Here is a 144,179-nt window from a genome sequence, read left to right as displayed (position 1 = left end):
TCCTTTTTCCTGATGTTGTGGTCACTTGGTATTGCTACATCCACCACAACGGCTTTCCTCTGTTCTTTATCCACCACCACAATGTCCGGTTGGTTCGCCATTACCATCTTGTCTGTTTGGATCTGGAAGTCCCACAGGATCTTAGCTCGGTCATTCTCCACCACCTTTGGGGGTGTTCCCCACTTTGACCTCGGGGCTTCCAGTCCATATTCGGCACAGATGTTCCTGTACACTATGCCCGCCACTTGGTTATGTCGTTCCATGTATGCTTTCCCTGCCAGCATCTTGCACCCTGCTGTTATGTGCTGGACTGTCTCAGAGGCCTCCTTGCACAACCTACACCTTAGGTCTTGTCTGGTGTGGTAGATCTGAGCCTCTATTGCTCTGGTGTTTAGTGCCTGTTCCTGGGCGGCCAGGATGAGGGCCTCTGTACTGTCCTTGAGTCCAGCTTTCTCCAGCCATTGGTATATATATATATATATATATATATATATATATATATATATATATATATATATATATATATATATATATATATATATATATATATATATATATATATATATATATATATATATAATTTCTGGTCTACATTAAAGAATAACACTTTTCTTCAGTATATCATGCTATTTCTTCTTCAATTATGTTTTTTTTTCAAGCAGTCACACCTTCTTGTAATATTTTAAAGTGGCTCTTTAGACAACCTGCTGTTTAATGGTTACAAAATACTGTTGAAATTTGAGTAGGAAACTTTGCAAGAGCAGTTTGCACAGACAGAATTGGCTAAAATATGTCTGAACAGGTGCAGAAGTCTCATTGGAAGTCATTTGGAAATTATCATTACAGATCACACTTGTAAATTAATCCTGAGTGTCATGAAAGGGACTTGTAAATAATAATAATAATAATAATAATAATAATAATAATAATAATAATAATAAAATGTTGTTAATAAAGGTTGTGCAAGAAATTATTAAGTTGTATGTATTATAATTTCTGTCCTGCTTTATTAGTTATTTTTTTTAAATGATTCTGCTGAACAACAATTTTATTGAATTTTATTGGTTAATTTGCAGTAATTTTTTATTAGTGCGGAGTTGGAAATAAAACTTTTGCCAGTTTCAAGTTATTTCTGTGACAATTGTAGGTTTGTTGGTCATTAACAGAGAAATATTAACAATTTTTATCCTCCTGTGTTATTTATTCATTTATTTTAGAATTGCTTTAGAGTACCTATGATTGTTATATCTGGTTATTTTATGTTTTTCTTCTCCATTTAGTTTTTTTCTAAATCTAAACACAATGAACATTTTGTTGCAACAACAAAAGGTCAAGAAGGTTTCTAAAAATACTCTGAAGGGCAGCAAAGACTTTTTGATAATCCAGCCAACATTCAGCTCCAACTGGAGCGGTCTCTGGACCAAAGTGTGGAGGTCAAGTTGAAAATCTGACTTCAAAGAGTTATGGATGAGAGGTCAAGAGTTCGCAGTGGTTCCTGGAGGTCAGTGACAGCGTGAACTATGAGGAGGAATCCATGAAAGGGTCTTGAACATCGATTAAGTGCAGAATACAGAATCACAAATGCTGTTATTTATCAACACATTCATGAGCCACACTTTATTGTAACTTTTTGAAACAAACAATGTCATATTATTTCTATTTTGGTATTTTTTTTTTGGTCAGAATATTTTAAATGAGAGTTTTATACAGTCCAAATCAATTCAACTAGAATTTAATGTTCAAGTTAATCTGCAAAACACAATGTTTTGTTATAAAGACTGCAAGTTACAGTACAATAATAAACTATGTTTATGTTGTTCTGTTGTTGGAGTATTTTGAAGGCAAATACGGTCAGAAGAGGTCAAAGTTTCAATATTTATTTTCATTAATGTTAATTGTTTTTTATGCACATATGTATTACTACAGTAAGACATTTATAAGACCTTCTTGCTTTTGCACCGGCAGCCTGGCACTAGAGTCCAGGTATTTCTAAGAACAATATGGTCAAAGTAAAGATATGAAGCCAGTGATGCATGATATCCGCTTTCACCAATTGTAATTCTGCTCCTGATATGAAATTCCATATTTAAAATGTCAACAAATATGTTAGTTCTCTCATTTTTGTTTATTGATGTTGTTTTACTTATTTTGCTGCAAAGGGATGACTGCTTCATGGCATGACAAATAATAATATCATATTCTGAAAACAATGCAACATCTATAAGCGTTTTATGCCTACAAACTGCAACTCAGGACTTTGTCAGGACTTTGTGAAACATTTTTAGGAAGCTCTGTTCAAAGACAACTTGTTTTTGGTCTCTGTACCAAACAGAATGTCGAATATTAGGTCAAAACTGATGCAATACTGCAAGTTACACAGAGAAATGAAACTTTTGTTGATGAGTCAGGCAGCTATTTTATTTTTGATTTTATCAGATTTTTAAATTTGTTTTCAGATTATATATTATAGATACATTGGAAATAAATAAGGGTTTCAAAGAATTATCTTTCTTTTTACATCCTCCCAAATCTGTCATAGTTGGTGTGTTTATAGAGCTGAATACTGAAACCATTATTTTTTTTATCTATGTTTGGGTTCAGAGTTTAGCATGATAGAGTTTAGTTAACCTAAAAAGGGTCGTTTTTGTTTGGCAATTTGTGGATTATGTAAAAAAAAAAAAGGGAATTTGAGGTTGAGCCAAAAAAGAAAGAGAATAAATAAACCTGATTTCAGTTTCAAATTTAACATTTTATTCATCTTAATAGAAAACGACAACTTGCATTTGAATCATTAGAAAAGTGCTTGAACAGAGGAACAAAACACATGATCATGAGGAAAAAAAGAGCATTTATAGGAACTGATTCTCCAACCACAGGAAGGGAGGAACTTACACTGCCAGCAATGTTTTCATCTCCTGTCTTATTTTCACACAATGAATCAGAAAAACTCTGCAGCACAAACAAGTTTATGTTGTGTTGTAGTGGTGTCTCAAAGTCCATGTAAGTTTTCCTTGTCCTCCCTTCTTTTCAACAGTCTTTTGTTCACATAATGGGGTAGCTGGCGAGGTTGGCGATGCCGCACAGGTTGCCACGGTTGCGTGCCATCAGGACGTAACCCTTGTTGCCCCAGGCCTCTCCCCAGCTGCCGTGACAACATAAAGAACAGCACATGTTGAAGATCACCAGGGGTGAAGCAGCATTTCAGTTTATCAGTTTGTCAGAAGAAAACATCAGCTGTCAGGCATCAAATCAGCGGCAGAGCAGCAAACAACGCAGCTTTCATTTAGTTGACACCAAGAGCCACCTGATGCCTTCCAGAAAGCCGAGGAGCCCACCTGTTCTTGACGATCCAGTACTTCTTTCCTTTGGAGTTCACACCGTAGCCAACTGCAAGCACGGCGTGATTGATGTCCTCTTTGTTGCAGTTGGCGTCGTGGTAAATGCCTGATGATGTCAGAGATGAGAGACACACAACCTTGAGCTGAAAGTCCACAAAACTTAGCAGTTTCTAAAAATATATATTTAATCTCTCTTTTAATTTATAAGATATAAAATATTCCTGGCGTGAGTTCAGTTTTCTCTCCCTCCTAAATCAATGATCTACATTAGCAAGACTACCTTTAAAGACCCTAAATTTAAGAAGACAAGTAAGTACTTAAATTAGGTTTTAATAAAATAAATATTTTCTCAAGAAATTACAGACTTCAGAAGTCTTTTTGCTGAACTCCTAGTTAAAAAACGCCTAGTCAGCAGTAGGCTCTACTAAGGATTCTAAGTAGCTTCAGGTAAAATGTGGAATAAGTTTTCATCATGAAGGAATATAAAGCATAAACTCTAAAATCCACATTTCACACTGATTCAAGTGTGAAGTCTAACTGTTGTTTTTTTTTGTTTCTTTACTTTCAAAACCTTAAAACTTTTATTGAAGTCATGTGAAGGTGTAATCTGTCACTGACCTCGATGGTAGAACTGGAAGGATGGCTGCGTGGCGTCGATGCCCACAGACACTGGGCCCACTTTGAAGAGCGCCACTGCCAGCGCACGCTCATCACCTTTTGGCACCTCCTTGTAGCCTTTGCACTGGGCTGCCATGCCGGATGAGTTATAACGACAGGACTGGTCCTGCAGACGCAGCAAAAGATGAGAAAAGTCCGAACAGGTTTGGTGGAATTTTAACATTGAGAAAAACTGCATCTTTGTTTTTGTTAAAACTAGAGCTCAAAAGAATGTAAAAAAGAAGCTAAAACCTAAAAAGAAACTTGAATGGAATAGAATGTCTTCCTGATGATTTTTGAACACATTGTGATATTACATTCAAATGCCCATTTCACATGACCTGACTCATCACATTCCCACAGCTGAAACAATGAACTTTCTCGTAAACAGAAGAGGAAACATTTTTTTTTTTTTTTGTGGGAATGTTTCTACCTCATCACTTCTGCTGAGTCACATCTTGGTCATACTTTAACTCGTGTTTTACTGAAAAATGTCTACTTTCTTTATTAATGACATTGTGACACGTGAGCTGATCAACACGCCATGTCTAAAAGGCAAAAGGAGAAGTGGTGATTTTTACAGTTTCATGCTGTGGTTGAAGCTAACACCTAGAAGCTCTCAGAATTCTTTCCCTTTTTGTTGAACTATTCAAAACCACCAAAATAAGGGTTTCAAAAACTAAGATAAAGATCAATAAAGTGAGGTTTTCAACTAAATCCATCCAAAGGTTGCTCATAGGCCCTCAGGGATTTAGAAGATGTATGGACAAAATCTGAATCTCACTTTGCTTTTACAACAAACACATAAAGACTATACAAAAGGTAAAGCTTTAATAAATGAGTTTCTCACCTCTCCGACATATGGGTAGACTTCCTCAGAGTCAATACCTCCATTCTGCTGCACATAGTTGAATGCGTTGGTCATGTATCCGCCTCCACAGCCGTCGTTTTCCGTGACGCAGTCCACCAAGTTCTGAGGGCTGAGGTCGATGAGCTTACCCATCTTCTTGGCCAACTGGCCCTCAAGTGCCCCGGCAGAACTGAAGGCCCAGCAGGAGCCACAGGAGCCCTGTCAGGAAGGACATAACCGAGAGCCAAGGTTTAATTAGTGCTATAGAAGTAGTTATACCATCTACTGTTCAGAATAATATTATTTAGCAATAACAACGAGCAAATTTAAAAATTCAAAACCTTATTATTGTAAAGTCAGCTGAATCAAACACTTCCAGTGCAAGGAATGTTTTATAAAGTAGTGGTTGCAATATACTGTCTGAACGCTGGAGGGCAGAGTTTGTTAAGAATAAATTTGACTTCAGACGGAATAGAGTCTTAGTGAGACTCTGTGTTTCTGTGGCATCTTTTGTGCATCGTTAAGTGCATGTCTGTGGTACGTATCTAACAATGAAACAGATTTAAGTATATACTTTAAGGTTGGAACTCAGAATTTTGAGAAACAAATGCTTAACCCAGGCAACTAAAAACTCAAAGGAATAATGCTACTTGAAGTGACAGCACAAAATTGTAAATTTCCACTAATTATTTGACCATGAATTTTTAAACAGCTTCTCCTCTACACATAGATCTTTATAACAAGCTAGTGCTCTCTATAAAAGATTTACAGATGTGCAACCAGATTAATTTAGAGCCCTGATCATCTGTTTGATCTCGGGGAAAATTAAAATCGGTTACAATCAAACAAAATATTAGGACATAATAACCGAGTAGCATAAAATCTGCTGAGGGTGAGACATCAGCAGAGCTGTTAGTATGCAGAGGCTGCTGCCATGATGTTGAATAATTCATGAATAACAGGAAGAAAAGGAGACGCTTAGATCAACCTATGTATGTAGTGTCTGCAGGTATGAAACTCAACCACAAGGGGGCGATACAACAATGACATTTGTGGCCAGTAAGACTTAGATGTGAAACTCTTGAAATGAGTTATATCCTACAAGTTAGGATGGATATGTTTGAATCAAAACAGCAAATTAATAAAAAGCAGATACCAAAAATAATCTTAAAGTTAAACATTAAGTTATTTATTTCCCCTAACAATAAGCAAGACAGGAGATTCATAAGTTTGTCATTTTTGTAATTTTGACATCTCCATGTGTAAATTAAAATTATTTTCTACAAACATAAAGGACGAGACATGTTTATACATTTCATAGATTTCTAGAAAGAAAAAAAAAGCTGAAAATTAATCTTCATTTAACATTATTTTAAGAAAACAATATTCCATCCCAGAGGACTTTTGTAATCCATAAGCATCAAAGAGAAAATGTTGAGCCAGTTGTGGGCTCAGCGTCTCTACCAGCTCTGATGTTCATTAGGTAACATGACATTGTTCTGAAGCTGATCTGCCTGTTAGCAGGAATCACAAATGTAAACCAGATTTCACTATGCTTAGTCCACTTCCTGTTCTGCAGGACAACAGTTTGCATAAATAACCCCAGAGTGTTCAATTCACTCATGATGACTAATTACATTTTATAATCACAGCCTGGTCTTTGTTTCTGAAATCCATTAGCAGTGAACACAGGCTTTTTTCCCTGTTACGTGACTGGGCTCTTACTGCGATAATTGCTTTATCCATTATGTTTAGAGTAAATGAAGCTTATATTTTGAAAAATGTATTTCCAGGTATTTCTGAGGGAATTAAATATACTCTTCACTTTCACATAAGTTTCAGTATTTCAAAGCTGAAAAGCTGCTGTTGTCTAGACATCACTCCAGCCTGCTGATTGGTGGTTTTTTAAATGACTTTAGGGCTTTTTCATTGCAAGCAACATCTGTCCTACCTCCAATATTATTCTCTCTACATTTAGTTACAAGTAATTATTTGAAGTTTTCTCACTTTGCATTTCTATTTTTTTTACATGCAACCTCATGAGTTGCTGCCATTATTAATTATTTGCACCAATTGTGTTTCTTTCTTAACTTTCTTCCAATAAAAGCTTGGGAACTTTGTTCTCAATGCTTTTGAAACATTTGCGATCACGTTTTATGTAAAAACATACCCATCGTCATAATTTTTTCATTTCAGATACCTAGAAACATGCTTGTTGCTATGAAAGTCACGAAGCACTTACAAACACGTAGTTTTCACCAGATGAGCACCTTGAACATTGATGTTTGGTGATTTATAATCAAACCTTTTCTGTCTACGGTCTGCATACCTGACAAAGGCGCAGCAGGTGCATTTCTGCGTCCTCACATGCCTTCAGCGTTTGATCACATGGAAGGTATGTGTTGTTATTCTTTTGGTGCTCACATGCTTTTTGTTGTTCATCATATTTACCAGAATGCCAACTGTACTTCCCCTGTTTTATATCTGTCTATGCTACTGCACTGCAATGTCTCTGCCAACTATTTAGTCGACCAACACCTTCACTTGGTTGCCTTTAGTGTCACGATCCACTTTAATTAAGGCACAGGGAATCTGTATTTTCTTCCACAGTCTAACAGAAGATAAATGCATCCATTTGTGATTCAAGTGCATCTCCTTGTCTATTGCCCTGCTCCACCATTTAAACTTGTAGTAACGGAAGACAGCACAGATATTTCATTTTGATCATTGTTACATTGGTTTATACTGTCATGGTCAATGACGGATATTATGATTCATTTCCTCATGATGTGGAAACAGTGCCCAAGTACGGATTCTCTTCCAGCAAGTTTATGGAAAGTATCCCATCGTACTGGTCAGGGCATTGGTCTCTTGTAGGTTTATAAAGCTAGACAGTGTGACCCTCCTCTGAAACTGCGAAGAACTGTGAAAAACAGGGGAATCTCAATTAAAGGCTTAAGAAGCCAGGAGTTGGATCTTAGCATTTACCCTTCCACCCAGCAGATTGATCGAAATGTTACTTTTTACATTTGCTTTTTCTCATGGCTTAAGGCTAATAAAATGTAAAGGCAAAAGCCATAAGTTTGCTCAAAGTGGACGCCCACATATCTTGTAACTTCACAGGTCAAAGGTTCTCAGATGAAATCCAAGTTAGACCTTTTAGTCTTTGGATGTTTTCTTTATTTTGACTAGGTTTTTTTATTGATGGATTAAGACATCATCCACTTTGTCCAAGTGAAGAAAGTGAAGAAAGAGCAAAATAAGCTCTTAATTTTCCCACCTGTTCTCTCATTGTCCAAGGATATCCATACAAAGGGTAATTAATGACCACAAATCTCCCTAAAATTAAAAATTATATGGGTTTATGCATTGGTCCTATAATTAGTGAACAGTCCAGGGTGTCCAATGACAGCTGGGACATGCTCAAGCAATATTATCCCTTTTAAAAAGCAGAGCAATTATGGAGTCTTTCTTCAAAATGCCATATTTCCATATTTAGTTTCTTTTATTTTTAATTATCAATCTTTTGTAGCTTTAAATATTTACTCAGATAGACTCTTTGTGGTCCTTAAAACACAGAAAGTGTGGTCCTTCTTTGGAAATAACTTCCAGAGTAAAAGAAGTCGATCTGAAAGAGAATCGTTATTTTTTTTGTTTTTCTGACCTGATTTTTAACCGAGGTCACCATGCCCTTCTTCCGGTAGTCGACGGATTTGGGAAGCTTGGACACGGACTCATCAAATGCCATGGTGAAGCTGCGCTCATGATCCATCGGGACCAGTAGACCAGTCATTTTCTCTGCCACTTCCTCAGATGTCTGCAGGAACACAAAAATGCCTAATTGTTAAATTATTCATGTTTCAAAGGTAAAAGTGATGCAGATGACACTTAATCAAAGAATGTCTCTCAAAGTGTTAGTTTTTATAACCAGGGAAAGAAAGGTTGCAGTTGATCAGACTCAAGCATTTTACTGTCCCATCTCAAAAATAAATGGTTTCTCTGTATATGAAATAATATATAATAAGAAAAATGTTTAAGGACTTAAACTTAATAATAGCACAGGGATTCATTTTAAGATTTATGCCAAGGACAAGGCAGAGGAATGGGTTCAGCAAGGTGACAGAGGATGAAAAGGAATTTATAAAGAGATGGCTTAACACAGGTTACCATGAAATGAAATGTCATTTTTCTCAAGACCAATGTCGAAACAAGATAAAACCCAAGAGTGTGTAAAGGGAATTAAAAGGGGAAAAAAAAGAACAGCACGGGGGATATTATGTGATTTCTGGTTTTGTATTTGGCTGTCATAACACACAGCTGGTAACTTGGTATTCAGTGATTATGTTTTCCTTTCATTCCTATCGGTTTTATGCTAAGATTTCAGCCCAGCTCGGTCTAAAAACAGGCAGGAGGAAGGAACACAGCCATCTGTTGAGCTCCTTCATTTAATTTAATGTCTTCTAGTCAAAATGAAAATATGAAGGCATCGTTCATTTACAGCCACCTGTTTAAACAAGAACATAAATGAGTCCTTAATCTAGAATGTGGATGTACATGACTTCCCTCCAACAAATGAGTCCAAAGGCATGCTGCACTTAATGAACTAACATTTTAAATCTTTACCATAATTTTATGGTTTCAAGTAAAAAAAAAATGTCCTACACCACCTTTCTATGACTCTGATATTGCAACATAATTAGTTTCATCTAAAATTAAGCCAATCTGCAAAATCTTTATTTATTTCTTTTTTTGACATGACAAATTAATTGACATGAATGAATTTCAAAATGTACAATATAAATTACAAAATATGCCAGAGTTAACCATACAGCCTAGTTTTCAGCTATAGTGCCATCAGGTCAATATAAATACAGTACACTTAAACACAATACAAGCAATCTAACATTTTTTTTATAAAAAAAAGAATAAAAATAATACTAAATGAATAAAAAAAATACTTTTTATTTAAAAACAAGCAAACATGAATGCTTCTTTTTTGAGTGTTTTCTAATTCTGCAGCAAAGACCAGATAATTACCTGACCCTTTCTCATACTACACTAAGGACTGATCGAGATTCACTCCCCTCTGCATGCTAAAGGCTTGGAGTGGCTCCAAATGATTAGTCCAACATACAGTTTGATTAATTTGGCTAATAATTAATTAGTCACTTGGAGAGACTCATATAATGAGTTTAGATGGCTAAAGTTTCAGCCCAAGATGGTGTGATGGTCACTAGGGAAAAGAATTAGAGTGACATCACTGCAGAAGTAGCAGGAAACTGTAGTTTTCATGTTAACTTCTTTCTTCTAAAGACTTTAATCAGTAGGTTGCATCTAGTGTGGCGGGTCTATTGTAATGGACCGAGCCTAAAATGTGGTGGATAAAAAAGAATGTGTTCTAACAATAACAGGAACACTAAAAGTCATAGAATTGTTGGAAATACAGTTCTGGATTTTAAAAAATGCAGACAGTGGTGCATCACATATAACCACAAAAAGGAGAAAAGAAGAATAAATATGTATGTTTTTCTAATAAAACACTGTAAGAAAAAAATATATACAATTTATTGAGATGTGCATATGTAATGTACTTTAACCTAACTCTACATAGATAGAGAAAGAATCAACATAGCATTAGCATACCATGTCTCCCAGGTGGTTCATCCCCAGCTCGTAGGAGTGCATGCCCAGTGCTGCTTCCTGGTTGTGAGCCTCAATCATTCGCATATTCTTTTCCCAGATGGCTCTGCGGATGCCTTCTTCATCCTGAGTCAAACAAAGACAGCTTTCAGGTCCTGATGTCAGTTCAAAATGCAAAACTGCACTCATCCTCTGCAGCCTCAGAAAGAAATTCCTTTTAAAGCATCATTTTCTCCTGAGTTCTTAGTTTTTCAAGCATTATTATAAGACATCTTTAAAATGCTTATTGGCATAAAACAGTATCAACTTAAGTTTTCATCAAGTAATTACATGTTAGTGTGAACTTTCACATTGGAAAAAATGAAATGAGTTTATTTAAGCTTTACTGTTAATAAAATCAGAAGTGAAAACCATATTTTAGTAGTAAAGAAAAATGTAGCAAAGCAAGCTAAGTTATGAAGGACTAAATCACAATAGATGTACACATTCCCATTTTTCAAGACTGAATAGCAGCTAACTTATAACACCTGCAGGCTGTGAATCCATTACTTGGTGTTTCATAAAACCAGCAACCAGGCTGTGTCTGGGAGAGAGATGTTCTGTGAAATGCTGACCTACATACAGCGAGCGCTCTTTGTCATTGCTACATATGGAAATGGTAACACAAATAATACTTTACGTTTTGTTTCGAACAATCTATGTAAGGAAATAAAAAAACATTTCTAACCCTTCTTCAACTCTTGCAAACAAGAGCCAATTAATTTTGCTGCAGATGTATTTTCTTAGAAGTAAAAAAAAGGGTAGTGTAAAAAATGATAGAAGAAAAAAGATTACATTTGTTATTTCCCATCTGTATAAAGACCTGACAGCTGATGCAAACCAATCTGGGCAAACAGGGCAAATTTCATTATAATTAGCATGCTGAACAGAAGAAAAAAGCTTGGCTGTATTGCAGCCTAATTTCATTAATTGGGACAATTTAACCAGTGATTTACCCAGTAATTTTCTTTTAAACTTTGTTTTATTCAGAATTAGTCAATTTATTATGTAAAAACTCCATATTTACAGTTAGCCATATGTCTGAGGGACCAAATGTACCCAACAGGCTTTGGGCTGTGGTGCAGCTGCTAAACATCACTTTTCTCTCTGCTTAGGGATTTTGAAAAGGTGATGATGAGGAATTGGAGACACTGACTGAAGATCAAACTCACCAGTTAAGCTGTTAGGTTTTCACCAACCTCTCTGACTCTTGTTTATGGACAACAAACGTGCTGGTGCAGCCCAATGAAATTCATTTTACTTGACTTTTTTCAACTACATAATGTGATATGCTTTAATGTGGAGACTGAACTTCAGTAAATAACATTCCTGTTGGAACAGTTTGGACAAACTGTAGAAGTAAAGAACTGATTTTGAGGATGTTTTCAAGGAATGCTAATTAAAAACATTAAATATTAATCTGTCTACAACATAAAATATCTGTGTCTGCATAACATCAGCTAAAGTAGTATAAAAGTCACGCTCATATTCTCTACAGAAAAACAAGACTGAGTGGCACAGCAAACATGTATCTTCACACTCGAATACAGTGTGGATGCTAACACACTCTACAGCTGCAGAGAGCTGACCTCTAGCCGGAGGTGAAGCACAAACAGGGATGACAGATGCTCTGCAAGCACTGTCGAAATACATTTGGAGTCAGCTCTGGTTTAACACCAACTAACTCATATTCTCTTCCATCTTCACAGCCAAGAACTTAAAAATAATTTTAAAAAATTCAATGGGACAGAGGAGTGAAAATTTAGCAGAACAGACAGATTTTAAAAAAGGGGAGCAGAAAATAAGTCAGAGGTGATGGAGGTTTCCTCTGTTGGAAATTTCTGACTCTTGCTCTTATGCTTCACCATCAGAGCCAAGATGACCCAAATTAATAAAAGCTATTCAGTAAATGGGCTAATTGGATTTTCCCTCATGATTTCAGCTGATGGAAGAATAATTATTATGAATCTAAAATGATTGGGATTTTTATCTGGCAAAGATGACACATGTTACTAACTTGTTTCTTGTCTTTTGTCATTCTCTAAGTCATTTCTGAATGCAGTGGCTGGAATAAAAAATAAAGCGATCAGAATAGTCAATTCTCACTCTGCATGTCCTCTTTTACTGCTGATTCTTTTTGTTTCAAACAAACATCACTGGTCTTACATTCCTCACTTCCCCAGAAGACTTTTTTCTTTTTTTCAGCACTTACAGCCAGGAATTGTTGTCTACCCCATTTAAACCCCACAAGTCAGTTACTATTAATGAACAAAGGCGTCATGTGGTGAATAAGCATTCTCTATTAGAATTGCTTTATAAATACTCCAATCCACATGACTGGCCTGAGAGGAAAAACTTGATTGTGTTGTCAACAGTAAAAGGTTAGTATTGATATAATTTTAATAAACTATATTTTTGGTAATACAAGGACCCAAAGAGGTTGCAGTGGGGTGCTCATGCCACCCCCCACAAGACGCCTCCCTGGGTGATTGTCAATTTTGCCCATATCAGAAACTGCCACTGGCTTCAGAGGCAGATAAGCATTGTGTGACACGGAGTTTGTTTTAGCAGCCGCTCACCAAACCATTGTACTCTCTCTGATGTGTAGTCTTCCATTGCTCCCACTGAGCGTCCAGAAAGGTTTCATCCATGTGGCTCAGTGCTGAGACAGCCAGCAGCAACACACACACACACGACAACATCCTGAAAGTAAAAAAAAAAAAAATCACAATAATACAATAATAATCACACCCAGATTTAACACCCAAGTGCTTTTTGGCCAGTTGGTGTTATTTTATCCCATTATTTGGCAATAAATGTATTTGCAATTATAATTTACTTAATTCATTGCATCGGTGAAGAACGGTAACTGTTTGAGTAAAACAAAAAGCCTCCAACCATCACCTGGCTATTTTCCCAAATTTTTTCTGGCTTCAATTTCCGGGTCTCAGTCATGTGCTGATGACTAAACAGTGAACAATGTGCAAGTGCATATACTTTTTTTCTGTTAGGAAAACTTTATACAAGCTGTGGGTGAAAGCAGCCTGAGCAGCCTCAAGTAAGTAGACAAGTAACTTTAAAAGAAAAACAGCTTTCTCTCCCTGATTATATATCGAATAGGCACAACAAAAGGACAAAGAATCCAACTCATGATGTGGGAAATAAAGCTTGTTTTTTCACCAACATTTATTTATCTTAAAGACTTCTCAGCACTTCCAGCTCTCTGCTTTCACTTCATCAAGTCTCTTTTTTATGAAACTGCACATCTAATCTGCATTTGTTCACAGTTTCCAGTTAAAGGCCAGCGACTTTCTGGGGCTTTTATTCTAAATAGCAGGAACCAGCTTGTTTCCTTTTGTTTTGAAGAAGTGCATGGCTCTACATTGTCTGCTTCCTACACACATTGATTATATATGCAGAGCTATAGCTTCACCTTTGTGGTGATCTGATAGAGAGCTTTGCCTAAAAAACAAATGTGCATTTAATTACCGTTGTGGGCGCTGCGTTTCTGCATGAGTCACACAGATAGTCCTCTCGAGGGTTCTTTTATGTCGTAGAAATTAACTTATTTCACATGGATTATTTATATAGTGAAATATACAATGTTTAGCTGCAATTGAGAGAACTAAGTTTAGCTTCGTTTCACACCAGAGCCTGTTTTATTACACCAGCTGGTTAGCTTTTAGTAGGTTACAAAACATCTGTGCGTTCAGATTGCTTAAAGCCTGTTCTGACACGAGCCCTGCTCGACACAAAGGCTTGACAAAAGTAAACATGAGTAGATCCATGATAAGCAGACTTACCTCGGGCTAAGAAGTCTGAAAAGTTTCAAGAAGTCTTCTTGGTGTGAAGTTCTGTGCCTGTGTAGCTAAAGTAGGTCACTGTGCGAGTTTATATTGGCAGGATTTTAAGGAAGTAAAATGGGAACTCCATGTCTGGGGAGGAGTTTTTTTTCTCTGTTTTTCCATACAGGGAAGCTACATCTGGTTTTCCTGAAAGAGCAGGGTGATGTCAAGTTTCAAGTTACACAGGAATGTCCAAAGCTTTATAAAGACGACTGAATTGCTGCAAATTCTGTGTTGGTTCATGAAAAGCTAATGAATACCATTAAATTACATTAATATTACTTATCCTTGTCCTAATGAGAACATATAATTAGGGAATTTGTGACTATCAAGGGCAATAATCTAACTGATTGAGGAAATGGGTCAGATCGTGTAAGAATTTGAGCTTGTAATGAAATATAATTTATTTTTGTGGCTTTTATGACAAGTTCCACCACTAAAAATACAGTCTTTCAAGTTCTACTATATTGACAGAAATAATCACAAAAGGACTATTTTTTTTTCTTTCCATTTTGAGTCAGAAGCTCAAATTTCAAAGCTTCTGGTTATAAAATGAACTGAAATGTGTCAGAACTCAGTGGGAAAGTTCTGACACCACCAAACTCAACACATCAAATACTCTGTCCAAACTCCTGAAGTAGTACACCGGAAGTACTACAGCTTGTACTGCTGACAGCTGTTTCCCTGCGATAACTATTCGAGGTGAATTTAGAAGGATGAAAAATGTTTTTTTTATTACAAATTTTCAAATTTTATCATAGAGCAGTTCAGAGAATGAACAAATTTACTGTGCTAAGAAAATCTGCATCATTCCAGATTCAGACTCTAAAGTTTGACCAAGAACATTAGGACTTTATCAAATATGAAGGTCTTTACATTGAAGGTTTCTGTTTGTTATTTTAAATTGGATATTTTTATGTGTAAGCAGTGTATGCTGAAATAACCTTTGATGAAAGGAAATAAAGCAGTGTCCATCCTGAATTCATTTTATGTTTATTTATCAACAGTCAAATTTGAACCTTATTTCAGACAAATCAAAATAAAGGTCATGGAAACACAGCACAAAAGAATTACTGATATAAACACCTGAAGTAAATAAATTCCCACAGCATGGCCTAAATAGATACCATATTCATATTGCATGTATTTCTGCTGTCTGGTGGTGAAGTACTTCCTTGTCCTGCAAGTCATGTGTGTATATATGAATGTGTCGTGTGATTTCTATTGTCATACAGCAGACCAGAACATCTAGTCACCAATCTAAATATAAGAACATCCCCTATGCCTCATATGTCCAGTGATACATGACTGTATTGCCACTGGTTCATTTTGCATGCAATCGCTCCTCTATTATCAAATATAGCAGCTTAAATGGAACAGCTTCAGTATGCAAGCATTATCATTACACCTTCACTTTGAAAAAAAAAAATCATAAATTTATTATTATTCATAAGATTTTTCTTTTGACTTGACATTGCATCTCATATCTGATTTCATGTTTGATGTGATGACAGATGTTTAGTCTGTCATCAGGCATTTTGAATATTCGGCTTGATTTCTATAGCTGTTTATGATTCATATAAATATAATGAATGCAGCTACAGTAAACACAATTGTTACTTAGCCCTTTATTAAATTTATTTAACAAATGCATATGATGATCTTTTTGATCCTTAAGCGCCAAAGAAACAAAGACATAAAAAATAGGAAGTCTTCCCTTAGATCAATCTGAATCGTTACAGTTTTAATCTACATACACCAAGCTGATAATACACAGACAGACATATTTCAAAGCCTTTATGATTAATATACTGCCCTTTTGTTGTCCTTTGCACAGCACCAGAATATAAAAAGCTTCTTTGTTTTCATTGTTCTTCCTCCCATTCCCACTGAAGCAATGTTCATGACCAGATGCTCATTAATCATTAGGAAAAACTTCAGTTTCAGCGTCTTTCCTTTTCACTTCATAAAATATGCTTGGACTGATGCATCAACACTTGGGATTAATTAATAAACTGATCTTCAAACTACTAACATGCTGCATTTAATTAGAAAGCAGCATGTTTATGATAGTCTAGTCCATCCCATCTTTCCACATTGAACATCTTGTACTTAAATGTGTCACGTTATTTTTGTCTGGATGAACCACAACTGATTGAATGAAAAACAGTTCAAACTGAAAAATACAATATTTATGTAAAATATTGATCTGATATTTTGTGTCTTAATCATTTTCTTCTAGTTTATTTATGTTTAACAGGCCTTGTCATATTTCTCTTGTTTAAGACAGGTAAGTTTTCTTCTTTTATCGAAACATTCACCCTGCCTTCATGAAGTGGCTGTCTATACTTTTACTCCACATAACAAATTGCCTCTTAATTTAGCAGTGCTAGAAGCCAGTCATCTGGTACCTTTTTGTAATAATCTCAATGCTCACAAAACACAAAGGGAAGTAACTCCATGCTGACACACTGATTGGGCTTAGACATTTTTCCATCACCTAAATCTCCAACAGGTTCTTTATAAACAAATACAGTTAAATGAATCCCAGCCATGGATATGAAAAAGGAAAGTAAGTCCAGTAAACTAATTTATGCAATTTGTTTTTTGTTTTATTTTCAGAGTTTTATGATTTTATTTAATTGTCTCACATGTAAGTCAGGCTGAATATAAATGTTTCTAACTTTGGTCTGAATTTGGTATTTAGCTAATCAATGTCAATAAGCTTGAAGGACTACTTTACTTCCAGATATACTAACATTAATCCAAGTTTTAGGGGTTTACCAGGCTTTGTTTTCCCTCTTGCCAAGGAGACTCTAAAGAGCAGCTGCAGTACTAAACCTAATGTAAGTCTAAAAATGGTTTCACAAAATCCAAAGCAACAAATATCTATTCAATACCAGAAATATGAAAAATTGCTCTCTGGAAAATATATTTGCAATTAAACATAGTAACTAATTTAAAAGTGAGTGTGAAAATAATGCATTTAGCAATCAGCTAAAAATATTAGTGTCTGCTCCAAGGTTGATGGAGAGTTCTTAAGAAAAAATACATTGTATGTTCTTTCTCATGTAATGGAAGTATATTTTTTGGCAATTCAAAGCCAGAAAGGTTTGTTGGTGGCATCTGACATCAAACACGGTGCTTAAAATTGTAATAATTACCAGTAATTAACCTTTAGTAATATCGGTAACACTTTATTTGAAGGGAGGTGAATAAGACTGTTATAACACTGTCATAAACATGACATAACACCTGTCAAGAACATGAATAAGCCTTCATGAATATTTATGACTGTTGTCATAAAGCGTCATTCGGTAAATTATGACACTTTTAATACAAAGTTGACATTATTCAAAATGTCTTTGTTATGACAACTTGACATTAACCAAGAAATCATTACTGTTTAAACTTTACCTTTAATAAAATAAAGTTACCTAATTTTTAAAGTGCAATCAGTAATACTTTTATAACAAATGTATAACACCCCCCTTCAAATAAAGTGTTATCGTAATATCTGGTGATTTTTTATTTTTGATAGTGTTTTCAAAGGGAGTAGCATGCAAACTAGATGTCTGAATAAAGAGAAAACAACTGTAAAAACTGACTGATCATCACTTGCTGCCCTTCATACTAAATGAATAACTTTACTCTGTTTATTAGACATTATGCCTGCTTCCTTTCCATTTTATATCTTTATTTGCTTCAATTGAAAGGAAAATGAAAATCACAAAAATATAAATAATTATAAGTACGTTTATAAAATTTGAAAAAGGGCCTGCAATAATTTGGAGTGTGAAGTTGCAGGCTCTCAAATTTTCCACTTATTCCAAATAAAGGTTTCATAATGCCGCTAAAGTGTAGAATATGGGAGTGATTTTTTCCGAAACAAGTCAAGAAAATATCATTCAAATTCCTCTCCGTCTATTTCCTGTCTTCTGCTCCTTGAGGTCAACCACAACCTTGGGTGCTGTGCTGAGATCTCTGTTGTGCTAAGATCTTTGTTGTGTTAAGTGCAGAGCAGGCGAGCAGCTTCAGGCGCTGGCTTTCATCACTGACAGCTCTCTATCTATCTGAGCGCCTTTTTTTTTTCCTTCCAGTTTTTTTTAGAGCCCCGCTGGCTTTCTCTGGGCTGGAAAGTGCATCCTAAGCTGCTTTAAGACTCTTCCTTAAGATTCCTCTTTGGCCACTTTAGATAATGAAACTTATGAAAGGTATTGTCTCTAAACTGATCTATCATCCGGCTTCCCCATCTCGGCTCAAGCAGACATCACCCAGAGGGTCATGACCTGAGTGTTAAATTATGTATGGGGAGATAGATTTATTTTCCAATAATCCTCAGTGCTATGTGCTCAGGTTTTAGAATACATTTCAATGGTGGAAGTATTTTGTCTCCATTCTGATCACCGGCAGCCTGAGACTCGCTGTTGTCATAAATTATGGGAAATTAAAGTCCTTGCTTCACAATAAATTATTTGTAGCGTGTTTTTTTCTATATAGGCAAAACCTGCCACAAATGTGGAAGCAGCTCAACTCCCAGAGTTTTTCGGTTGATAAACTCGCTGACTCAGACATCATGAGGTCTCAGCTTCCTGCTATTACAAAACCAATTTGGCACTGTGAGAATAGGCAGGAAAACCTTACATCACTGCAGAGAGGCACCACAGAGGAAATTGAATGGCATCCCATTTTCTATATGAATCCATACCACTGACTTCCTCTGGGGACAGATTATGTAACCCTAATTTTGCTCCAGGTTTGAAGTAAATGTGCCTAAGCCCTAAAACATCAAGCCCTCAAGCTAATAGAGCGAGAGACGGCCCAACAGGCTTTTAATCCTGATTTAAACTGTGTAGAGTTTTCCCTGACCGGTTCAGAGATTAGGCCAGCAGACACCAACGAGGTCATAAAGGCTTGTTATGATTCCGCCAGATTAAACTATGTTGTCTTTTTTCCCATTCCAATCTTTGATTGTTTGGGAAAGCAAAGACATTGTGTGTTTACAGTGTTGGAAAAGCTCCTGTAGTCTGAGCCACGTCTGCCCCGTTTTCTTTTCAATCTCAGTATGAGCAAACATGTAAGTGGAAGGATAAAAAGTGCTCAAAATATTAAGAGTTAAAGTCACCAATGATTGAAATCATTTCATGGACAAGACCTGGTCATAAAAGCAAGCAAATGCAAAAAGCTTTTCCCGAGAAATGAAATGTATCAGCTTTAAAGGTTTTCAAAGTCATCAGCCTTTGACAGCCTTAAAGTTTCATTTTATTTTATTTGAAAAACAAAAAGTTAAATAAGTGACCAAATTGTATTTTAAGGCCAAAAACACCCAATGAATTGTAATCAAAGTAAACATTGGTATGTCTTTTTTTTTTTTTTTTTAATGTAGCACTGTAGTTAAGGGAGCAATGAGATTTTTAATAAATGTTCTACAGTTTTGAAAAAAGTTCAACAGGAGGAGCCTGATTAAAAAGTCCCAACATAAAACTTTACCAATGGTGCAGTATTTATTCTGAACTGTAGGGGGAGATATTTGGCAATGGCTCTAGGAACAATCTAAATGTCTAAGTATTGGGTTCTTAATCCTTCATTCATTATTTGAAGATCCTTCAAAGACCCTAAATATGAATTACAAGGAGCTGTGACAGTACAGAGCTTCTCCAATACACACCTACATCAGGCTAACTTCAAAGCAAAACTCAGGAGAGTTGACTGAGTTAGAAATTTGGAGCTTGACACAAACTCCAACTGTAGAGATCTGTCAAAAGATCAGCACAGACAATAAGGATTTTGTGAAATGAATGAGACATTTTATATATTTTCATGCTACATTGACTTTATTCTAACAGTTATTTAAATAAAAATTATCAGATTTCAATTTAACACACTTTATTTCTGGATGCCAGAATTCATGTTGAGAGGGTGACAAATAGAACAGTGAACCTATATATAGATTTTAGTGAAATTTAATATGGTTTGCAGATGGTTTAATCAATAAAGAAACAAAAAACAGGAGATGCAGATCTCAAAATGTTAAGATTTTGAGATTTTGAGACGGCCTTTCCATTGAACAACAATAGAAAGGCCAGAAGGACAGGCAGCATGCAGGCATACAGGTAGTGCTGGTGGCTGTATGCTGCACCAGCAGCAGCACAAACATGAGGTCTACTGTTACTTTAACTAGAACAGTGTACTTTGGACAAATGAAACACATAGCAGAGAGAGACTGTGCAAAGATTAATACTCAAGGATTCTTCTCTCTGTATGCAAACACATTGTGAAATGTTACTGAACATGGATAAAACTGTCATATGCAGGCAAAATAGAGTTGAACAAAGTAATGACAGAAGGATTGCCAAAAATGGTGGCACCATTAATTTGATCAAAAAGGAAATTATATATTTTAGGTTTCTTGTTTTAATCTGCAGACATGTGCTTAAATTATAGGTTGGAATTGTCTACACTTTTAGAGTGAGATTACACTACTGCAACAAAAGAATAATTTATTATGTTTCTTTTAGATTCATACCAATCTCAATAAATATATAATGACTTACTCAAAATATTAATAAATGACTTCAGCATTGAATCCAGCCGGGAACTCTGAGCATATAAGTCTGCATGTGCAGAGCCCTGACTGCGGACCCTCTGAATGTTTGTTGCATGATCTTAGGAGAATTATCAACGGGCCCAGTCTGAAACTGGATGCAAAACCAAGTCATTCATGATTCCTGTTGTCTAATCTCTTTACATGGCATGGTTGCTGGGCATCTGCGATATCTGTTGATGCACACATGTGCTATAATGTTTAAGGGATTAGTATTTATTTTTAAGCAGCCACAGAAACTCCCAGCATCACACACATACGCATGCACACACACACACCCCCACGCACGCACACGCACACACATACACACACACACAGTGAGATGAAAGCCCTTTTCATAAACACAAGCTGGGAGCACACATTCATAATTTTTTCAGTGGTTTATCCGTCACATGCTGATGGGTCTCCACATTTGCTCTTTGGAGATTAGCAGCAGCGTTAGATTTTAAAGTGCTGCCATGCTCTATGCCTCTTTCTTTTAATTGATAAAAGATTTGAATTGAGGTTTGGAGAGAAATTGCTGATGTGCAAAATGAGCTCATGAAATGAGCTTAAAGCTTGTATCAGCACACTCTTTAACACAGTGCCAATAATACAAGCCATCAGCACCACCAGTGTAACCCTGGATTCTCATTAGAGCAAGCAACAGCTGGGATCTCAGCATGTACTTAAAAGCTAAATGGTCTGAATGTGCTTGGTTTCAGAAATGGCTTTAAAGGGAGCAAAGAAAGAGAGGTTCACTGCACAGAAATGGTTGTAGCTATTTAGTTAATACTTAACAGAGCCCAGATTATTGAATTCCTGCAACAACTGCAGCATACTTTAGTGTGGGACGAAAGTACCAACTTCTCACTTTCACTCAAAACCAATGGTAGAGCATTAAAAAATAATTAAAATATATTAAAAAAAACATGTTTTCTTGTGATATTACTCTATTTGGTGCCAAACAAAAAGAGTAATAACCAATTGGACAATTGGATATATTTCAAAGTAAATAACATAAGTTATTGAAAGAAATGGCTCATGGTCTTTTGCCATAAATAAAAGAGAAATCCTACACCACTAAAATCTGAGGCCACTCCGTTTGTTTACTTTTTATGAAGAAGGAAGTTGTGCTTTGTGCAATTTTCATGTTGTATTATTCAGTGGCTCTTGATGTAGAGTGGAATGTGGACACTCAAAAACTAAATAGACTAAAAGAAAGCAAATATGCAAATATGAACTGAAATGTAAAAATTGTCAACAATTACAGGCATAATATTGACTTCACTTTTTTTTGCAACAGTAAACTAACAAGGCCATCATCTTCACTGTTGCAGAACAAGAAGCAGTATCAGCCAACAAAAGCCTGATAAGCAATTATTTCAGAGTTTATGGAGTCATTTATTTTAAGCTCTGGCTTTAAACAGCAGTTATTGCAACCTAAATGCTCGACTTAAAGGCAGCTGGATTTCTTAGAAATATTTTCTGTTCCTGCAAACTTTACTTTCACTCAACCTATTGAAGCATTTTTAAAGTTATTTTCTGATTTTCACGACAAATAAGAAGAGACTAAATATTAACTTCAAGAGGAAATTATTAACCAAATCAGATTCATTTTCTTTTTCTGTGTTCACAAACAAAAATTAACATCAGAAAACTCTCCAATGTCGATCATCTGCTCACATCTCTTCAGTAGCACAAAAGCTACTCACAATAAATGAAAAGGAAATCAAACCGTCTGGGAAGGGGAACACAGAGGGTTTATTTCATGCCAGGCAATAAGCAGTGCACAGCTGATGCACTCTTAAAAATATCATAGAGTTCTGTAGGCGGTGCAGAAGTAACTAACCATCTTCTTTTCTTCATCAGCGCTGCTGTTAGCTCTGGGATTCTGAGTAGGAGCTAATTCTGGTAACCAAAGTTAAAGTTTCATGATGTCTCCTTCCTAATTAGCTTCACTTCCGGATGCTGATCTCAGACAAAACAAATTCTACTCAGCTTTTGATATAATTAAACCCTTGGGTAAAAGTGATACATTGATGTATTTTCACATGACAACCATCAGTGTACCTTTGGGCAAGACTGTCACTTCTGCATGCACTCATTGATGATGGGTTTCTCAGGCTGTTTCCATTGAATTATTATATTTCATATTAATATTAATTGTGCTTCTAAGTGATGCCTGATTGGTTTTTTTTTTAGTTTTGTACACGAAGTCTGCGGCCACTTTGACCAGCCTCACAGATCTTTATGGTGACTTTTGTTTTACTAAGCAGCTTGCCTCCTCCAAAGCCATAGTGTGGAGCCTCCTGCCAGCCGATCTAAACCCCTTGAGCGGCGGAAATGAAGATGTGCATGGCTGTCTTTCAGAAGGCAGTGAACCAGAAGCAACAGGGATTAATTAAAATGAAAAGTGAGGTTTAGCCTCGGACCACCATCACCTACTGGGAACCAAATGGAAAAGTCCAAGCATCCTGAAAATCTGCTTATGGTCTGAGAAAACAATTTAACCGCAGTGGGTAAAATCCTTGGTTCTATACAGCTTTTTTACACTCCTGACTTTTCAATATGTTACTAAAGCAAAATCATTTCATTTAGCCTATGTGATATGAAAATAGTAAAAGGAATATACAAGTTCAAAAGAATTGCATTACTGTCGGCTTTTGATCCATTAATTTGTGGGTCTTTTTGTGTTTTGCTTCAACACCCTTTGTGTTTCTGTGTTGTCACCATCGTTTCTCAAACCTATGCCTATAAAATAATTAGCATTGCCAGATTATGTTCACCTGGTGTATGGTATAACCTCCTCTCTTTCATTGTCCTCTTCTGTTTTCTTACATTTTGTTCTTGTATCTCCCTGTACGTTTAATTACCATCAAATATTGCTCCTGATATCTTGCCTGCATTGGGTCTACCTCAAGCACACTTTGGATGCAAATGTATTGTGGTGTAGTTTATTATTACTTGCCATAGACAATTCAATCTGTTGAATTGTTTAAACAAAGAAATCTGCTCTGTACAAGTATAATTTGTAACAATGTATGCCTGAAATAAATATAATTAATTATTTTTAGTTTTAAAAACTAAATAATTATTGCTGATCCTAAATGTCAGAGTGTTGTGATCCCTGTGTAATCTTCTGGCAGTTCTTTTCTCATCCCTCACCTTTTTCTCACAAGGCTGAACCAAAACTATAACATGTACTGTGTAATTAAAGGTTCAATTTGTCATAAAAGTCATGATTCTACACTCTTTGTCTGCTAGAAGGAAACACACTTTTCAGTCTGATTGTGTTATTTTGTTAAAAAAAAACACAATCTGCTAAGGATTACACACAAGGGAATAATTTCACATCTATGGGTTGTTTCAATGTTACTTGAGAGTTAATTTCTTGTGACTTGGCACTATTTAAATCAAGTATTGATCTGAATTGATTTGTAATTTGCATGTGTAAAAGAAAATTGTGTGGATAGGGCACTAAAACTTGTTCTAGCCCGCTGTCCTATCCTCCTAAACCCAACTGTGGATTTCAGGTTAACCAGTTAACTTCAACTCTTTTTTTGTGTTGAAACTTTAATTCTGGATCAAATCCAGAACCCAACCCTTTTGTATTAAACTATACAAGGTTGGACCCTTTTTCGGCTGAGGACTGGGTTAACAAAATAAACCAAATGGTGTTTTAACCAAGAATATTTTTCTTTTTCATGTTGGTGGACATTTAGAGAATGTTGTTTTTATTCTAAAGAGCAATGCATTAAAATTCAATATTGCAAATCTGATTTTTAGTGTTGTTTTTGAAGGTATTCCTCGGGATTTAAAGCATTACAGCCAGACACACGGCGCTCATCCATCCTTTAAATCTGCGGGACTTTTGTTTTTGTACCAGACTGGCAGCTGAGTGGAGACATGCGGAGCGGCACCAGCAGCAGCAGCAGCAGCGCGTCAGAGTGAAGCCGCTTCTCCACCTCATCACACAACAAGGCAGACAGAGGCGACCTAAATTATTTTAGTGCCATAATTATCCGAGAACTCCCCACGGTATTCTACAGACGGAAAAGGATTTAATGAAATAAGGAGGGCGGAGAGAACTGCCACCGCTGTGGTGCGACAGATGTTGGGAAAGTCTTGTTGAACGTGGAGACAAGGAGGAAGAGGAGTAAGAGGAGGGAGAGGGAGACTGTCCTGAACTCGGATGAGCATGTGAGCGTTAAAGCCATGAAGGATTTGCGATGATTCCTTCCCTGAAAACATCCGCTGGTGAGTTTCATTCATTAAATAAATGCTTTTCTGCAGAAATTTAACGCAATTTTCCATCACTTTGGTTTGCTCTTAACTTAGAAACAACATCGCCTTACATTCCGATACTTTTTCAACAATAACACATGTAAAGATGAATTTTACTGGTGTTGTAATCTGATATCATAAAAAGAAAAATAAATGTACTGAATACAATAAATTTGATGGAAATATTCACTTTTATTTTAACTTCTTACAAATAGTACAAAACAATTTAAACATTCTCACTTGACATCCAAAGCCTACTTTTCTGTAAAGCTGAAATATAGTATAGAAGATTGAAGAAAACAACAAGATCAAGAAAAGCAAAGTCAAACAGTAAATATTTTTTACTGAATTTTTGCCTGACTGTTTTTTGCAGAGTAATGGTATCCATTCATTTTGTATTCAGGAAAATGTATTACCTTTCATAATTTTTAAGAAAGCTCCGTTCAGCCAATGCAGCAAGAAACTATCATATTAATGCCCACAGCAACTTTATGTTCATGATTTATGTTATAGTGATTGAATGGATTTCCAGGAAGATGCCAAGTTCATCTTTACTCACAATTTTCTTCTTTTAAAAAGATCTTTACACATATATAAAAGGGCTTTAATATTATTTTATCATGAGTTGCCTGCTTGTGCAGATATGTTGCTGTTTTTGTGGAGTGCCTCTGAACAGTAATCCTCTCCATAGTTTGTTCCATAAACCTAAAAAAGGGCTGCAGCAGACTGTGTTTTAACTGAACTTTGAGCAGGATTACAGATGGCAACAACTGCAGCCTCATTTCCTCGTGGGACAGCGCTAACTTGTGGGTGTTTACATCAAAGTTCTTTATAAATCCATTTAAACCTTTTTTTTGTCAGAGAAAACTGCTGCATTACCAGACTTGGTACAGCTTGTTAGATTGTCACTTGCTCCGTGAGAGAGGTTTAAACTTTTTACAGAAAAAAAAAAAAAAAGTTGCAGAGCTGAACTTAGAGCAGAAGCAAACTGTTAGTCCTCTCTGCCCCGTCATAATCAGGACACACATCACATCAGTTGAAGCTCAGGAGAAGCAGATCACCATCAAGGGAAAACCAAGGATTTACGCCTGGGATTCAGCCAAATGGGCAATTTAATCAGAGGCCATTTTATGCCCAGGAAGTATGTCATTCTCCTTAGCGAATGATTTACCTGAACTATTATATTCAGAGGGAAATTTAGACTGCAAGTGACTTCAGCTTCAGGAGAGAAAGCTCAATAGCTTTCTTGCCTTCAGGTGATTTTGGGTGTATTTGCCTTTAATAGGTAATTAAAGGCATGGGTAATTAAAGGCATGGGTCAATGAGCCCATGAGTTCATGGGCTCATTGACCTTCATCGTTTGATAGTCTTAGGAATTTCACCAAGTTAAATATTTTCAGGCTTTGCAAGCTAAATTTACTTTGAATGAAGTTTATATTTTGTACTCAGATGGGTCATTTTTAGTTCATGCTTGGCAGGGTCTAGAATCTGACAGTTTTTTTTTATTATTATTATTAACAATCTGAAGCATGGAATAAAGAACAGAAGAAAAATCTGTCATAGTAACAAAACAGAAGAATCCAGCAATGAATAGTGACAAATGAAAAGCTTTAATACTGAGGCAAGGACAGAAAGTGACAAATGAACCAGATGAAATGTGGTCCAGCTGTGGCAGAGAGAAAGCAGGGAACTGAGGGAGGAAGGACACTGATGAGCACAGATGAAGCTGAACTGGGACTCAAAGAAACTAAAATGGAAAAGGCTTACCAATAATCAAGAAAAATAAATTCAATTGTGCAAGGAACAGAACACGTGAATACATTGAAACTAATCGGAGGAATAAACCTACATGGCAATACCTTAGTAATAATAATGAACACAGGGAAATGAACTGAACATGGCAAGACCTAAAAATCACAAGTAAACCCAAAAATCAAAACATCCAAGGAATATTACAAGCTTTAAAAAATCCCGGAAGAGTTAAAAAAAATCATCTTCAAAAATCAAACAGTATTGTTTTTTCTTTTGCAATTTACCATCAAATAAACTGTAACATTTCTTAGAGAAAAACATGGATTATGATTAGCTGTGTCAATCCTAATTTTAGCACTTGGGCAATCATGTTTTGTTAATGATTCATTGACCATAATCTGGGCTGCACAGTGGCACAGTTGGTAGAGCTGTTGCCTTACAGCAAGAAGGTCCTGGGTTCAATTCCCAGCCTGGGGTCTTTCTCCATGGAGTTTGCATGTTCTCCCTGTGCATGGTGGGCTCTCTCTGGGTACCCCAGCTTCCTCCCACAGTCCAAAAACATGACTGTCAGGTTAATTGGTCTCTCTAAATTGACCCTTTGTGTGTGTGCATGGTTGGTTGTCCTGTCTGTCTCTGTGTTGCCCTGCGACAGACTGGTGACCTCTCCAGGGTGACCCTGCCTCTCACCTGGAACGTTAGCTGGAGAGGCACCAGCACCTCCTGACCCTACTAAGGGACAAGGGTATTAGAAAATGGATAGATGACCATAATCCAATCATTTGTGTGTTGTTTTTGCTGGTTAAGTCTAGCAAATCACCCTCAATGTATTTTGACATCCAGATGTGCTGAAGATATTTTGCTAAAATACAAACTGAGCATCATGTCAGAATGGAGAAGATAGGGAGTTTAAATGACTTTAGTCGTCGGTGTTAACAACCAACACGCATTTTCACGCATAACCTTTTCTCGGGATCAGGGTTAAAAATGTAAAAGTTGTGTGGCAGAAAATAGTTGACATTCACTGTACTCCATGTCCTTCACACTAGATCTCAATTTAATAGAGCACCTTTAGGATGTGGTAGAGCAGGAGAAATTGAAAGCAGGAACAAATAAGGGAACATACTTCCAGAAATGCACAGACTTTGGCTCAGCAGCTGCTCACTTTACTGACCGTACTGTATCCTGTGCTGTCCTCACTACTGTCAGACTCTGGTTGGCAAAACTGTGTCAAACTGTTATTTGACAGGATAAAATCCAAAGACATCTTTATTTTTTTTTCTAGTTGTGGAACTCACTATCCTCAAACACTCCTAGCAAATATTAATCTTTATTCAAACCACTAGTGTTAACAGCTTTAAGCCTTAAAACATCTGTCGACAAAAAGCCACGTGCATATCTTGATAAACTCATTGTCTGACTGTGCCTTTGACCTTTTTGCCAGAGCTTTAATACCAGGGTCAGGTCAAGATGGTTCTGTCAGGGAAGGTGTATCAGAGCTCAGAACAAAGCATCCTCACATCCAGCCTCCATGTTTTTTCAGTCTTAACAGCCAGGAGATTATCTTCAGCACTTTACTTTTTTTTTCTAAAGCTGCAAAGGATAAATCTCTCAATTTGCACATGAGGTCTGTGCCATGTGCAGTTGTTTGTCTTTTCATCACAGTCTTAACCGCTTTTGGAGTGTTTGAACATGAAAACATCTTTTCAGGGAGGAATCAATAAAGCACAGCACTTTTGAACCTGCTGTTGAAGATTTAGGCCACATCGTGATTTGAAGTCCTTTCATAGATGAATAGAAGGACGGGATGTTTTCGGCTTTTGGAGGAATACAGTTGGAGTAGGAATAAGAAATGAATACTTGCCCAGGGCTGATGTTTTTGGACTGTAGATAAAAAGCATCTATACATTAGAGGGTTTCTTTCATCATGTTTTACTTTTAAAATACACATCCCTTTCTTTCCTCTTTATTCGCTCATGTGTGAAGTATGGAGCTGTTCCACATTTGAAAGGAAATTGGGATACTCCACACAAATGTATCTGTTTTGTTTTGTACATAACAGAAAAGCTTTCGTGGGCAATTTCTTTTTGGACTTTGTGACTTTTAGTAGAAAGAAATACGGTTTTTAAAGCATTTCTGATGAACAGGTTCATTTCAATTCATTACACAGTGATTAAAAATGTAATTTATTTCAATAATTTAATTCATAAAGTGAAACTTCCATGTTAACAAGATGTATTTTACATACTGCAAACTATTGCAAGGTTTTTGTTTCAGCTATTATGATTTACAGCTCATGAAAATCCAAAATTCAGTTTTGAAGAATTTTACATAAAATACATTTTAAAATAAGGACTTTTAATAGGATACAAATATGCGGATGACTCCAGTCACTGACAACAACATGTATAGTAATCTACAAAAGCTCTCTGTGAAAGAAACTGGTAGTTCACATATTACTTTTACCAAGAAAAGTATTGGAAAATACAGTGGTAGGAAAAAGTCTGGAAGATAAAGGCTACACTAAAAAAAGATAGTGAAGCTCCAACTTAAAAAAAAAAATCTTAATAATTTGCTACATGTAATCAGACCATACTCTTGAAAGAAGTCCTAAGCATTTAATAATTTGGAGATTCACAAGATGTGGACTTTTCTTGCAGTCAGTGCTTCAAGAACCACCAAGAGCTAAAACTAACACACCCATTGGCTACAGCTGTCTGATTGTAAATGTACTGTACTTACGTAGCATCAAAAGTCACTCCAGCCATCCACCGGAAACCTTTAGACCATGTTATGCTTTCTTCTGTGGATAAGCTTTACGAAAATACTGATTTTATTTCCGAGCAGGACATGGCACATGTTTACACTGCAAAAATACCAAAACCTGCTTTAATGAATCAGGTTTTTATTACCCCTATGTTTTGGATTTGCTCATATGTATGGATTATCTGTCAGGAAGTGGGGGTGCATATGTCTGTTTTTTTATTTTTGACATTTTCTTTGAAGCTAATGAGGACCGGGTTCTAGCAGCACTCAATTCAGGAGGTGTAAAAAAGTGTCAAGGACTGACTTTTTTGCTAAAATCATCACTTTATTTTACTTCAAACTCTTGCAGTTTTATAAATGTTATTCCATATCAGCTGCACAAAAGTGCGGCCTCCTTTTTCATTTATTGGGAGAAGACCACAGAGGCAGACAAATGCAATATTTGAAAAGCTGAGGAAATCGGGTCAGGAACTTTTATGCATCAAACTTCCGACATCGGAGATTTATGTGTCACATTTGACGGCAGACATTGTGAATTATAAAGTGTCTGCTAAAGCGCCATCCCTGTATCTTCTTTCTTTCTTCGTCTGAACTAATGTATCCCCCTGCTTTTTATCAACATCATTTCCTGTCCTGCAGACATTTTGACAAAAGGAAGAGCTATTATATAGTAAGCATTGACAATTTTAAAAGTAAAACCCTCCATTAAATTGGCCTATCTTCCTCCCTGTGTGGCTTTTGTTCCAATTCAGGCAAAAATATTTCTCCTGGGGGCTGTTTGGTTGCCAAACGCAATTTGTTGAAAAGCAGATTTCTCGAACAGATCTGCACTTTCCTCAAATAAATAATTTGAATGATTTCTTCCCACAGTTATTGTGCAATGTGCCCATCCACTTGCTTGTTCTTGTTGTCAATTTCTCAGAATGAATAAATCCGGGCATAAGCAGTTGAATCTTTTAGTTAATTTCTTTTCCTGTAAGCAGAAGTGGAATGATCTCACATATTTAAAATACATCAGTTGATTTCAGGGAAGTTTTTTCTTTCGTTCTCCTCAGTTTAATTTAAATAGATGAAGGCCAGAGTGTTAAAAGTCTCAGTTTTGCATGATAGTTCAAGAAGACTGATAGACTGAGAAGAGAAAAACAACTTATGAAAATCAGTAGAGTTGAATCTCGTAAATTGTTCTTTTATGATTATACCCAGAGATGATTAAAACCAGTGACAGTTTAATAATTCAATGTTTGGTTTGAGATGTAGCATTGACCTACAGCAGCATTAGTCGTCTACCTACACACCCTTCTTGTTCTTTTTAAGTTAATTTTTTTTTTTTTTTGTTGCCTGTTGGTTGGGGTGGGGTGCTGTTCATTTAGGTAAATTGTGTAATATAGTTTTCATAAAATAGTAAGCTACTAGAATGAACTAAATATATAGTTATATGATTTTTATAAATATATGTTCATAATTCAAGAATAAAAAATCGTTAACACACAATGGTATTAGTGAGTGATGTTCAAAGTCAGTCCTCCAAGGTTGATATCCTGGATGTTTTAGTAATTTTTCTAGTTTAGCACACTTAAATGAAATGATGGTTCATTATCAGATCTGCAGATGTTTCCTGCCACTTTCTTTGTGGTTTGCACCAATGCCATACGGTTTTTGGTAACATGACTTATTTGATGAGAAAAAAATTGTTTCCATTGCAGCTCTGTGAAATTAAGCTATTTCGACATGGCCGAAAAAAATCCACCTTATCTTATCACCAAAACCTGCTAAAGTCGAGAGTTGTTCCAAATTGGCCTGTTTCTGTTAAGCAAATTTATTTTCAAAATGTCAAATTTGACAGTTTTTCCATATATAGTATGGCATATTTTTGTAAATATGAATTTATCAGAGAAAAATAAAATAAATGGCTGCAATAGATTGACTGTTTCTAGCGCCTTTAAACTAATTATTCACTCTCAATTAGCTCCAGGTTTATCCTCCATTGTGTCACAAATGCAGCATTCAGCACCAGCAAACCTCTTGCTTACTGTTGTAACTTTAGTAAATGCTCCACAAGACAAAAAGTCTGAATCTAAAAATGTACAGCATACAGTGTATCTTCTTGGAGTGTCAGTTCAGCACTTCTGTCAGTCATCCAGCCTTTTTTCCCTTCCTGTCCGTGCTGTTATACCTGGCTCTGACTCAGATGGAAATCAGGTGGGATTATAGAGAAGTCCTGTCAGATTAGCATGCCGGCAGACACAGAGGAAAACCTCCACCTGCACATGAAGACAGATTATGGATATGATTGTTTTTCCTTGAAAATAACACCATATCACTGATTTAATTCTGTAATAGAAAAAAAAAAAAAAAAAAAATATATATATATATATATATATATATATATATACCTTAAGTATGCATAGGTAAGGACCACAATTGTCTTGATATACTTAAGTTCTCAAAAACAATTTATAACGTCCTATTTTAATTGTTCAAATACCAAATATACCTTGACACAAACAGTGGAAACTGTCTCTTTACATCACTTCAGAAGTTGACACCAATGGTCTTCCCCTACACTCCTAGGGGTTCAGCAAATCAGTATTCAGTAAAACAATAGATTATTATCCTGGATTGGCTGCTTTGCAAATGCCAGCAGAAAGTGTAAAAAGTATTTCAACCTCCCAAGCTGCATTAAAAAAATAAATAAATAAATAAATAAATAAATAAATAAATAAAAATGTGAATAAGCAGATTCTCCATAAAATATGTAATCTTATGTTTCACAGAAAATCTGTATTTTTATTTATCTATATCTAGAATAGAAAAAAAAATATTAGATAATTGAAGCATGCACTTTCAACTTAGGCAAACATATTAAAATTGGAAAAATAAAAATAAAGACTACAGAGCGAAATTTACAAAACAGAAAAAAATAATTCTGTATATTTGTTAAAAATGGCAAGCCTAGTCTAAAATAAATAATTTAGAAAATACACAAGACGTGTATATTTATGTGAAGAAACATGGTAACAAACAGATTTACAAGAAATTAAATGCATGTCCTTCTTTCTGTAGGTTATTACTTCCAAATTCACATTTGTGTCACAGATTTCAATCTTTCCACTTTGATCAGCCATGTCTGCCCCATTGTGTTCTGGTTCTCACAGATAAGTGAACAAAAAGGGAAATCTCTGGGTACTTGCTCCCTGATCTTGTTTTTTTTTAACTCAGAATAACTTCTGTAGTTAAAAGGTGAAGGTCATGGATTTAATAAATATTACCAGGCAGTAAGCAGGTTTTGTAAAGAGATGAGTGCAACTATGATCACTAAGTGCATTGCCCTGAATTACTATCAGTGTGTAACAAACGACCCGGTTCAGGTTTGGAGTCATCAGTCCCCCATCAGTCAGCTGGCCTTTAACGCATGACCTCCTGACGTCTCTCTGATGTACCATGATGGATCCGGTGCATCATTTCTGCCAGCTGAGATGGCCTAATTTGTCACATTACATAGGTGCTGTGCTGAGATTAATTCCCTTCCCTCATTTATTTGCACTATTATTAATATTGTAGGCACTGCACTTTATGTGATGTCAGAATGTGGGATAACAGCAAAGTGGTTAACCAACCAACACACTGTGTGGAGTTAAAGTGCTGTGAATGGAACCACTTTAACTAAACATTTATGATGCAAATTCTAAAGCTCATCATAATGTGTCACTTTCTTTATCATTATTTGCCATAAAAAGCAATGGCATCCATAAAAAGACAATTAGCATCCACTTTACATAATTTTCATATAATTTAATGATCACATACACTTGGGGATTTTGCCCATGTCACAGCTGTTTGAAACAGTAATGAAATTGAAAGTGACTTTACCTTCACATTGTCCATAAATATTACGTAATTTCAACCTGAATTAACGAAATATATGGCACTGTTCCACCACAAAGGGGATTATGCGACAGCAACAGATGCCCAATTTTTACCTGTGATGTCATTGGTCAAATGTTGGATCATAACGTAAAGCCAGTGACAACAGAAATCTGTAAAGGATTCAAAGCCAGAATTGCTGCAATTAAAACTGGCTCAGTTGAAGAGGGAACCGGTTTCAAAGGAGAGTTAGCATGCTGGTCTGTTTCATCCTCAATCCTTAAGGCAAAATAAGTGTTGCAAAACATACACAGTCATCACAAACTGACAGAAAAGACAAATGAAAAAACGTTGAGCATCCTGGTTCAGGAGTGTGACCAGTGTGACCAGCGGTAAAGGCAGCAGCTACTCCCTAAATGTCTCCTTCCTGAAGTGAGTCTTACCTAAACAGATAAGATCTGAGCCAGCAGTACGATCTATGAGATGAAAAATAAGATGCTTCTAGTTAATGGTAGCATCAGCTCCTTCAGTGGGAGAGAGAAAATGTTACATACAAAAAGACATGAAATCACGTATAGAGAAAGAACATGAAGGCAGAAATAGTCAGAAACACAGAGAGGTGACAGAGTGAGCGAAGGGGAACATTGTTTGTCTCACACATGCCAGTTTTAGCCCAGTGATGGACAGCCAGCCTGTCCTGGGTGTACACACCCTCTCATTCTGTGCTTGCTGGAATTTACCACCAACTCCCTGCAACCTTGAGCTGGATTAAGCGGGTATAGAATATGGATGGGGAATATTTGCATCAGAATTTGGTGTTCTGAAGTGATGTAACAGTCAGTCAGCACTCGGTAGTGAAGCCAACATTTAATTTTAGCTCCTCTTCAACACAGTTTGTAAAAAGACTTTGTAGTTCATTGCTCCAGTATTACACAACTAGTAAAAAAAAGAAATGTCTGAGCCGAAAAAGACCCTTAAAACTTAGATATTTGGAGTTTGTCCCACAGATTTCAACTTTGTGTCAGGAGAAATGATCCTCTTCTCTAAAATATAATTTTCATAAATAGATGAAATGTGGACATAGATGTCCTGCAGTTCTTCTTTTGGGATTTGTGTATGTGAGTCATTGTCAAAGGAAAAAAAAGGACATTTAAAAGAACATATAAAGACAATGATTGTTTAAGATATTTCAGTTAGTTTGAGATTTATTCAGTGTAAGGATGCCTTAATGTGGCAGTGCTTATATGGTGAGTCACTGTCCGTTCATCCTTCACTTGGAACATGTTGTGTATTTTGGGAAATAAGACTTTCCTTCAGTGATCAATTTGCAGCTCAGTTGTATTGAACCATTACATAAACAGTTTAAAAAGCGGTGTGAACATTAAACCACATTAACTTTGCTTCAATAAAACAACTTCTGCATGGTTTATTTCGGATATCTTGTCTGTTTGGCATACAGTAATTGTGACTCATGACTGGATGTTGTTTATATGTTTTTTCCCTCCCAGACAAATCCAAGGGAGAACCCCCGGGACCTTTGTTTGCCTGCTTTGCACCCAACAGCTGTTCTGCTGGCAAACAGTTCAATATTTGCAGTTTGAATTTAGAAGATCCCAAGGGCTGTCACACTGTAGCAGCTGCCAGAGCCCCTAAAGGAAAAATGAAAAACTCACAAACACTCCCCATCCAAACTTTAGACAAACACAGAATTCAAACAGACACTCTGAAACCACACTAAGTGCAAAGACCCGGCTCTGTTGTTTTGTTCCAGCCGTTTTAATTGGGGATTTGGGACAGGCTCTTGTCTTTCTCACTGTGATGAGCTAAAAATAGTCGCTGACAAGTGTCAGAAAGCCCTGTCGGGTTCAGACTGTGCATTCTCAGTCCGGACAGAGCAGCTCGGCACAGGGAGTCATGCTCAGGGCATATCAAGTCAAAAGGAGACAAAGCAGTTTGAATGTGGGGCTCCAGTAAGGTCATGTTCCTATTTAATGGACCTGTTGCAAAGGAAGCCTTTGCCTCAAGAATTCATCTCAGTAATTGCACTCTTGAACATTTGTCACAGTTTTTCACATTTCGCTGCAAGTGACTTAGTAACAAGGAGCACCGGGGAATGACAGACAAGGCAGCACTTAAAGAAGCAACGCTCAGAAAGAGTCTTTTATTCTCAAACTAATGAGGCCATAATGCTGGCAATAAGAACAGGCTGATTTTAACAGAGAGTCGCAGCACCTTGCTTCCTCCTGGCAGTACCAGAGCAGAGAATATCAGCACTGAGAAATGAGCAGCAAAACTATTTCATCTGTTTCATTTCTTTTAACTTTTTTAACTGCATTTTTTTAAGTGTGCTAAATGTTGAACTCTTAATGACTCATCTTAAAAAAAAAAGAAGAAACACTAATTAATTTCACCATTATTCTTTATTACACAAAGATGAAGATTATCATTAGATAAAAAGATGCACAAAGAGATGTTGTAGACCCCGATCTGTGTTCTGGCCCTGGAGACAGGCTAAACATTTGGTGGCGAATGGCCAGAGACTGATGTAATGCGATAACTGGCCCGAGCTGAGAGGCTTGATGAGTTTTGTCTGATGAAAGAGCAGAGAGAACAAATTGGAAAAGTCAGCTGGAGAATGTCCCTTAAATAAGCAACAAAAAAAGTTCAACTAAAATGGCTTTCAAGGACAGGTCTCATGATATTTTACTGCAGTAAAACAAAGTTTTTATTATCAAGTGGTTAGCAGTTTCTTTTTTTTTTTCAGGAATGAAGATTTGCTCTTTTATTCCAAGGACATCCAATGTTATTGTGTAAAAGTCCTGCCAAACATGGAATTAAATGTGATTTGTATCTTCTATAGCACCCTAATGCAGTTGACATTTAAAAAGGGACGTAAAAAAAACATTCTTATTTTAAGACTTTGGGGCAGTACTGACATATATTCTGAATACTGACGTAGGAAATGTGTTGAGAGAAGAGAGGAAGACCTGCAGCAAAAGTCTTCAGGTCTGAAATCAAATGAATAATTCCATTCAATAATCTCATGGTATACGGGGTGCCCTGTCTGCTATTATATCTGGCACCAACCTCAAGCACTGATTCTTGTCCTATGACATTTTATAAAGATGCAGCAAATAGATAAAGCAATCTTTGACTGGCTGTTTGTCTCAACACATGCTCTGAGTATCATCAAATAGGCCCTTTGCCTTGTTTGCTTCTCTTCAGGTGACCCCAAAGCTTTTCTGTTGGGGTCAGCTCTGGGCACTCAGAGGAGAGAGGGTTAATTATGTGTCCACATAAACATTTCTGTAATAACTGGCCCCATGTTGTGGATAAATGTCATTTTGAAATACCGAGTGATGACCAGTTTTTGAACCTTTCTACCAGAGATACGTTTTTTTAATTTATTTATTTATTTTATATTCTGGTATTTGTAAGTATACTTAATCTCATATTTGTCCTAATATAGGTAACATAGGTGCTGGTTGACATACATGGCTGAAAATTCAACTATTTGTAGAGTTTTTGTAGAACATATCTAGGATATTTGAAAGAATATGCATCTTGGGAAACTGTTTACAAATATATATATATATATATATATATATATATATATATATATATATATATATATATATATATATATATATATATATATATATATAAACAGAAATCTTCAGATTTATGTTAATGTTTGATTAAGTAACTGCAATAAAAAAACATTTCTCAAACTTTTTCAGAAAATTTATGTTTCTAAATTCCAAAAATGTTTTCATGTCACGTTATTAGAAATCAGTAAGAGCTTGTTTCGCAACCTCTCCATTTTCAATCTCCATCAGCACATGACTCTGTGTAATAAGAAGTAGTTAAAATAATTAACACAGTAATGTGAAACTCTTGACTTTGCTCCTTGCAGGGTGAGAAGTAAATGACAAAATTCCAAATGCATTTCTCTCACCCATCCTGTCCCCCTTTTGATTTGATGGAAGGGGTCGGTCTCTGCTGTGGCTCAATGTGGTGACCTTTTTGTGGACTGCAGCTTTATGATGCATGTACAAAACTGAGAGAAGGTGTGGTCCTGATCCAAGATGAGCTGAAAGGGCTCAGCAACTGGCCCAGTCTGAGATTTCACACACCTGCCAGGCTCCGTCTCTGACAACTTAGTTAGGAAAGGCATTTTAAGCTCATTTAAACCCACTGGTTTTAAAGAGCTGCTCTTTGTTATTGACAATCTATTAAGTGCTGTAGTTATCCATAAAGTACTGATTTTTAAGGAGATGTTTCTTTTTTTTTTCTTTTTTTAAATCAAGGCATGCACAGCACTCGGTCTCCTCATATTAGAGAAGGTCATATCTAATAATAAAGAAATATATTTTTATTGTTGAGCCTGAATTGACTGATAAGTCAAGCTGTTGTCAGTGTGGACCAGCTGTAAATGGCTACTTGTCACCATCTTAGGGGAGGGTTGTATAAAAGTCCCTTGGGTTTGCCAGCACTTTGATGTATAACTCAACCACAAGTGCAGTGAGTTTAAAAGTGCAAGTCTTGGCTCGTGAGTCAGCACTCCCTCCCAGATGGTATAAGAAGTGTTTGCTTGGAGAACAGCGATGAGACAAAGCCTGCACAGCTCTGGGGGTGTTGGTAGCTGCAACGAGGCTGGGGCAACACTCGGAATGGTCTGATGTCTGATGTTGAAGTTTAAGAAGCTTCGGCTGCTCCAGGTTAGATTTAAGCTGCTTCTAGAATATATTATTTTATAATTTTTTGGACTTTGGAGTGTGTTTTTGGAAGCTATATGTCCATTCTTTAAAATTGGACATATTGGTGAATAGGTTTTGCTTATGTTTAGGGTTTAAATTGTGAGATTTTGTTTCACTTTACTGATAAAATTCAATTCCTGAAGGTTTGTTGTATTTCAGCCAGTCATTCCAGTGGTTGTTTTAAGGGAAATTCACATTTTAATTATTTCTTCTCATTACATTTTATGCTGCTGACAAGGTCAGACACTTCAAGAAACAATACAAGAACATTTCCATATGAATGTGTTTCTTTACTGTTCGAGCGTTTTTCACACTTCATTGTCATTGGTTTTGTTTTATGCTGCTTTTTGCATAAAATTCTGTAAATACTTTGGACTATCAAAACTTTGGTCTGCATATTTTTTCTCTATCTTGTGCATCATATCACTCTCAGTTGCCTTTGTGAACTTGGAAATGGCATTATTATGAACAATTTTTTTCAGTCAAGAAAAAAAACGGTCATAATTGTGCACAAAAATAAGTTTGACTTATAATCAACGAGAGCAGATTATATGTCATCATGAGCACATTTTTAAAATTTTTGTCATATCAAAAGACAGAAGTCATTTATTTTATATAGTTACAATGAAGAATGTCCATCTGTTCGTTGCTTTTTTCTTGGGATCAGAAGGTTAGAATCATTGCCAACTGAACAGTGAAACATTTGGTTACCCTTAATTTAAGCTCCGCTTGTAGTTGTACCTCAGCCTTTCATGTAGCGGAGTGCTGCAAAATGAATGATTTAGCACTCAAGGGAAAACAGAATGCTTAGAAGGCTGCACTTGTTTCATGCTTTTAACTTATCTTATTTGTTACAGTTTTAATTTAGAGACCTAATGAGATGGACAGGGTTTGTACGTTTTCTGTTTATTCTAAGAAAGTTTGCAGCCTTTTCGCTGAAAGATTAAACTTGTGTGTACAAAAAATGTATAATCATTTTGCACTTTACTTAGGCTTGTTTTTCTTCTTCTTTCTTCAATCTAGGACACATTGGAAAACATCCTTTTGAACCAGAAAACTTCCCGACCGAGGACCTAAATCAGCCATGGTTCCTGCATAACTGGTTATGAAAATCTGCACTCCAAGTCTGAAACGGTTTGTATTTACACTTTGCTCATTATATATATATATATATATATATATATATATATATATATATATATATATATATATATATATATATATATATATATATATATATATATATATATATATATATATATATATATATATATATATATATATATATAAAGGATCCTCTGATCATGTAGTGACATTGTGTTTGTCTCTCTTCAGGCAGGGCGTAAGATGTTTGTGGAGTCAGCTGTCCGATGGTGGGTGTGGAGCATCCTGCTTCAGTTTGGTCTGGGTGTATCTGCAGGAGGCTGCCCTTCACGGTGTACGTGCAGACCTGAGGCAAGAGAAGCTGTCTGCTCTGGGAAATATTTGACTTCTGTGCCAGAGGGTGTTTCCAACGACGCCAGACGTTTGGATTTATCCCGCAATAGGATTAAAACTGTGGGACGTCGTCAGTTCTCTGGCCTCCTGCAACTTCAGGAGTTGGACCTCAGTGATAATGTAATCTCCATGATTGAAGTAGAGGCTTTTTTGGGCCTCAGGAATCTTAGGACACTTCGAATTAAAAACAACCGTCTCAAGATCCTCCCAGTGGGAGTGTTTTCTGGCTTGTCGAGTCTGCGCTATGTGGACTTGAGTCAGAATGAGATTCTTGTTTTTCTGGACTATACATTCAAAGAAATGCTCAACCTGCAAAGGCTGGAAACTGGGGAGAATGACCTTGTTTTCATCTCACAAAGAGCTTTCTTTGGTCTGCAGAATCTGCAAGAGCTCAACTTAGACCGGAGCAACCTGACCTCCATTCCCACCGAAGCCTTGTCCCAACTCCAGAGCCTGGTCCAACTTCGCATGATACGCCTAACTATTTCTGCACTACCCAACAATGCTTTTCGACGACTCCACCGTTTGCGAAGTCTCGTGATCTCGAACTGGCCAACATTAGACTCAATTGCCGCCAACAGTCTAATTGGTCTTAATTTGACCTCACTTGTCATCAGTAGCTGCAACCTAAGCTCAATTCCATATGCAGCCCTTCGTCATCTAGTGTACCTACGCTTTCTAGACTTGTCCTACAACCCTATCACTGTCATTCAAGGTAACCTGCTGGGGGATCTACTGAGACTCCAGGAGTTGCATCTTGCCGGGTCAAGTCTGCTACAAATAGAGCCAGGAGCCTTCAGGGGTCTGTCCTTCTTTCGCATGCTTAATGTGACATCAAATCAGCTCACTACTTTGGAGGAGAGTGCTTTCCATTCTGTGGGGAACCTTCAGGTGTTGCGGTTGGACGGGAATCCCCTTGCATGCGATTGTCGGCTTCTGTGGGTGGTCCGTCGCAGGCTGCGCTTGAACTTTGATGGACATCAGCCCACTTGCTCTTCTCCTGATACGGTGAAACATCGAGAATTCAGAGAGTTCTCAGAAAAAGAACTCCCAAAGCTGTTCACCTGTCGCCCTGCTCGTGTCTTGGACCGCAGGCCGCAGGAGGCAAGAGTGGAAGAGGGTACCACCGTTCTGTTTTCCTGCAAGGTCGATGGGGATCCATTACCAGTTATCACCTGGATTTCCTCCCAGAAGACTGTGATCTCTACTTCAGGAAGAATCAGAGTTTTACAGAATGGTACTCTGGAGGTGAGATTTGCTCAGGTTCAGGACAGTGGTACATACCAGTGCCTGGCAGGCAATGCAGCGGGCAATGACAGCCTGACTGTGGGTCTATATGTGAAGGGGCTTCCACGTAACAGATCCGTCCCTTTGTTCACAGAAGAAGGTTGGGTTGAGCCTTCAACTGCCCAAGCTGCCAACTCCTCAGCTCAAATGGCCAAGCCATATCCCTTTGACGCAAAGACCCTGATAATTGCCACTACCATGGGATTTCTGTCATTCCTCAGTTCTGTGGCCATCTGTTTTGTCTTCATGTTTTTCTGGAGTCAGAGCAAAGGTCAGATCAAGCACACAGCAACTATTGACTTTGTTCCTCGCTCTTCTGTTGGTGGAGGAGGAGGGGATGGAGGTGATGGGGGCAGGTTTACTATGAAACTTATTTGAAGAGATATAAGGTATTGAGACCAGTCTCTGAATGAAGTACTTCCACTATATGGCTCAAAGACAGCAACCAGAGTTGAAATGGCCCTTAAGAAAGCAGTTAGGGTATATTTTTGATCATGCTAGTCCCTCTGTGAGTTTTAGAGCTGGAAATTATATCAGTGGCTTCTTTTCTGTGTCATTTGAGGAAATAAAATGCATTTGCTCTGCATTTCTTTTAATACATCATACTTTTAATCAGCATGTGCTTACTACAGCTTTTTTTTATAAAAGAAAAACAACATTTAACCATTATCATAGGTTTAACTCCTCTTTTCTTAAGCTGTGATAAAGAAATCTACTGCTTTAAAAATATAAACCAGACCTGATACTGTTTAATTATACTTATCTTCACATGCCAGAACTTACTTATCAATTATACACTGGCTTTAATTCTCAAAAAAAAGTAATAATAATAATAATACTAATAATATATATATATATATATATATATATATATATATATATATATATATATATATATATATATATATATATATATATATATATATATATGTAAAGCTTTTATATCCAACTATGGTGTATAGATCAACAAAAGAATTTCTTGTGATTTTAGGGATTTGTTTTACTTATAAGGTTGCAGAAAAAAAAACAAATATCCAGCTATATATTTTTTTCTTTATAGCACTTATATTAAATCATGATGTAGGAGTGTCAAACCACTGATAGCAAGCCATAATGTACATAGGGAATGTATCCTTCCTGTTTCAGATTTTAGACTCTTTTTTTAAAATCTGCCTTTCCTTTTGTTACATAAATTCACCTTATTACCATATTAGGGGACTGTTTATTCTATCACAGCATGCTAACATTTCTCTTTTTTATATTTATGGACTTTTTTTAATAATGTAACTACACAAAACAGAGAAATATGTGCCTCAGCAACATTCTCACCATCGACAGAGAGAATGCTCACCTGAACAATATTGTCTTGTTGTTATTTAGGTCAGGGCAACGTGTGTCCTCTGTTTATTGCATCATTTTATCTAGTTTTGGGGATTAGTGTTGTTCAAATATGCTACTATTGGTGCATGTGTGCTTAATTTAGTTGATGCACAATGTTATATACAAAAACAGTGCTTAACCACACTGGGAAAAAAGATTTTAATGTGACACACATGCACTAAAAATGTTTAGTTACTGTAAATTACCTTTTTTTTCAGCCTGTTATTAAATGCTGATTTCAATCTTCAATGTCTGTGTCAAGTGCTTTTAATTTTTATAAAGAAATTTTCCAGATGGTTTTGAAACTAAAAGAAGTTTAATCAGAGTTGGAATTATTGAGAATTTGCCAAAATGGCACATTTTCTTGCATAACGGAGAAGTGTTATCCTCTCCATATGATTCCACGCTGACAAATATGTTTAAGTTTGAAAAAGCAAAATGTTTATGTTGTCCTTTTGCAACATTAAACCACAAAACCACCCTACAAGAATGTGACTTCTTTCTTTTTTTCCAAAAAGATGAAGGATTATGTGTACACAGTAATACTGTATTTGCTGCTTGTTCTCTCCTGGCACCACGTGTGTTCCAACTGAAATACCATTAATCTCTTTGGACATTTACCGACATTTTCTGCCTCTTTTGCTCCAAATGCTTAAATGCTGACTCTGAAATAAAAACAAAATATGGGAAAAAGTAGTGGAAAATAATCACTAAGGTAGGAGCCGCCCATGTTTGCAGGGTTAAGAGACTTTCAGTGCAGCAAATAATTTTGTTCGTCTCATGCAGTCGCCCAGAATAACCCAGAAAAAGGGAGGAAAAAAAAAAGATAATCACGTGTATGAGCGGAGATTTAAACCCTTTAGGATTACCTCTCCCTGTCTCAATCTGTTATATAGGTCTGTCTGGCGGGTGCTATCCTTCGGCCTAGCTTGGCCTGTAATATTATCTATTTTATTTGCTCCCATTGGACAGAAAGCCAAAGAAGTAGATTAAAGTGATGTTCATAAACCACATCCCAACACTTACACAGACGTGAACACCCCCCAGGAATATTATGGTCTCTATGCATCTGCTGTAGGATGAATATTCTTTTAGAAATAAAATGTATTTATGATATTTATACTCAAAACCTTTAGCTGGGACATTAGTAATCAGTTGAAGCAAATTAAAATATATATATTTGTGATATAAAGTCATAGATGAACCAAATATTCACAAACACAGCAAACCGGGGCTGATGTTAAATCAGTCCAATATTTTTCCTGTTTCAGGACAGTAAAAATGTTCTGAATTATTTTTTTCTTTGCTAAATGTCAGAAGTACAAGTGATAATTGTTTTCTTTCTTCAAATTCAAAATACATGAATACATGAGAGAAGCTCAGAAAGGTGACAGTTTAGAAGTGCAGTAAACTTTGGCTGTTTGAGAATTCAGAAACAAATAGTCTGCTACGTAAATAGCCTTGTACTTTTATTCAAATTCATTATTCAAACTATAAAATGTGATACTTTGTTATATAACTTCACATCGTCTTCATCAGGCTTGACAGCTCTGGAGTCCGTTGAATGTTCAGCCTTGAGTTTAGTTATTTTTAGATTTTCCTCCAAGTCTGATGCAACCTCGCTGTAAAACTGTGAGAGGAATATATATTTTAAACAGGCCATGTAAAGAAATCACCAGAGATTTGGCTTTAATCATACTGAGTGCTTTCAACGTTATTCAATTTTCATAGACAGTTTTGGCTTAAAATGCAAGATGTAAGACAGCAACAGTCTTATTCTGTTGCTTACTTTGCATGATGTGCTGAGAGCTTAATGAGATGATCACAATTATGCAGACTACTTTGAGTACATTTTTGTTGTCTTTCTTCATCTGCCATGTTTATGTAATAAGATTAACAAATACTGTAAGTATTCCAATTATTATCTTCTCTTTTTGCCTATACCAGTCTGATCCTGCAGTGTGTGATGTATATTGACTTAATACTGCTGCAGTCTGTGCTAAAAACGCAATTAGGTAGCCTCATTAGAATTAACAAGAAGTAAATCACCTCAATTTGCTTCATGGTTTAAGTAAAACACGGCAAACCCCTAATCCTGAATCACTTTAGGTTAAAGAGGATCTATTGAAGTTAATTACAATGAACATAAGACCTTCCACAATTTAATTTAGTTTTACCGAAGACAAACTGATGTATGATTTTAATCATTTTTTTCACTGAACTGCACATTTTTCCATTGCAATTTTGTATTGTCTAAACATTAAGATATCACCAGATGTTTTTCTATTTTTGTTAGAAACGTTGTCAATGTGATTTTTCAAAAAATAATTATTTGAAATTTAACTCCTAACAAATCAACTTTAGCAAAGTTGATGAGTAAAATACCAATTCACTGCAATAAACAATTATTCAGTCAATTTCATATTGAAAAGCCCTATTTACAATTATCTCACTATAACAGATCACTGCATTAGCCTGTTTTTAACTCAGGTGCTGCATTGTGAGTTTGATAAATAAAATATGCAAAACTCATTTTTTTTTTCAATTGGAATATTTAAGTGACCTCCATGCAGTCAGCTCTCATTAAACGAAAAACAAATTCATATTTTAGTAGTGGTTAATGTCTAAAGGCAATGATTGCCTTGTTCTAAATGTGACTTCCGACCAAAAAAAGTAAAATATTACGAATACAAATCAGTGGACTAAGCTCCAAAATGTAAAAGAACATTTCCATCAATTTTTCATCAAGCAACATCAGAAGATTAAGTTTTCCATTCGCTTCCTGATGAAATGAAATAGTTTTTTAAAACTCTGCTTCTGCTGCCACCTAGTGGTCAGAACCTAGATTTAATCATGGCCTTGAAGAGCAGGGAAAGAATTATTTAATTTAAGCAAAGATGGATGGATGAGCAGATGAATGAACAGGTTGACTAGATTTTTGGTTAGACTTTGCAGGGAGTGAAAAAAATTGTCTCAGGACAAAAATGAATCATCACTCTGAACATGGAGGGTTCTTCTAGCACACCTGCCTCATACACAAGCTCACACATATCTCTCAGAACCCCAGATTTAATACTAAGCTAGGTGTGTTTATACTGAAGTCAGTCTGCTTTATGTGAGTAGAGGTTTTTTTTTTTTTTTTTTTTACCAGTCCGTTCTTAGGCTGGAGAAGATTTTGGCTTGCTTTATGTTGGTTGGACTGTTATAGGAAGTTTCTTGGAATCCTTAGAGTATGTTTTCTATCAATTAAAACACAACAACTCAACTTGTATCTTTCTACAGCTTGCAAAGTCATAAAATCCTTCCTAACTTTTAAGGTTAGGATGACGCAGTACCTTGCACACACACACACACACACACACACACACACACACACCCACACCCACGCACACACGCACACACACACACACACCCACGCACACACACACCCCCACGCACACACACACACGCACACACCCACACACACACACACACACAAACATTTCCTTTTGATACAAAACATCCCTTAACCCAAAATAGCCAAATAACATGATTATTAATAAATAACCTCATTTCACCACAATAGATGGAGCAACAGACAAGAATAAGAAATAAAAATATGGGAGAGATTTAGCAAAAAATATATATGTGAAAGAGTTTAAGAGGAAGCTTTCTATTGACCAAGATAACAACAGTCTCAATTCAAGTTAGCCAAATGTTGTTGATTCCCAAGACTTTTGAGAAAATATCCATTACTTTTTGGCATGAAACAACACAGTATTTCAGAAAATGAACATCATAGAAATTGTCAAACATGAGTGGGGGGAGACTAATGGTCTGGGAATTATTTGTTTCTTTATGATCCGAACAATTTGTCTTGACATATGGAACCACAAATTCTGCTCTTTACCTGCTATCAATATTTGACCTCAAGATTGGGTTATGCAGCAGGGCAATGATCCAAACAATTACACCATGGAGGGATCCTTTTGTTTTAAAAAAAAAACAAAACAAAAGGAAGATTGTGCAGATTTTGAACTCAAAGTTCAGACTTAAATCAATTTGAAAGTAAAGAGGCTATTCATGCTCAATAAACCTTCAATGTGGCTGTATTAAAATGATTCGGGTAAAAAAAAGAAGTAAAACAAAATTTCTATGCAATAAATGTGACAGAATTTTTGTAAATGATTGAAGGTCAAATATGTCACAACCAGGAAGCTGCATAAAGCCAGGTAGGTTTTAAGATGATGTCCCTTCACCAGGTTATTTAATATCAGGTTATTTTTGATATTAAACATCATGATGATAAACATCCAATGTAGAGTTTGATCTTCCATCTGGCCGTCGCTTTAGGATGCCTAAGATCGATCGAGTTTCTTTCATTCCTGCCGTTATTGCGGAGCTTAATCTCCCTAGCTTAAACTGTAATACCCAAACCATTTTCTCTGTTTTTTTGAAATCCATATTTTATATTCTTATTATCTTGAGAGTGTCATGCATCTAATGCACTAAGGCATGGGTTATTTTTTCTAATAAGTGTGCTAACAGAATGAATGTGATGTCTTTTGTGGATGTTTTCAGTTTTTTTTTTGTTTTTTTTTCTTTTCTGATGCCTGCTGAAAACTAATTTTCATCTGGCATAAGAATAAAATTGAAGCTGATCTGAAACATTTGAGAGCGACAAAAAGCAAAACATAAAAGTGTAAAGGGGAGACACTTTTTCTCAGTCTTATAGTTCAGTAAGATAACTGAATGTGTGTGAAATTTTCTCTTGATTAAAAGCCAAAGAGTTGCTTCTTTAGAGTGTGCTCAAAAGTCTAAATTTTAGTGGCAACATGTGGAGACAATTAAAGCCTTTGAATGAGATATATAATGACCGATTCAGGCTGGAGTAGTTGGGAAATTTCAACCTTTGTAAGACATGTAGTGCTCTCTGATTGGAAGGGAAAATGAAAATCCCTCTGCCCTGTTTCCAGGGCAGAGGGATTGTCCTGGGATCCCTCTGCCCGGGCACTCCAGTGGGCAGAGTGCATATGCTCTCTCAAAGTTCTCATAACAGTAATATTATTCTCTGAATGGCACTTAGGAGATCAGTTTCACTAAATTGAAGGAATCCATTTTATTAGTACCATCAGCAGAGATTCATTGTTTATAGTTGTTTAGTTTCATACGTTACATCCAGCTTTGCTCACAAATGCAAGCACAGCAGAGTGAAACTGCTGATCCACTTCAAATCAGGCACTTGGGCACTATTGGCACATATTGATTGGACATTACAGTGGAGGATGTTGATGAGGCAAAAATCAAACTTAGCCATAGGTGTGGGGGTCTTAGTATCTATAAAAGATCACTAAAGATATCACATGAATTTTGAAGTTTTATATTTCAATATTTCAGAAACTGTTGATCTGCCGAGATTTTTCTGCACAATCAGGTTTGCATGAAATCATCAGAAAAAGAGGAAAATGTCCAGTGGGCAGTAACACCTTGTTGATGTCAAAGGAAAATGAGTAGAGTGGTTTGAAATGACAGACAACAGGAGCTCAAACAACCTCTTGTTACAACACATTGAACCTTGAAGCACATGGACTCCAGCAGAAAAAGAGCACATCGAATGCCTCTCCTGTTATCCAAGAACAGAAAACTGAGGCAACAATTTGCACAGCTCACCAAAATTAGACACCAAAAGAAAAACGTTACCTGTTCTAGTGAGTTTTTATTTTACCTTCAAAGCAAACTTGGTTGTGTCTCCAAAACTTATACTCAAGTAAGACTGGCACTACTTAAATGTATATTGACTGAAATAAAAATAAAAAGTAGCCATCCAAGCAATTACTCAATAATAAAAAAAATATTCTGTAAATTGAAGTACTGAGCAACTGATTATTAGATCTGATAAAAATATCTAAGAATCATATCAGACAAAAATAAAGTTTTGTGTAAATTCTGGAATCTTAAAGACTACAATAAAATAAATAAAATACTTCTTAAATAAATAAAATACTTCCTGGAAGTATGCATTAGTTGGTTAAGTTGATATCTCACCCAACTGGTTTCTTCAATCAATCAAAGCATTAATTTATTTGTTTAAATGGTCTGAACTTATATAGCGCTTTTCCAGTCATTTTGACCACTCAAAGCGCTTTACACTAGAGTCACATTCACCCATTCGCACTCACAAATGCTCACACATTTATACACTGATACGCAGATCGGTAATTTGGGGTTAAGTGTCTTGCCCAAGGGCACATCGACATGTGGCAGGAGGAAGCTGGAATCAAACCTACAATCTTCCAATTGCAGGATGACTATTCTACCCACACAGCCACAGTCGGCCACGTCGTTTAAGTGAAGATCAAGTGCTTTAATAATAAAACATGGGCACATAATCAGTTTGAAAACATTGACAACGCATGGAAAGCAAATAAAATGCATGTGCAATACAGACAAATATGCAAAATGTGTGATACTATCAATGATTCCTAATACTCCAAATTTCCCAAGGGATCTGAGAACAATGGTTAGTTTCTCTTTGTCACTCCTCAAACTGGTGAAGACAAGACAACATGCCAATCAATTAAGTACCCTTGTAGTAAGAAAAAAGCCTTTAAGGGTTTATATCTTGCTCTTGATCAAGGTTTTCATGGCTTTAGGGAGAGAGACAGTCTCACTTATACTTCATTGTATTTAACAGTGGGCATGAGGTTCTATCCCACATGATCATACTTTGCTTGACATGAGGTCAGCCTGGCTCTACCTGGTATGCTTATTTCTGAAAAGCTCAGTGTCATCTAGTGGACATTGGTGGACAAGGTGTGTTTTAGTGACCACAGAACACCACTCTGTGTTGCAGTAATTTGCTACTTTACAAACAGTGATTTTTTATTTTTATTTTTTTTAATTTATCTCTCTTACCACCTTCCTTGATATGCATGGCAGTGAGAAAAAATGTCTCTTGGTTATCATCCAACCTAAAGTTGTCACAGTTCCAGCTGTATAAAATTGTGCAACTATTACTCTATGTCGATATTGGCAATTTCATTTACTTCCCTAAGAGAGCAGGACATTTCAGATACAAATCTGGTGGAGTCCATCAGAAAATTGCGTTATCACAGGGTATTTGAACAAGGTAATAATTCAAAATATAATATGGATATGGTTCGAGACAAAATCAGCTTTTTTTCAATTGAAATCCATCCATCCATCCATCCATCCATCTATCCATCCATCCATCCATCCATCCATCCATCCATCCATCCATCCATCCATCCATCCATCCATCCATCCATCCATCCATCCATCACAAACAGTCAACCACACACAGATTCTCTGTTCAGGGGAATTTAGAGAGACTACTTTACCTAACATGCACGTTTTTGGGCTGTGGGAGGAAGTCAGAGAACCTGGAGAGAAACCACAGATGCACAGGGAACACGCAGGACCTTCTTGTACCCCCCCATGCCTTCTGCTTCTCCATCCTCTGACCATAATTCTTTAAAAGCATTTTAGAACATAGTGCAATGACTCTCTGTGTGCCCCAACTCTGTGAAATGTCATACTGGCAAAAGGGGGTAATTTTAACTATGGAAAAGATTGGTAATAATTTGTCTATATGATTTTGGAGAAAGGAAATACATATTTTATTTTGGGATTTTCTTTCTTCCAAATAAATATGCTCAAATCAAAGATGTGAGATCAAACGCGAGAAGATAACATTAGAAAATGAGATCACTGTCAAAACAAACTTATCAGAGAAAATCATCTTTATAAGCAACAGGTATGACGTTGCTACACACATCAGTGACCAAACCAAAAGATTTACAGTGACTTCCAATCCCACCAGCTGTGATTTCCTCTCCTAAGCTGACAAGCGACACTCCCCCCTGTTTTTCGCCTTTTGTTCCGAGGTGGAGCCTGACACCCCGACTTTACCGAACCTGACTGCTGGCGAAGGAGACGGAGGAGAGAGAACCGGGACCAGCGAACATTGGCGCGTCTCTGGAACGCAGATCGGGGAGGGAACCTCAATAGACGGCTTCAGGGAAGGAACCAGCTTACAAATCGTACAAACCGACAGTGATCGACAGATCCGCACGAAAAGATGAATTATTTTATACTCCTGTCGGTTCTGGCCACGGTGGTTACCGGAAAGTCACCTCGCCTGAAATTTATTGTGCACGGTAAGACATTTATTTTGGACCGTTTCGGAGATTCAGACTGATTATTCAGCTTAATATTAATATCTGCAAGCTTATTCTTTCACGTCATGTTCATTAGGAGTTGAATATGTCATGGATGCATGAATGGCTGAATGGTTGGATGGAGAGATGAGTGAATGAATCAACGGAGCATAGATTATTAGCTGATGCTCTCAAATGTTTTTTCCGACTCAAATCGACACCGTTTCTTTTTCAAGAGAAAAGTACAAACAGAAAATGAATAATCGGAGCACTTCATCAATTTTCTTCATCAGCCAAACGGGGTGTAAATTGCGCGTTCCAGCATTCAGGCCCCGCACTAATCATCAAGGCATCTAATTGCATTTACACCTTAAGAAAAACTATTTTACAAAATCAAATTCACATATTAACCTTGAGTTAGAAAATACTTATAATGAGATTAGTGTTTTTTATTTCAATTTGTTTGCATTTGTAGTTGTGGAGTGCCATAAAATTGCGGGGTATTCATGCAACTTGTGGATTTTCTGTCGTTCCTTTTGCCAAACTCTGAGTTCCATTTCTTAAAATCCACATCTTTTTACAAAGCCCAGAACAACAATGCTTTAATTTGTCCTCCCACACTGTCACATCCTGCAGACGCACAGTGAGAGATTAGGACCAGAGGCACTAATAAAGCAGCTCTTCTATGCCAAAGGGGGCTTCATGGCGCCTCTTTGCTCCAGAAAGGCTGTGTCTTTTTAAGAGCGGCAGGACATCGCTGGAAAGCGTCATTATTATGATATACGAGTCTATGGAGGTTGACACGTTCATTGTAGCTGCCGTGTCCTTGCGGAGCTGCAATGCGGGACGCAGCAGCTGCTTCACACTGCAGCAGATGAATCAGGCTCGTATAAGAAAAGGCTGCTGTACAGTAAAAAACAGGGGGGGAAACATGCACAGCTGCATATATACTGGCTCAGAAAGGGAACTTGAACGGACAAGAGAGCAATGAGTGGAAAATTTCGAGCCCAGTCCCCGTTATTCATTCCACTCACGCACTTTTACGCCGCGCACAGACCTCTAATATATTCAGCAATCAATAGCGATGTGGCTGTGTGTCAAGTTATCTGGATCTGGATCGCTCTCCTCCCTCTGGATGGGGCAGCACACAAAAAACGCATCACCAGATGACGTCTCTGAACGTGCGTGTCATATCAATCAAACTCGTTGTAATGCATTTGCAGGCGCAGGGACACACTGTGAAGTACAGGTAGAGAATGTCAGGGTAAATCCACGAAAGCCTCAGTCTGCCCCTAGGAACTCTCTGATGTTCTCATTTGGCACCCTTGAGCCAAATGAGGACGTTAAGGAGGTTCTCATATCTCTCAGACACCGTGTTAAGGCTGGTTTGGGATCTTGAGAGCTAGAAGACAAGACGCACTGCACTGCATTCACTCAGGTCTATTACTGTAAGTGCATTAAACCTCAGGAGAAGCAAGATATCTCAGAAAGCTCTAAGTGCAACAAACAATTATGAAAGTGCAGGAGCAATAAATTCAACTCTAATGACAGGTGTGCTTTACAATAGGGTAACTTCGTTAATAGATACAAATGAACTTGTCTGCATGTGATGCAAAAAGGGCACCATGAACAAAAAACGTCATAAACAAAAGTTATACTTATAGCAACATAAATGCTAGATTTATGGATTGCATAAAGTGTCTTTATTAATCAGGATTGATAATTGGTTATCCTAATCATAAAGTGTGAAGATGACTAGTCTCATAAAAAATAGAAGCATTTGGGATGTCTAAGCAGTTGAAACATCAATATATCATATATTAAGAAAAATGAGATACTTTTTGGCAGCCAAATCATTGGAAATGGAACCATTTTCTTCTCTTCAACTCACTGTGTCATCAGCATACACCTCTGACAATCAGCAAAAGGGCAGAGAGCCCAGAATTCACCCTCCAGGGATTTCTGTCTTGCTTGTTTATCATTGGTCTCAGTTTGTTCTCCACATTAGTGTTTCTTTATGTAGCCAGGTTGGGATCATTACTTTTGCTCTTTCAGTTTATTCTATAGAGGAGCATTAACTGTTGTCACTATATTTGACTGAGCAAAGTTGTTGTATGCCATTTAGATTTTTATTTTATTTTATTTTTTTGCTCTACTGAAATTTTAATTGGTGTAAAGGTGAAACATTGGCAGACACATTGCTGATAAAATTGTGATGGATTGAAAGTACTATTATTACTGTCATTGCAATAAAACAACAGTATGTTATCAGAATATTTAAGGTCCATATAAGTCACCCCTAGGCTGCCACAGTACTTATTATTCTAAGTTGTAATTAGAAACAGATTGCAACAAAGTAGCTTAATTGAAGCAGCTGAGCATCCTTAAATAACTTACTTCTTCTAATTGGCAATAACTAAATTTGACTGGATTATACCAAAACTCAGTTTTAATTATAAAATGTTTTTCTGGTAATGAATGTTTCTACATGGTTGCTACATATTGCATTGTTTGCTTCATTGGAAACTAAACAAATAGCACTCATCACTCAGTTAACTAAAGTAGCTGAAGAGATAACTCAACTAATAGATTGGCTAGCAGCTTGTCATCTCCCAGTGTTACGGTACAGAAAGAAGAACAGCAAAACATTCTGTGTAAACACATTTCAATCTGGAGAGACTCAGACGGAGAGGGAAAAGCGATTAAAAGAGTTTAATGACAGAGATAGACATGAAGATAAAACACAGTTCTTTGGCGTTCAGGCCCTGGCCGGGGACGTCGAGCTGGACTTCGATAAGCTCGATGAACATTCCTGATGCAGCATAGGAATGTAGACCCCCCGGGGCCTGTGCTGGTGGCGGCGGTCGGAGGGAGATGAGGCCTGAGAGACGGGAGCTGAAGGTGGAGATGGGGTGGCGGTGGGTTGATGGTGGCTGGTGAGCAGGGGAGGCCGCGGGAGAAGATCCTTTTGAACTGGAGCCCAGCCGGTTATTGGCTGGAACGAGGCTTGGACCGGGGCTGATAGGTCGAGGTTGTAGAGAGGGAGGCACTAATTGAATAGCCGGGTGCGCCTAGTGAGTCTTCCAGCCTGAACTTCAGTCAAAACTCCATTTGTAGCCAAATTAACTGGCTGTTTATACTTGGCCAAACTATGATTAATAGTCATAGTTAAAAAATAGAATTCAACTAATATTTCTATGTATTATTTTGGCATAACAGAAATAATATTTTTTCTCTTCTGTTGAAACAAACAAAAAAACAAAGATGCATTTTGGTGCAAAATTTTGGTATAACTCTTGATACTGTGGCATTGATTTACCCTGAGAATCCCAACTGTGCCCATCAAGAAGCTACTTTGATCTTTTATGATCAACATCTCACAAGAAGTGATTTTCAAGCAGCTGATTTCTTCATCCTTTCAACATCTTGTTGATCTTACTTTGTCTGGATCCCTTTTAGCGATGGGCATAATAGGTTTAGCTACTCAGAGTTTTTTCTTGGGAAATGGTGCCTGGCTGCTGAAAATGGAGTGAGTGGCAGATCCAGACGAGTAAAACTAAAAGCAATGCAAGCAAAACAACTCACTGGTGTATTTTAAAAAGCCTTGGGGGTCTAAAGGGAACTGTAGAATTGTAGGATAAATGTCTGAGGTAGATGCTGCTATGAGTACCATGTTTCACTTTAAAATCCAGCTATTGTCTATATGAATAGATTTGTGGAGCTTGAATCACAGTAAAACTAAACCACAGCTTTTGTGTTTAATATTTATTTGGACCCATTTCTGGACTTTTTTTTTTTTACTTTGCTTTTGTTGAACCTGCTCTAGGATTAGGATCCTAGGATTAGGCAGGCAGTAGATTAAAAATGAATAAAATGGTCTCGCTTTGCTGTGTATAGCTTCCTCTGCAACAGAGAAAAACAGGAAAAACCCAAAACACAGACAAAAAGGAAATTAATGACAATAAAATGTACTAATAAATAAAACATGTACAATAAAATAATCAGAGAATCAACCTTTTACGTGCATTTTTTTGTGTTGACCTTTTCGCCCAGATGAATACCTTAACTTGAAATGAGTTTTACAGATTTACCCGTCAACAGAAAACTTGGAGGTTGATTTAAAAAACGTTATAGCAATTTTAAAATGTGGAACCAACATTGAAGCTTTTGTTTCTTAAACAGAAACGGCATCTTCACTCTTTTTCATGTTTCTTTGAGCAATTCCAATTTAGTTTCTTCAAGAGTGACTCATTAATTTCAAGATGTCTTAACTTCAAGGAACACATTGTCCTTTGAGATTTAAGAAAGCCTTAATTTGCTGCCTTTCCAGACAGCTTTTCAAGCTAAGCAAAAAATGAGTCTCAGTTTGTGAAAAGCCTTTTGAGAAATCAAGGTTTTTACACAGCAAGAACAGGACAAAATCTTTAAAACCACTGAAAACACAGAAATAAATATTCATGAGTCCAGATTAATGCCAGGTATTATCTTGACTGGTTTCAATAAATTTTGTTTTAAAATATATTTGACATATTTTTGTATTATAAAGTATGGAGAACTTGCACTAGCTGTTCATTTCATTGTTTGTGTTTTACTAACTGCAGGACATTTCTGTTTTGCACCCCAGAGAACATAAAATCCCCAACAAGCAGGTTTCCACAGGGCTTAGTGAATCTCTTTACATGTTTTACGAGTACATTTCTCCAAGTTTTTAGCGTCAGTATTTTAGCATTAATGTCCAGGCCCTAAGCTGCTCTGCCCCAGGCAGTTCATGACCTCTTAGAACTGCATGTACTAAATAAATACTCCTAATTTCTACATTACATTTCTCATCCTGAATTTCAAGCTGCTCTACAAAAATTCAAAGGCAAGAAGCAGGAAAGTTGGAAAAGGCTGATTATGAAACAGTGGCAATGAAAAGCACACAAATAGTTAAATACAAGTGTTAGATTATTCATTAGCAGTCATTACCTGTTTTTTATAAAGCACTTTTATTAGGGTAGCTGCTTGATTAAGTTAAAGTATTTTTTTACACAATAGTCCCATTCTCTGTTATAAAATAAAGAGTGGCTAAAATTGGTAAATGCAAACAAATATAGCTTACTGGAGAGTCTGGCCAACATTTCCATAAATACATATTGCAAAAGTATTTGGGCTCCTTAAACTCTCATGCTTTGTCATGTTAAAACCATAATTTTGATGCATGTTGTGTTGATTTATGTGATAAATATACAAACTGTTGCATAGTGGAAATAAATGGATGAATAGTTTTCAGTTTTACTTTTATAAATTGTAAAACCATACTTCTTTCTTTAGTATTAAGCCCACTGAAGCATTCTGATGCTAGCCAAATTAATTGGTTACACAACAAAATTTACAAAAAATGAATACATTAGAAAGCCTTTCAGTTGGAGAAGAAAAAAATCACAAGTTAGAGTCCATAACTTTGCATCAAGTCCGCAGTCCTTACCGACTCATACCGGGTTAGCTCTTCACAAAAAGGTATTTGTGTCAAGTGTAGCTCACAGCAGAGATTCAACAGGAACATGAGATCATCCAAAAAAATACAACCTGTATGGAGGTCAAACATATTAGAAATTCATTTGGTTGTACAACACTACAACTTAAATGACCAAAACAAATGTTTGGTTTACCTTTAGCTTCAATTTTGTTCTCAAAGGAAAACTCACAACAGTAAATATGCTGATGCAAAGATGTGTTTCCATCTTAATACATAAAACACACAAAATCATTAAACAGTACAAACCTTGGCTTTCAAAGTGTAAATTGTCCAAATCTTGTGTTCTGGTGGGGATCTGATGTGGTTGCTAGCATTAAGCTAACAGATTTAGCTTTATAACTGGCAGCAACAGGGGAGTTTGGGAAATGACTTTATGAAATTGGTTAGATTAATAAGATGTTTTACTAACAACTACTGAACATAATGAACTGACCACTGATTGTGTGCACAAAGGTTTGAAAGTTCAACAGCCTTTTAAACAAGTCTCACAGTCTGATAGAGGAAGTGAGGAAACAGGAAGTGACATGACTTGCTGTCACTCTTTAAATACACCACAGGAGCGCAATAGCAATGCAATTTGGTGCCCAGGTGCAGCTGCTGAACCCTGGATTACACCAACCTAACTCTAAACTTAAAAGTGCATTTTTCCCCAATGCTCTCCATTTGGTGTGATTCAGCTTGTGCTGTTTTTCAAATATTAGACAGACATGTTAGTCTGTCAATAAAGAAATATTCTTTAAAAGACTGTAATTGCAGCAAAAGGTGTTTCTAAAAAGTACTGAGTCAGAGAGGCTAGATATAAATGGCAAACTTTAAGATTTCTATTTGCATAAAACCATGTATTATTTTATATATCTTATATCTTTATATCTTTTTAGAATTCAACCAATTTTCACTACAATTCTTCAGCTTCTTGTGTAAGTTTATTACCAGAGATTTTAGTGTAACAAATATATTTAATTATGTTTTATGTAGCTTTACTGCATTAAGGATCTGCTTACACATCTAAAATAAGTCTGGGATTCTGGGGCAAAACTCTGTTCAAGAAAATTAATAATTAAAGCGATTTAGACGTTATATGGCAAACAATTGATTTCTAAACATGTTTGCAAAACATTTTCCAATGTCAGGACGTGAGCAATGGAAATGCAGTTCGAAAAGTGCTATCTGAAAGCAGCTCAAACTATATTGTAATTAAATTAACGCATTACTCCATAAATGAGTCAATTTGTGTTCCTACAGTAGATTTCTTTAAGTGGTTTGCCTTTCTAAAGGAGAAATGTTCTGGTTTTTAATGTCTGCTGTAGTTGTCACCTTTTGTCCACCCAGACAGTATGTAGCATTTTGGAAAACTGTGAAGCAGCAGCACCCTTTCAGCTTCAATTTGTATACTGATGTCCCCTGGCTCGTAAGTTTTATTTTTTAGTGTCATTTAATTTCCACAGAGTCTTTGGAAAACAAAAAACAGTGGTCAGTTTAAGAAAAATACTTTCACTAACTTTGAGTGTTCTTTCAAGCAAGGTTGGTACAAAACAAGTAACTGAAATAGTAAGGATGGATATATTCATTATAGAAGCAAAGTTTCAGATGTTGATTGTCAGTGTTGTTTGGTATCATCAGATAAAAAAAACAGTGATGCAATGTCAAATATTGCAGGGAAAAATGTAGTGGAATCATTTTGTATGTCTTTATATTGACTTTTTCTAATTAACATGAGCTTCTGTGGATGTTAAACTTACTGTGGACTTGGTCTGTTGATTGCACAAGAGACAGTTTCAAATGCAGGACAGCAATATTATGTCTTCTTATGTTGACCTTCTTGAAACAAAGCAAGGAACAACACAGATTTATACATAAAGCAGGATACTCAGGTTATTTCTGAATACCCTGTGAAGCAGGGGTACCCAAACTTTTTCCTGCGAGGGCCACATAACTGTTCCCTTCTCTGGTCGGGGGCCGGTCTTAGTTTTTCTAGAAAGAAACCTTAGAAAACTTTTGTTGAAGGGGGGGGAGGAGAGGGGAGGGGCGGCTGGATTACTGCCGACGACATATTCGCGTTTGTAGATAGATTTTTACCCAGAATGCAAATGGAAAAAAACCGTGAGCGAAACGGTGACTGGTACTGACTAGTATATATTCCATTGAGGGAAAGTAATTTTCATATCTGCTCAAGAGCCCCCCTGGTGGTTGAAGAAAAATCCACATATATATGAAAAAAAACACTGAATGCTCTCTGATATTGTTCAGGGGGCTGGACCAAATGAGGAGGCGGGCCAGATCCAGCATTGCCAAGGGGGCCAGACCAAATGAGGAGGCGGGCCAGATTCAGCCCACGGGCCATAGCTTGGGGACCCCCGCTGTAAAGCTTGTAAATGTCCTGGTTAAGCAGTAATTTTCCTCCATTGAGGCATACCTTGTCATCTCTGAAAACAGTCTTAAACAGCAGTTGTAAACACTTTTCCATAGGTTTTTAAATGCTTTTCCATGGATTCTGGTTGCTTTCCTCATTAGTTTTCAGTTCTTGTTCTTAAAAAACTTTGAACTGAGACAACAAAGCTTCCTTTCTCCTTCCAGTTTGTGAAATTTCCTGGTATGTTGAAGCAAACCAAGCTTCTATACCGTTCATAAATTAATTGTGAATGTTTTGCCTTTTATAATTTAAAATGACTGTAAAGGACAGATACATCTGGGAAGCTAAGTCAGAAGAAGAATGTAATTATTTGGGAGGTAGTGTGGTTAAATGGTCAAAACAGGTGAACAAAAAGCAGCATCAGCTGCCAGTTCCAGGTTCTTCAGGTGAATTTTATTGTTTAGTATGTTTTTAAGGCTCTGACATCTTACTGGTTTTATGCCAAATTGGCAACACAACTGCACTTCATTAGACCGTGCCATAATAGAACAGGTCAAACCAAACAACAAAATCTAAACAGAGAAATAATTAATCTAATTTACAAACCCATATATGTAACTAAATTGTCTGCAGAAAAAGAAAACAAAAACACATTTAATACAGGGCAACTCAAAAGATTACTTTAAAGAAAGGAAAAACAACAACAACAAAAAAAACACAATACAAAATGGAAAACACTCCATTTGTCAGAACCCAGTGATGCAATCAGTGACATCATCACCATTTAACCAGGACATGCCGGGCCGGCCTGTTAAACAACATGTGAACCATAAGTATATGAAGTCTCTTCATAAAATAAAGCCATTTAAAATGTTTTTGTGATGTAACTTTTTAAAATTGAGTGCGGCTTAAAATAATCATTTTGGCAAATATTAATTGAAGTGATTTAATATTTCTTGTCCTTTCGGTTTATTTAGTTATTGGTTTGAGCTCTTAGGGAACTTAAAAGCAGTAATGCTTGTTTTAAACATGTGCTTTGGGGTTATTGTAAATTTGTCTCAGACATTAATTTTGGTTGAAATAACGTTGAGTCAACAGAGACATGATCAGGAAGCCGTAACACCCCCTGTGTCAACTGCCAAAGTAAATATTGCAATAAATCTGTTTGTTTGATTGCCTCATAATTTCCCCCACAGCCAAACGCCACACTGGGTATCCTTCGGCATTTCTCATTTTGTATGAACAACAAGTTTCATCAATTAGATTCCCGTCAACGAAGGAGGCCGTTGTTTCCATAGAAACATAGCTGGTTGGCTAGCAACCTATATTGCCTCCTCTCTCTTCATTCTGGTGTTGCTGTCAGACTGAATGTCCTTTTTATTACAAGAGTGAAGAGAAATTTTATGGAAGTAATCATTTGTCTGATATATAAGTTGATGGCAAGAGATTTCCCGAAACACATCCCAGGAAAAGAAACAGAGAAATTAATTTCTGGTTGGTAAAACTGATAAAAGCCTTGAAAGTTTTAAGGTAATAATCTTTAGATTACCTTCCTTTTGCTGCAGAGCATTTATCATTATATGTGGTGTTGAGAAAATAAATTTAAAATAAGCTAGTTTTAAAACTTAACATGTCTTGATTCAAATGGCCTAAATTGTGGTTTTAAATCAGTAACTTATTCTGGCCGGTTGACCTTTATTTTACCTGTAGTTACAGCAGATGGTTTGCTAGGATCGTTTGAACTGCCTTTTGTCTGTGTGGAGAGCAGTACAGGGAAGGTTCTGGCTTTTCGCACTCATTTGTGAAAGGCCGTAAACACTGCAGGGGTTTTAGGCTTCAGATAAGGGGTCAGAGATAGCTCCTGGATTGGATGAGCAAAGATACGCCTTATTTGAATAAATTAAAGAAAAGAAGATAAAACTTTCTACACAGAAGTAACACATTAGATTTGCTCTTGCAACTCTCCAAAGATGTCTTTGCACGTCTTTGCTTTTCTTCTTCTTTCCATTTATGTCAGGTAATGAATGTATATCTAATTTTCTGTTGTATCTTACACTTTGTTCCGATTTGGATTAAATTCTGTGACGTCATCACGCATTGTTGTATTTTTGTCCCACACGCGGGTTAAGAGGACCTGGGATCTAAACAGGAAGAAAGAGAGCCAGATTTTGTCTTCCTTAACAGTGGCAAAATCTCTCTGAAGATATAATTATTTACATAGCTACTCACATATTTCATATGTGATTTCAATCTATTTCTAAGTGAAGGCACAGTTGCAGTGTAGGTAAGTGTGATTCAGAGATGCTCAAATGTACTTTGAAGCCTTCTGGAGGTGTCTTCGGTGACAGAGAATATGTGATAGGATTTGCCCACATGATTTTTTCAGTGATATTTATGCTCCCACTACATGCCCTTTTCCTCTAGCACCCAACTTCTCTAGTTGACTGGGTTGTGGCTTGATGAGAAACCAGAAAGGGCACTGATGTTGGAGCTAATGTTCCTGTAAATGTGGCTGGTTGGTTCCCAGGAAATACTCAGCTGGTTCCATATATTGATGGGAGATTAAATGAAAAACATAAAAGCTTGGGGTTGGGCGCTTTGCAATGAATACTTCAGGACTCTGATTTACCTGCAAGAGCAGCTTAGGCTGGCTAAATCTGGATAATCTTTTTATTATACTTTTGAGAAAATCCATTTGTGCTTCATGCTTTAATCTTTTGTTATTGTGTTGAAAATCTATTCTGTGGTCAATGATTCATTTCCTGTGATTTCAAAGTTGTTTTTAACTGATTTTGAACAGAAGCCAGCATTGTGTCCTCTTTAAAATTCCTGCATTGTCATTGTAGTTGTAATTACAATGCAGGTCAGAAGTTTTACATGTAGACACTCTTCAGGAAGGTTTAGTCTCATTGACAGGACATGAGACCCACAATTTGACACCCACATCTGTCATGCAATTTGGAATCACAGCTCTTAGCCAGTTCAAATGTTTCAGGCAGAAGTTTCTCACAACTTCATTAGATATGAGCCAGGTAGTTTTAAAATGATAATGTCTTAGTACCAAGATGTACCACCAGTAGTACTACAACTTTGCCTAAAATTCGTAAAATACATTAAAAAATGATCACAATTACTTAACTGAGAAACCAAACAAATAAAAAATATATGTATTCTTATAAAGACAACATCTGTAGATTTCTGGGCTCATCTGCTGACAGCATAATCTGTTATTTTATTAAAACATGTTCAGTTTGATGCATCATGTTTTACTAGCATTGCTTAAGATTTGTCACAACATTGCATATTTTACTAAAATTATTTTCATTCTCCCACTCAGAACCCCCCAGGTTCCACTTCAACAAGCCTGAGAACTACATCAGCATGTACCACCAGGAAGGAAGTGACACGCTTTATGTCGGCGGCCAAGCAATGATCTACGTGTTGACATTCAGTGATAAAAAGGTTGTTGACATGAAGGTAAATTCAACTAAACTGATTTTCCTTTTCGTTTGCAGTTGTTCTTTATTGCTATGGTCAATCACATGTATGATGAGTAAATTCTTGCTGTAGTAGCTGAAGCTGTGTGCTGACTCTGGATCAATCCTCTTTAGGTCCCAAAAATAATTAGTTTCTATTCAACTGAACAAAGTCATGGCACACACCCACCTTGATTTGTTCTATGCATTTGTTCAGTACTTTAATGGTTTTGGATGGGATTTAATGTAGAGCTGTGTGTCATCTATGTAGTTATGGTAACTAATTGCATTACTTGTTATAGATTGCAGGGGCATGAATATATTAAATAAGAGGGACTCCAAGCTGGAGCTTTGTGGTATCTCACATGTGATTTTTCTCAGCTCTGATTAAGTTACCTGTACAACTTCATAAGTTATATAAGTAACTGTAAAAGCCCAAAATGTCTGACCAAAGTTAAATTATAAAACTTTGCTTTGACATTTATTGCACCCCTAGAACCCGACGGACCCACCGGTGGGTCCAGCTGCCACGACCTCGGCTCGCTCTGTAAACAAAGGCTCCACGTGCCTTTAAATTTTTTTTATTTTTTATTATCCGCTGAAAGAGGCTTTGATCTTTCAAAAACTATTCCGCATAAAGGTTTTGCCCAAAATGTTAAGTTTAAATTTATTTATACCCCCTGAGGGTGTAAGAGGTTCATTAGAATACATTTAAAGTAACTTTATTGTAAGCAAACATTTGAATTTGAAGCAAATTCATAGAGGAGGATGTCATCTGTGATGACTGAAATGACTCGCCCAGGTACCCACTAAGCACAAGCTGCCACTGATAGCACAAGTTCCTAAATCAAGATGAAAATCTTGGTGCATGCATGAATGGACTGTTAAAGATCCCCCCAGGAGTCATGATGGCAGCAACACTAAACTGTGAAATTGCGTGTAGCAGAAAAACTACTCATTATCACAATCTAAATTGTCATCTCAAGGAAAAATTGCTGGTTTTCTCAAGCTACCATGACATTTATCTTGACAGAACAAGAGACTAGATAGAAGATAAAAGAAGTTTGCTTTCCTCTAAATATTACTGCAGTCATGATTCTGGGACAATTCTGTTCAAAATAATTAGTCAATGTCACAGCAAGTGTTTTTTACATTTTTTTTATTTTCTGTTTGTGAATAAAACATATGCATAGAAGCACTATGAACAAGTGGTCAACTGTAAAATTGCCTTACCGCCACCCAATATCAAAGGTGAAGTGCCTTTAAGTCAAACAACACTCAGTTTCAGTTTCTGGGCTGCTGTCGAGCATAAATCACCGAGTGAATGCACAGACCTTTCCAACTCATTCTCGATAGCAGAGCTAAATTAATCTTTCTTTCCAGTCGTTAAAAAATAACGCTGAGTTTGTTTTTTGTGGAGTATTATGAGAAAGTTGATGCCTCCCCCGTTAGTTTTTTTTCCTGCACGCTGTTAGTTTAGCATGAGTGCAAGCAAAAGTAACAAAGGGAGTCCTCTATTCTTTGCTTAGTATTCAAATCAACAGCTGTTTGCATATAGAAACAATTTTGTTGCTCATTAACTGAAGTGAAATTGTTGACCATGATTAACAAAGCATTTTTAAATAAAATAAGTTCAATTAATGAATGGACCACAGTGGAATTAGGGAGAGGTAATCTGATTCAGACAATTAATGTGTTTTTGATAAAGTTAGAGAAAGATGGAGGTTCTCAACACTGGTAAACACTGTGACTATAAATTAATCAGTTGTGTCTCTTGTTTTCAATTGATGGAGTTAATGTTCAATTATTATCCAGCACTTAACTTGTTTTTATAAGATATGATACAAAAGTGAATTCAGAGATGTGATATTTGCATTTTATTTCCCAATTAAACTTTAATGACTCTCACTTGTGACTTTATTGTGTAGTTTTCAGCTCTTATTTATTTGCATTTCATCCCCTCAGAACTATTCAATCTGATCACTTTGAGAGGAAGTGCAGTTTGTCAGTAGTGCTGAAGTTCATGCAGTTGCATTAATGTTTCTTTATTCCCCTGATACACCCCCCAAAAATCTTTCTACTGTTGACTTTTGCAGTTTGCGTTATGATAAATCTAAGCGTGGCTGCCATTTTGTTTCAAGTATGTGACATGGTGAACCTTGTATGCTGAGGGAGATGCAATGGCTGACCCACTGCTTGACCCTGAGCAGCAGCTGAGATCCAGAGAAGACTGTGGAAATTAGGTCATGCATGCAATAATGAAGCTGCAGCTATTTGTCAGAGGGGAAAACATATTTAACTGAGCCAATATTGCCAACATATAGACCCAAGATTACTCCCTTAAGTATCTTACAGCACTATACTAGCTGCCAAAAGAATTAAGAGATATTTTCTAAAATGTTTGCAGTCTGAGTGTGCTGGGTTGTCCTTCAACATGATAAAAAGGACTAAAAAGATCTGTAAAGATGACTTCATTTTTTTGACTGGGATAAATATCTGAAAAGTGAACACACCCAAGTTAAAATGTCAGGTTCACTGGTGATAAAAATGTTTTTAATTAATCATTTCTAAGACTTTTCATATAAATTGTGACATTTATCCTGTAAAATTCAACCAAAAAATCTTTTGGAGGATTAAAAAACAGCAGCTATAAACTTGCTGCATAGACATGAACACCATTAAACTAACACTGTTTTGGATCATCCTTTGACTCAGTTTCAACATTTAGTTCACAGATGTCATCAATTAAACCGAAATATAGTTGAGCTGTCTTAGCAGGATTTTTTTTTTTTTTTTCATTTGTTTATTTGCATCATTCAGCTAAAGCTGTAGTATTCAGAGATGTTACAAAGGATTGAAAGCATCTCATTTCAGTTTGGAGAAGGGTATAAAAAGGGTGCAGACAACTTTTAATCATAAGTCCAAAAGGAAAGTTTGGCACAAATGTGCTCAGCATTTCACCAGAGGAACACCAAACCCAAAGTGAAATATGGTGGTGGCAGAATCATGGTCTGTTTTCTTTAGGTGATACTCAACATGTTGTCATTGTAGGTGAAATTGTGAAAACTACCAATCAGTGTTGACACAAAACATGTCATCTAGAAAGTCAGAATAATTTTCAGCTTCACTCTGAGTACAAGGATACATCAAAATCAATAACAGAACAGTTTCATCAGAAGAAAATTTTAAGTTTTCAAAATTCAGAACGAAATCCGACAGAAAATCTTTGGGGTCACTTAAGGGAGGAAAAGAGGTTTTCTCAGAGTTTGATAAACAGGTTGGGAAATTATTGCTAGGTCAAGATGTGAGGTAGTGACAGTCTGCTTCCAAGAGAGACTGGATGCTGAAACTAAATCAAAATGTGTTTCTACAAAGTATTAGTATATGAGTGCACTAATCTGTTATGGGTTTTATTTTTTCATATTTTTTCTTCAAACTGATTTATTTTGTAGCTGAGTTGTCCAGGATAAATGTCACACTATAGCTGGAAATGATTTATCTTGATCTTATTCTGTACCTCACAAAAACTTGCCATTTTCACAGGGATGTTTAAACTTTTCAGAACCTTGGTATCTGTCGTAAAAAATGAAATTACACTTTGCCTGTTATTTCCAGTAGAGAGTGGTTTAATGGAACACAGTGAAGGAAAGTCAATATTTTATTACATGACAGCATCAAAAGCGAACACCAATCCATTTCATTCAAAAATGAAAGAACCAAAATTTTTCTTTTAAAATTCAGCAATTTATGGTAGATTTGGGATGAAAGGCTCAGAAACAATCATCAGATTTTCAATGATGAACCAATTACATCAAAAGATTTCCTTTGTAATGTCATATGAATAATGCGCTGTGCTGCAGATTTGCTTAAAGGAGCTTATGGTTCTTTGAAGGATGTTCTGCATGAAAATGTCAAGGCAGGCTGAAGAAAAGCACACATTTAATGAGAAGTATAATAAAAAATATGAAGAATGAAATACCTCACATCCTGAGAAAAAGCAAGAAATATGAATGTCATCTGTGAGGACTGTGTTCTAGAGGCTGTTGTGAGACTGAAAGAGTTTAGTGTGAAATAACTTGGCACGAAATAAGCCGTCCTTCCTCCCACAGATCCCAGCGGCATCGGATCAGACTGCAATTGATACCTGCAAGGCAAAAGCTTCTCCAGATGAGGTAAAAACTCATCCTCACTGTCAGAACCTCCATCGCTTCTGCACAGCCCTAACCAGCTCAATCAGTGCGTTTGTCTCACTAGCATGTTATTCCTCATTACCATTATATTGAGCACAATAAGGCTTCTTTTCTAACACCGTATGACTGCGAAAGAACTATATTTCTTCACTTGGATGAACCAGATAAACATACAATGATACATAAAGACATCAACAAGTGGTAATTTATGTAGATGGAATACAATTACACGAGATGGTCCTACCTCAAAACAAACACTGCACACTTGACTAAGCACTTAATTGCACTGAATAATTTACATCAAGTTCTCAGAGAGAAAAAGAGAAAGTAAGAATGAAAAAAGGTAGATATATTTTACAAAATATGTAAACTTGTCCCAAAAAATACTTTATTTTTTAAGGAAACTGCATCTACACAGGATTCCCAACAACTTTAGTAGAAAGCTTGTGGTAAATCCACTTCATTGTAGGATGTAAGAAGTTTCTGCAGAGGACGGTGAGGGGAGCTGAAAGAGTCATTAAAGTGTCATGACTGTCTTCATGAACCTTTTGAATTCCTACCAACAGGCAAATGGTAAGCTAACTTTAAAAGTAGAACCAACAGACTGCTGCACAGCTTTTAAAGACCAGCTGAACTAGAGATTGTGAAATCATCATAAGAGCTGCTAATTGTGTGGTTTGATTTAGACAACTGAAGTGTTGAAAAACAACTCATGGAGGTTTTGAAGGTTTGAAGGTCACAATACAAATGTTTTTTTTTTTTAATAATTTAGCTTTAGCCTTTCTTTAAAGTCCATAGATCAGAGTAGAGAGAACTGCATCACCTGTACCACTGATTTAGAATTGTCTGCAACAACTCAAATATTGCAAAAAACAAAAAAAAACAAACAAAAAAAAACACTGTATTTCACATCTTTAATGCTAATATGCACCAATTAAAAGAACATAAAAGCTACACATGTTCAGAAATTGTACTTTCAGGTACCAGTACTTTATATTAACTCATGCTTAAACCTGTGCAAAACACATCTTTAGTAAACCAGCACAAATGGAAAGATAAACAGGGTGACAACAGCTTTAGTTTGAAAAAGACATAAAAAATATAATTATGTCAGAAAAAAATGTCAGTCCCAATGCAGTAATATACATCCTTATAACAGACACACACACACTCACACACGTCAAGACGCCAAGTTTATTTTTTCATTTAGACTCAAGTTTGAATCCTTACTTGAAAACACATTAAAACAATCTTTTTTTCTGAGAAAAAAATGCATTCAACATCATGTTTATGGTCTCAGACCTTGGTGGGAGAAGTAGCTGGACCTTCTGCATGCTAGTGCCTGAAGGTACATCGTTTTATTATGCATGTTAGTGCCTCCTCACACAATAGAGTCTGCATTCCCCTGAATAAATGCATATATTACCAGAGAATGCAGGTTCCAGTTCAGGCCTGGAATTTTACATTTATTTTGTAACATTCTAAAGATTGCTATGACTTCTGATATGACTGCTTGGTGCATCAACCTTACTCATGTTTGGGAATTAATCTCTCACAGTATCCTGTGGCTGATTGCTCTGCTGCTTTTTGTGGGTGAGGATTTACCAGGACATGTTTCATTGTTTTTGCTTAGGTTTAATCTTCTTGTTACAGTTTGAACCTGCTCTGCTTCTGACACCGGTATGCCACCAACGTCACAGAAGCGCAGGAAAACAAAAGCTTTAATACAATTTTTCAGTTCACACACATAGTGCTGCATGTTTTTGGCTTGCAGCTTTAATAAACCACCGTCTCACTCTGACAGCTGTGTCATCTCGAGGCTGCGGTATTACTCACAGCTACACGGTGTCAGTGGTGACTACCGCGGGCTGGTCAGCCACTGATTATGTTCTGAAGCCCCCTCTCCAACTCATGCTACATTATAAATAAATATATGCCAGGCTTGCCCTATGACTTTAGGAAAATGTAGCAATTGTTTCAAAATAGCACATGTGAAATCCTCAAAAGGTGTTTGCATTGATTATTACTGAAATTGAAGCATTTAAAGCCCATTCATGAATAAAAAATAAACATTTATTACAGTTCATAAAGTTGATGATTCATACCACTCTCCTTTATGTTTCATTACTAATACCTCCTTTTACACACGTCGCTGTAGTCCGTAGTATGTGGTCTTCTATTAACTGATCATCCTTCAAAAATGAAGGAAAACTCACTGGTATGTGTTTGTTTATAAAAGTCTAATAGGTTTATCTCTGCCCTATCTTTGATTCCCAATAATCTGTTATTCTGCCCAAAACATTATGGTCAATGTTCCCACAATTAAATCAAAATATGGAGAAATAATACAAAGGAGCTCAGTATTAAAGCTGAGCACCAACATTTAAATGTATTCTGAAGAAGCTGCTGTCTGAAACCTGTAGATGTCTCAGTATTGTTTTATGTTGTTTTATGACCTCAACAGTGTTGCTGTTTGTTGATTTATTGTAAAAGTGTGCTGCTTGTTCTTTCTATGTGTTCTTCCTTCTCCTCCAGGTCATTAATGTAACTAAGAATTTGTTCTTATTAACTCATCTGGTTAATTAAGGGTTAAATGAAAAAAATAAAATAAAACTGATACAATTTCACACTATAATTTAAAAGATTAAAGGTCTAGTGGTAATGGTTTGAAACGTTTGTTAAACCTTGATATGAGTGAAATGATTTCATGCTAATGGCATCCCTTTTGACCTGACAAAAATGACTCAACAATTTAAAGACTCCACTGCATAACATAAAATATACCAGGACTAATGAATTTGGTCTAACAACCATAGGTTTTTTTGTAGCAGTCTGATTGACTTCACCCTTTACTCTGACATTCACACTGAAAGTCAGACCCTGTTTGGCCGCGTCTGCATCCTGTCTGTCTGAGTGTTTGATGTGATGTGCTCAGTCTGCACTCATCTCTGGCTCGACCCAACAGATTCGTGAGAGAGAGAATCGAGTTCAGTGTTTTAACACTTCTGTAGTTTATTTCTATTAAAATATTCATCTTTTAACATTAACTTGAACAATAAATAGTTAGAATGTATTTACTTGTGAAACATGGAATTCAGATAAAACGTGAGCAAAAGAAACATGTTTCACCTTCTGTGTTGGGAGCAACACAGAAGGTTAGATGGAGATGAATCAACCACTCTGTCTACCTCTGCATAAGTTTATCAGGAGCACACACACTGTTTCTTGGGGCTGAACGTGATAGTTCTTCCTGAATATGGGAGGAGTAAAAAAAAAAAATAAATAAACCTACAAAGTCTGCATGACTCAATCAAATCTCACCTGGGGCTTTTCAGGCTGTTATAAAAACATTCCCACAATTCCAGGTGGTATTAATCAGTGTGTGAAACCATCTCTGTAATGTGTTTTTCACTCTTGGTGAGCGGTCCTTGGTGATCATGCTGTGGACATGAAGACTACTGTGTGTTTAGAGAAGGTGTGTGCGGACTCTGATGTTTCTGCTCATTATAGTTCCCAGTCAGTTTGTCTGGCATCAGAAGATTAAAGCCAAACTTTGTCACAGATAATTGAAATATCAAATAGTTAAATCCAAACAACTACAATGGCTTGCACTCACTCACAGCTCTTTCAGTATGTTATAACCACAAGCTGCAATTTATCCACTAGAAACATATTTTTTTTCTAAGAGATATAGGTTTATATTTTAACAGTTCCTCATTTGAATTTCTCAAGGTGGCTGTACAAGTGATCAAAAACAACATAAAACATACACAGCATGTGAAATGAACAGAAATGTCAAAGGATTTGATTAAGAGGTAACACATGGACCCAACAATGTATAAACCTGTCTTGTCTCGCCAGGTAGGAAATATCAGTCCCAGTGTCAGGTGCAACCGTGACTTTACAGCTCACATTTTAACTTCAGCTCTCCATTTAATTGTGAACATCAAAAATCAATGCCCAAACATGCACCAGCAACTTTGTCTTTCAAAAACCGAAATGCGCGTGGACACAAAATAAAAGAATCTAAGTAAAATAAAATCTCATCCCACTCTACCACCTATCCAGCCACCTACATACCCACCTACACACACGTCCAATCCTCGTTCTGAATTTTAGCAATGCTTCTCTATGCTTCTCTAAACTGATGTTCTTTGTTATTTTCAACATGGGGAAAAAAACGCCTCTGTAGACACACTTTTTAAAAATTTTGATACAGAATGAGCAAAACGTCCTAAAAAACGGTTTATTTATTAAGAATATTTCTGTAAGCATATTCATTCTGCATCCATCTGTGTACAGTGCAGTCCATTATTTGTCCCTGCTGATGAAGTGATGCATATGCAGCATTGCAGTATTGTACTGCAGGTCTAAGCCTTTTCTGCTGTCTGCCAAAAGTGCCAAGCATGGATGGCTTCCAATCTTTTCTCAGCAGCCCATTTTTCTCCAGTAATCTGTTTGTTTTCTGTTGCACTTCTGCTTTGTTTCTCCATCCCTCTATTCTACCTTCCACTGCTTGAGTCCCGAGGTAGACTTCCTGTTGTCTTTCATTTTGTTCTTTTTTTCCCTTAATCCCCTTTTCATCCTTCTCCGTTTTTCTCCCCTTCTCTTTAATCCTTAAACCCTAAAAGAATCAGCATATTTTATTCCCCTATCCTCAGCATCCTTCCTTGATGTTTCCCCCTTTTCTGTCTCACTCACTTCCTTTTTCTCCAACAGATGGAGTGCGACAATTTCATCACCGTCCTTCAGAAAGTTAATGACACATTCATAGTATGTGGGACGAATGCTGGAAGCCCCAGATGCTGGATGCTGGTAAATATCTACAGATAAATTCCTTTGAGTTTCCCTGTCTCTGTTCCTGCTGCCATAAGTGCTTTCTGCAATAAATTGAGCCATCTGTAGAACAGTTGCAAACAGCATTTATCCATTTCCTCACTTATTTTGTCTGTTCATAAAATGAAGGCTAACAGTTATTTACAGTCAAAGAGAATGTTCTTACTTCAATATGATCCTTCACAGATAAATTGAAGTTTACCCAGTGAGTGAAGGGTAAAACAAGTAATGAGACAGATCTCAAGGAGACCTCCGCTTGGCTCCAATATCTTGCACCTTTCCCCTGCAGGTAAATGAGACGGTGCTGACAGACGTCCAAGGCGGTGGGATGATCGCGCCAGCCTCTCACATCTCACCTCCCTTCCCTTCGCAGAAGTCAATCAACTTGCCTGCAGGTAATGAACTCCCAAAAACGAAGCCTCTTTTCATTTCAAATATTCAGATATAGATGAAAAGAGAGAAAATAGCAAAGATTTTATTTGTAATTTAATATTTGAGGGAGCAGTGGCTGCAAAACATCAGACTCTGCAGTACAAGTTCCAAGTCATTTAACAGCTGGTGAAAAATCTGAGTGATTTGGAATATTGGTTCTAAGTTAGGAACACTTACTGAATCCATTTTACACCCAAAATTGTGCCCAAGGAGTTACATTTGCAGGGAACAGAATGAAAACGTGGAAGTAAGATTAGAGGCAGACAAGGGATGGTCTTGTCTGCCTCTACCTCATTTCCACATGCCTCATATGTGGAAATGAGGTATATTTTTATGCATGTTCTTTGCATGTCAAGTTCAAGTTTATTTGTATAGCACATTTCAGCAACATGGTAGTTCAAAGTGCCTCACCTCACATAAACATCATACAGTAACACATTATGAAACAAGCAATAAACATTACATTTTGTCAAATGTCATCATTAAAATCATCATGCAAATACATAAAATATACAGTCAACATGTCAGACCAGAAGGATGCAATGTTATTTCTCTAAGCCATGCTTAAGACCTCCATGCTGCCTTAAAATGATTAAATGACACTATTTTCAAACTAAAATAAGCAGACATGTTATGATGTTGAAGATTACTTTTTACTTTTTGCAAATAGCTTTGGCAGTGCCTTTCCTGACTGAACTTCACTCATTCAGTCTTAGTTTTCCACCACTCATGTACTGTAAAGCGTAAAGGTTTTGCTACCCCTTGCATATTTAGTTTAAAGTAATCTTTGAAATTCACCAACATGTTTCTTTTGACTTGAAATAAAATTAGTGCCTAGCCCATACTTGTGTCTGATGCAGAATCTCTTTCTATTTGTCTGCTTTTTCTGTACATTAAATCTAAATCTAATGTCCATGCATTTGTTTGAGGCATAGAGATGAACAAGATAAATATTATTTGGGGAGTGACTGAGTGTTTTAAAGCTGTCGAAATTAGAAATTAATGAGTAGATCGATTTTCTTTAGCATTTGGTTCTCTAGAAGTGTTTCAATCTATTTCTAAAGCTTCTCCTTGGCACCTGCCTTACTCTGGAGTAAAGCCACCTTCAACTCTTCATATTAACTCAGCCTATTTGTGTCAGGAGCAACAACGTGACACTTATGAATCCTGGGCTGCCAAGAGCAATCTTGCTCTCATAATCATTTTCTATTCATGTCAGGAAGATGACTAAAGGTTTCTTTTCTGTGAAGTCCCTCGAAATATTAAGTGTAAAATGCTTTTGGATGATCATACAGACTCACCATAAAAGTTCTTATGTTGCCTAGTACTGAAAACTTTGATTTCTTATTTAGAATCATAATCAAACTATAGTTTCCTTATTTATTATATTTGGTTATAATTGGAACTTAATCACATAAAAGGTTTATTAATCTTGACTAAAAAATAGATTTGTTATAAAATCCACTGTGGGCTGAGTAACTTGAGTCATTTTGCAATATAAATAACATTCCTTATTTTAGCAGATGACTAATCCTAACATAAGAACAAATTACTTATTTGACTTTTTTAAGCTACAGTTGAAGACAAGAACTGAAAATCACGACCAGTGTATCTAAATTAAATATTGCGTTACAGTTTAACACAAAGTTTGTGGTTACATCATCCTCAAATGTGCTCCAAATGCATCATAGAAACCAGTAGGATTCAGTCATTATTGTGCGCAGAAACCAGGAAGGAATTCTGGTAAGAATGAATTGAGTTGCACTTGTATGTATGCAGACTCTGTACCAGAACATGTATTCATAGTGGTAGTAACATGGTGCAATATACAAGACAGATTTATTGAGGTAAAAACTGAACAAGTAGAAATCCAATCTTTTTCTTAGAGATTGAATGCAGTTTTATCAGTAGGGCAGCCATGTTTTATGTTGAGGTCAGGGCCAACAGAAGAAGTCTATTTTAACAGGTTAAGTCATCAGTCTTGCTACTGAGAAATTCAAAATTTTGAGTTCAATAAACCCTTTGCAGTTACTAAAGTTGCAATTTACATCACAAAGTTGGATGTTTTTAGAAAATACTGTAGCGTGTTCTGTAGTCAGACTATTCCAGTGGCATTTCTATAGTCATCTGTGTAATTAAGTATTCTGTAGTTAGATTGTTCCAGTGGTTTTTCTGTAGTCATACATTTCCTACATCAGTTCTGTGGTCAGGTGTTCTTGTGGAAATTTATGTTGCCATGGAGAAGAGGTTGTGAAGGGAATTGTGAAAATAACCTACAGTTCGTCTGTACGGCTTAGCAGTGGCTCACAACAGCAACTTAATAAAATCTTCCTACTTAAACCAGACTAAACCAGACTATAACAGACTCTGTACTAAATAGGGCTATGGTAAGTTTTTGAGACATATTTCATTTTATTTTTGCTTCATCCAGGGATGGAAATCCTATCATAAATTGTAAAAAGAAAAACTTAACAGCTTTGCTCCCCAGGTTTTGTATGGTCCCCAGTTAAGACTTAGATAATGCATAGATTAATCTTAGTAAATTCAGTATAGTGTTACAGCTCAGCATCAGCAGATCCCCGTACCTGATGTGAAAGGTACGACAACATCTGACCTATTTCTGTAAAGATATTTACTGAGTATTTTTCAAATCTAGCTTAGATTTATTTTTAATGTAAAGACAGTTCATATACAAGGCTGGATTTACTTGCATCTGCAAATTAGACAAGACAAAGCTTTACAACACAAAAAATAAGACTCTTCAAATGAAACCCATGAGTTTGTAGGTATTAAGTCTTGCATAACATTGCCTAAGTAGGGCTGTATCTAATTAAACTGACCTTCAGTAGTCATTGTGCATGAAGAGGGACTTGGAAATTGTGTGTTTCTTCAACCATCTAATGCAGATGGGCTGTTTGAAGAGGCACTTAAATCAGCGAGGGTTTGGGCTGTGCTGCGGGATGCTCCTCCACATGGGGGGGTTGATTGTGCATGCAATGAGTCGACCCCTTTGCTTGAGCTCAGTGGCATCTACATACTGATCAGTCCTGATTATGTTACTGCCATGATTTCAAATGCTTCCCCCTCTGCATTGCTATGGAGACACAGCTCTGCATTGGATTGTAACAATGTGGACATTTGTAGCTCATGGAAGCAAAGGCTGCTCTGCTTTATAATGTTGTCTTTACTTTGCTCTTGGCTCCCTATTCTCTGCCCTGCTTTTTTATATTCTGTCTTTGTCTTCCAGGCCCTACTTTTGTTCCTCTAAACTCTGTATTTAATGTTCTCTCCTCTTTGTCTTCTCCATTTTTCGCCGTAGTCAATTCTCTTCTGTCACTCCAGGCGCCCCTCTCCTCCATTTCAACCTTGTACTGATTTGTCAAGTGTGCCCTGTTTTTTATTACCTGCCACTCACCATTTCTTCTCCTGTGCATCTTTTGCTTTTCCTGCCTGTCTCAGATGGGAGTCTGTACTCGGCCATGTCATCAGTGGGAGGTCACGTCGGCTCGATCCGTCGTACATTTGGCTCCCAGAAACTCCTGAAGACGGAAAATATTTGGCTGCTGAGTGAGTAGGTGGGGGGGAGTCACGCAGAAGGTATACACGCTTAGATAATTGCATATGGAGATGGTGGGTGGTTCTCTCTGTAAATCATCTACTATCGTTCCCATAGGGACAAAACCATGTAGGTGTATTCACGACTGCTGTCAAACTGTCTTTCCACTCAGATCCTCCTGGAGAATCTGACATGGTTCTTTTTTAAGATAGGAAATAACTCCACAAAAGTTGAAGTAATGCTTTTAGTTTAAGCGTTGATGTGTTTGATCTCTGTGGATATATTTAAATCTCACCTGTAGGTCCTCAGTTTGCTGGAGCATCCATAATCCCTGCCTCGGAAAAGTACAAAGAGGAGATCTATTTCTTCTTCACGGAGTTTAACAAGACAGCCCGAGTGGATGAGGAGCCATACAGGGCCCGCATAGGTCGAATCTGCACGGTAAAGAGTCTGCAAACAGTTTTTTACCAAATACAATGTATATAAGCATAAAATTCAACATTTTCTGTGTCGGGTAAGCTAGAATTACCAAAATGTATATTTGCCAAACATCAGCCCAACATATAGCATATACAAATTCATGTGTCTATGCTTTTGAAAACATTTGGCAGCATCAGTGGCTTCAAATCCTATTGGGAATCTTCCCACTCTTCCATTTTTAGTCCTCTTCACTGATGTTCACAGTCTAGCTGGGTCACAGATGAGATCTACAGAAGCCACTTGTGTCCTTTATTGGTGGCACACTCATGGTTGATTGAGAAAATGTAAACCTTCACTCTGACTTGAAGAAACACTCCCTCATCCCCAGTAACAATTAAAAAAAAATCTTATTTTAACAGTGTCTCATACATTACCAGCATAATTTTATTTCATCCAACATAAAACTTAAAATCAAGGTGACCAATGTGTTTCTCTTCTAACCTTGCAAATATATTACCAATAAAAAAGTATTGAAAACTCCAGGACTGTACAGTGTGAAAAAATATGTTGTATTTGTAATGAAAAAACTCTGATGAATTACTGTGCTGATATTGCAAATGTTTGATAACATTGTGACCAAAGTCTGTTGTCTGGAGCAGAGAGTTTATGTGACAGATGGGAGCTGAATCATTTAGGATTAAAATCAGATAAACACGTCTCTGTAGTTCTATTGGCTGCATTTCTTCACACCATGTAACTTAGTGCATCATATTCAAATTATGAAAATTTATCAATTTTTATGTAATAGAAGTTTTATTAAATGGCTCCTTAAGGCTGCTGAACATCCAGGTAGTTTTTAAAGAGGGCTAGAAGGGGCTAAGTGTTGATCTTGGGGTGTCACGCTAACATTAACGTAATGCGTTAAGCGCATACATAATTCAGACTAATTGAAGCTGTTGTCTTTTCTTAAGTGTTCATTAAAAATATTATCCACACAAGACTTTCTCATCAGAAGCTATTAGGGGGATGACCCAATCTGAGGTGGTTGATTTTACAACACTGTAAAACTTACAACACTGTATTTGTGGTAATGTCATCCATGCAAGAAATAAAATGTTCTCCTTCCTGAGGGATCAATTAGTAATGTAAGCAACTTAACAACTCAGTTATTCTCCAGTACAGTGCATATTGAATACCAGAGGTATGAACACTATTCATTACGGCTCCTCAACATCTAAAACAATTATTATAAATCACATTTCAAATGATAAAGTCGTATTTGGAGTCAGAAAAGACCCAAATTCAGAGAAAAACTGTGGTGAGCATTTAAAATAGACTTTGTTAGTAGGTTTGAATGTTGTTCATGTATGGAGGTATAAATATTCATTTAAATAGGCAATAATGTGTGAAAACCTTTCTGAATGAAGTGTTCTGACTAAAATTAACATCAGTAAGTAAAAAAAGAAAAAAAGAAAACATTGCATGTTGTTAGCTCTATTTCTGAACCACTTTACTTGTTTTGATGAATAATTAGACAAAAGATACAAAATTGAAGATGCAGTGGATCTCCAGGTGTGAACTATGCTACATTTCCTATAAAATTATTTTAATGTTTTACTATTGCTCAGAAGACTGAATCTGTCATTGCAGAGTGAAAAAGTGCTGCCGCTTTGCTTGGAGGATGCTTTTAATCAAACGTTGCAATCAGCAGCGTCAAATCAGGTGTTTTTCTAATTAGCTCTCAAAGGCAAAACACCTGCAGGTCTGTGTGAACCATGCCTCATCCTCTAAATTCAAATCAAGAACTTAAATGTAATGGGGAAATGTTGAAGAGGTATATTTTCATGTTTACTGATCAATAACGAGTCTCAGGTCTTTATGAAATGTCTTAATTTCTTAAGTGATTTTTTTTTTTTTAGTTAGTTAGCATTTATTGTCTTTGTTTCTGGGAGGAACATGAATGAGTCCACCTGTTCTAGCTCTGGAGTGTCTCTAAGCAAAAGGGAAAATATATTTAAGTTATGACTGAGATCAGTCCGGAGGGAAAACATGAAACAGGTTTTCACTGAAAAAGAATGTGAAATTTATACATCTGAGTAGAAACTGTCATTACTATTTCAGAGACTGCTTATTGCGATAAAAAGTATAACTGCATATTTAATCACTGAGCTCTAAATGAAGTCAGTAGGTAATTAATATCTTGGACTTAATAACCAAAGCTTTCTAAAATAAATAGTCAACTAATTCTTCTCAGAGGGAAATGAGGGTCTGCTGCTCTGTGTTGTGGGTCAGAACTATGTCACGGGCAATAAACACAAAGCGATCAGAAACACAATCAGCCTGCAGACCTGGCTGCCCCTTTGTGTCATTGTTAATAAGAGCCCCTCTGTGTTATTTCCAGGTGGATGAAGGGGGCATCAAAGCCCTCCTGGCAGACTCTTGGACCACCTTTATGAAGGCTCGGGTGATGTGTGGTGCAGGCAACACACAGCAACAGTACAACAACATGAAGCAGGCTGTGGTCCTGACAGCTCAGGACAAGAGGGCTGGGGTCATGTATGGCCTTTTTTCCAACGCATGGTAGGTGCAAACATGGCAACCTTTTAATTCTACCCAATTCTACGGATTGGCTCCGTAAGAATGCTGAACACATGTACGATTTTGGAATACTGCTTCTTAGGACATGTTAAACCAATTGGAAGTGAGTGAATCCCCCAGCATAATGCTCATTGGATTGAAGATTTAATGTTGGAGTTGGATCTGGAAAAAAATAAGATGTATAGTGAGTGGGTAGCAAGATGAATTTAGTAAGACCTGATCAAAATTAATTATTTATGCTAAGGGTATATCAGTTATTTGCAGCTTACTGTGAGATTTGTTTGATTATTTTCTTCTTTTTTTTTATGTGGAGATTGAGATGATTCAGTTTTTTTTTTTAAATTGTATGAATTAAACTCTATTTTAAACAAATAAATGATAAAGAAACTTATATAAAATAGAACATATTAAACCATTCAGCCAACTTTGTGACGACTGATGTTTTATAATTTACTGAATCTGATTGTTTAAAGCTAAGCATTTGAAATGAATTTATACCTGACTGTATTGGACTGAGCTCTAACTGATGAATGAGAATGAATTAGAGGCTGATGGAAAAAAAAAAAGGTTTGTACTAAACCTTTCACTTTTTCACAAAGAGCATTGGAATAACCTTGTTACTCCATTTATGCTGTACGAATAAAATCAACTCAATTATCTTGAGCTCAATAGTCATCATAGCCATGGTGTTCAGAGACAAATCTTTTAATAAAAAAAATGATTATGCTTTGCTTTTGCCTTATTACAACCAGAGTTTAAAATAATTTGAGATATTATGTAGCAAGTCAACACAAAGTTCAGTTCAAAATTGTCTTTACATATATAAATTAAAACATGTGAGCTGCATTTGATTGCAGCCCCCTTTACTCTGATACTTCTAAATGAAATCAAATGCAATCAACTCTAAGAAGTAAATTCCACTTGTATGGTTTAGTCAAAGCAGCCGTCTACCAGTAATTTCTACTTCTCTCTGTTGACAAGCCTTGTGGAGATGCAAATTACTTTTGGCAGCAGGACTTGTCACCTGCCCACGCTGCTAAACGCACCAATACTTGCTTTAAAAGCCATGGCCAGAAATTAGTCTGACCTGAATCTCATAGAGAATCTGTGGAGTGTTGTCAAGAAGACGACAAGAGGCACCGGAGCCAACAATGCAGAGAAGCTGACGGCCGCCATTAAAGCAATCTGGACTTCCTTAACCCCTTCAGTGCAGAGCCACCTCTGCATTGAAGCAGTCCCTCATACTGCAAATTCAGTTTCACTTTTTGAATTGAATTACTGACAGAAATGTAGTTTTCAATTATGTTTTATTTAATAAGATACACTTTTAGGAAACAAAAGAAGATATTTCATATATCAAAAAGGAAGGAGTAAATGAGCATGAGCAGTGGCTAATCCTCGGTGCACCACATACTAATCTAATTTGCATAGAAATTAAAAAGATGTAAAATATTAGGGTAACAAAAAAATGCTTCTAATTTCTTGTTTCAAGGTGAAAGGTTGAATAAATAAGTTTCCCACATGACAACTTAAATACCTTTTCGAGGATTAATTAACTTTTTCCTCCATTGTAGGGGAAGAACGGTGGTCTGTGCCTATTCCATCGAAGATATTGATCGAGCCTTCTCTAATTCTAAACTGAAAGGCTACAGCAGCTCATTCAGTGGCAATCGACCAGGGATGGTAAGAAAATTTGCCTTTTTGTTCCCTTTATTTGTCACAGTGCAGAGACAATATGTGTAAAAGCATGAATCAGTCTGTAATTTAGTGACTAAAATGCTATTTTAAAAAAGGTAATAAGGGAGAAGCAATTTTGTGCTCTTTATCCAAGCCATGTTTTGCTTTTTGTACAATCCAGTCTGATGTAAATCCATTATTCTGCCTTTCTCTTCAGTGTGAACGTAAAGGTCCATCAGCAGACTCTCAGAACAACATCAAAAACCTTGGCGTGATCAGATACTACCCTGAAATAGAGGATGTAATTCGGCCGGTTGGTGTGAATCCACTCGACCTCCCCACAGATGATCAAATCACCCACGCTGTCGCGGATATTGTCCTGGCAGTCAATGATGAGCATTACACTGTCCTGTACCTCGGAACAGGTACGTGTGCACATATGCGTGTCAAAATGATGAGAGTGGCTACATGTGTAACATTTCGTTTAGAGAGTTTTCATTTTTTAGAGAAAAAAAAAATCCATGTTTACACCATAAAATTTCAAAATCTGACTGTTTTAACTTATTTTATACCTGCTCTTTCTGGAAAATTGCTTGTTCTGAACCCAGTTATTTCATTTCCTCTCAGTTCTGATGGATTGGCGAATGAATAAACTGCCACTGAAAGAGGAGATCATTGTTACTCACCATTGGTGCAGCGTTACAGTGTCAAGAATTCAATTTTTGTAACAGTTTTTTTAAACAAACACTTTTAGAAAATCTTACTTCAGTTAGAGTAGAGGAGAATTTATGGGAAGTTTATTTTAGTATCTATTTACCTCAGGTTAAGGAGGTGGCAGTGTTTGTGAGCTACAGAAAACTAAACTCATGTTGACACTATTCATCATTATCGTCATCATCAGCTTTATTAAAGACACAAATAGGTCCAAAGAAAATAATAATAATAATAATAATAATAATAATAATAATAATAATAATAATAATAAAAATAATAAAAATAATAAAAAACAATCACATTGATCAAGTAGTTTTCATATCAGATGAATTTGACTAAGAAAAGCATGTAAATTCTTGGTTAGTGATGTCCTTTCACCGTCCTGTGTTCCATGTCTCTCTGGTAACTATGGGCAGCCTTAGTTACCATCATGCATTTTACTGCTTTTGCCTCAGAGGAGAATTACACCATAGCATCAGGATACATGGTATGCAGCAGATTCACCACTTTGAGCTGCCAAGCACCCGTAATAATTGCAGTAGGATTCAGAGATGTTACTATAGAGATGCTAAAAACCAAAAACACAGCATTCTCATACATGCTGGTAATGTAGAATGTGTACTTTAATTGATCCTGATGTTATTAGCTTTAATTGTTTTACGTGCATCAGATTTAATCTCTTGCCTCTATTTCATAGCAGAGCAAATCTTTTGAGTCCTTGATTGATCAACTAGCTGGCGTCCAGAGCTGTAGGCCATCCATGTCTTTTAATGTCAAAAGTTATTGATTTTCCACATATCACTGGACATTCAGAGGTTTTTACTTGATCTAAGGGTGCATTCACACCAGCCCCGTTTTGTCTGCTTTAATCAAACTTTGTTTTGTTTGCCTAGAGCAGGGGTGTCAAAGTCAATTTCACCGAGGGCCACTTCAGCATATTGGCCACCCTCAACGGGCCACATTGACGGTACAAATCAGGAGTGCATCCCTGCTAAAACACACCCCAGACAGAAGGTTGACTTCCCTCATTCAGTTCTGAAGAGGCTTATGGTCCAGGTGTGTTAGAGAAGGAATGCATCTAAAGTTGCAGATGGTAGCTCTGGAAAACTAGACTTGGACACCTCTAGCATAAATGTATAAAAATACAATGTTAAAAATAAATTAAACACCACCTCATATTGTTAAATAACTGATTTTATGTATTGAAGTTTTAAATATTACATTTGAGTTTCCATGGATGTAAAATTACTGCTCAGTTTAAAAATTACAATATTTAAATCAGTGTTTAAAGGTAAGCAAACAAAAACAAGTCACATGGGCAGACATTATAGACTTTATGCAAAGATTTAGTCTCAGAGGCAACTGAAATCAATTAATTAAAAAAATTCTTTCTGAATATCATCTCATGGTCTCTGAACTAAATGCGTCTTTCTGACGGGAGCTGACAGCGTGTTGAAGAGTTACGGACCGGACGCTTTGGAGCGTCTGGTTAGGAAGCGCATTACAAACCTTTGGTTGACATGTAGTTTGTAGTCAATTCGTACTCAAAACCTATTTTATTAAGTCAATCATTGGCCTATAAAATGCTGGGGGGCCACATGTGGCCCGCGGGCCTTGAGTTTGACACATGTGCATTACGCCATAGAACTGCCAATTGGCAACTGAAGTAAAGTAGCTTCGATTTCAAAGATGCCTACATTGAAGTCGATTGGCAAATGAACCATGACAAAAGAGGAAGGCTCTTGTTGTCTCACTGCACCCCAAGAGATGCATAACCTACAAAAACCATTTCTGTCTGGTTTTGAACCAGAAACCTTTTGCATGTAAAGCAAACATGATAACCATTACACTACAGGAACTGAACTTCTCTGCTTTGTTTCAGTTTGAGGTTCCAAAGTTGATGATGTGAGATGCAACGCATGAAAATGTCAACTGAGGCTTGCACTCAGATGCCTGGATTCAGAGTACAGACCATGACACCACAGAACCCTTGTTGACCTTTAGTAAACACCTGTGATGAATAGAACATGCAAAATCTGTTTCTGTCTGGTTTCGAACCAGAAACCTTTTGCGTGTAAAGCCAACGTGATAACCACTACACTACAGAAACTCATGCTCTTTGCAGTGTTCCTGGTAGATGATCCACATTTTGTTAGAGACTAACGTCAATGATGGGCATGGAACAATGTCAAATACTTACAGATCCTCTCAGAGAGCACAGTAACTTGGTGAACAAACTGTCAGACTTATAATTGTGCCCAATTTCACATTACAGTCCATAAACTAAGCCTGGGATAAAAAAAAAAATGTATTAAAGATGTCATTAGCAGAGACAAATTGTTCTACAGAGACTTGGTTAAATGGCTAAAAAATAAAATCAATACTTACAAATAAAAGATGGTTCAAAAATAAAATTAAGACATTAAATCAAAAAAAATCTCTGAAATACAATCACTTGAAAATTTAAAATGGTTCAAAAATAATATCAACACTTCAAAATACAAAATCTCTGGAAAATAAAATATTATGTATGTTGTTTTGAAAAACATTGGAACATAAGCACTTTTATCAAATCTCCATTGTGGTAAGATCATGTCAGTTATTCTTAAATCCATGGAAACTCAACAGTTTGTAAGGTAGGTGAGTTAGCTCAGCAGGTTAGAGCACCGTGCTGGCAATGCTGAGGTCATCGGTTCAAACCCCGTATGGGGCAATTCATGTCTAAGGTCTTTCAGACAATCAACACTTCAACATAAATAAGGGTTCAAAAATAAAATCAACACTTCAATATAAATAAGGTTTCAATAATAACACTTTACAATAAAAAAATGGTTCAAAAATAAAATCAACACTTTACAATTAAAGAAATGGTTCAAAGATACAATCAACACTTCAAAATAAATAAGGGTTCAAAAATAAAATCAACACTTCAATATAAATAAGGTTTCAATAATAACATCAACACTTTACAATTAAAAAAATGGTTCAAAAATAAAATCAACACTTTAAAATTAAAAAATGGTTCAAAAATAAAATCAACACTTTACAATTAAAAAAATAGTTCAAAAATAAAATCACTTTAAAATTAAAAAAATGGTTCAAAAATAAAATCAACACTTTAAAATAAAAAATGGTTCAAAAATAAAATCAACACTTTACAATAAAAAATGGTTCAAAAATAAAATCAACACTTTAAAATAAAAAAATGGTTCAAAAATAAAATCAACATTTTACAATAAAAAAATGGTTCAAAAATAAAATCAACTGTTTCTGTCTGTTCAGTCCATAAACTAAGCCTGGGATCAAAAAATTTATTGAAGATGTCATTAGTAGAGACAGAGGCTTGGCTAAAAAATAAAATCAATACTTACAAAAAAAAAATGGTTAGGAAGCGCATAACAAACCTTTGGTTGAAATGGCGTGTTAAATTCAAGTCTCCATTACAGACCACAGAAAACTAAAGAGAATGCAACGTTGTGTTAATCCATTTGAGGAGCTGGCAGTTTATCTTGAGGAAATAAATGACGATGCAAAAGTTAATTAGACTGTAACATGTGCAGTCCGCAGCTCAACCACTGCGGATGAGGCTCAGCCGCTGCGAAGACTTAGAAACCGCTGGGAGAAACTCATCCAGCGGATTTAACAAATGGAGCCTTCTTGGTGCACGTTACCCAGGAGAGCGGCGGTCTGGAGGAGCTGCAGACGTAACATCTGTCCGTTTCGGAGAAGCGAAACCACGCTAAATAAATAAATAAATAAATAAATAAATAAATAAATAAACAAACCTGGTAAAAGCGCACACCGGACCACACAGGGTAAAACACTCACAGAGTTGAGTTGATCTGTTTGGATCAGACAGATCCAACTGACTGATGAATTAGCGCAGATTTGTCTGCAGATGGGAACCAGGAGGAAGTGCGTTCAGACCCCAGCGGGTGAAGCGATGCTAATTTAAGTGAAGTCGCTTAATTTAATTTATTAAAAGTTATTGGGGTGGTTTTTGTCACTACGAGAAAAATGTAGATACATTTATCTGCTTAATTTGTGATGGGATCTGGATTCACAGTGAATATTAACTAAACCGCATAAAATGCGACTAAATAGCCGATGTTAATATGATTGTAATTTCACGGATAAAATAGTACAGGACCTATTTTTTTTATGTTGTCGGTCACGATAACGTCTAGCGCGACCTGCCGCCCTGACACCAACTCACACACATCTTCATTCACAGTCTTTTTTCTTTTCTTGGACGTTTTGATGTTAGCTTGTCGATGTCTCAGTTTTATTCGCTGGGAAAATCAATAAGCAGCTTGAGGTGACTCTGCTGCTCTCTAGTGGCGAGAAGCCGTAATGTTAGCTGGTAACAATCGGAATGCTAGGTTTGCATGCAGCGCCACCACAGGTGAGGAGGTAAACAGGTTACTTAAAGCTATTGGTTTGTTTGACATAGTGCAGTGTGGGAGTAAACTGCACCATTTGAATTTGTAACAAATGTTGCCCTTTTGGTCTCCAGTTTAACCAGATTATCAGGTGTGACAACAACCTTAGTGTGTGATGACAGAGCAAGAGAGATAACGTATGAAGGACTGAGCAGAACTCGAGATGTGAAAAAATACTGATTGCACTACATAACTACTGAGCTAAAACTGCAGAAATTTCAAAAAAGAATTTTTTGAAAATTGTCAAAATTGTGTCCACATGCATTCTAAGAGTTACCATCTGTCACCTCCCTTCAGTCAAAGCAGTGACTCTGAGGCACAGCTGTTGCTTGTAGCAGTTCATCTAAAAATTGTGTTGCGCTTCAAGAGCATTGCTATGGCAACCATCACAACTTGTATCCTCATGCTCTGTATGTTCTGAATGTGTCACAACTCTGAAGTTCACCAAAAAGATGTTTGTCGTTTCTCTCATTACTACAGTGGCTGTGTTCCTGTCATTCATCAGGCCTTTCTGGGCTGGGTTGGGTGTATTTTTAGCAGACAGAAACGAATGTAAAGTTAAAAAAAAAGAAAAGGTTGATGGCCGCTCACTGTGGGCTTTACTAACTGTGTCAGTTATAGCTGTGGAAAGGGACAGTAATGAACATCTGTGGATTTCTATGCTGGCCTAAAAAGAAAGTAGAACAGTTTGATTCGCTCTTCAAACTGAGGCCAGGGAAAACATTGCATTAGATATGTACTTTTTATTTTTGTTGATTTCATTTTCTGCACCCATAGATGCAGGCCTTGTCATTTGTGGATTTGTGGTTTGCCATAAAAGGTTTTCATTTTAAACACTTTTGATGTTACCTTGCCGTCACTCAGAGTGCAGGGTGTGAATATTCATCATGCACCAAGTGAAGCTCATCAGTCATCATAATTACTTTCAAAGAGCCTTTTATATTTGTGCAAATCATGGAGAGAAGTTACCTCTATGAAATTATTCAGCGTCAAATAAGGGAAACAGGATTAGTTTCAAAAAGTCAAAGCCAATCAAATGAGCAGCTGTGGGTTTGTATTGAGTCCAGCGACGATAAAAAGGACATTTTGGCAGACTGGGGTTATAACTCCTCACCACTGAGGGAGAGTCCAGCAAATATGTTTCATAAACATGAAAGAGGCTGAAAAATTAGGTTTTGCAAAAGCTAATTGTAAGATGTTCGTCCATAAAGCAAACGTCACTGAGTGCTCAAGCTATAACTGTAGTAATACTGGCTTTCAAAGTGAAACAAGACAGCCGCATACAGTTTAAACCAGAAGCGTGCATACACTGGAGCCAACACACGTTTTTCACTGTCAGATATTAAATCAGACTAACCTTCCCATGTTGTAGGTCAGTTAGAATTGCCAAAATTATTTCTGGTTCCTAAATGCCTGAAAAATAAAACTAAAACTGAACTCAGTTTTAGTTTATTCACATTAATAATTTTCAAAGACAAACAAAATAAAATGAAGAGAAAACATTGCGAGAAATGTGTCAATGTGTAACAAAGTGAAAACGAAACTTTGACAATATCGGTAAAAAGATTTATATCAGGATGGTGTGTTTTTTTATGATTTGAGGTTTTGTTATCTACTTTTTGCTTTAGAAAGCAGGAGAAAAGAGAAAGCAGAAAACACATTACTCAAGTTTAATGTCACTGAGAAGAAACTTCTGGTTTTAACTGTAAATCTGTCTTAAGTTGCATATCAGATACCTTGATATATATCAGATATGAACCGTCTATTGGATGGGGAGCACAGAATATGGTTAAATATGTATGTTTTAAATTGGATCTTGAAAACAGATTACATTTGATACTTTGAAAATAAGTTTTCAAAGCTATTTTCAAACTAACTGCCATAAAGTAGAAAAAAAATCCTTTATTCAGTTTTCACCCATTTAGTAATGCGGCTAGGTACAAATCTTGTTTATAACCAGAAAGTCTCCTGGGTTTGGAAGCTAAAATAAATCATTTAAGAACACTGCCTTTGGACAAACTAATAAAGTGTCGCCATGCTCCTAATAAGTAAAAGCGCATTTTACTGTGATTTAAACAACTTGCACTGGTCCCGCTGGGATACAGTGAACCAAGCCAGCAGGGTGAAGCAGTATTTGACTAAATTAATTTCTTCAGCTTTTGATCACGACCCAGGAAACATTTAAAAGGATTAAATTGATTTTTAAAATGCCAGTTCATGTTTTTGTTTTTTTTATCTGTAGCCACCAAAACAAAACAAGGACATATTGTTTTTTCCTTGAACAATGCTGTGAAAGGTAAATAATTGGTGCAAAGGCTTTACTTTTCCACATAAAGTTAACTTGATTCAATTTAAACCACGATGGAATGAGATTGGAATTAAAATTATTAGTATCTTGTTACAGATACTAATTTCATTGAAGCTACATTTTATCACGAGTATCATCAAGAGGTGAGTCTCAGAACTTTACTGCAGGCCTCACGGGCATCTGTGCATTCATGAAAAATAAATGTATAAAATTGATGCGATTCCACAGGGATTTGTGTGGAAGCTCAGAAACAAACTCAAGTGATGCCTCTTAAACGTTGAGAGCAATCTGAAAACAAAATCACTGGGGTGGATGTGAGGAAATATTCACATGAGACCTCTGCCAAACTCTAAGTGTCTACTTGTCTATTATAACTAAGGGAAAACATGGATTTAAAAAAGTAGCATTAGTTTAGAGATTCACTTGCTCCTTGGTATGGCAATGCAGTAGGATGGAAAGCTCACAGATGATCTTTTTTTAGAAGAAGCTCTTAGAGCTTTTGCTGCACTTCAGGCTGAGCCAAGAGAAGTGCAAATGGATTCCTAAAAGCAATACAGAAGAACCTTTCAGAAGGACTAAAGCCAGACAAATTAGCCTGCTTTTATTTAACTTACGTTTTCTTCAGTATGCAATCTTGATTTTTGAAAAATATCTGTTTTGTAAAACCAGTAGAACTAAAATTGTAATTTAGAGATGCAACAATCAGAGATTTTGTGACTGGTTTCTGACTCCGTCAGGCTGGTCTCAGTTTTAGCCAGTTATTCTCTGTCTTTCCCGAAACAAAAGAATCACAGCATATTAACTTTGCAGAATATATTGTTTTAACATATTACAGGTTTCAAATGTGGCATAGCCTAAGCACTTCCGTCAGATGTATTAAATTACTAATGCAATTAATTTAACTCTGTAAGGATACATACCTTTTGTGATCAACCTTTAATTATTCCCATAAAAAGGAGGAGCTGCACTTTAGTTTATCATTACTTTATAAAACAAACATTTTGGTTCACAATCACAAGCTAAAACATAATTGAGCAAACTGGACTCAGTCTAAAATTACCATGTATAAATTTACCATTTTTCATATTCTTTATGTTAATTCAATGAGGGTATAAATGAAATGTTATGCAAACAGTTTTGGCAGCGGATTTGTTTTGAAATTAAGGTGATTTTTTTTTTCCTCTGAAAATTGACTTTATTTAGGTTTCCTGTAAAAAACTTGAACATGAGATAGAACTCATGTTCAAAAATATCTGTTTACTTTTCTGTTTTTATTTTAATAATGTTTCTTTGCAAGACAAGTTATAGCATGCAATCGTTTTATACCCACTAAAAACTAGAAGTGCATCATATTATCATTGTACCTTTTTATCACATGATCTATTTAAAATAATCAGCTTTCACGACATTTCCTGCTTCACCATGTTCTGTGACACAGAATCATATTCTTCCAAATTACACTAGCTTTATTAAAGGGAATGGGAAGAACTGCATCAAATATGCATAAAAGCAGCAGTACTGTAGTTCGATGGCTGAAAGATGCAGTGAGCCCTAAGAAGTTCCTTAGCCGAAATAAAAAATAGTAGACCTGTAAAAGTCTGCAGAGTAACTGAAACAGTCAATATATCCATCAGTAGACTGTTAGAGGTGAAAAAAATGATCCATACTAAAACGATTTATTTTACCTGAGTAAGTCAGTGACAGATTGTCCACCACAGGCACAAAGTGGTTTTGAGTGTTTTGGCCATGGAGGTTATACAGAAGCTTTCCTCAGGGCTGAAGAAATGTCAGAGATATATATCTGTTTCAGCCTGACTTCATGTTACAGATTAGAAGTTATATCCCTTTATTTGCTGCTGTGCTTGGAAAGTCACACAGCAGAGGCCCATCTGGTTTATCAAAATTTCAGTCGGGAAAGAAAATCAAAGTTGAGAGAAGTAAAACAGATTATTTACGTAAAATAAGGGGATGTTTGAGTCAAAGCTATGAAAAAGCTTCCCTAGCTTCTTGTCTTCAACTAATTAAAAATAAACTTGTGTAATTGTGGAGATTTAAAGGTAAAGTGTGAAGCTTTTTACCTTTAAACAAATGTCCCCTCAGCAGTTTCTACCTGGATAAATATAGCTAAAAACAAGATTTACCAAGCAGATGTCACAGGAGTTCAGTAACGTCACCCTTTCCCCTTCAGCTGTTTCTTTTTGTGCTGATACGCTGGTTTGATAAAAGAGCTGAAAATAGCTGCAGACTGGATTAAAGAATCATGAGAATAAACAGAAAAGAATTGAGAAAGTTATCTTTGACAACACGGAAGGATTTGAAGTCCATGAAAACAAAAGAGACAAAAGAAAACCAAGTGACAGCAAGAACCTGATTGTCTGATTATAAATGAGAAAGTGCCTGACAGGCAGAGTATTCAGGAAATGAAAATGTACAATAAAAAGCATCACAGTTCCCCAATTTTAGAGTGGAGAAGGTAAAACAACATTTTATGTGACAAAAGACCAAAAAATAAAAACAATCTGGGACTCATTTTTACATCAAACTGACAGGTTATCTGGAGAAGAAGAAGAAGTTGTTTGTAGACAATAAAAACGAGCATTGTTAAGAAGTGAGAAGAAAAATGAACTATTAGAAATAAAACCCTGCAGGGAAATAGCAAGACTGAGATACTGTAAACAGTGTAAGCTGTGGCTGCTCAGATGGTAGGGGCACAGCCTGTTGGGCAAAAAAGTGATGGCTCATAGCTGAAAATAATGACTCATCATCTTTCAAACTGAGAGTGCATGCACTATTGACTAACGGAGTAAAGCTGTACAGTCATGTCTGGAATTTCAGCTGCATCTTTTTATCTGTTGGAACTTTGTGCACTTTTATCCATAGAACAGACAAAACACAATTTTTCCGTTTAAATTACAAAGCTTCATACAATCCTTTGTCACTGGGCTACATGATTTGTGTAGTGTTAAAAATCAATTCTTGTTGCTGACAACAAAAACACAAATGGACACAAATGGTGAAAGTGGCCAATAGAAACAATTCAATCATTTAACCTAGCAACATGAATACATTTCATTAAGTCAGAGGTTTATCTTGCTTTTCCCCCCAGCCTGCTGCGCATTAGAGCAGAACTTCGAATCCAGACAGCAGACCAATAAATGAGTTTCTTGGTAATCAGCTCCCCTGTCACTCTGTTAGAGCAGTGACATGCTGCTCCACCAGCGTATTTACATATTTAAAAGATGCATTGACTTGAACAGCCATGGGACAAAAGAAACTTTCAATGAGTGTCACTTTGTTCTTGGAAAAACTAAGCTGATCAGTCTGTGAAATGGCTTATAATTTGCAATAATTTGATTTAGCTGTTTTCTGCATAACTTTAAAAGTCTTTTAAATTGCCATTGGGGAAATTTGGTCATCTGTTTAAAAATCCTTTACAGTTTGCTGAAGACACTAGTTGTTCCAAGTTCGAGTTTGAACTGTTCAACCAATGACTTCTGATCTGACTTTAGAATACTTTTGGATAAAGAAGAGTTTCTTGTGATGGTCTCAATAACTGTAATGTCTTCAGGTCCTGTGGCTGCAGAGCATTTCACATTTCTGTGCTAATGATTTTTATGAAGTATTTGTGTTGAAATGATGTGCTTTTGTTTCCCCTCTGATCATGGCCCTCTGCAGAGAGGACAAACATGTTTGGTTTAGTCTTGCCTATCTAAAAGAACATTATTTCTGACATGCAACATGTGATCCGTGGGATATATGATGAATATATATATATATATATATATATATATATATATATATATATATATATATATATATATATATATATATATATATATATATATATATGTGGGTGGGTGTGACCTTCAGGTGACATTGCTGGCACATTTACGCTGATAATCCTAACTACTAAATCAGAGTCGTTTGCTTAACTTCAAGTTGTTTGTAAATGTTCTTTTATGCTGTCCCAGATTAATGGAAAGCCTTAGTTGCTCATTTATTAAATCTTCATTTTATGGTTAAAGCTTTTCTATCACATCATTGTTGGTGCCTTTCTTCCTTGTAAAACATATATTTTATCTTGTATCCATCCTGCAGAACATGTTTCTCTGTGATCGTATTGGAAACTGTGGAACTTTCTTTTTCTTATCACTGTATGGTATAATTAATGAAATAGGCAATTAATCTGAGCACATTGTTTTCTATTATCTACAAGGATGCCATGCTTTAAACTGGGATAACATCGCCACACTGAAATGAGCATGAATTAATTAACACTACAAATAGAAAACAGAGATGAAAGAATGAGAATGTAACTTCAAATATTATGGTGATAGTGATGGAAGCTGTCAGGTTTGGTTTTTAGGAAACAGCAGAGTTCGCTGTGCTGGTTCCCCCAATTAGACATTTTTTTTATTTAACATTGGGCATTTTTATTTTTATGATTACATGTTGTCACAATTTTCACTATTAAATCCTCTTACAATTTCCTGCTTTGTTGCCACCTATGATTTATAGACATTTCACTGACTTTGTGCCGTTGAGCTGATAGTGTGTTTGAAAACAATCACATGTTGCTTCTGGATTATTCTTCTTTTATCTTAAATAGGTAATGTAGAGGTCTCAGCACTTACAATCCCAGTGAAGGCAGTAAACGTCTAACCAAGAATAAACTTTTCATGAGCTACCTGAAACAGTCATTTACATCTGCCCCACCTAAATATATTAGACCAAAATTAATTTACATCAAGACTGTTTTTATATATACACACAAAAAATTGACCCCAAAAATAGCAGAAGGAAAAAATGAATACATAAAAAAGTCAACGTTTTACTTGTTTGAAATGAAAACTTTATCTGACACATGCACATTAATGTTAATTTATGCGTTACTCAGGCTTTACAAATCCTTCAAATTGCATAATAATGACTGCCACTTAAGCTAAGTAAAGAAAAGTACAATCCATCAAATTTTAAAGTTTGAGTGGCAATAAAGGGTTTTCTTTTGATGTGATTAAAAAACGTCACATCTAACTTCCTCAATCTGTGTCAAGTGTGTTCTCCATTATTTCTGCAGATCAAGGCAAAGTTCTCAAGGTTCTTCACACCATCCAGGATGTCTTCATCATATCTCAGTATTCTCTGTTCCACAACGAAGGGCCTGTTCTAAATATGGCCATCGACTCACAAAAGGTACAAGTGATGCTTCTATAAAACATGGTAAAGGCTTATTTAGGTGAATTTATGCTTTTAATCTTTGATGATACTCTATGTCTTTAAAAGAAGGAACAGCTGCAGAAAACCTCTTTAAAAAACATAGCATAGAAAATCTTTTCTATATCAGTGTCTCCTTCATGTGACCTTATTCTGTCAGTGAAAAGGAAGAAATTCAGCTTTCCCTTTTACCCCTGATAAAGCTTAAACATCCACATATTCATAATTTATTGACAAAGTGGCTACATAAAAACTTTAAAATCTTATTTATTGACATTCCTCATGAAAATGTGTAAAAAGCTTTACAATAAATTCACGTTTTGTTACAGTAGCATCACATTGGTGTCTAGTTCCAGTCTTCATGGGCTGATGTCCGGATAGTTTTAAATGGTCCAAAACAGCTGATTCAAATGATCCGTTTATCTCCTTCAGTATGTCACAGCTTACAGAGGCTCGTTAATGAACCATCATTTGATTGAGGTTCATGAACCAGGGAAAGAACTATAACATGGAGAATGCTGGCCCTTGAGTCCTGAGTTTGGACACCACTGATCTAGCACAACAAAAATTAGTGGCATTCAGTGATATATGAATACTAAATCGCTGACTCTTTTTCTCTCTAGGGTCACTTGTATGTCGGTACCGCCATGGAAGTCCAGCGTCTGCCGTTGGCTGACTGCAGGCGCTATGGCCACACATGCAGAGAGTGCATCCTTTCCAGGGATCCATACTGTGGCTGGGACAAGGCCAGGAGGAAGTGCATCGCCATCCCGCCCGGATACAACGTCACAACTGGGTAAGTTTAGATATGATGTCATCACTGCAGCACTATTGGCTCATCGAGTTACAACCAACAGATAAAAGATACTTCATCAGCTAAGTTTCTTTAACGCCTTTCAACACTCTCAGGGGAAGTGTCTCTATGGTCTGTGTGATAATCTCTTGCTAATTTCAAAGCTAGTGTTTAAAATTAGCTTCAAATACCAAGACAGATAAAAAAGTTAAAGAATGAGATTCTCAAATGTAAAGCCATGTTACGTTTTGACTGTTAAGTTTTTCTCTGCCGTATTTCCGATATAAAAACAATAGCAACAACCTAGCCTATGAGTAGTTTCTCTTTTTTCCTCTATTTTTCCTGTTATAGCTCTGCTTATGTTAATTTATGAGTAATGCTAGCTTTATGAAAAAAAGAGACTCATTAGCCCCTTTGTGAAATAATTGTCTGCTCCTAATTCTGTCTCTTTCTCATTTTTTCTTCACAGAACTCTTATTCAGAATCTCGATAGTTCCAACTCCTCCATTTGTGAGGAAGCTGCTGGTGAGCTCTTATCTACACTCTCTCACTCTCTCCCCGTCTTAATTAAACCAAAGTGGTAGCGTTTCTGTGCAACTACAGCAAAAACAAAGATGACTATCATATAATTGAGCAGTGTCCAAATTCCCCAAAGGGACAGTATCTTTCTATTTCACGACTTGCCCTGTCTCAAATCTCATACCCCAATGCAACCTTGACTGTGCATAGCACTGGAGGCACTTAGTTAATCTGATGTTTGACATTGCATCTGTTTCAAGTTGTATCACTGGTTCCGGTTCCTGAAAACCAATATAGTTTAGTCTTATTCAATTCAAAGAAATAACACTTTGTTTATCCCAAAGAAAACTTAAATGTTGTCTTAACTCAGATCATCCAGGAATTGTCAAAGAGTCATTGCAGATGATGATGTCGTGGGCAGAAAGGATCTCCGGTAGCGGTCAGTCCTGCAACGAAGCTAGCATGTACGACAGTGTCATGACTCCCAAACATGACCATAAACCCTACTAATTTTCTAAATAATTCACAGTAGCATGGGTATTGTTAGGTTTATTTTAGAAGAGCTGAAGACCCACTAAAATGTTCCAATGACTCGAGTAATTTTATTCCTGCATGAAATCAGTACCCTACAGATATGCATTCTATGTTCAAGGGGGGTATTATGTAAAATATTTTTTTTTTCTTTATGTTATTCCCTCATCAAAAACATACCTCGAGTGTTGCTTTTGATACTGCTTTTGCATGTTTGAGTAATTCTTGAATCTCCTGTGGCAGACATTTAGAGTTCATAAAAAGCTTGCTCATATAATGCGGCAACTATTTCCATAAAGCCACAGTCTCCAAATCCAGCTTTTGCCTCACCGACCATCCCTCACAAACTACTCAGCTCCTCCATACTAGCAGCAGCAACATTTAACAAACACATGGTGGAACTGCGCGTCTGCTGAACTGGTCGTACAAACTATTTCTTAGTCCAACACCCCTAAAAATGACTGTCAATGGCATAATGGAGAAACATTGTTGTGATGATATGCAGAAGGTGTCGTGCCGGAAGGAACTGGAGCTTCTTAAAGTTTTTGTGGTCATTTTCCCTCTGCTACTACATTGAAAGGGAGGAATTATGAAACAGGTGGAAGCAACATGTTCTTTAGCAAACAATATCAATCGTTAGGTCCTAGATCTTCAGAAACTGGAAATCAAACATTTGGACAGATGTGATGTAGTTAAATGAAACAAATTGATTATCATATCCTACATATCAAAAACATAAAGTGTGAAAGAAATCTAAGACTGAACGTCACCTTAGTGACGCCATCCCCTGTCGGAGGAAGGGGGAAACCCTGGATCAAAGCCTGTCAAGGGCTGCAAAAGACTTGAGACTTGAGCAGCAGGACAATGACTAACACACTGTCAGTCTGGAATTGCAATTGCTGTAATTACTGTGAAAGGTGGTTTCACAGTAATTTCACAGTGACAGGGTGGCATGAAATAAAAAAAAAACATATCTCACATTTCAGATTCTTTCTTTTTTTTTTCTTTTTTTGTCAACTTAAATGTTTAAATCAGACATTTTAATACTAAAAACAGCCAGATGGATTACAATAAGTAGTTTTCAAATGATGTCTCACTTATTTAAAGAAAGAGCTGTTTAATCTAATCTGGGTCTATTTGAAAAGGTTATTGCCCCCCTAAAGCTAAAATCTGGCTGTGCTTTCCTTGATGGCTACGATTTATAAAATCAGACAATGAGTCTTTTTCATCACCGTGGAGACATTTCGGCCAACTGCTCTGTGCAGAATTGCTTTAATTCAGCTCCACAGGGGGATATTTTAGCATGCACAGTCTGTTTAGGGCTATGCACAACATCTTGACATACTGGAGAGCTTTGTGTCATTGTAACGCTGCATTACTGTATTTTACTTAAGTTTAACTGTTAGCAAGTCATTTGCCTTCATTTTGGGGCATTTTGTAAGAGGCTCAAAAGAGTTGTCCATTTTTTGCCAGCCCAAAGTATATTACCTTTTTTTGGCAAATGAGAGACAGGCCAAGATATCAGTGGTTTTCACCTCACAACCCTTTTGTTGATGCTGCTTTTGCCCAGTGCTATGGGCCTTTTTGTGACCTTGTCAGTACATTCTTGACTTTCTTTTACTTTTTCGTTGGCTTAGTTTGTTTTTCCTTTCATAGAGTACGGAGCCCTCTAGGGGACATTGGGAGACAATTCTTTTGCATTCCCTCTCAATGTTCTTACTGCAATACTCGCTGGTCTGTTTTGTATACAGTCACAAATGTCAATTTAAAATGTATACACATTTAATGAGCCTCAGTGTTTATTCTTAACTCTGCTGCAAAAAACAGATTGAAAATCAATTTATTCACTGCATGTTTGTTAGATATTTCACAATGTGATATTAACATACATGGGAAAAACCTTACGAAAACCTTATATAATAGCAGAAAGTATGATGGACACTGTAAGAAAGGCTTACAGTATTCAAATATGCTGCATGAACTAATCAGTACATTACTGCAAGAAAACACAAAACCTATTGCGAGGTAACGCAAAAGTATTGCAAGGGAATGCAAAAGTTTGTTTCCTAGAGGGCTCTGTAATTAATAAAATCATAATTTAAAGCTTATTCTTGTTTTTGTTATCTCTGTTTAATATGGATGGTCTAAAACATTTATTTATTACAAAATAGGACAAATCTGTAAGGGGAGAAAAATACGTTTTACTGGAGTATAAAATCTTCAAAATAGTACAATAACATTAAGCTGACAAGATGGGAGAAAGCTTAAGAGGTGTAAATACTTGACAGGTTTTTTAACAAGCTTCTTTTTAACCTTGTATTAATTGAGTAACTGAACTATTAATAGAATAACTCACTTGTGTTTCTACTCAGCACTTAAGCTGCGGCAAACTTCGCCCAGAGAGATTGTGGTGAAGGGCAGAAACACCACCGTGTTTCTGCCTTGCCCCGTTCACTCCTTCCATGCCACCTACCGCTGGGAGAAGGACAACTGCAAAATGAACTACCCGTGCCTGTTCTCCGGAGACTTCTGCGTACTGGGCCCGGTTGTTAACACTCCCTTGAAGGAAGGTGTCTTCCGTTGCATGGCCACTGAGGACGGATTCAAGGTGGAAGTCGTTTCCTTCAGGCTGGTGAATGATGGCAGGCTTATATCTGCTTCATTTGCCTCCACCTTGGGCCTTTCAGCCCTGCTTGCTGGGGTAACCCTATGGCTTCATTAACTATAGCTAACACTGATGCTATCTTCTCTTTTGTAGTGGCTCCAACTGACAGGATAAACAAGGAGCCATTGTGGGAGTTAGGTTTGCATTGCACCGGCACTCATGGTTGAGTTGTGCACCAACAACTGAATCCGTTTTTTATTTAGGTTTTTATCAAGAACATACTAGTATAAAAACGTTTAAACTATCCTATCCACCTTATTATTGAACATGGAAGTATATGGTGGTCCAGCTTCTGGTTTTTCTGTGATTCTTTCATCTCTCCATTTTCCTGGGCTAACTAACAGCAGCTTGGCTAAACTTGTGAACTTTGTTGTACATTTCCTAAAATTGTTGAACAATCAAAATGGTAGGTTTAGTTCTGCACCCTCAAACTTTTCACAAGTAGGATGATGATATGAAGAAGTGACCTCGTTTAACATATGAGGACATTTTTATCTATGTGGTGTTGTCACTTGGTGCGGAGATGGCCAGGTGCTCCTGTGTCGCCGGTAAGGGGAAATCCTGCAGTCATGCAGTGGTGATATTATGGAAGGTAGGCTAATAAATTGTCATTTCACTGCATGCTAACTTACAAGGTGTCTTTGTTGTAATGAGATTGCAAATCAGTTTAATTTTCTGCAATAAAACCACATATGCCCATCATCTCAATTATTGTTCATTTAAATAATCATATTGCATTGCTACTCGAGTAAAATTTTGAGAGTCTACCTGATACGAGTAACTTCACTGAATAGAGAACAAACATGTTTTATCCAAAGATGAGGACAACCATGAAACACACCTACAGTTTACATTAAAGCAAGACTTTGTTTTGTTTCTAAGTTGTTTCTTCTTTTTTTCCCCATCTTACTGCTGAACTTGTGCCATTTACTGGTAGTGAGTTACAGTAAGGACAGTACTATAAAGAGTAAATGTTGTCACTTTACTCTCAGAGCACACTCACACGCGTATACCCATACACATAAACACACAAACATACATGCATTATTATTATATCTGAAGAAATAAATTTGGAAATAATGTTATTCTGCCTAAATTTGTTTTGCTGTACTTGTGTATTTCTATGAATTATTTTCATATAAAGCTTTAGAATACCAGAATTTGTAAATAACTTTTTTCTGTCAGATAACATTGTGTTATGATCAGTTACTCAGTATTTCAGAAGCTTTTATCAATTCCTTTTTTAGTTATACTTGAGTCATTTCTTGGATGGGTACATTTTACTTTTACTTAAATAATGTGAAGTAGTACTACTCTTACTTAAGTGCAATTTTTGGGGACTCTGCCCACCTCTGGTTAGCAGAAACATACAGAACTAGCAAGTTTCTATCAGCTTGAATAGCAGTTAAACATCCCTTAGCTTACCTGCTTGTGCTAACCTCTTTGATACGTCTCCTTTGAGAGGTCATAGGGCGCCAAACATCTACATCCAGCTCTACAAAGTGGTTGTGACTTAACGACTTCTGCTCTAAGTATCTCTTTCCTTTGAACCAGTTATTCTCAAAGCCATAATGTTAAGTTAGTTATTATGAAGATGGTGAACAGTGAGTTAGCTAGCCAGCGACCGGAAAAGCCTGACCAGAAGTCGCACACAAAAGAAAAACACCATTCGTGTCCATATTTCTGTTCAAAATAAGGTGGATATCTTGGTCAAAAATAACAAATCTACAGCTGCAACTGATTGCATGAGATTAAAACTGTAAAATTCAGAACTTTGCTGACTAATAATGTAATTCAACCATGATGTGGTGCTTTGCGAACCTTCCTTCTCTTACTGAAAAAGATGAACATATCCAGTGAGTTGGGCAAAAAAAACACCAATACCAGGCCAATTCTTTTAAACTTTTCTCTACATATTTTGAAATTACCTTGATTGTGCTTATTTGTGGATATGTAAACCTTTAATAATGCTCTTACATCTCTTCATTCCTCTTCAAATTTATTGTCTAAGCTCATTGGAACCTAAAAATGTCTGGTATTGAGATTTTAAAAGCCTTAATACTTTTGCGACATGGACTCCTAAGCACAATTTTGCAGTTGAGGCTGAAAACTGCAGACTCAGTTGGACTTGGGGAAGTGTTCAGTGCAGCTGAGTCTAACAATGTGGCTGGGAGGAAGTGACAGCTTTTAGATGGAAAGTAGGCGGCTGGGCCTCGAACATCACTGTGTCTCAGCACTTCCTCCTCAGACTGGGCAGTTTCTAGCAATGTTTCAGCAGATGGTTTCAAACAACATAACTTCGCCTTGTTCACAGCTTCGTGCATTGTTCTTTTCCTTCCATCATGCCATCATCTCTCATTTATCCTGTCCCTCATAATCTGTGATATTCAATTAAATATCATTCTTATTTAAAGTTAGGTCCAGAGATAATGATCTTTTTAAGTGGATGGTGGCATGTCATGACCACAATCCATATATGTACATCAAAATTGGGAAATTAGAACAGATAGCTGCTGGTCAAAGAAGAGCAGTTTTCTTTTAAATGAAAAATAATGTCTTTTTACCAGACCAGTGGCGGTTTTTGATATGAGTGAAATTGCTCTTTGCCCAGGTTGCCCTTTTGTCGTGAGGAAAGTTGTCCTGTTCTGTTAGTTGCACCCAGATTGAGTTTTTATTGTGTATCTGCATGTCAATGGGGATTGTTTGCCCTCCTACGTTGTGCACAGTTTAAGCACTGTGAGTAAACATGGCAATGCACCACAGCCAGTTGATGATGTTCAGCTCCAAACTAAAGGGCTATATCACTGTTTTTTCCTAATAACCTGAAATCTTTTGTCTCGTTTTGACCTACTGATATTTAAAAATACTAACATAAGTGCCGAGTCTTCAAAAGACTGACTTAATTGGTGAAACTGTACTTTTAAACAATAAAATATGGCAAAAAAAATGTGGGATTCATAGCTTTCTCAAAAAAAATAGTTAAATTCTGTTCCTGTGTCATGCAACATTTATGCAAAAACCGCCACTGTACCAGACAATGCCTAAAGTTGTGAGCAAGACGTTATGCTATAATAATTTCAGTAAAGATGCTTAGATAAACACAGAAACAGTTGAAACTAAGTGAAACCATTTATTTCACATGCATTTTATAAGTTTCCAAGAGAAGAAAAGAGAAGGCTTACCGACTGACAATGTCTTTTGAATATTTTTTTTTTCTCTGCAAATGCTGATTTCTACCATTGCTGCCTACATATATAAGCATTTGTTTTGGTAATTTATTGATTTGAACGTGACACCTGACCACAGCAGCTGTATTTATATATTTGTATTTTAAATCTCTGAAACAAAAGGCTTCAGTAATTCAAAGATCATTCCCAGGTCTGGTAATTTAAGACCATTTACTTTAATTGAGTGTAAAGCCTTCACAGTTGTGCTTATCAGGGCATCACAGATGAACAGGAGCATTTTCTATCGGGAACAAGAGGCAAGGTTTAAATCCAATCACTGCAGCATCATATTTAATTTAATTTAATTTAATTTTTATGATCGTGGACAACAATGGTGAAAAAGATAGATTGGATTATATTACTATTAAATACTAAAACATACTATTAATCATAAACCCTAAAATATCAAACACTGTGCTAAACCTTATACATACTGATTGTCTGACTAAGTAAATATTTTTTCAGTGATGAATTATGCATTGGATTAACAGGTCCTCCATTGAGGCAATGGAGTATTATCATTGACTAAAGGTACATGAATCTGTCTGAGATCAGCCTTCCACAGTGGTAGAAATGTCATTAAATGTTAATCAGACAACAGAGCCAGCCTGTCATGCTTTCTATTGAAGAACTTATTTTAGGCCATTAGAGATGCGAGCTGCAATCTTCTTCTCCACTGTGAAAATGCATGTGTGTGACACAGCATTGTGTTCTTCATTTAGCTGCGTGCATTCTGTTGTCCCCAGATGTGAGCCACTGACTGTGACACAAAAGGGTAAAAAAAAGGGAAAGCAAGGCATCTTTAAAAACTGTTCACTTGGTGCTTTTTGCTTCATTTATGTTCATTTGAAAACTCCCTCCTTCCTTACGACAAATAACAATTTGTGTCTGATAAAACCCAAGTACTACTAGAACATCGATCTTCCTTACAGGCAAACTCACAAATAACCACTTCAGGTTTAATGGTAATCCTGTGTGTTTTTCTTTGTCAGCACCATGGTGGGAAACTCACTCTAGCCTAAAGCCAAGTGCTACTCAACATTTAATAGAGGCTGTTTTACGCCAACCTGCCGCAGAGTTTTGGCGGAAAATAAACAAAAATCATGGATTTGCTTGAGGCATTTTTACAAATAACCTCTTTATGCTGCAATTTTAACTGCTGATTGCTGTATGTTTATGTGATTAGATTAGAGATGCTGTTATCACAAGACACAGAGTAAAGTGGGATATGGGATCCAACTTGGTGATTGAGCCTGGTGGCATGAATGTTCATGTATCCCAAAACTGATTATTAACAAAGAAAAAAAAACAGCTTACATAAGGAAAAACCTACTTAAAAGTAACCACTCCCTTCTATCATAACAAAACAAGTGAAAGTCAAAAGAAATATATTTATAACAATATGTGGTTGATAATTTATTAGTGTTTTCATTTGGGATAACAAAGCTTTTTTCTTTTTTTTTTCCTTTTTTCTCTATTGAAACATTTGAACAGGACCTATGGGCATCAAATATTCTAAGACAAATATGCAAATATGAACTATGTCATTCCAAACTGAAATACTCCTAAAATTTGACATTTAGTTTATCGAAGGAGGCCATGCTTTAAATGGCTTTATGGCCTTTCAAATAAACCATATGAGATTAGATAAGATTTAGCTGCCATGCAGATTATTAGTGTATAATATTAAGATTTATTAAAGGACAATTCAGCTAATGGTTGACACTAAGTGACTTCTCAATCTGTTTTTTTTTTTTTGTTTTTTTGTTTTTTTTTTGCCTCCAGTTCAAACCAGAGCCACAAAAACATAACAATTTGTATAGAGTCCAAGTCCATAATAAAAACCAGTACATTTCCTCAGTATTACCTCATCAGTATTACCTCTTTGTCTCCAGTGACATACCCAATACAGCAGTGACGAAAAATTAGTTCATTCTGGACAGTGTTATGTTTCCAAATACTTATGAGTCCTACTGACAGCTACAGTCCTTAATAAACTAAAATCACATTCCTGCTGCCAATGTTTGCTAAAGTGCTAGGCTAATGCTAGCATGTTTCTTTGGTATTTTGGTAATTCAGCTCATAACATTACATGATGGTGTACACAAGGAAGACTTTGGGAAAAAGATGGTGTTTTTTAACTGAACACTTTGCTTTGAGCATTTTAAAATTCTGGGTTTTATCTGCAGCTATCCTCCATACCTGTCTAAGCACACTGCTCAGATCAGGTCGCTTGGAAAAATATGAAAAAAAAAAAAGCTGCAGTATTTCTTGCACTGTTGAAAAGTCAACATAACGTAATGTGTCAGGTGTAAAATATTTTTTTTTGTCCTGCACACAATGTTCGGCTGTAGTTTTTGAAGGATAGCTGGGTGACCACATGGCTAGTTGTAAGTATCACAGACTTAAATCCATTAGAAGCAGTCAATCATTGTGATCGGAGTTAAGTAAGCAACTCCAATACTAGTCATTTAACAATACCAGAAACAGGATTAGATTAAAACATCCCTAATTGGTAGGTGATGGTACTGAAAGTAGAATAATGATGTTCAAACACACTTTAACTACAGAATGACTCAGTGTCCATTTAAGCTAAAGAGTAACAAATGATAGGTAATTTGATGCATTAAAGAATATTAATAATTATCAAAAATACCTTCTATTCTTTATATAAAAACATTCCTATTAGAGTGTCTTATAATTTACCAATTTATTTAGTTTTTGTTTTTAAATATATTATTGTAGTCAAGGGGAAACTTTGTGTACAATGTATGAATTATAGTTTTGTGTTAACATTAATTACATCAAAATTGTAAAAATATATATTTAACTACAGATATGAAGTAAATATAGTAACTGAAACCTGTAAAACTACCACATAAGAGGATCTATTATTCAGCTACAAGTTCCCTTCTAATACATGCAGAATGCTACGCACAATTGAGGCGTTAACCTTCTGCTTCTACTGACAGTTTTCAGTTTCCCAGCAACTGTTGGTAGACGAGAAAAAAGTAAAAAGTAAATAATATGAATTATCAAAAATGTCATGTTTGAAGCCAATACTACTGCTTACATCTTTAGTTTAGGAATCAGGATACATGGTTTGTTTGCTCATATGAAGGAAAGACATGATTTGAGGGTGGAATCGATTCTCCATTGATCATTGTCCAACATTTTTATTCACCCAGAATATTTTAGCACTTGTTTAAACAACACTGTTTAGGATTTACAGAATTTCCTGAACTTGCTGTCATCAATCAAGCTAAGAAGATCATCTGAGTCATTGCCTTGATATGGATTTTGGCAGTTGCTACATTCAGATTACGTTATCGCTTTTCTGGCATCTGTAGTTGTCAGCCAGTTGGCTAAATGCTAATCTCCTTCAAAGCAGGCTTTTGATTTTCAATAGGGGCAGAATTGTGGTGGATCCCGTTATCTGTTGTAAATTAATCAGACTTGTAGGCGGGTTGCTTTTTTGTTTGCTGTGGGGCTTTTGAGTGTCAAGTACTGTACATGATGTGTGCCCATGATTCTGTGTCTTGGTAGATTTACTTTTAATAGCAATGTGCCAAACTCTACTATATGAAAAAGAGATTTATACTGTCTTGGTGTCATGCCATTCTAATACCATTTCATGACATGTATTTTTAAATAACAGATATCTATAGTGCAATAGATATTCATGTAACAAATTCATATTGACATGTGTTTCCCTGAACATGTGCAGTGAAAATTAATAAAATTATAAGTATAATGAAAATGATTAGTTATTTCTTTATTTGGGACTTTTTTCATACTTTAGGGAGTCTGCATGAATACACGTTTTAAAAGCTTTTTATGTAAACTTCTGTCTTGCATAGACTTTATTTACCTACCAAGTTATAGAAATGCATAATTCTGTAAATGCAAACCATTATATTTCTATTGATGATTGCTTCAAACCAAATCTATGAACCAAAAGGTCATGTGGAACAGGAAAGATTTGGCAGGTCTACACATGCCAAATTGCAAAATGGTGGAGAGACCTGATTGCACAAGCTGGTTGCACAACCATCGGCTGGTCAAAGGACCAGATAAGACTTGCAAAATCTTATTTGAGAAATGTTTGGGATATGTTTAATCACAAAATCCTCTCCAAAATTTTTGGAGTCTTTATTTTGAATTTTTCTGTCCATCATTAAGCACAAACATGTTGTAAGGCCCTCAGGCCAATTGTGTTGCAACAACTGGGTAACACTTTACAGCAGTGTATGAAAAACATTAATTTTAAATTTTGTGCTTTAACTTCTACAGTACATTACTTTTAGATTTATTTGCAGCATTCACCAAATAAAATCCAACAAGTGTGCTGGTCTAACACATATGTGCTAATTAGCAAGTGTGCTAATGAGTTTTCACACCTCTTCAACACATACATCATTAGCACATTTTTTAATTACACCCCTAATGGCTCAAATAAAAAGTGTAATAAATGAAGTTATGTCTTTTAGAGAATACTTCATGGCTTTATGCTTATTTTCCCCCGATTGTTCAACTGTTCACATGTAACCTTTTGCATCGATATTTAAATGTACAACTTTTGTCTCTTTTTACATACATCTCAAAATGGATTCTGGCAGAGTAGGAGAAAGAACCTAAATCCTTTATGAGCTTTAGTTACCTCCATAGATTTTTAGGAAGAATCCCTTCCAGAGAGCAGCTTTGTCTCTTTTTCTTCAGTCACTCCTTTGTTGTCTTGTGTAGAAGGTTTGGGTAGTTGTCATACTGAAAACCCTAAAATGACTTTTCATCAGTGTTCTGACTAACAAAAAAGGTTGCCGTCCAGGATTTTATGGTACATGGCCCTGGCATTGACAATCTCAATACAGTAAAGTAATTTACGTGGCCAGAAAAATGGCTCCCCATGAATGTCTTCTATAACTTCTGACTGGCTATCTTACCCCAGCCTTGCAGATGTATAACCTTTTCACATTGTCATTTGGCAGCTCTTCATGGCATGTTTTTACCTGCTGTCAAGGCAAATGGAAAGAAACAAACATCTACTAATATGAGGAGTCTGGAAATAGTATTGGTTACTTTTAGTACTGACAAATAAAGTGTTAGATTAGAGTCAAATACTTCTTTCACTAAAGGAGATGCAACATTGGAAAGCATTTTTTTAAAATTTCATTATTACTGTTTGTATAATTTTACTTGGATTAAACTAGAGCAATTTCTAAGGTGGGAAACATTCAAAATCAACTAATGACAGACCTGAATATTGAACAAGTAATGTATAACAAGGCACAACTCTGGGAAATCTTTGATCTTCTGTAGCATTATTATTCAACCGTAAACCTGCAGACCAGGTTAGCCATTTCAAGCTGATACCTTTTGGGATGAAGGTTGAATTTCAAGAAAATAGCTCAAATAAAAGGAAAGTCCAACATACATTTTATTTCTTTATAAATCCATGTTAGGTTGAAAAGAAGGTTCTTGAATTTTCTAAGCAAGTTGTTTAAAGGAAAAAGTGAAACTTTCAGGAAAAAAATAACTTACTTTTTCCTTTAAGCATGAGTCACCTTTCCAAAATTAGCAGTGGATGTGGAGAACCTTTGATTAGTTTGAAGAGTCAGAGAATTCAGAGCAGAACGAGATTTCTCCCAAACCTTCGTCATGAATGAATGTGCACTTGGAAGCAATCAGGTTTCTCATAAAAATTCTGCAGCCAAATGAGTCAGAACATATGAAACGTGATAAATGATGACTCAACAGAGACCGATGACCTTGCAAAAAGATAGCACAACATATTCCAAAAGCCACAAGATGAAGCTTCAAAAAACTGATGACAACTTCTGCAAAGGCTGTTTTTAGTCATGCAACCAGCAAAATGATTCAAGTGGAGCTGAGTCAGCCATCTATTTCTCTCTGCTGGTGGAAATATTACAGAAACACTTGCTCGGACTTTGATGAAATTTTTAAACTTCTCCAGCTGTTGTCAGAAGAAGTGAAAAATTGGTAATCTTCCTTCCTATTTGACAACCTCTGGATGGCAAAGGTTATGACAATCAGATTTAGCCATTTAACTGAAAAGTTCTAGAGAAGTTGTCAAAAATAAGGAATGTGAAGTTGGATGTATCTGAAAAAAGTTTCTTCTTCTACATAAACATCATAAAATTACCTACACATAAAGGTGATAGTCTTGTGCAGGTCCAACACGCCACCTGATGTGTGCCAATATATCGTTTCAAGACCTCCATTATGCTCAAAGTGAGCGGTATTGGCCTGTAGAGATTTAAAGCTGTAGGATTATTCTTTTTTAATAAAGCATTAGGACTCTCAACAGGTGCAAGCTCAGGTTGAAAAGGTGCTGTAAAACTTCACATAACTGGGTTTCACCACACCAAGCCAGATATTGACTGGTCCAAGTGCCTTCCTGAGCTATTAAACCCCTGTCTGCAGCTGGGGATCACTGGGACGGACTCTTGATTGGTCTGGAGGTGGTCAGGTGAGATTGAAACTGCAGGAGTTCACATTACAATGTTTACAACAGCTTCCCTCCTATAATCATTAGTTATTCCCCTTGTCTAAAACTTGTTTTCGCTTCTTGATCCAAATATCCATCACCTCACTTTCTGTTCTTTATTAGTTCTCACCTAAACACCTTTTATAATGAACAGATATGCCCAGATTTATTTAGACAGCAACAGGCTTTGCTGTTGAGAAGTGAGTAGTTCAAGCACTCAGACTCCATCATTTTTTGGTAATGTTGTTTCAGGTTTCAATTTCCAGGTCTCGATTTTGGATGCCGGAGAAACAAGTCTGGATTGGCCTTTATGTAACCCCATTCGACTTCCCCATCGATTCCAACCAGCTTGCCTGTAACATCCAAATAAAGCCTCTCCACAACATGACAAGTCTTAGTTTCTCCAATTTGTATTGGCCAGAATGTTAGAATAAAAAATAAAAATCCAGATAAAAAACGTTTTGTGACTGCATCATGAACCAGCAGCTTGATTTAAGACATTTAACTTATTCTGAATATGGTTGCTGTTATCATCATCTCTCAGCTAAAAGGGTCAGCAGAGAAGGAGAGTCTCAGTTTGTTTTTTTGTTTTTTGATGATGATTAATATGCAGGGACTTTCCAGGTGTTAAAGCTGAAACAGAAATGTTACTTTTGTGGCTTTTAGGAGTGCTGATAATCTTAATGACCTTGCAGTTTAAAGAGATTCTGACACTAGTTATGTTCAGTTATCAGACTTCATGATTTTACATGCACACAGAGGGACTGTAGCTCATTAAATGAGAGTCAGACTTTAAACCAGTCACCTTTAAAACCTCATAGTGGAATATCCGAATGCAGCCGCCTTCCCTCTGACTTGTATTTCCTTCCTGCAACATTTAAATTTCCGGAGCCTTTACCCCAATCCAACAGCAGAGACATATTTACTGCAACAGTGAAGGAAGTTGCACTCTTTGGATAAAAACATTGCTACACCAGATCGACAAGCAGAACGGCTCTTTCCAAGAGATGCAAAGTCTAATTTTCACTTTGAAGTTAGATTGCACAGCTTTGGTAGTACGAGGTTGCTCATTTTACCTTTAAAGGACTGAAAAGAAATCACAAACGTAATGTGGAACTGTGCCAAACCACAACACGGAGATCAACCTGGAGCCCTGCTCCGCAAGAAAATAAAAAAATATTTATACGTTTCTAAGTGTTGAGAAAAAGTCATGATAGAATGCAACAAGACTTTCAGCTCTGAAACAGCAAAGAGATTCTTAGAACACAGGATTATAATGACAAAAAATACCAATATATTACGGGGGAAACCCCGCTTGTCATCCTAAATGCACTTTTCCAAAACCTTTATTTTGAAAGAAAGGTTGTCTTAATCATAATGCATTTAAATATTTTATGTAAACACCTTTTTGCATTCATTATCTTTTGCTAGTCATTTAAATAATCTGGAGTTCTTCAAACAGAAATAACAGCTTGAGTTATTTCTTAGATTGCCGTCAGGTAGAGAGAGTTGTTGACACTTCCTTAGAAGAATTTTGGATGTACTCGTAGACGTCATAGTTCTCGTCTCTTCTTTTTGAACGCTTTTTGTAGAACCTGTGCGAAGAGTAAAATCTGAAATGAGTAAAATCCACTCTTGATACTGTAGGTAAAGAATTGTTTGAATTTTGTGAACCCTATGGATATTTTCCTGTTATTTAACACTGGTTTCCAAAGAGGCAGAAAAGTGCGTGTTTGTTTTCAGAACTGCACAATATGCTATATTTAGTCTTATTTCCCACAGATGTGGGTCATGTTTGTGGCTGTGTCTTGTCATGTGAACAGAATATCCTGTACCCCATTTTTTTTCTATTTTAAGACTGTCCCAAAGTTTTCCAGTAATTCCTGTAGATATAATAGTCTGACTTATCCATATTTATGACCTCTATTTCATATAACAGCCATAATAATTAATTTATCTTTGACCATTTATGTCTCACTGAGTTCTCGTTCGCAAAAACCTGGCCAAGATAACAAATACATGGGGTGTATCACAAAGCAGAGCAGTAAATTACATAAAACTGACTTAAACAGAAGCCCAGAAACATTTCACATGGTTATCAATTTCACCTGCTCTTTAAATTCATGTAGGGTTGCAAAGTTTTACACATTCAGTTCTCAATAAGCTTTAATAAGTAAGCTAATTAATATTTAACCACATTTTTTAAGCCCTGACAGCTTTGGTAAACAGCGTGAAAGGCCTCATTTTGGTTAACACTAACTTTCACAAAGTATTGCAACAACTACCTTTATGTTTTGCCAGATAAAGCTCACTCTCAGTAGAATCTGGAACGGTGGGAAGGAAGAAAAACAGTTCCTCCACCGACACTGCCTACATTCCTGAGCAACTCGCACACAGACTGGAAGAGAGTGAAATGGAAAAAAAGACAGGCAGTGGGAGGGGGAGTCAGAGGGAGACATAGAAATTAAGTGAGCTGACAAAACAGAGCAGCTCCAGGCTAACTCTTCCAGACTTGAGTCACTAATGACCCGGTGCTTTACCACAACACAGGTTAGAAACTGAAGGGAAGAGTCAGACTACCTGGTAAGTCGTATCTGATTTAATTTGTTTGCATGCTCTAGAAAATTAATCTTAAAGTTTTAGAAAGTATCCCTCAGCTATGACAGATTTCACACTAATGACGATGATTTTTCTGCTTAGTGTGCCTTGTATGTTATTATGACAAAAAGAGAGCTGTCAGACACTTTCCGAGGTAGAAGTTTACTTCAAGGTAGATTAGTAATAGCGCTGTAATATTCTGTCTGAGCATGTTTTGTCAAAGCAGTGCATTGCTACATGAAAAGTGCTTTCAAGAGTGTGCTAGTCAAATCAAACTGAAGTTTAAGTTTATTAATAGTTGGGGTCTAACCCTTATGTGCTGACTCTAGAGAGCTCAGAAACATGCGCTGACGTTACATTGGCAACACGCTTTGTATTTTTTCCTCCCAATCATTTTACTAATTTATTTTCTATTGCTTCCATTCAAAATTTACCGTGCCCATATGCTTATCTGCCATATATAAAACACATTGGTGTGACAGCTTTAATTAAATTACCCTTGAGTGATGATTTACAGGATTCTAATCTTCATAGCAACAGCATTAGATTTTTGGGCAATTGATGAACCTTAAGATCTGCTGAATTGTGCAAGCATAAAAATAACCAAGCACAAATTCAATTAAACATAGCTTTGTGTTTATTTAAAATTATATTTACAGATAATAAGTAAAATAATATTTTGTAGCCATATTCATCTGGTAATAGATGTTATCAGAGGTTCAGCTACCGGAAATGTTAATTGCAATGGACCAGCTGGAAGTAATGTACAACTACAGGCAACAGAGCAGATGGTGGTCAATTTATTGATTACATATTTGACTTTTAGTCTGCTCTGTTAGAATACAGTGTCACTTAGCTGCATTTACAAGTCTTATGTTCAATAACAGAGTGGACAGCAAACACTACTTTACCCTTTATGGGCTGCTCATCTTGAGTAACTTGGGGTTAAAGACTGTATTGCTCAAGATTGCCTCAATCTTGCCAAGAAAAGAGGTCTGCCATTTTCACTTCCTCCATCCAAATCTGTTCTGCTCATTCAGGAAAGACTCCGGATATTCTTATTATGAAGACATGCTACTGATGACAAGACTATCTTTTTTAGAGAAAAACGTTCTGGCTGATTGGTTGCCTAATTTCTGAATAGGTGGATTTGGCATAAAGTTGGTATAAAGCATGAGTTGATTAAGCCACCCAGTAAAAACCAAAACTGGAAAATTCACAATATAAAGAAAAGTTAGAAAGACAAACACCTGCTTTGATCCCACATTTGGGCACTGCTGAAAGATAGGCATTCTTTATAAATGCTACTTCAAAAGTCAGCAAAAAAATGTCTAACATCCCATCACTTTATATCCTAATCATGAAACATTTATGCTTCCTACATAATGTCCACAAAGTTTCAATTTATTCTAGCTTAAAAATTTCCTCTATTTAACCAGGTTAAAATCCCATTGAAGTCTAGATTTCATTTGCAAGGGGGACCTGGGCTGAAGGTTTGCAGAAATATATGGATGTTTGACACAGATATAAATAATAAAAGGTTTATTTTAAGTGTTGACTTTATAGAGATGGCGTGTAAAGAACAAGGCTGATTTTATTGCACCACTCTAAAGTTTACTGGAAATGAAACTCAAACTTCCATGTTTGCTTAGACCAGAAAATGTTTTCCAGGATCATTTCAGTTGCCTTAGAAGGTTGAAAAAAATTAAAGCAGAGTTTTGTTTATCCCTTTGCTCAGTCATTGGTTCATTCATCCTGGGTTTACTCAGTGATTCATTGTTCATTGTTCAGCAACTTGTTAATACATCCAGATCCCAAAGCAATGGCCCATGATGAGTCAAATCACATGGGAACTTTTTGTTTCTTTTTATGGAGTGTAAACCTGAGTTTCATATTTTCCCTTCACTTTTATGAGTTGTTTGCGTTTTTTTAAACTCTTGCTCAGAAAGAGTGTCCATTGTCAAAATAGAATGAGCCCAGGTGTAACAAATTGAAATGGCAATTTTCATAAATCACTGCTATCATCCACAACAATGAGCCAGACTGTGCAACTGCAGAGCTGTGGCAGCTAAAGACAGAAATGGTATTGAGAGGCATAGATATAGTTACCCCCATTTCACAAATTAGTTGATGTAATGAAAATTGATGACAGAATGTAACCTGAGAAGAGTTGTTATTTTGTCATGGCAACAATGAGGCAGTGAACCATTATATTTTGGAACAAAGCTGCTTTGGCTCATTGCACACAGTGATACTTTTCAGTAAGAGGCAATGAAACTTTTAATTATTTTCTGGCATACGAGACACTAAGTCTGCAATGTAAACTAGAGACATACAAAGAATCTTACAAAAGTTAGCACATCTCATGTGTTTTTCCACCCTTTTTTTAATTTACCCCTCTAAAATCTGGTAATCTTAAATAAAATGCAGTGCAGCTGACTGCTTTAAGAAGTCACTTTGATGGTGACTGTATTGGAAAGAGTGTTCAATTTATTTTCTGAAAATAAAAACATACAGAAATCTATAAAGACGAAGCCTAAATGCATCAGAGAAGCAACCAAGAGATCAATAGTAACTAACGGAGCTGCAGACATTCATAAGTTAGGATGGAGAATATGCTGACAGGATAACTGTTAGCTATGCACACAACAAACCTGACTTTTATAGAAGAATGGCAATAACAAGTTGTGTCCATCCTTAAGGATGGGTAATCTGAGGTGGAAGTATAGCAATGAGAAGATGCTTTGCTACAGTACATCTGCAGACACTGATAAGAGTTGATAGAAAGATAGTTAAACTGGTTAAGTACAGAGCAATTCTGAAAGAAATCCTGTTAAATATTTATAAAGATTTGTAAATTTGTCAGAGGTTCAGAGCCACGTAAGACATCAACGCCAAACGGAAAAGCAGAACCGCCATTGAATGGTTCAGTTAAAAGCTTATCTTGGTGTTAAAATAGCCGTGTAAAAATCAGTTTCATCAATCATTTTGATATGGAAGGAAGAACTTCAGCACATAAACATATTGAGCCTCTGTTGCTGTACAGGATGAACATCATTACCTGAAAGCTCAGTTTTCCAGTGTCCACCGGTCCAATGTAAGCGCAGCTGTGTTTGTGGATAGCATGTAAACACAGAGCCTCAATAAACCAGCATACAGAACATCAGTGACATAAGTCTGCAGCCTTATTAAATCTTTCTTCTGTAAAAGGGGAAGCTGGCTTGGTGACATAACACTGCAAAAACATGTCAACCCAAGAACTGTTTGCCACTGGATATTGACAACTAGATAACTGATGCATTAATAGAGATCTGGACTCTCAAGAATGACGTTTTTCTTACCATGTCAGATATATAACAGTTTAATCATTTATGAAACATTTGTTTCTTGTTTTTGCATAGCCAGCAAATCAGTCACTGTTTCAAATCTTAGACTTTATTTTCAGTGTAGTTTCAGAGTACTGTGTTTTATTTTAAAGTTTGGTTTATGCTGCTACAGGATTTTGTACAAAATTTTTCTCAAGTCACTCACTGGTACTTTATCAGGTACACACTGCCGGGTGGTCGACAGGGTGTCAGAAACATTTCTGAGTATTTGAGCCACACTGACAAGATGGCATCACACATCAGTTGCACATTTGTCAACTCTATATCCATGATGAAATTCACTAATCAAGTTAACAAATAACAGATGCACCTAAAACAACATCAGTGCAATAAAATGCAAATCAGATATTTAAAATTGTGCAATGTGATTTTCTCTCACAATTGATGATCGGTGGTATATCAAATGTTCATTCACCCTGTACATGTCAATTATTTTAATGAAAGGAAATAAAACATGTGTATCAACATTCCTCCTGTTGCAATTCCTAAGCTACTGGTTGAGTACATTTGCTCCAACGATTTATCCAAACTGTTTACATTTGGACCAAACACTTAGCTCTGCTTGTCTCCAGTTTATAAGTGCTAATGATATTGGATGGAGGATGCAGAAAATACTTTTTCACGAAATATTTGAATATTCTCTAAATACTATTTCTAATAAATGTCTTTTCTTTATTAAAAAAACACTAAGTTGACCAGGGAACATACTTCTAGAGCATTCTAGAGCATGAGCTCAGTTATAATATTCTTTAAACAGTTTTCTTTTCTTGTCCTGCATGGTGTTGCAACAAAAAGTCCTGAGGTAATATTTTATACATGAAGTTTTCAAGTTATCCTTGTGTATTCTTGGGTATTCTCTCCAGTAATCCATACTAAGTTCCTTTAAGGTGTGTCTGTGTGGCTGTTTGTCCTGTTTTGGACTGGTAACCTGTCTAAGGTGTAACTCGCCTCTCACCCAGTGACCCACACAGATAGGCACCAGGTCCTCTTTGACCCCACAACGATTATATGGGTGTAGAAAATGGCTTGATGGATGTTTCCTCTTTCATCAGTGAGTCAAACTTCAGTGTTACCTTCCTTTTATCAGTATTTAGGATGGACAAGGTTGTTCTGGGTCACTGGCAGTGCTACTCAGCAGACTTATAAACATGACATAAGTTCTCATCGCCATTTTTTCAGACATGAAAAAAGCAAATATATCTATTTTTCTCATGGAGTTTCCCTGTTTTTCTGCTTTATAAGCTTGAAAGTGAGCAAAACTGAATTTGAAAAAAAGAAAGATCTCTATATTACCTACGTTTTCTATGTCCATCACAATATACCTGTAGATCATAACTATGACTGCAACACCTGACCTCAGTAGCAAAGATCTATTTAAAACCTGGAATAAAGAGATATCTACTGCGGCATTCTTTTGCACATTCCTTTTGCACATAGGCTTGCAGACCAAAGAACAAGAGCATTTTCTCTTTTGTGAACAAGTCAGGCACAAAAATCAATAAAGCAGACCCTGACAAAAACAAATGTCATGTCAGGTTAATATCAAACCTGATGCAGAGCATACTTATTCCAAGAATCTTTTTTTTTTTTTGTACCTGGAACTAAAACCATTGAATTAAAAATTGAATACAACAGGAACTAAAAATTATTTGCCTTGAAACTTTTTGTCTTCTTATGTAGTGCAGTAAGCTAGTTAAGCTTTTTTTTCTGGAAAAAAAGGGGGAAATAAATAAACAAAAAAAAAAAAAACAAAGTAGATTTTATTTAAAGTGTAACTTGTGTTAAGGAAGAAAATTCTAAATTGGTTAACTTTGGAAAAAAGTTGGCTCTCTCTTCCTCTGGATCCCAGGTCCTCTCGGCGGGCCACGTGTAGCCACAAGGAAAACAACAATGCGTGTTGACGTCACAGAATTACAGAGTTTAATCCAATATAAGACAATGCATAAACTTAGAAGTAAGACAATGCACAAACTTACATCAGAAACTGCAGAACAACGGAGACATACATTCATTTACCTGACAGACTTGGAAAAGAAGGAAAGAAAGAAAAGCAAAGACGTGCAAAGACATCTTTGGAGAATTGCAAGAGCAAATCTGATTCGTTATTTCTGTGTAGAAAGTTTTATAGTAAAAGGCGTATTCCTATCTTTAATTTATTCAAATAAGGCGTATCTTTGCTCATCCAACCAGGAGCTATCTCTGACCCTCTCTCAAGCCAGAAACCCCTGCCGTGTCTACGGCTTTTCACAGATGAGTGTGAAAAGCTACAACTTCTACTGTATTGTTTTCCCACAGACAAAAGGCAGTTCAAACGATCCTAGCAAACCATCTGCTGGAACTACAGGTAACATAAAGGTCAAAGAGCCAGAATACATTACCAATTTCAAAACCACAATTAGGCCATTTGAATCAAGACATGTTAAGTTTCAAAACTAGCTTATTTTAAATTTATTTTCTCAACACTTGTTAAAGCTTAAATATTCCAAAGTTGATATTGAATGCATATATTTTTATAATAATGTCCATTATTATATTATATTATTAAAACCTTTAAGGGTTACGACTTGGATAGGTCATCTGTCTGACACAGGGAAAACAACCAGAATTGCACAAACTCACTTCAGTGTTGCTTAGGGTGGCCAACTAATCTAACATGGATATTTGTGGACAGTGTACCCGGAGAGAACCCAGGCATGCACACACAAAAGAAATCAAAAATGTTTCAGATGTTCCTCTGCTTCAACACACATAAAACAAGGTGCCTCTTGAGAACCAACATTGAAAAACACTCTTCCAAAGACACATCGGTCTGAAAACAGCAGAGCTGTTTGTTAAAAATAACCACATATTCTTCAAACTATCTGGAAAGCCTTCAAAGGGATAACATCCCATATAAAATGCAGGAACACTCAGTTGTTATTATGATGGTGAGGAATGACAAAGAGCAAAGTCCTTGCATAGCTGAACAGCTCAAGACTTCCCCTGGAGGAGAGCTTTGGTTACTACAGCCACTGCCATAAAAAAATAAATAATAATAATAAAAAAAAGACTATAACTTTTTTAGCTGGCACTTGTTATAAATAAGATAATGAGATGTAACAAACACCCTTTAATTAACAGAAGATGAAATGGGACCAATTTAAATTAAGATACCTGTAGATCAGAATGAATATGATCTATATCTGTATGCAGATATTGAATATTATTTCAGAGCAAGATAATACCGAAAAATCTCTAACATATTTCATACAATATTATTAAAATATTGACACAATGAGAATTGACCATCAGCTAAAGAAGTTTATTATCATTTTCTTTCTTTGTGGTACTTTTTATCACCTTTGATAATAGCAAGTGATACCATAAAGCGGATGCCCTGAATTGACTTTATGTGAGGCAATTTCACTTTCCTGTAAACACATTGTCTGTTAATTTGATCAACAGTAAGAAGCAGATCCTCACTTCAGAACTGACAAGATAAGTAATCAATGAAGCAGTAAAACTATTCCCGTATGAGGTCATAAAGAAGAAGGAAAACCAGCTCCTAAGGAAGCAATATGACATTAATTCAGTGGAAAAATATATTTATTTTGACACATTTAACAACTGCAAATTTAATAGCTACTTACAGTAGCTATGAAAGACTTTGTGTGAGTCTAGCTGTAATTCAAACAAACAGCTGATGTAAAAAAAATAAAATAAAATAAAATTCAGAGGAACTTACATCAAAAAACTCTTGGCTATAATATCTACAATTTGTTCAACATTCCACAATGTTTTTGGATTTTTCAATAATATTTCAGCGGACTCTTTGAAAAGAGTTACTAGTCTATCATATTTTTGTGTTTGTGTCTGGTCCAGCCAACATAATGACTCACATTTGTATTATGGTTCCAGTTTTATTCTGCAATAACCCCATCCATTCAGAAATGTTTATTCAAGCTGTGTCACTAGTGGACCCAATAAAACGAACACTGTTTGTTCAGGAGGTTATCACAAAGCTTTATCTTTCCTTCACGTGAGGACAGAACAGTTTTTTTTAGCATCTCAGTATCAGTACAGGTTGAGCACAGGATTAGCTAAAAGTGACAGCAAATACAATCTTCGGTGATTTAAAGCATGGTGAGTGTTTTACAGCAAACAACGCCTGGATGAGTGAGTATGTCTGATCATATTTGTGTCTGCAAATTGATTATATTTAACACACTGTTGGTTTCCAGAAGATGTGTGTTACAAGATAATTTCAGTAAATGCATAGTTAAAAGTTGGTTTCAGGTTTTTACAAACTGATTACACATTTAATCCAGACAAACAATGGCACACATTTTTTTTACCTTCATAACTAAGTAGAAAACATTTAGAACAAAAACATATTTCTATATTTTTCAAACATGAGAAATTGTGTGTTTTTGTAAGTGTACGGTACTTTATTAAATTGTTTTGATTCTCTTTGATACTTTTACATACATGGAAATTTTAAAAGTTGAACAGAAAACAGTGACAAAAGGAAAAACTTACATATTTATGAAAGGAAGAATGCTTTGTGTACTGTATTGTCTGCTGAGATAAATAGGCAACCAGAGCCAAGACATGTTGGAATTGATTGCCTTGCAGTTTCAGATGCAGATTTATTGTTGCTCACACAGTAAATGAGAGAACAACAATTATACAGACAAAACTAGCTTAAAATAAATTAGCAAATAAATAAATAAATAAATAAAAATGAGAGAAATAATGTGTCTATTGTTGTTTATAGTTGTGCTTGCCTCTTGTTGCATGATCCTTGTTTGTTCATGCTATGGTGTGATTGCATCAAATGTGCTACATGTGTTTGATTTTGTGTGTGACAGCGGGTGTCTGCATGTTTGTATGTCAGTGTGCAAAGAAGTAGAGGCAGAAGGTGTTTAAGTTGTGGGAGGAAATTAAGACAGGAGGGAATAAAGATCCCCCCCTTTGAAATACAGTGACTTCAGAAAACCAAATTAATTAGATACATTAATAAGCCAGTTAAAGGATTATCAATTTAAAGCTTTATTTGCTTTTGTATGGCATATTAAAAAATGATCCAGCATTATTTTTTAAATCGCCTGGTACTGAGGCATGTTATCTAATCTCCATCTGAATCACACAAATTTTTTTGACATGATGTCAACAATGCAATGAAATTGATGTAAATACTCACAGTTTTGGCGCCATTGAGGCCATGATTACATTATTTCATTCCATGCCTTACTATGCAGGTATTCTGTCTGCATTAATGAAGATTCACTCACCTCAGCGTAATGAATGCTTGAGTGGCTGTGATAACAACAGATTCTGATTTTTGTTAGAATTTACTTGAGATAGGAATAGTTTTGATCTTTAACCCCAGTTAAATTTGAACCATTTCTTCTTAGTCTTTTGAAAGAAGATATAAAAAAAAACATGTCATTGTTCAAAAATAATTTTGATCATTTCCGATTGACGTTGAAAGTTATTTAATAATGTTTTTCTTTTCTTTTTCAGATCCGTAACCATGATTTGTGAGTTGATCAGTGTCTGTGCTCTCCTTCTTGGAGCTGTGTCATCTCAATTTTCACCAGATCCATCTTCACCTTCCACATTTATCTCTGATGAAGGACCATGTCGGATTTACAACTTTGGTCTGTCAGCAGACTGTCAAGGAAGACAACTAGATTTTGTCCCATGGAGACAACTTCCAGTTACACTTGAAAGCATTGACCTCTCTTACAATGGACTTCATGTTGTCAGTGCAGCTGACTTCCAGAACTTTCCTCAGCTTCGCATCCTTCTGCTGCAGTTCAACAACATTACACACATTGCCAATGAGGCTTTTAAAAATAACCCATTACTGGAGCATCTCAACATTTTTAATAACTCATTGCATGAAATTCCTGCATCACCTCTGACATCCCTCCTCAATCTGAAGGAGCTCTTCATGTCAAATAACCTTTATAGACATGCAACTTTAGCAGACAGTTTCTCTAAATTAGTCAGACTCAAAGTTCTCTCCTTGGGTGGCCCTTTGGTGATGGGACTAAAGAAAAATGATTTTCAGCCCCTAAAAAACATCCAGCTCCAAACTTTTGCCATCAAGTGCTCCTCCAATTTAAGTTACTATGAGCCAGGAAGTTTAGAAGTCATCCACACAAAACAGATGGGCTTTGACATGGCGATCGATCAACGACCGAATGCTCTCCATCATATGCTACGCGATCTCGCCAACAAGACAATCAGTGCCATTCAATTCCGCAACCTGTTTGAATTCACATACTACATGGGTGATGAAGATATTTTCGTGAACTTAAAAGACATTATAGCATCTCAACTCATCTTTCACAGAGGCAAGTTCAACGAAAATCTCCTGAAGATGGCATTACTGAACTTACAAGTGACTCCCATCAAACGGCTTAGACTTCAGTACATCGACTTTGCCCGTTCACCAACATTTGTCGACAGTGGAGCAGGTTCTAGCATAACCGAGCTGAGTCTGGATAACTTGGATCTTTGGTAAGTGTTTTCAAATAGTATGCAAAGATGTAGCGTTAAAAAAAACATGTTGGAAAATCTAAAACTAAGTTGGCATTATGAAGTGTTTGTTAATATATTGACTAAAATTAGCTTATGCTCACAGTCAAAAGCCCGACCATTCAGGTCATATCATCGTTGTCATATCATCGATCGTTTTTTACCGTCGAAAGGAAGTCAGTACTGTAGCCACATTAGGTGCCAAAATATTTGCCCAACTGAAACCCAGGCCCTAGCAGATCATAATAAATTAAAGCAGAATATATTTTATGAAGATGTTACATATGCAGGAATACCTGAAGAAACAAAATGGTTGTAGCATAATGACTTCAGTTTTCTTTTGTCAAAGAATGACAAAATGCTGCGGTGATGCAAATGTACACCACATTATAAATTAGTTCTTATTTGAGTTGGTCTATTATATAAAATTACATTGGAATACATATTTACATTTTTGTTCTTAATGTTGCAAAATTTGAGTTAGCTCAAGGGTGATGAATTTTTAGAAGGTACTAATAAAATTCTAAATAAATCTGAATTTTTTTACAGGTATATCAGCAACCCTGATGTGCTGCGATTTGACTGGCGCTTCACCTGGTTCAAGAGAATAAAGCAGCTATCTATTCAGTATGTGTATTTCAGCAGTGTGCCTTGTGACTCCTGGGCTGAGATGGAAGGTGTGGAGTTATTAGATGTTTCAAACAATCGATTGAGTGATGATGTTCTCTACAACAAGCGATGTAATTACAAAGGTTCCATGCCAAATCTTCTCACCTTCAACCTGAGCACCAATGAGTTGACCAGTCTAGAAGACCTATCGTCTCTGATAAAGCAGTTCAGGAAGCTGCAGGTACTGGACCTCAGCAACAACAAACTGGGATCTGCAAAAGAAAGTCGACACTGTGTTTGGACACAAAATATAACTCGTTTCATTGCACACCACAACTACTTTTCAAGCGAAGCATTTCATTGTCTACCTACCACTGTTTCTTACTTGGATCTGTCCGATTGCAACATGGACCAGCTGGACTTGACCTACTTTAAGAAAGCCACAAACCTGAAAATTCTGTTACTGAGTGGGAATAAAATCAAGTTCATCCCATCTAAGTGGGAGTCCCCATCTCTTCAGTTTTTAGCTTTGGATGGAAATTCATTTGGATTGATAAGCAAGGCATCCTTTCAACATATGCCTCAACTGTCTCGGCTCAGGGCAGGAAACAATCCTTACCATTGCACTTGTGAGCTTCATGCTTTTGTCCAGGACACCATCGCAATTGGAAAGGTTAATCTCACTGACTGGCCATTGAATTACAGATGCTATCACCCAGAACCGTTCCTCAATACCTTCATATCCAAATACTTTCCTGGTAAAGTAGCATGTGACATCAGACTTGTTATCATCATTTCTGTTGCAACCACTGCCATAGTGATCTTGATATTTGTTCTAATTTGCTATATTTTTGACCTCCCATGGTACACTAAAGCCACGTATCAGATAATACAAGCCAAATACAGAGCCCATAAGGAAAATCTAGCAGGGGATGTTGGGAACTTCAACTATCATGCCTTCATATCCTACAGCCACTCAGATGCTGACTGGGTGAGGGACCAACTCTTACCCTGTTTGGAGAACAACAAGAACCCCTATCGTCTGTGTATTCATGAGCGGGACTTTATGCCAGGAAAATGGATCATTGACAACATAATTGAGAACATTGAAAGCAGTCGCAAGGTAAGAGAGAGTAGTTTTGATTTCAGCTAAGAACAGTAAAAAAAAATAAAATCCTTATCTGCTTCTATTGCAAAGATTTGTTCTTAGCAAAAAAATGGTTTGGATCAAGGAATGTGATTATTTAGCAATGTTACAAGCTAGTTCATTTGCTCATATTTTTGAAATTTTACTTATTAAAAGCATTAATACAGCTCTTCACTGTTTTAGATGTCAAGTAGTCAAAATCACATTTCATGAATTGGCAATGATTAGAGTTCAGTGTGCTGCAACTTTGTCCCCTGCGAAGTTCCCAACAAACCAATTGGGAACGAACCAATTGGTTCGTTCCCAATTGATATTGGTATATTTGTTACCAATTGACCTCCCATGACCTCCCATGGTACACTAAAGTCTGACTTGAAACTATAGAGTTTCAAGTCAGAAAAATAAAATACTAGAAATCCCAGAAGTTGTAAATGAACTGTATGTGGATGACCCTGATAAAAACAGTGGTGGGAAGATAGATTGGTGGGTTTTTTATTTGCTGCATTATTTATGTAGTTTTGTTAAACCACATTTGTTTTAATCAAGAGTTAATTAGATTTAATGTTGTCTTTTACAGGTTATTTTTGTCCTTTCCCGGCACTTCGTGAACAGTGAATGGTGCAACTATGAGCTGTACTTTGCTCAACAGAGAGCAATGGGAAAGACCTTCAGTGATGTCATTTTGGTAGTGAAGGAGCCCATTGATCCAAGTTCCTTGCCCAGCAAATACTGCAAGCTCAAAAAGATGCTGAGTACCAAAACATACCTGGAGTGGCCCCAACAGGTCAACCAGCAGCCATTTTTCTGGGCACAGCTGAGGAGTGTTCTGGGTAAACCCACAATGACTCGTGAGGGAACTAACAGTATCAGGAGTAGAAACACATCCGAACGATTTTCTGTCGTTGAAGAAAGGATACCAGAAGTAAACAAACCTCTTGAAGGCAACAAAAAAGAAATTCAAAGTGAAATTATTCACAGAACTGAAATTGAACTACAAGATCAAAGAAATCTAGAGGCACAGTGATCAAAATATAATGTGACTAATCACATTTCGATAATGTCTTTTTGGCAAGAACTTGTCCATCTTGATAGTATCAAGATGGACAAGGAAGTGGTGGGATAGCAGGACCCACCACTTCCTCACTTTGTGATGAGAGATTAGTATATAAGAAATCCCCTTTAGGGTAAAGATGAGGTTTTTTTTTTCCTCCTTTACCTATAAATTACCCCAGGCCTTGTCCTCTACTGATAGACCCTAAAAGGTCACTTCAAATTAGACCTTCTATGTTCTTGCTGGATAAGAAATGTTGGGGTTGAATATATATCTTTCTGTATTTTCAGTGTTTGTTGCAAACTTTTAGGGTTGTCCCTTAGTGGGGTCGGGAGGGTTGGTGGTGCCTATCTCCAGCTAACATTCCAGGCAAGAGGCAGGGTCACCCTGGACAGGTCCCCAGTTTGTCACAGGGCAACACAGAGACAGACAAGACAAACAACCATGCACACACACCTAGGGAGAATTTGGAGAGGCCAATTAACCCAACAGTCTGGAGAGAACCCACCATGCACAGGGAGAACATGCAAACTCTATGCAGAAAGACCCCAGGCCAGGAATCAAACCCAGAACCTTCTTGCTTCAAGGCAACAGCTCTACTAACTGTGCCACTGTGCAGCCCATGTGTCATTCATAATCTGTGGTAAGTATGGTCCAGTATGCACTCACTGACAAAGTAATGTGGAATAGTCATGTACGAAAGGTTTTGTTAAGACCTGAAATTCTACTGAACATCTGAAAGCCTCTGAGGAGAAACATAAAACCTTTAGGGTTACTTTTCTTTCTAGAAGTCATCAAGCAACATGCTAGGCAGCTAGCCAGTCCATTACAAGACCCATATAATGACATCAGAGACTATTTACCTAAGAGTCATGTTAGCAAACTGAGAGAGGAGGCCAAAGGATCAAGATTGTCCTCGCAGAGGACAAATCTGCAAATTCCACAAATGTCGCAGATAATATTTGATCACAACCTCCTTGCCATGAGACAACTGTGTAAATTATTCTTCTACTATAGCACTTTACCAAAAAATAAAAATAAAAATAAAGAAAGAAAGAATATAGAGTCACTGTCAAAAATGAACACCGTCAAATAACTAGTCTCCTGTTTATGGGTATTGCACAGTTGTAAAGTTTGATACTTTGAATTTTTTAAATTGTGAATAAAACAATTTTATGTAGATAATCAAGCAGCGTTTGATTATTGTTGCAAGTCATTACTTTAGTACTTTCATCTACATGTGCTGTTTTAATATTTCAGTAATTTTAGATTGAGATTTATTTAGTCATGATTTTCACTTTGTAAATGTGGGTTTTGTACTTTTCTTTGTATTATAAGTATTAATTCCCTTTTGTCTTAGTGATTGACATCACAAAAATAATTTAGAAAACTGTGAAGGAGACAGAGAAATCACAATTTTGCACTGCACGTCACAATGGATTAGGGCTGTTGTAAACGAATATTTTAGTAATCGAGTAATCTATCGATTATTCTTACGATTAATCGAGTAATCGGATAAAAAAAAATATAAAATGAAATATTGGTAAATGTGGCATAATACTGGTGTTACTATCAGATATCAATATCAGTCCAATTTTTCATATTTGAGCATCCCTAACAGTTGCTTTTTTGTAGTTTAGAAAACTAACCTGTAACAATAATAGCTCACTTTCTAAGTAAACCAGAAGAAAAGTTATAGAAAAATCTGAAATTATATTGAATTTAATAACAAAGAGGCAGGCTCACAAATATGCTTATAAAAAATGTCTACAATCCAGCTTTTAGTTTATGTATTCATCTTCAGTGAGTTTAATAGATTAATTAAACTCACCTTGCCACCTAACCTGTCACGCTTTGGGTTTGAAAATACGGGAAATGCCGCCTGGAGTGGGAGGAGAGGGCGAATGAACGGAAGTAAGATGGGGTGGAGGAAATAGACCAGCGGACTCACGAACCGTTAGACCGGGGGACGAACACGGGGGGAAGCAATACGGGATATTTACGACACCTTCACTGGTCACACTCAGAAACTCATCTACCAGCCATGTACGATGCGCTCCGCCACCCGTTTCTTCAGACCGGGATATAAAATTTATTGTGCGGTTCGTCGGTAAAGCTACATTTACACGGTAAGCATCAGCTACTCAGCCGCCCGCCCTGTTCAGTCTATCCGCTCACCTCAGCGCTCTTCCCGCCGTTCGCTTTCAACCAGCAGCCCCGGAGGAGAAATGCTGCCGTACTCCAGGCATTCCCCCAGTCATTTTAAGGATGCTTATTGGTTCCCCAAAAACGATAAAAAGTCGGGCATTATCATCAATCAATAAAATCCCCACGGGCCAATCTTGAAGATTGGACTTTATGCCGCTGAGACTTAGCTTTTGTCAACAACTCAGAGGCGGAAGTGAGAGCTCCGCGCAACGCAAATGAAGTCCCGGCCGGAACACGGTGCGCTAACTAATAAAACATAAATTAACGAAGCTTCGAGGCAGGTAAATTTTCCTCGAGGAATTTTAGTAATCGAGGTACTCGAATCATTCGAGGAATCGTTTCAGCCCTACAATGGATTGTTCTGTGTGTAAGCATTTTTGTTCAAAATATGCAGTTGTGTTTACATTTTGATGGAGACAATTTAAATACATTCAAATACTTGAATGCAGAATGTGCCTGACTCCAGATGCTTGTATGTTACTAGACAGTCATAATCCTTACTATGCAGTGTCGAAGTAAAATTTTGTACTTGGAAATGGGAAAAGGTTTATGTGATGCTTGTTCGCAAGAGATACTATCCATCTATTTTGTTTCACTTTGCCAATAAATAAAAAAAATATTAAAGAGTAAAGAGTTTTTCTTTATTTAAATCAGTGAAACAGTGTAGGGTTGTGGTTTGAATTCAAGAGCAGTTCAATTTTAAGACACTGTCCATAGGAACAATTCAACATGTAGATAAAGAAAGTTTCGCCATGTGCTATTTATTGTGTCACAGAACATTATTAGAGGTGGGTGGAGTAAATTGTACTCATGTAAGACTTGAATAGGACTAAGGCAGTGGTTCTTAACCTGGGTTCGGTCAGGGGTTCGATGAGTCGGTCTCAGAGGTTCGGCGGAGCCTCTGCAGGGAGGTAAAGACACATTTGTGTAAAGTCGTGATGACGCCCCGCTTTGCCATCACTTGCTGCAGAGGATCACGTTACATTGTTTAGCCAATCAGTGCTGCGGAGGAGCACCGATTGAAGGAGCTCCACTCTCAGCATGGATTTGAACTTGTGTCTTTAATTACTTCAGCAAAGCTCACAGTTTTTACCAAATTCTGTAGCTTTCGATGTACTTCTAAATCTGCTCCTTAGTCGCATCTTTTCGGGCCTGCTACTGCCTCTAGTGGCGTGGGGGTGGTAACACAACTAATGACATGACTAAATCAGAATACCGCAAAGTCTTTATTATTTATTATTAATTTTTCATTCTCTTAAGAATGTAGAGGTGTTGCGCAATTCTGTGCATTTCGGTTCCATTACCAACTAGCAGAGCAGGAGTTTAAAATTAACTAATCAACCACTAATCAGGGGAGCGCTTAATAATGATCGCAAAATAAATATCAAGCCTGCAAACCTAATATCTTTTTTAATGGAATCTCTGGTCGGCTTGTGGAGCGCAGGAGGTTGCCATGGCAACGGGTATGCTTAAATGACAGAGAGAGACGGAGGATAAAAAGGTGCGAGTGGTTTTGAGTTATCACCTGTTCATGTTGTTTTACCTTTGTTTACCTTTGTCTTGGCGCATCACAGCCTCCGTAGTTCAATAAAAGACAAACATGGATTAATTATCAAGTTAGTCTGTGAGTACAGGTCATTTACAACAAACATCAATCACGGTAAATATGTTTCATTAAGTATTTAACAAATCGCTTCTACCTCGATAATTATGTGAAATTAAATTAATTGTCGAATATAAAAAAATAGTTTGATGCTGTCGGGCTCAGATTCTGAGAGGCTTTTCCTTTATCAAACAATGTTTTTTTTTGCCTCTTATTTCGTGGAAATATTGATGTTGATGAGACTTTCTCCAAAATGATAACCTTTTTCAACCTTTATAATTCCACTGTCGAAAATGAGCAGCTAACATTCACAAATGACATTGAAATAAATTCCAGTCCAGCATCTGGTTTGAGGTGATTCCTCTGGAACCTGTTGGAAGAAAAATATCCCAACTTCAGAAGATGATCTTTAACTTAACAGAGCTATGTGGTTCCTCCTATCAGTATGAGAGTCAGGGTGAGGAGGCGCCATGATGAAATGGAAGCTGCAGGATCTTCAGAATAAACAGGTCATGATGCTAGGATACTGGTTATCCCTCTGTCTGGACACAGGATCAATAGAACCAGTTTAAAAGCTAAAATGAATGATTATATGCCAGACATGGAAAACTGGGATGCACTCCATGCCATGATGTTCAGAATTTAGGTCTCATGGCATCTCAAGGTGTCAACATTGCAGCCAGTGGGCTGAGGGAAATACAGCTCTATTTTGTAGCAATTCAAGAGCTACCAGCTTTTATCGCTTCACAAAAAAAAAATAATCAGCTAGGGCTGAAACGATTCCTCGAATGATTCGAGTACCTCGATTACTAAAATTCCTCGAGGAAAATTTACCTGCCTCGAAGCTTCGTTAATTTATGTTTTATTAGTTAGCGCACGTGTTCCGGCCGGGACTTCATTTGCGTTGCGCGGAGCTCTCACTTCCGCCTCTGAGTTGTTGACAAAAGCTAAGTCTCAGCGGCATAAAGTCCAATCTTCAAGATTGGCCCGTGGGAATTTTATTGATTGATGATAATGCCCGACTTTTTATCGTTTTTGGGGAACCAATAAGCATCCTTAAAATGACTGGGGGAATGCCTGGAGTACGGCAGCATTTCTCCTCCGGGGCTGCTGGTTGAAAGCGAACGGCGGGAAGAGCGCTGAGGTGAGCGGATAGCCTGAACAGGGCGGGCGGCTGAGTAGCTGATGCTTACCGTGTAAATGTAGCTTTACCGACGAACCGCACAATAAATTTCATATCCCGGTCTGAAGAAACGGGTGGCGGAGCGCATCGTACATGGCTGGTAGATGAGTTTCTGAGTGACCGTATTGCTTTCCCCGTGTTCGTCCCCCGGTCTAACGGTTCGTCAGTCCGCTGGTCTATTTCCTCCCCTCCACCCCATCTTCGTTCATTCGCCCTCTCCTCCCACTCCAGGCGGCATTTCCCGTATTTTCAAACCCAAAGCGTGACAGGTTAGGTGGCAAGGTGAGTTTAATTAATCTATTAAACTCACTGAAGATGAATACATAAACTAAAAGCTGGATTGTAGACATTTTTATAAGCATATTTATGAGCCTGCCTCTTTGTTATTAAATTCAATATAATTTCAGATTTTTCTATAACTTTTCTTCTGGTTAACTTAGAAAGTGAGATATTATTGTTACAGGTTAGTTTTCTAAACTACAATAAAGCAACTGTTAGGGATGCTCAAATATGAAAAATTGGACTGATATTGATATCTGATAGTAACACCGGTATTATGCCAGATTTACCAATATTTCATTTTATAATTTTTTTTATCCGATTACTCGATTAATCGTAAGAATAATCGATAGATTACTCGATTACTAAAATATTCGTTTACAACAGCCCTATAATCAGCACAGAAACTCAAATGTCACAGCAGGCTCAGCAGATAGACAAATATTGTTCCTCAGTCAGAAAAGTAACTTGTGATGTGTGAAGTTGCCAGAATTTGAATATCTGTTATACAAAGAAAAATAAATCTATAATTCATATATAATACTAATCTAGATCAAGTCCAACCGCACAACATTTTAGAGGACTTTCTTCAACTGACAAGCTTTATGTGGATAGGGATTTCATCTTCCAGCAGGACTTAGCATCTACCCATACTTGGTATCAATGCTTGCTTGAATAGCTATGCTACTGGTCAACAAACTGGTCATTCCTGATAAAAACTGTTGAAATTAAGATTAAATTATTCAGCCCCAATAATAGACATTAGCTGAACTCTGTTATTAAAGTAACCTTGGCTCTCTGAAACCCATCAGCAGAGTTTTTTTTTCTAATTTTTAAAAAAATGGAAAAACAATGAACAACTGCAGATTTATTGAAAGCACCTATAAAACATTTTCTGATGTGTATTAATACTTTAGTTTATTTAATACTTGGACAATACATGACTTAAATTGAACTGAATATTTACAAAAAATATCAAGATAGAAATATACCTTACCATACATCTTAGTCAGGTTATTTTTGTGATATAATCTAATATGTAAAACCGTTAAAAAACAAAAGGGTATGTATATGTTTCCATGACTTTAAAAGGACATAACTGCAGATGGAAAGCTGCATAAATGACCTCACTGGCCGTGTTTGTTTTAACAGCATTCTTGTTAAGGATATCAGCTCCACTTTAGTTTGGTTTTCCTGTTATAAAATGAAAATATGGAAATGCATATGAAACCTTTACACAGTGGCCAGCGATGCAAATACTGATGCAAATGCTTAAGGGTTTGAACAGCACCCTGTATCCTTAAGTGAAGCACTACAAGTCTCCTATGTTGCAAATTAAAGGAAGCCATTTGCAAAACAGGACAAAGTAATGAAAAGAGTCATTTCATAAATTGGTGTCATATTTTAGTAATTCATTGAAAAGTTGCCTTGTGATTTAATTTAAAAGAACCCTACTACAATGATATTGGAGAATAAATCTTATGAAATTATTAAGATTGACCCCAGGTGTAAAATCCAAAATAAGCTTGTTTGTGGGTAAATGTTTCATCTTAAGAAAATTGTAAACATTTAAAGCAAGGAAAAAATAACATTCTAAATAATTATTGCCCTACAGAAGAGAAGAGCTGCCACCCAGGCAAAATAAAAATAGCACTATATCATGTTGGACTGGTTCAATGTAACAATGTTCTTTTTCTAACAATACACTTACAATATGCTGTCTTATTAGAAGCTATAAATAGGTTCATGATCATTCAATATATTTATGATGCAAGAATTTCATACTTTATTACCTTGCATGGGTCTGAAAATGTCTCTTGGTTATTAGAATCATAACCTGCCTGAACGTAGTTCTGGTGGTGTAGTTCAGAGCTTCCCCTGCCCCTCTGGATCCCATTGGTACCTCAGTGGGATCAGACTCATTGTTCCTCCTGGAAAGCACCGTCTGGTTTAACTTCCTTCTCAGTTTGCATATGGTTATCAAAGTTGTTCAGCAGCAGCAACATTTCTCCTTGGCTCAACCCAAACATGAAATAGAAGTATGAAAGCTTGAAATAATCCTTGAGACCACATCACATTCATGATCATGATCATGATTATGATCATGAACGTTCATATTGGTTCAGAAGCAAGAAAGGGTGTAGCAGCCACACACCAGGGCCACATTTAAATCCCAGGTGTAAATCATGCATTTAGAGCAGGAAGCTTGAAATCCAATCACTCGATACTGGTGTAAATGCTAGTGCTGAACAAACCTTTGTAATACCAGACCTTGTTATATTGTGTGGTTTGTTTGTGTGTTGTATCTGTGGGTTGTTAGAAACATAACCCGCATAATAACGTTATACAATCAGTAAAGTCTTTCTGAAGGGCCCAGGTACCAAATGTATATTGTATAAACATGATAGCACAAATCTATATTTTTATAATAATGAAGCTTTCAAATTGTAATATGATGTAGTTCTATTTTTTCCTCTGAGTTGCAGCTCTGTGCCTCCTCACTTATCTGGGTGTATTCATTGGCTGATAAAAAGTAAAAACAGTTTGTTGGTTAGAAAATGCCTTAAATGGCCTGGCAGCGCACCTGTGCAGCAGGGAGCGGTGCTTCTCTGCAGAGGGAGGCGCTTATCTGATTGTGGCTTGGACAGGCAGCACCACATATAAACTGATGAGAGGAAAACTCAGCAGCAGAAGACTCTTTGGTCAGGAACTATTTGCACCACTATTCAAGTAAGTAAATTGCCTCCTCTGCTTTTTCTTCTTTCTTTTTATGTGCCACTGCATCAGTTCATGTTGAGGAGCTTAATTATCACCAACGCTGCATTTCACAGTTGGAAACTAATTTGTTCTTCAAATCAGTCAGGAATAAATAATCACAATTATTACAAATAACTAGCAGGGATGTTGCATAATTCAGAGAAGCAGCATTGTAGCAAGTTTCAACTCTGTTACCCGACTTTGTACACACACACTCACACTACCAGTGGTCCATTGTTGATTGTTGTATGTAGGCTGATATATATATATATATATATATATATATATATATATATATATATATATGTATGTCAGTTGAATTTGATACAAGCTATGATTGATTTTATTTATTTATTTATAATCAGTTTTACTTTACAAGTTGCCCTGCAGGGGGTCTGGCCTTTGTCTTTCTTGCTGATGGGAGGTGAGATGACCCCAGTGTCCACTTCTCGAGTGTCAGACTAAAGGGCTGATGTAAGGTTAGACAATTAACCTGTTCTGACTTTACTTGACATCAGTGACCCTCATTCATATGCCTTAAATATACAGATGGAAGTTCGGAAAAGGGGTTTTCACTTCTGTGATATTAACAGGGTGAATATAAATTTAATACTAGCTACTGGAAATTGTAATGATAAAAAAGCTGCCATTACTTGCATGTTGCATATTAGCCTTGTTATTAGCCTTGTTATTAGCCTTGATCGCCTTTATCAAATCTAATATTTGATTAAGTATTTCCTTTCAATAGTATTTCCCTTCCGTTTTCAGAGCCTTTGTAGGAAGCTGTAATGTTTGTAGAACTTGCCCACTGTGTGAAAATTGGTATCTTACCAAAATTGGCTAAAGCTGCATGTCAAGATAACTTGAAGTGAAAAGGCATTTAAGTTACTACTATATAGATGCATGTCAGAGTAACTTCAGTGTTTAAAAACTGAAATTTTGGAGAAATTAAGATTATAAGGATATTTTTTTTTCTTTTTGACAGTGGTTGAAACACAATTGTCTATATTTGAACGGTTACGTTGTTCAGCTACAGACTGGAGTGCATGGAAACTGTAGATCTCAAATTAATGCTAACAACTAACTAGCTCTTTTGTTGTTTGTGCTTCATGCAGAGAATATAGCAGCATATTTCTCTACTTGTTTGTTACCCTCCTCCCCTTTCGCTACAAAGAAAAAAAATATATTCTTAATGTGTCTTCTACTCCTTAACCACAGGACTGCAAAAATGTCTTCCACTTTGCAAGGAGCCATGGAAGACCTTATCAAGGTCTTTTACCGCTACTCAGGAAATGAAGGTGACAAGTACAAGTTGAACAAGAAGGAGCTGAAGAAGATGCTCCAGGAGGAACTCTCAGAATTCCTGAATGTGGGTTTGAAAAAAAAAAAATAAAATAAAACTGCCAATCTTTTTTCAAAGTGCTAAAACTTAACTTGCCACTTTGAAAAAAGATTGGCATGTTCATGTAGAAACAAATGCATAATTTTATCTTTTTGTTCCTCAATGAGGAAATTTAAACTCCAAAAGTTATCTGAGTTGTAACTTCTCACAAACTAAATGATCTTGGAATGGATTTTTCTCTTTTTTTTTTTTTTCCTGTTGAGTAAAGATTGACGGCTTGTTTTATTTATTTGTTTTAAGGGTTCAAATGACCCCGGTATGGTTGAGAAGATTATGACTGGCCTAGATGACAACAAAGATGGTGAAGTGGACTTCCAGGAGTTTGTGGTTTTGGTCGCTGCGCTGACTGTGGCTTGCAACGAGTTCTTTGTGGATTGTCTTAAAGAGAACAAGGGCTCAAGCTAAGCTGGAAAGTTGGTTCATGACACTGAATCTGACAGGATCTACAAAAGCAGAAGTGGTGTAAATCCTCACACATCATCTTGGAAGATGGTCAATAATTTATATTTACCTGTCCATCATTGGTCTGCCATCTTTAATAAAACATAGTGTTTAACCTGTGTCCATGAGTCTTTTTTGTTAAAAAGCTGTTTTTCTTTATCTACAACTTGTAAAAACTTGGTCTGTGTCTTTTTCATGCATTTCATCAGATCTGAATGGGCTTTGATCCTAAAGGAAACCGTACGCACCACCAAGGGTAAGGAGAGGAACTCTTCTCTGCCTCTCAGTCTAACTAACAGTTGTTACTGGAGAAACCCTGTTGCACTGAAGGCAGTGTCAGAAAGAGAAGGGGCTTTTTAAAAAGACAGAGCCCCAATTTTAAAGGATCAATATTTCATTGAAGTTGTGTTTTATACATACATTTTTAGAACAACTTAAAGTTAATTGATAGTCCCATTATGTGCCTGGAAAATACGTAATACTACTACACTTAACACAACAGAGGGTTTCTCTCAAAGAAATGTCCTAAATATGCCCATGACTGCATCGCTGCAATGTAGAATGAATCTGATTTGGGGGGAGGGGGGTATAATGGTTGTTTAAAACAAAAGAATAAAACAGTGAGAATGCACCCACAACTTTACCTGTCACCTAAAATTTGGGAAACAGTTTTCTTTTTATGTACTTTTTATCTTTGTAAATAAGGTAATAAATCTTTACTCAATTTACTGGAATAATTAGGTCCACTTTTTGAGCTGAATTAATTGAGGGACCCAAAGGTTTAGTGATGTAACGCCAGTTTAAGGGGCATTTAATGCAACGTGCAGCAAAAAGTGTCTTCCATCAAAGCTCGAACAAAAGCTTTATTCTGTTCCTAAACAAAGGTATATTGTACAAAAACATAAAACAAGGCCTGTATAACAAACTAAACCCCATACTTGGAAAGAATGGGTTTAAAATTTCAAAAACTTTCGGGCTTGGTTGAACAAACCCAGTAGAGTGATCTTACAGCTGCATACCAAGCTAACATGTTGTGCAATAGGGCTGTTTAATGCTTTTTAGGTACATTCTGTACATTTACCATTAATATGAGCTACTATTGTGTTTTAATTGCAGTCTATGTATTGGATATTTTGGAAAAAGAAGTAATCTAGTCATTTGAAAAGACTGTAGTGATAATATTACTAAATACTGGCATGCTAATGCTATTACTAATAATGCTATGTTTTGATTTTTTTATATTTATATATGTTCCTTTTAAACAAGTTTTTTGTTTATTTTATTTTTTTGCTTTTCCATTTCAATTTCCTTTTATGTTCATGTAGATTTTAACAAAGCCCAAATTGCTGCCTAGTTAAACTGATCTAATCTTCACCTGAATAAGGCAAAGAAGCGACAGATTTAATTTACACATGTTCAGACTGGTTTGAATCCTAACTTGTAAAATGTGATCAATGAAAGGGCTGTTTTGAAGAAAATAATGCAAGTTTACCTCAAGGTTGGAAAAAAATAATAGTTCAACATGCCCAGCAATCTCCCTATGCAGAACTTCACCCAAAAGCTGTTGGTTAATGAACAGGAACTATCTCAGGCTCTTCCTGGGGTAGATTTCTCCTCAGGAGCTTTTTTTTCCGTTTACATTTGCATTAAGTGACCAGCAGATGGCGACAAAGACTGTATGCTTACCAAAGCTGAAAACGACGAAAAGGTACTTACTGTGCATTAACAGTTTTAACAAAACTACAGTCACGCTTAGAAAAAGTTCTAAAATAATTTGATGAAGTAAACTAATTGTCATCACACTGTTATAGTCATCTATAAAACGTATTAATATCTACTGTCTGATATATTTACAGATGAAATAAGCAAAATAGTAATAGTACAAAACAAAACTTTACCAATATAATGGTAAGTGAGAAACAATTTTGCATACACAAATAACAGTGTTAAGCTACAGAGCAACAGTTTGTCCTTAAAAAGGAAACTTTAAACATTTTCAGAAAATGTTGCTGTATTGTACTTTACTACAAATAGTTTTTATTTGCTCATGCATGTGTTGGCTTACAATTTTGCGTTAAGCTCATGCAGAAAGCAAGACTATGTACTGATCCAGTTACCCATTAACAGACTGACTGGGTCATCTTGTATTACCTTACTTCTTTTGTTTGAGGTCAGACCTTCTTCTGTGGTTTTACTGCTTCAAACTCTGCTTTGTGATATAAAAGTTTGTGACCAGGACCAGCTCTTTGAGTCTGAGAGAATGATCAAAAGAAACCACAGACTGAGGCTCGATTATCCGTACGACAGAAGGTGGACAGTCGGAGAATCACCGTCATTCTTTCTGGAACGGTGAGTTTTTTGTAAAAAACAGGATGTGGACTGAGCTACCACATACAGCACCACAACACAAAATAAGTTTTAAACTCTATGAAGAAAGTTGGTATTTTCACATCCTAGTGCTTAAATGTGGCGTTGAACCATCAAAAGGTTAATTGAGATTAATAATTCTTTCCTAAGAATACATTGAATAACTGTTAAAAATATGTCATATCAATAAATAAGGGGCACACCTTTCAAACCCGCTAGCGACAAGAAATCAAAATGGTAAAAAATGAAGCATCTCCTTTGAGAAAGACGGAAACTTTGACATTTGGAATCTGCTCCGTGTTATCAGACCATACTAAGATTAAAACTACTTGAAGTGAAAGAGAGTTATCAGGGAATCCCTCCTGTTTGCACAGTTTCTGCAGTGAAAGATGGACTTGGACAAGCAGTGATAGGAATTAAGTCAATGTTTACTTCTCACCTTTCTTATCGAGGTGGAAGTTTGCCCTCTACCAGACAGAGCGCCTCCTCCTCCCCTTGCCTCTCACTTTAGTATTCCAGCTTTTCTCTTCATTGCATGTTCAGCTGTTGAGCAACTGATTACGGCAAAGTGTGAGAAGTAGAAGTTGAAACCACAAAGAAGCAAAATCCCATTGATATAACATGCATAACATTTATGTATGTATTATGAACTTGCATTGTGTTGGGACCCATTAACCTTTTCCACCAAGGTTAGCCCTAATCCTGAATGTAACTCATATTGATACTATATGTTTCTTATCTTTCTTTCTGGCTCTGTCTGGTGACTCATCTCTCATCTACCTGTTGCTTCATTAAGGAACTCCACCTCAAACATTGCAGATATACATATGTGTTTGCAAAGTGATTATGTGGGTGTTCTGGTTGTACTAGAGGAATGCCGGGAGATAAATAAATTTCGTTCCCAGAAAATATCAAAGATTCAACAGAATAACAATGTCCAAGTGAGAACATTTGAACTTCTTTTTTTCTTTACTTGATTAAATAAAACAAATTCTTTAGTTTATTGGTGAGAAGATTAAAAAACACCTAAAATATAAAATTATTGTTTAATTTCTATTAAAAATAAAACAAAACACAATTTTTGCCTGTTATTTCTTTCAACTTCACAGTCTTAAATTTGGAAACAATTCATAGCTTCATTTCAGCTCAGTTCAATACAGTTAATTTTTTTTATTGCACCATTTCATAAGAAAAGTCATCGTCAGAACAGAGCTGTCACGTCTAGCACCAGTTTGCTCCAGATTATATAAGATAAAGACGGTTATTAGGACTCGAATCCCAGACATCAAATCTACATCAAGTCTGAAGTCTTTTGTGAATTAATTTCAACCAAAAATGGTTCTAATCTTTTAGAATTAACACGACATATCTACAATTTTATTGCACTTGACTAAAATATTATTTCCCCTGCTGCTCCAAAACACTATCTAACCCCAAAACTAATGAATACTCTGAGATGTGATTTATGCAACATTATCTCCTCAGGTGTTTTATCACACCCATCAGTACAATAACGGAATGTCAAATTCTGTAAACAGTAATTTAGTTAATTTTTCAGACGGCACGTAGCCTTTCATGTAAAAAATGAAATGTTTCCTTACCACAGCTTCCACGACTTTAAGAATTTGCATTTTGTTGAAAAAAAAAAAAACCCAACAAATTCTAATTTGGAATATTTTTAATTTTTTCTCAATACCTCTTCATTTTTTTTTTTGCAGTTTCTTCTCTCTACTCTTACTAAAAATAAATGAAACCTGTTGTTTTGGCAGCACCAGTTTGCTTCCCTAGAACAAAATGTAGAATAAACAGAAAATAAATGATGGTAGAAAATATAAATCTGTAACAGTCTACTCATGAAACTGGGGCACAAGATGATGCATGCATTACTGACTCAAGGTGATGCGTCACCTTGAGTAAATATAGAACTTTTAATGCTTTGTAAGTCTGCCATTCATGATATTATGCCATTCTCAACAACTCCAGACCCCACTCCTTTTTACGTCAATTGCGCCTGACTGTTTCTACGTAAGAGTGTGTCTGACAAACTCAAGCAGTCAAGACAAAGGCACGCCATCCCAGTGCAGACAGAGAGTCTGCAGGCAGAGTGAACACAGATAAATTATACTGACTAATGGCTCATCAAACTGTCACAGTGAGCTCAGACAATGCACGCAGCACTGTCCAACCGCAGAATGTTAATAACAAGATGAAAACACAAAGGTAAAAGGGAAGGTTATACTTAAAGTTCCGGATGTGTGTCACTCAGGTTTTGGCAGAGAGGCGCCACCATTACATGTGTTGACACTGAATAAACGTGAGTATGTGCGTGAGTAGGTGAATGTGAAGCCAGATATAAAAAGAAAGTACAATAATAATAACACGAGGGGAACTAATCCTATTCATGTTAACGCTTCATAAGATGACATTTAATTTTCTAATAGTCAAAGCTGAAGCTAATTTTTAGGCACATTATGAAGGAACTAGTTAGACTTGCTCATACTGTCTTTATATTTAACCTCTGTTGGATATGGGAAAGAACCAGTGGTGGGAGTTCAGTCATCACTTATTAGGGGGTATTCAGGTCTTCTTTCAATTTATATAACATCTTATTAAAAGGACTATGAACTATACATGGATGTATCAAAAAAGGTTTTAGCCACTTTCAGACCTCAGTATATCTTGATACTGATAACGGGCCAGTGTCTACATTTGAGGAGTAAATTCTTCAAAAGTAGACACTCGACTTGGCAGCACCAACCTTGTATTTTTTTAATCAGCAGTTTGGTGCTGATTAAAAATGTTTCAGGTGCAGTATTAAATATGTGCTCGTTGAAATAATACAGTGTTTCATTTAAAAAAAAACACCAAAGTGTGTGGGCTAACTGGAAATATTCAGATTGATAAGTTTGCAAGTGGTGTCAGAACTGTTCTCATTTCTGTTTAAAACATTTTTCAAACCACAGATATCTTAACAACAGTTTGTCAAAATTTATTACAGCAACTGGCTTTTTATGGCGGACTGGTGACATAATCATCTTGAAAAGAGGGAAATAAGAAATATCAGGAGTTTATTACAAACAGCTACTGTAAAACCCGTAATTTAAAAATACCAACAAAAATACCATCATGATATTTAGGACCAGATCAGCATGAGAAATCAGTATGTCTGCACTATTATTATTTTTATAAAATTGGGGAAGTGCATTACCAGCTTGGATATCCTGTAAATTAGGAGCAAAAACTGATGAGAAGCAATGGGTTTAATCTTTGATTTCATAAATACAGTGGTCTGTCTGTAAATTTGCAAATGTGGCTTGTTTTACAGGTAAAGACAGGCTCTTGTTCTGATGGAGTATTGTTGAGTATTTTTTAATCTCAATTTCTGTTTTTATATGACTATTGCTTACAAGATATGCAACATAAATTCACATTTTTCCCTTTTGAGTATTCAGCTGGCTTTAATTGACTGATTCTTGTTTTTAATTTAAACATTACACAACTTTCTAGCTTTGGAAAAACAATGTTGCAACTACAGTAAGAAGTCTGCACATAAATGTTAGCCCTGAGCCTCAAGGATTTAGGGATTTAGACATTTGGTTTCCCCTTGAACAGAACTTGTGGAGAGCTTTTCTCTAAAGTGTAAACCAGCATTTGTTGCTGGGAATTTCCTAAGTGTGAGAAAATATGCAGAAAGCTGTAAAAAAGCCAACATATTTTTGCTTTGTGATGTGACAAGTTATGGGTAACCTCTAGGACATACATTATACTTAACAGCAACATTCTGTGAATGCAGTGCTTCAACTAATATTTGTGTAAATAAGAAATGTAAGAACAGTGAAATGACTTTGGGTCTTCCCCTTAAAAATGACCTTATGAACCTGTGTTACAAAATATATTCATCCCAACCACAGACGTTTCCAGAGAAACACTTTCAGCTTCTCAACAGGCAAGTGATTCTGCTTTGTCCAAATATGGTAAACCGTGATTAATCAAGTAGGTACTTTCAGAATTATTTGGGCCTGTGTTCAGCCACTAATGCTAAAATGAGGTTCATGGCCTTTTAGTTGGCTGGAAGGAAGCAATGACAAACTGATCCTGTGAGAAGAATTAAGTTTGTTAAACTTGTGGTTGTAAATGGAATGAACTTAGATACCACATGTCTAGTCATTCTGATCATACTTATTTTTTCTCTGTAGCCAAAATTCACTTATCCACACTCATACTCTAATACACAAATTGGTAGACAACCTAGGGGTAAGTTTCTTCACAGACTTTAACTTTCAACCTTTTCAACTATCAGACACTTACATATAAAAAAAAATCCCCTCTCACCCTCCGCGGGTGGTCTCCTTTTCATCCTCTGAGCTCGGGTCCTCAATAACACCATATTAAAATAACAATAAAACTGCGACATTTTGTTACTTGCCATATCAGTCACAGACTATAACTTGACATCAAGATCGTCGAAGGGAGAAGAGTAATAGAAGTAAAACATACTGCCACCTGCAGGAGGGAGCTTGTATCACTTAGGTGTAATGTTTTTGACTATTCTTGCAGAAAATGTGCAATAAACTCACAAATATCAATAGCGTAGAAAAAACTGGGGAGATCTGTTGATTTTGCTTTAATTTCCTCAAAAAATGGAAGCACTCGATAGGGATGGGGTAAAGCCGTAGCACGTTCACATTTCTGCAAAGGAACATTACAATGTTCAATGTCTGTTCCAAAAATAATTTTCATGCTTGATGTGTCTAAATAAGGTCTCCTTATTTACAATGAGGATAATCAATAAGGTATATACAAATTTCTTCTTTTTTTGCAAAACAAATCAAATGGAAAATGCAAGTTACTTCATTCGCAAAGAGAAAATCTCTATCTCTAAAAGTCTGGCTCAAGTCTGTCAAAAGTTGATATCTAATTTAAAGTTATGTGGACTTTCAGATTATAACAATGCATTGCATAATGTTGAATACTACAGAGAAGATGTGCAAGAATTAGAAATGTAACAACTGCTCCTAGTTTCAAGGAAACATATTAACATATTCCTAGTTTTATACAAAAGTGAAATGATGCGTTTCCTAGAAATTGTATATAGTCTTTGATCATTAGGGAGCTTGAGACAGCCAGTCTAGTCCCGTCTCCTTTTTCCCCCTGGAATTTAGTGTTGAAGCTTCTTTTGTTTAATGTATCTTCTTTTACCATTCAGATACAACAACCACCTACTATTAAGTGAAACTATATACTCTTGTGTCTGAAATGTAAAATAAATCACTTTACCTACACTAATTGCCAGTTTCTACATCCTGTTCTTTGATCAAATGCTGATTAACTCAAAAACGTTCTGCTATCTTTCTTTTACTTCCTGTTCACTTAGTTTTGAAAAGTAAGATTTGTGCCACGAGCGGCTTTGTTGTCAGTGACAAAAAAAAATACAGGGCAACAAAAAATACCCTATTGATTAAAGCTTGCATTTTTAAATTAATAAGGTTTAATATGTATCTAATAAAGACCTGTTGAGCAGAAGTAGCTGCATCTGTTTAACTATCACATTAATATAAAGACTTTTGTCCATTTCTGTTGCAGGCTGTTAGCTTTTGTTTTCAGCTGATTAAAGCTACAATAAATTGTCAAATCTAAAAACATAGATCCTAGATTTTGTAGTCAAATTATGGAAGATCAAGTAAAGTATTACCTTAAGGAGAAACAATTAGAAACATCGGAAGAGTGTGAAACTTATCAGTTCGAAGCAGCAGACCAGGTCTGAAGGAGTATCACGTTTTCTGTCATCATTGTGACCGGTCAGCAGCTCTCATTCAGGGCAAAGTGAGGCCACTAATACCCCTGGGGGGTAGGTTTCTGTGTGCGGCCAATACAGATGGTTTTAGTAGGTTGCTTAAAGACTGATGGAGGCTGTCAACCTCGCCGGCCTTCGCAATCCTTGCCAGAGTCCGATGCTGGGCAGAACTCTTACATCCAGTCTGTGTAAATGCGTGTATTATCAGGAACGGAGGGCATCCTAGTGACGAACTTTGACCCTCAGAAAGGGGATCCGGACAAAGGAAGTTGAACAGAGAGGTGAAAAGGGGAGATGGAGGGCAAGTGGACGCCCGGCGCCACATTATGCCTCTTGTCTATCAAACTCACACCCCTCAGCTGCCCCATTCATACGCAACTCAGTCCTTCACTGAAAGTGAGAACCATCCAACAAAAACCAGTGGTCAAAAGTTTGTTTCCCTGCCTAGTTATGTTGCAAGTTCAGAAAATAAAGTATAATTCCAAAATTGACTTTATCATATAAACTTAGATGTGCGAATGGGAGAATTCAAAAAGGTTTGCTATTAAACAGTGTACCATGACACTTTACATGCAATGTTAATGTTAATGTTTAGTCTTAAAAACTGTTTTGTCAACCAGCCTTTAAAAGATTTTAAAAAGTTGAAGTAGGGATGTCTCATTTAGATGGGTTCTTCTGCCATATTTTTTGAATTACCGGTGTCCTTTTCCCTGATGAAACTTGACTTTTAATGCCTGTTATTGGTCAACAAACTGTAATTATGTTTGCCCCATTTCCAGAGGCCATATGGCTGCTATTTGCTTAGCCAATTTAAAATAAGTCTTCTAATTATCAAGTCTACAGTCTGCAAAACTGTACTTAAGCTCTACATAATTATTCACAATGACTGTCAGAGAATGAATAACACTCCAAACACTGGAGATGAGAACCATCAATCCATCCAATGTCTGCTGTACCTGCTTCACAGGGAATCTGGTGCCTGTTTCCAGTAATCACTGGGTAAGATTGGGGTACTTTTTCTCTGTCCTTCAACATTCCTTCTGTTAACATTCCTTCTTGTTTTAGCCCCTTAGTTTCTTATTATCTTGGTTGTATTTGATGTAAATTACTTTAGATTGCCCATATTGTCTTTGAAAAGTCGCCCATACATATCAACTGAGAGCATTATAGGTCACAAATATCATATTGTAAGAGGCAAGGCCTGCACCCACAACCGTTAAGGGCTTCAGTAGTCGTTGCATTTCTTGTTCCACACTCCATTTTCACTTTCAACAAAACCGGAAGTAATATTACATGCTGACAGCAGTGACTTCACTGCTGTCACGAGTGAAGTCACTGTGTTGTTGTATGTGGATAAAACAACACAAAATATCAATGAAAATGTCTTACTTTATATAATGTTCCAAACAAGAATAACTCGTTCAAATACAAACCACATACCTGCAGTCGATCTAACAAATCTGGTGTGTTCCTAATGATCTAATTGACTTTATACCCTTTACAATAACATTGTGAAGTGAAAGAGAGACATTTGTGGTTTTCTGTCTTTCTACTGGATGGAACCTGCATGATATGCTAAACGCAGATTAGTGTGTGAAGGTTGAGAGAGCTATGCAAACTCTAACTATAATACTAGTTTATAAATTTTACGACATTGTGCCTTGAGACAACATGTCACAAATTGACGCTATATAAATAAACAGAATACAAAAGGCGTATTACTGATCAAATCCAATGTATCATTTTTCAGTTTGTTAACTTAGACACCAGATCAAAATCTTAAGACCGCGGAGGAAGTTACAAATCCCTTGTCAGTTGGGCGTTATGAACTACACAGTTGTACTGTTGAAAGATCCATTCATCACTACAGAGACAAGGGCCCTCAGTCAAGATTGATGCATGCTCCAACATCTCCACGTAAGCAGGCGTGATTTGATGTTCCTGAACACCCTGCAGCTCTGTTGGTTGAAAGATAAAATTTCCCACACCATGATGGAGCCTCCTCAACTGCAGCACTAAGAAAACAGTTAAATCTGTTTGTCACACCAGTGATGCTTGAAGCCACGTGGAATGTGAAGACATCTTTTTTTTTTTTTTTTTTTTTCAGATACTAAAACTGTCCTCCACCTTTCAATGCCCCATGTTTGAAGTTCCCTTGCAAACACCAACTCAATAATTTTGTGGCCTGGAAAAAGACATGACCTTTGAATGAAATTCTTTATTCATTAAGCTTTTCTCTCACATGCCATCTTATAATTAGTGGACTAGACTCAGCACCAGTAAGAGCCTTAATTTGGGTCCAGAATCTGCTTTTGATTTCATGGATACCCAGCTGGATCCTCCAGCTCAGTACAGATTGTGACTTTACAATCTCAGCCCCTCAGGATTCATAGTTACAGCGCAACCAGAGGATATCTACAGAAATCATTGGGAAAAAGGTGCAGTATACCCTGAACAAGTCAACAATCCAACAAAAAGAAGACATACATCATAAACAAGCATGCAAATTGGGGAAAACTAAAGAGACTAATCCTATGTGTGACATTTGGACTGTGTGAGGAACAGCAGCAATGAACAAATGAATAGAGAGAACTTGCAAACCTCATGCAGAAAGGTTTTCCCTGGGTTTCTAACTTTGTGTTATTAAAAATTATAATTTCTTCCTAGTTATTAGAACTTTGCTTACATGGCCTCAACCAAAATTAAGTGTTGGACTGCAAAACTATCAGTAAATGTCTGACCTTGTATGATTCTGAACTGCATTATAAACAATAGAATCAGATCAGGATATTTGAAAGTTACCTTTCAAATATCCTGATATTTGAAAGGTAACTTTCAAATATCAGTTACCTTTCAAAACTGATGAAAGGTAACTGATAAAGCAAGGTTTTTAAAACCTTGCTTTAAAAAAGCAAGGTTTTATGCTTTTTTAAAGCATAAAACCTTGTTTTATGCTTTAAAACAAGGCATAAAGTTTTAAAGCCTTGTTTATTTTTTAAGATTTTTTTTCTGTTTTACATTTTTGACTTCTCCCAGCCCGTCTTTGCAGATAGGGATTTTAGTGGAGAAAGCAGGTGTGTAAGACCTACCTATAGCATTGCAGTAAGACTTCAAAAACACATCATTGATGAACACTCTACAGAAAACTTTGGAACCTGTGCTAAAGAGCTAAAATAAGAGCCCGTGTCATTTGTGATTGGCTGTTGGTAGGCGTGAGCCACCCACCTCTTGCCCTGACCCTCTGACTCCAGGATTTTAATGCAGCTTTAGCAGGGTCAAGGCTGGGTCATCACAGAAACCTAATGACTTCCTCGTAATAAAGACTTGATATATGAGTTCTGTCATTGGCCCCTGACCAGCAGGTAACCCCAAAGCCAGGGCGGAAAGAGGGACTCCACCTGACTGAAGTATTATGATAAGTCAAACAAATGACTTTTCATAATACAATTTATAAAAAAACACCTAAAACAAACTAAAAAGCTATCAACAGTACTTGTTTTACTAACATTACTGAAGTTACTCTGTTTAATAAGATTCAACAAAAATGTAAAATCAATTTCCTTTTTCTTGAGAATGCTGTGAAACCAGCGTTTCCTTTTCCATGTCCAGGAAAGTTAATATATAATCTGAAGTGCAGCTGGAGTCTTGGCATAAATACTTGCCACAAAGTTTTAAGACGAGGCGTAACAAAAGCAAGAGAAGAAAACATAAATAAAGGAAAGTTTGTTAAAAAAAAATAGATGACTGGAAGGTAAAAGCAGCAGATTCAGCCACGATGATAATTGACCATGATGGATGCTTCCTCTGACTGCTGCGGTGGTTTTAGAAAGACGGTCCGCATGCGTGTGTGTGTGTGTGTGGGGGTGTGTGTGTGCGTGTGTGTGTGGGGGTGTGTGTGTGCATGTGTGAGCAATAGAGGGCGTTCATTTAAGCAGAAAGTGTCTAATCTCTGATTCGCTATCTGATTTTAATGGAAGAGTTACATGGTATACTCAACACAAGAAAATATCCTCCATTCACACACACACACACACGCACACAAGCAAGCATACATAGAGCTACACAAATACATGTTGCTATGGTTAATTGTTTACATTTGCAGCACACACCTGTGCTGACAGAGATTAATATCTGTACAGTTGATCTCCTTTCAG

At 36.5% G+C, this 144,179-nt stretch overlaps 5 protein-coding genes and 1 long non-coding RNA gene across 6 annotated transcripts; 5 read left to right on the top strand and 1 right to left on the bottom strand.

Moving 5' to 3' along the window:
* Positions 1-2,728: 2,728 nt before the first annotated feature.
* Positions 2,729-14,486, bottom strand: ctsk (cathepsin K). The gene is made up of 8 exons (XM_014991343.2): positions 14,328-14,486; positions 13,104-13,227; positions 10,489-10,611; positions 8,510-8,662; positions 4,846-5,064; positions 3,957-4,122; positions 3,336-3,444; positions 2,729-3,142 (listed from the first exon to the last, which is right to left on the bottom strand). The coding sequence occupies exons 2-8, from the start codon at positions 13,224-13,226 to the stop codon at positions 3,043-3,045; spliced, it is 993 nt and encodes a 330-aa protein (XP_014846829.1). The 5' UTR covers position 13,227; positions 14,328-14,486; the 3' UTR covers positions 2,729-3,042.
* Positions 14,487-39,407: 24,921 nt separating this feature from the next.
* lingo4b (leucine rich repeat and Ig domain containing 4b) lies at positions 39,408-41,930 on the top strand. Its single transcript, XM_088013580.1, has 2 exons — positions 39,408-39,512; positions 39,714-41,930. The coding sequence occupies exon 2, from the start codon at positions 39,726-39,728 to the stop codon at positions 41,538-41,540; it is 1,815 nt and encodes a 604-aa protein (XP_087869706.1). The 5' UTR covers positions 39,408-39,512; positions 39,714-39,725; the 3' UTR covers positions 41,541-41,930.
* Positions 41,931-50,178: 8,248 nt separating this feature from the next.
* LOC106920376 (semaphorin-7A) lies at positions 50,179-98,002 on the top strand. Its single transcript, XM_014991349.2, has 14 exons — positions 50,179-50,701; positions 61,907-62,046; positions 66,155-66,217; positions 70,955-71,050; positions 71,361-71,466; positions 74,963-75,070; positions 75,361-75,500; positions 77,881-78,059; positions 79,652-79,760; positions 79,972-80,179; positions 92,296-92,411; positions 93,056-93,228; positions 93,695-93,750; positions 96,648-98,002. Exons 1-14 carry the CDS (start codon positions 50,623-50,625, stop codon positions 96,995-96,997), a joined length of 1,923 nt encoding a protein of 640 aa, XP_014846835.1. The 5' UTR covers positions 50,179-50,622; the 3' UTR covers positions 96,998-98,002.
* Positions 81,845-83,828, top strand: LOC148154955 (uncharacterized). The gene is made up of 2 exons (XR_015765570.1): positions 81,845-83,266; positions 83,375-83,828. It is a non-coding gene; the product is annotated as an uncharacterized LOC148154955 (long non-coding RNA).
* An 11,130-nt stretch (positions 98,003-109,132) lies between the features above and the next one.
* On the top strand, positions 109,133-124,830 carry tlr18 (toll-like receptor 18). The gene is made up of 4 exons (XM_014991350.2): positions 109,133-109,255; positions 118,162-119,166; positions 119,734-120,916; positions 121,518-124,830. The coding sequence occupies exons 2-4, from the start codon at positions 118,172-118,174 to the stop codon at positions 121,962-121,964; spliced, it is 2,625 nt and encodes an 874-aa protein (XP_014846836.2). The 5' UTR covers positions 109,133-109,255; positions 118,162-118,171; the 3' UTR covers positions 121,965-124,830.
* A 5,055-nt stretch (positions 124,831-129,885) lies between these two features.
* On the top strand, positions 129,886-131,979 carry s100a1 (S100 calcium binding protein A1). The gene is made up of 3 exons (XM_014991352.2): positions 129,886-129,994; positions 131,240-131,390; positions 131,664-131,979. The coding sequence occupies exons 1-3, from the start codon at positions 129,933-129,935 to the stop codon at positions 131,826-131,828; spliced, it is 378 nt and encodes a 125-aa protein (XP_014846838.2). The 5' UTR covers positions 129,886-129,932; the 3' UTR covers positions 131,829-131,979.
* Positions 131,980-144,179: the final 12,200 nt, after the last annotated feature.

Source organism: Poecilia mexicana, unplaced genomic scaffold (genome assembly GCF_051168715.1).
Source record: "Poecilia mexicana isolate PSO_F unplaced genomic scaffold, ASM5116871v1 scaffold_16, whole genome shotgun sequence".
Classification (NCBI taxonomy): Eukaryota; Metazoa; Chordata; class Actinopteri; order Cyprinodontiformes; family Poeciliidae; genus Poecilia; species Poecilia mexicana.
This window is presented reverse-complemented; position numbering and strand designations above follow the sequence as displayed.

Coding starts and splice junctions, on each gene's coding strand:
- ctsk (XM_014991343.2), bottom strand. CDS start 13,226: ATGTTGTCGTGTGTGTGTGTGTTGCTGCTGGCTGTCTCAGCACTGAGC. Junction 8,663..10,488: donor TGAACCACCTGGGAGACATG/GTATGCTAATGC, acceptor GTGTTCCTGCAG/ACATCTGAGGAAGTGGCAGA. Junction 5,065..8,509: donor TGACCTCGGTTAAAAATCAG/GTCAGAAAAACA, acceptor CCTTCCTGACAG/GGCTCCTGTGGCTCCTGCTG.
- lingo4b (XM_088013580.1), top strand. CDS start 39,726: ATGTTTGTGGAGTCAGCTGTCCGATGGTGGGTGTGGAGCATCCTGCTT.
- LOC106920376 (XM_014991349.2), top strand. CDS start 50,623: ATGAATTATTTTATACTCCTGTCGGTTCTGGCCACGGTGGTTACCGGA. Junction 75,501..77,880: donor GCATAGGTCGAATCTGCACG/GTAAAGAGTCTG, acceptor TGTTATTTCCAG/GTGGATGAAGGGGGCATCAA. Junction 79,761..79,971: donor GTGGCAATCGACCAGGGATG/GTAAGAAAATTT, acceptor CTTTCTCTTCAG/TGTGAACGTAAAGGTCCATC.
- tlr18 (XM_014991350.2), top strand. CDS start 118,172: ATGATTTGTGAGTTGATCAGTGTCTGTGCTCTCCTTCTTGGAGCTGTG. Junction 119,167..119,733: donor CTGGATAACTTGGATCTTTG/GTAAGTGTTTTC, acceptor ATTTTTTTACAG/GTATATCAGCAACCCTGATG. Junction 120,917..121,517: donor ACATTGAAAGCAGTCGCAAG/GTAAGAGAGAGT, acceptor TGTCTTTTACAG/GTTATTTTTGTCCTTTCCCG.
- s100a1 (XM_014991352.2), top strand. CDS start 129,933: ATGAGAGGAAAACTCAGCAGCAGAAGACTCTTTGGTCAGGAACTATTT. Junction 129,995..131,239: donor CTATTTGCACCACTATTCAA/GTAAGTAAATTG, acceptor CCTTAACCACAG/GACTGCAAAAATGTCTTCCA. Junction 131,391..131,663: donor AACTCTCAGAATTCCTGAAT/GTGGGTTTGAAA, acceptor ATTTGTTTTAAG/GGTTCAAATGACCCCGGTAT.